This window comes from Ovis aries, chromosome 2 (genome assembly GCF_016772045.2).
Source record: "Ovis aries strain OAR_USU_Benz2616 breed Rambouillet chromosome 2, ARS-UI_Ramb_v3.0, whole genome shotgun sequence".
In the NCBI taxonomy this organism is placed as follows: domain Eukaryota; kingdom Metazoa; phylum Chordata; class Mammalia; order Artiodactyla; family Bovidae; genus Ovis; species Ovis aries.
The window spans coordinates 172,004,977-172,149,155 of NC_056055.1; the positions used below are offsets into that span (position 1 = coordinate 172,004,977).

The 144,179-nt window shown below is 38.5% G+C and overlaps 1 protein-coding gene across 21 annotated transcripts; it reads right to left on the reverse strand.

The window, feature by feature from the left end:
- Positions 1–22,755: 22,755 nt before the first annotated feature.
- SPOPL (speckle type BTB/POZ protein like) lies at positions 22,756–78,962 on the reverse strand. 21 transcript variants are annotated; one of them, XM_060411154.1, is made up of 14 exons: positions 74,462–74,724; positions 73,904–74,082; positions 73,233–73,296; positions 46,604–46,763; positions 44,040–44,176; positions 43,737–43,858; positions 43,311–43,462; positions 41,349–41,476; positions 35,184–35,361; positions 35,048–35,103; positions 33,947–34,069; positions 30,543–30,685; positions 30,400–30,453; positions 22,756–27,042 (listed from the first exon to the last, which is right to left on the reverse strand). In XM_060411154.1, exons 4-14 carry the CDS (start codon positions 46,605–46,607, stop codon positions 26,898–26,900), a joined length of 1,242 nt encoding a protein of 413 aa, XP_060267137.1. In that variant the 5' UTR covers positions 46,608–46,763; positions 73,233–73,296; positions 73,904–74,082; positions 74,462–74,724; the 3' UTR covers positions 22,756–26,897. The 21 variants fall into 21 exon arrangements, with proteins under 21 accessions (XP_060267137.1, XP_060267136.1, XP_042099860.1 ...); XM_060411153.1 differs by lacking the exons at positions 73,233–73,296; positions 73,904–74,082; positions 74,462–74,724 and adding exons at positions 51,420–51,492; positions 78,586–78,698; XM_042243926.2 differs by lacking the exons at positions 73,233–73,296; positions 73,904–74,082 and adding an exon at positions 51,420–51,492.
- Positions 78,963–144,179: the final 65,217 nt, after the last annotated feature.

The window sequence follows — 144,179 nt, forward strand, 5'->3', positions numbered from 1 at the left end:
TGGGTTGCAAAGAGTCAAACACAAGTGAGCACACATACACATAGTGTGCATGTGATTTTGGCTGTGCTGGGTCTTTGTTGCTGCTTACAGGCTTTCTCTAATTGCAGCAAGCTGGGGCTACTTTCTAGTTGTGGTGCTCAGTCTTTAGTAATCACGGCATGTGGGTTCAGTTGCCCCTCGGCATGCACAGTCTTCCCAGAATAGGGATCAAACTAGTGCCCCCTATAGTAGCAGGCAGAATCTTCACCGCTGGACCACCAGTTAAGGCCCACATAATCTCTTGCTGAAATCCATCTTAGACTCTCTGTAACTATTAGTGTTAGAATTGTAAAATCTCCCCTATATTTACTAAGGCTTACAAAGAAAAAGAAAAAAAATGATGTCATTCTCCAGTTTGGTGATCAGTCCTGATAATGTGTCCAGTAAGCTCTTGACAAATCCAAGTTACAAAGACAACAGCTTTATAGCCATTTCTTTTCATCTTGTTCGTAATATTGCCCATTAAATAGAAGATGTCCTCTGCCAGGTCTTGTTCATTTCAAAGCAAATTATAAGAGGTGACTCAACTGTGCACTGGGAGAAAAAATCCAATGTTTGACCAGTGGGCCACAAAGACATCTGCTTTCTGACAAGGTGACAGATCAAAGAATTGAACCTTGGTGAATCTTAATGCCATCTGTCATCTTCCACAGTGTTCTTCATTTATTTCTTTGTGAAAGAATGACTAATGATAATTCCAACTAGAGGGCCATTTGCATATTCAAGCTCAAGTGTTACATAGTGTAGAAGAGATGTCAATTCATTGAGAGGACAAACTCCTTCCCTCCAGACTACGATGCTTCTTTTCTACCCACTGTTAATATTAGGCTCCCTATTGAAACTCAGGGAGACAAAATAATCATTCAAGAGCTGAGCCCAAATCTATTTTCTCATTTCCAAGAACAAGAAAAAACAGTATCTTTTTCTCCTATTTTAGACTAGATTTTTTTTTTTCCCCTAAATGTGCTCTGTAGCTGCCATTGTTCATAGGGAAAAATGATCTGGATAAAATTGGCCTAATCAGCTCTTAATCTGTGTGTCTAAGTGACTGATTACACCTCATGTTACCCACAGAAGCAGCTGCTGACACCTGGGTCCTTTTGAAAGTGCTGCTTCTGACATCAGTGCCAGGTACATGGCCCTGGAGACTCCAGCCTCCGGAGCATAGCGAAGCCGAGCCATTGCATCTGGTGGAACCAATCATAGCGCCAAAAGCCTGTTCTGTTCTCCAGATGAATGAGCATCAAGATAGCCATCCTTCCTAGATTGTGAGCAGCTGCTGGCCAACATTGCCACCTTCCAAAAGGAGAGATTTGGAAGGAATGAACCCAGGCTATGCCAGTCTGATTTGTTAGACAGTTTGATCCCGGGAACAGATTGGGAGGACTTGCTGCTGCTGGGAGACTGCACAGGGCTCTTCCTAATTACGAGGGAAACAACGAGCTGATTGGAGGTTGGAAGAAGCAGTATCACTCTCTAGCTGGCCACATGCTATCTTCAGCTCACCCTCTGCCAGCCTGAAGCCAATATTCCTCTAGGCTGCCAACAAAGTCCACTTGGAAGAGGTTAGTGGGGTGTGAAGGATGAATTGGAAGTGTCCAAGCAGGTAGAGAGGAGAGTGTGTTTTTGGTAGAAAAAAATCTCTTAAGTCAGGCCCATGGGCTTGAAACACCATGATGCTTGGGTAAGTTTCTGAGGGCAGCAGTAACAAAGTACCACAAGCTGGGTAGACAATAGATCTGTTGTCTTGCATTTTTGGAGGCTAGAAACCTGAAATCAAGGTGTACTCAGGGCCACAATCCCCATGAAGTTTGTAGGCAAGAATCGTTCATTGCCTCTTCCAGCTCCTGGTGGTTCCTGGTATTCCCTGGCTTCTGACCGAATCATTCCAACCTCCGCCTCCATCACCACTTGGCCTTTCTCACTCTGTCACTCATGGCCTTCTCACAAGGACAGCAGTCATCACATTAGGGTCCACCCTCATCCCGTAGACCTCACGGTCCCTTGAAATATTCACAATGACTTTATTTCCAAGTAAGGTCATGTTCACCCATGTCAAACTTCGACTTTTTTTTGGAAGACAAAATTCAACCACAACATTGGTACCTGAAGAATGAATAGGAAGCATCTAAGTGAACAAGGAGGAGAAGATTTTCTGGTAGAAAGACTATCATAAGTCAGGCCCAGAGGGACTTGTAACACCATGATGCTTATGCAGAAAATAAGCATTACTCAGCCATGAAAAGAAACAAAATTGGGGCATTTGTAGAGATGTGGGTGGGTCTAAAGAGTGAGGGTCATACACAGTGATGTCAAAAAGAAAAACAAATATTGGATATTAACACATATATGTGGAATCTAGAAAAATGGTATTGATGATCTTATCTGCAAAGCAGAAATAGAGACACAGACGTAGAGAACAAACATATGAACCCCAAAAGGAAAAGGGAGGAGGTGAGGTGAATTGGGAGACTGAGATTGACATATATATACTAGTGATACTATGTACTTATACTATGTATAAATAGTATAAATAGATAACTAATGAGAACATACTGTATAGCACAGGAAATTCTACTCAATGCTCTGTGGTGATATAAGTGGGAAGGAAATCTAAAAAAGAGGGGATCTATATATATACATATAGCTGATTCACTTTGCTGTACAGTAGAAAGCAACACAATATTGTAAAGCCACTGTATTTCAATAAAAATTTTTTGAAAAAGAAGAAAAGCAATGCAATAGTCTGGGTTTCCCTCCCTCATTCTTCAGTCTCATCAACTCCTTTCTTCCCCTGTGCTGAGACTTACAATACTCGTGATTATTTGTCCAGTGTGTACAAAGGGGTCACTAGTATAATCACAATTCACCAGCCCACCCTTAATATTTTACTGGCCTCAGGATAAGATGCCAAATAGATACCCACATATCATGTGTCTAATTATTTAAAGTTATATTTTAAACTACAAGTTTCAAATATTCATAAGTTATATCCTCCTATTTTGACAAATATTCCTTCATTACTACAAGCTTTAAAAATAAATTGGAAAGCTATGGTTTTGATTTAATTGAAAATTGGCAAAAGATCGAAGATGATCTGCCTGCATGTTCTATGGAAGGGTTGGTGATGTTAGATGAGCCATAAAATAAAACATTCATAATTCATAAATTATCATATATTTATTCCACAGAATTTCTTTTTCTTGCTTTAATTTCAGAAAATATACTAATCATTGTTGCTGTTATCAAGCTTTTCACATAACTTGTGTTTTATTGACAGTATTGCCAAATTAGACCAATTCCTTGGGTGATTACTGTTCTTAGGTAGTTTAATATTAATCTTAAGAAACTTCACTGAGGTATGAGCAACTGGAATTTTCAACAAAATGCTTAAACAAATGCCTATATTCAGTGATGAAACATTTTCTATGTGGCAGGAACACTAGAGATTTACCTTCTTGGCAAATTTCAAGTGTTTAAGACAGTACTACTAACTATGATCAACATTTTACACGTTAGGCTCCAGAACTTATTCATTATTTTAGTTAAAACTTTGTACACTTTAACCAACATCTCTCAATTCTTCTGACCCAGAAGCCCTGAAAACCACCATTCTATTCTCTGCTTGCGTGAGTTTGACTTTTTTAGACTCTCAAGGATGTGGAAAAGAGGTAACCCTTGTTACTGTTGGTAGGAACATAAACAGGTGCCGTCACTAAGGGAAGCAGTATGGAGGTTCCTCAAAACATAAAATATAGAAATAACAGGACTTCCCTGGTGGTACAGTGGATACGAATCCGCCTGCCAATGCAAGGAACATGCGTTTGACCCCTGGTCTGGGAGGATCCCACATGCCGTGGAGAAGCTATGCCTGTGTGCCACAACTACTGAGCCTACTCACTGCAACTAGTGAAGCCCGTGTGCCTAGACCCTGTGCTGCGCAACAAGAGAAGCCATTCCAACAAGCAGCCCACGCACTGTAACTGGAGGGTAGCCACTGCTCCGTGCAACTGGAGAAAGCCCATGTGCAACAGTGAAGACCCAGTGCAGTCAAAAATAAAAGAAATAAAGAAGTTAACTAATTGAAAAAAGGATTTTTCATAGAAATGTCATGTGGTACAGCAATCCCACTTTGGGGTATTTACCCAAAGGAGATGGAATCAGTTCATTGCAGCATTATTCACAAAAATATGGAAACAACCTGTGTCTTCAGTGGGTAAGTGCATAAAGAAAACTGATATATGTATGTGCACAATGGGATATTATTTGCCCATCAAAAAGAAGGAAATTCTGCCATTTGTGACAACGTGGATAAAACTGGAGGACATAATGCTAAGTGAAATAAGCCAGACACAGACAGATACTGCATGATCTCAGCTGTCTGTGTATTTTTAAATCTTCAAGCTACTTTCATATATCTCATTTCCTCTATGAAGTCATAGAATTTTAAACATCAAAATAATCTTATAAAGTTTTATTGGATTTGGCTGTGTATGTAGCTAGAGCGTCCTCTTGACTGAACTATAACCTCAGGAGCAGGGATGTTAAGAATTTTACTCATCATGGTCTAGGTAAAATAAAACAGAATAGGTAAAATAGGTGCAAATAGTTTCTCTGTGCAACTGGAGAAAGCCCGTGTTCAACTGGAGGAAGCCCGTGTGCAACAATGAAGACCCAGTGCAGTCAAAAATAAAAGAAATAAAGAAGTTAATTAATTGAAAAAAGGATTTTTCATAGAAATGTCATGTGGCACAGCAATCCACAGCAAATAGGTAAAATAGGTAAAATAAAACAGCCAAATTCAAGTTTCCTTTGGTAGACTAGGAATTCTGGAGACTAGAAGTCCTTCAGCAAAAAATACTGGCTAAAATAAAGTACCAATAATACCTCTTAATCCAGAAATTCCACTTCCCATTTTCTACACAGAAATATACATGAGGAGGCAATATACACATGATATCCATACTTTATAACATGGAAAAATCCAAGAAATCAAACGTATATTTTACCCTTCCTTTACTGAGAAGCTGAGGTAAAGCTATATTACAGAATTCATCAAGGCAATTTTAAAAGGATGAAATAGGCATATGAATATTCATAATGCAAGATTTTCAATACATACCTTACATAAAATAAAAGGCAAATTGAAATAAAATTGATTTTTACTTCAAAGTTAATGCTTGGGTTATATTACAATTACATCTTTTGTTTAGGATATCGGGCTATACTTCCTGTTCCTCTACATCTTTCTGAACAGTTCAGTTCTGAAGTTGCTACGTGGGACAGAACAAGGCAGGCAGACACACCAGAGGAAAGAGCAACTGTAGTGGCCCAGAGTGGAATGTTAGGGTCTGAACGGGCAAGGAAGATGCCCATGTGAACTTGAGGGGGTCACAGAGATAGGACATAGAGTACACTCTAGAAAATTGATCTGGGGCTCTCTGCTGGTTCAGTGGTTAAGAATCTGCCTTGTGGTGCAGAGGACATGGGTTTGATGCCTGGTTGGAGAATGGGTGCTACTACTACTGAGCCTATGTACTGCAGCTAAGACCTCATTCAGTCAGATAAATAAAAATAAATATTAAAAAAAGGAGAGTGATCAAATAAGTATATTAAAGATAGTGGGAGATAGGTTTATACTAGCAAAAAGATGGTCTGTAACTATGAAAGGGAGAATACTAAAATGAATCCTATGGTTTAGTATTGGATTTGGAGGTATCAATGTGAACTTGTAGTGTTCAAAATACACAGACAAACACAGAATAAATGCTGAAAAAATATGTAAATATATACGTACATATGTACATGAATATTGATTTTGATTTCAAAGTTAATGTTTGGGTTATGTTACAATTACATTTTTGTCTAGGATATCAGGCTATTCTTCCTGTTCCTCTACATCTTTCTGAACAGTTCAGTTCTGAAATCGCTAAGTGGGACAGAACAAGGTAGGCAGCCACACCAGAGGAAAGATCAACTATAGTGGCTATAGTACACAATAAATGTACATATGTTCATATATATATATATATATATATATATATATATATATTCCCTCACTCTAATCCTTAAAAGCATCTGAGCCTTTCCAGTAGTAATAAGCATGCCAAGTACTCAGATCCTGTCTTCTACATACTATTTTCCATTAAAAGGACCTGGGATTCCTTGAAAAAATGCTTGATTCTAGGGCTGAAGCAGGAAGAAAAAATCAGAAACATCTCCCTATCAGGAAGCAAGGAAATGCTTAAAGAATGCTGAGACATGAAAAAGAACACAGAGGTCAGCTTGGTGAAGGAAGCCCTCACTGGGCAAAATCAGGGACACTTTGACCATCAAAAGAATATAACCCATTGCATACAATAGAAAATCATGTTCATATAAATAAATACATAACCAACCAAAAAAGTCTTATGAAGCATGGGATACTTACATGGTTTCAAAGTAACTGCTCGCAAAACGTTTAGTTTTAAAAAGATTAAAAAGCTGCCTTTCAGTGGAAAAGCCCTGCTAACAGCACATTATTAAATAATCAAGGTGAACATTCTGGGATAATTGGGAATCATGTGTCACCAAATATACAATGAGAAGAACCCAGATTTACTTCTGTGATATTCCTGCCAGTGTATTCCTGCATATAACTTCAATTTAATCATGAGAAGAAGAAAAATTCTAAACCAACTTAAAAACTCAAATGGAAAGACATTCTACAAAATAATTGGCCATGAATCTTCAAAACTGTAAAGGTCATGAAACTCAAGGAAAGACTGAAGGAGACACAAGACACATTATTACAATCAAATGCGACATGCAAAGCTGAAGGGCAAACTTTCAAACTTTTGTCATAAAGAACATGATTGTGACACTTGGCAAAATGAGAATGGGGTATCAGTTTAGATGGATTTAACGTACTGATGTTGATTACCTGATTTCGATGGTGCTATTGGCTAGCATCCCTGATGTAGGAAATTCACATAAAAGTATTCAGAGTTATGGATTATCAGGTCAGTAACTTCCTCAGAACAATGCAGGAGAGTAAATTCTTTGTTCTGTACTTAGAACTTCTAGTTTGCAATTGTTTCAAAAATATTTTCTTAAAGATGATTATAAAAAAATAGTACATAAAGTCTATTCCAAATATAAAAATAGAAAAACAAAACTATGTATAACTTTACATATAGACTTATAGAAATATGTAGAAAGAGCTTTAGATGAACAGTGGTTATTATACATTTGGGAAAAATAGTTGGTGGGGGAAGTTAGGAAGGATTCTTGTTTGTGATTCAAAATATTTCTGTATTGTTTAAATTTTTATTCAATGATAATATATTGCCTGTGTAAATGAGAAGGAGGAGATAAAACTATCGCTATTTGCAGATGATATGATTATTTACTTAGAAAGCTAAATTAACTTGAAAACTTCCTCATGCATGCAGTAAGAAAATTCAATAAGGTAGCAGAGTAGAAAATTAATATACACAAATCAATGGATTTCATATATACCAGAAACAAGTTACAAAATGTAGTAGAAGAAAAAAATCCCATTTCTAATTCAGTCAAAGAAGGATATAATTTATAGGGGGAAAAAATAACAAAATGTCAGTACTCCCTAAATTGATTTAGAAATGTAATATAATCGCAAAAATGCCAACAAGATACTTTTTAAAAAACTTCAACAAGTGATGCGAAAGTTTACATGGAAAAATAAATGAGAAAAACAGCATGGAAAGTTCTGAAAAAGAGAAGCATTGAAAAGGGTCTAGAACTATAAGATGCTAAAACAGATAATAAATTCTTCATAATGAAATAAAGACAAGAGACACTGCCCTGGTTGTCCAGTGGTTAAGATTCTGTGCTTCCTCTGCAAAGGTGGAGGGGTAGAGGGGGTGGGGATGGGGGGTGGGGTAGGGGTTGGTTTGATCCCTGGTCCAGGAAGATCCTGTTTAGGGCACAGTGCAGTCCAGCCAAGAAAGCAAAGAAAAGGAAAAAAAAAAAAAAAAAAGACAAAGGAACAAAATAAAAAATAGAACAAAATAAATATTCAGAAATAGATCTATATAAAGGTGGCACCTGTAATGAGAGGCAACAAAATAGGCTTTCCAGTAGGTGATGTTGGAACAGCTAAAAAAAATTCTGTGAATCAAATAATTCAATGTTAAAAAATATATAAAGTTACTAGAGGAGAATATCAGGAAAGTCATTTGCAAACTTGCAGTAAGTTCTTTCTACCTGAATCAAAATCTAGACACTATTAAAGAAAAGATGGGTACATTCATCTCCATAAAAATAAAAACTTCTACTCAGTAAAAAAAAAAAAAAAATACAAGCAAAGGCAAAGTATAAGTGATTAAAGTATTTATTGTCAATTTACATTAGTGCTAATTCTTCTAATACATAAAGAGCTTTTACACAAATGATGAGATTACGGTCTACACAATCTACAACATTAAGTGAAAGAGGAGAGTGAAAAAGTTGGCTTTAAAGCTCAACATTCAGAAAACGAAGACCATGGCATCCGGTCCCATCACTTCATGGGAAATAGATGGGAAAACAGTGGAAACAGTGTCAGATTTTATTTTGGGGGGGCTCCAAAATCACTGCAGATGGTGATTGCAGCCATGAAATTAAAAGACACTTACTCCTTGGAAGAAAAGTTATGACCAACATAGATAGCATATTCAAAAGCAGAGACATTACTTTGTCGACTAAGGTCTGTCTAATCAAGGCTATGGTTTTTCCAGTGGTCATGTATGGATGTGAGAGTTGGACTGTGAAGAAGGCTGAGCACCGAAGAATTGATGCTTTTGAACTGTGGTGTTGGAGAAGACTCTTGAGAGTCCCTTGGACTGCAAGGAGATCCAACCAGTCCATTCTGAAGGAGATCAACCCTGGGATTTCTTTGGAAGGAATGATGCTAAAGCTGAAACTCCAGTACTTTGGCCACCTCATGCGAAGAGTTGACTCATTGGAAAAGACTTTGATGCTGGGAGGGGTTGGGGGCAGGAGGAGAAGGGGATGACAGAGGATGAGATGGCTGGATGGCATCACGGACTCGATGGACGCAAGTCTGAGTGAACTCCGGGAGCTGGTGATGGACAGGGAGGCCTGGCGTGCTGCGATTCATGGGGTGGCAAAGAGTTGGACACGACTGAGTGACTGACCTGAACTGAACTGAACTGAAAGGGGAAAAAGAGATATATATGCTTTTTATGGGAAAAAAATGTTCCTTAAATGAAAAAAAAAAAAAAAAGGAAGCTTTATTCATATACATATCTTCCCTGGTGGCTCAGCAGTAAAAAATCCGCCTACCAATGCAGTAGACCCAAATTTGATCCCTGGGTCAGGAATATTCCCCGGAGTAGGAAATGGCAACCCACTCCAGTATTCTTGCCTGGAAAATTCCAGGGACAGAGGAGCCTGGCAGGCTCCATGGGGTTGTGAAAGAGGTGGACAAGACTCAGTGACTAAGCAACAATAGAAATATAAATTAAAACTGTACTAAAATAAGACTTTAAGCATATTATGTTGGGAAAATTCCAGCTATTTAACAATGTATCATGTTGGTGAAGCTGTAGGGAAACAGCACTTTGATTCATTGGCAGGAGCACGAATTGCTCCTGTGGAGGTAACCTGGCAATTAACTATCAAACATGCTGCTGCTGCTAAGTCACTTCAGTCGTGTCTGACTCTGCGACCCCATAGATGGCAGCCCACCAGGCTCCCCCATCCCTGGGATTCTCCAGGCAAGAACACTGGAGTGGGTTGCCATTTCCTTCTACAACGCATGAAAGTGAAAGTGAAGTCGCTCAGTCGTGTCCAACTCTTAGCGACCCCATGGACAGCAGCCTACCAGGCTCCTCCGCCCATGGGATTTTCCAGGCAAGAGCACTTGAGTGGGGTGCCATTGCCTCCTCCATCAAACATGCAGATGTATTTTACCTTGACTCAGCAACTTCATTTCTGTGTACAAACTGTGGATTAAACATAAATAACAATGTAGGTTGGACCTCAGGTTCAGGCGACTGGAGAGGTATATGATCTAATCCACAGTTTTTCAATTTTCTGTACCATGAGTATTTTCCTAAAATGACATCTTATGCAGGATGAGGGTGCTAGCTCTCCCAGAAGCAAAGAGATAAACTCTATTTCACAGTTCTGAGAAAATTTCCCTTTCCAAGCTGACCATCATTCACTGTGTATTGCTCTGATTTCAACATTGGTTACAATTCAGTATAAGATCCAGTGGTCTCTAAGCAGAAGCTGTTTTCTGTCTGATGTCACCTGTAGTCATCTTGTCCAGAGGGACTGAGTCCCCTGCAGGTCCCAGCAGAGAGGATGAGAGCCATGAGTAATTTCTCTTTCTTTCAGCCTTCCCTGAATGACAATGAAATCAAGGGGAACTGATCAGGGAGAAGAAAGGATAGAGGACTAGAGAGAAAAGGAGTAAGAGAAGATCAGCTAAAAAATACAGGCCTAAAGACTCCTAGACAGAAGGCCACTTAACCTGAGGCAATTTGAAGAAGAAATTCTCAGCCTCCTTCTCACAGAACAAACTCAAAGCCTGAAGAGGTACAAACATTGACCAAGAAGCTAGGAAATCACTAAACTTGAATGTAGACAAGAATCAGAGATACATTTTACTATACCAAGAGCTGCAAAGGAATAAATATAGCCATCACATAAAGATCTTCCTGCAAATCTGAAAATCAACAAACATTTTGGAGAGGAAGGGAAGGGATAAAACGCCGCCTCGATGGAAAACACAAACAAGCAGATGTCTGATCCAGGAGGAAGGAACACGGACCATGTGAGGAATGCTGACTTTACAGGTTAACAAAACACTCAGCTTCATCTGTTTGCTCTGTGGGCCTTTCATTTCCATGGCTTCTAGTTCAGGAAGTTGGTTCAACATTTTTTTTAAGACTCAAGGAAACAAAGCATGGGTCTTCTTATTTTAAAAATCTAGTGTTTCAGAACTTATGGTTGCCACAGGGAAGGGATAGTTAGGGAATTTGGGATGAACATGTACATACTGCTATGTTTAAAATGGATAACCAGCAAGGACCTGGGCTTCCCTGGTGGCTCAATGGTAAAGAATCCACCTACAATGTGGGAGATCTAGATTCAGTCCCTGAGTTAGGAAGTTCCCTTGGAGGAGGGCACAGTAACCCACTCCACTACTCTTGCCTGGAGAATCCTCATGGACAGAGGAGCCTGGCGGGCTGCAGTCCACGGAGTCACAAAGAGTTGGACACTACTGAGTGACTAAACACACAGCACAAGCACCACAGCACATGGAACTCTGTTCAATGTTATGTGGCAGCCTGGATGGTAGGGGAGTTTGGGGAAGAATGGATGCATGTATATGCATGGCTGAGTCCTTTCGCTGTTTATCATAACTATCACAACATTGTTATATAGCAATGCTGCTGCTAAGTCGCTTCAGTCGTGTCCAACTCTGTGCGACCCCATAGACGGCAGCCCATCAGGCTCCCCCATCCCTGGGATTCTCCAGGCGAAAACACTGGAGCGGGTTGCCATTTCCTTCTCCAGTGCATGAAAGTGAAAAGTGAAAGTGAAGTTGCTCAGTCATGTCCGACTCTTCGTGATCCCATGGACTGCAGCCTACCAGGCTCCTCTATCCATGGGATTTTCCAGGCAAGAGTACTGGAGTCGGGTGCCATTGCCTTCTCCACAATACAAAATTAAAAGTAAAAAAAAAAGAAAAAAGAAAAAAAATCCATTGGTTCAGCCTCAATAAAGATGAAAGTCAAATTGATAATAAGTAGCTCTTCCTTAAATTGATCTGACCTGGTCCATCTCCTTTACTATGCTACGGTGTTGGAAGTCATCCTTTCTCCTAGGGAAGCACCAAGGTCTTTGCTCCTAGGACATGAGAGGTTATAATTGCAAAACTCTGAATAAAGGAGATCATAGCAAACTACACAAGGTAAGATGACAACTATCCCTTAAGTGAGAACTGATCCTACTGTAAATTGGTCTATCAGACTGGCTTGCTGAGGAAAAAAAAAAACAAAAACAAATAGTAGAAACAGTTTGCTTCTTAACTTTCACTTTTCAATGTGTACTTAATGACAAGGTCTATAGAAGTTTACAGAGACTTTTGAAGGTTAGTAATGCAGAATGAGTTATACAAATCCTTAAAAGCAGTTTGCATTTAAATTACAATATGAATATCCACAATATCAATATTTCATTTGTAATCACTGCAATAAAGAGCACCTGGTTTTATCTCAGAAACAATTCTAGCCCAATTTTGGATTTGCAAGACATAAAGAGGGTTTCCCTCCACTGGAATAAAGAAAAGGAAGAGAGAAACTAGGATGCACTCTTTACCTATCGCACTAACAAAGAAAATGTCACAACTTTTCTTTTGGCATCTCAAGGTCCTATGTCCTGGCTGCCCCATTTTGCTGGGAGGAAACAAGAAGACTTGAGAGATCTCTTGCTAATTTCAAAGAGAAAGTCGTTAAGCACAAAGGTACCCAACAGTTTTGGCCAACATCTGCTCTAGGAGGCAGCTGATCCATTATGGAGAATTAAGAGTCTGTAGCTAAGGAACTAACAGAAAAGTCAGTTTTTGAGAGTAGTCCCATCTGTGGAACCATTCGTTTCATGATTAACTGGAAATTCTTAGTGGTGCCAGCAGTGAGCTAACATCCCATTCTAGAAAAACTGTCCTATCCTGTACTATCTAACTTGTCTGGGAGTGGTGTCAGGTTTGAGAGTTTTTAAGTTTATACCACTTTGGCAGGGGCCAGTGGGGGAGTCTTTGGGCAAAAAAAAAAAACCTAAATTACCACTGCAAAATTTTCTAGAAAAGTGAATTTTTATTTTGAATGAGAAATCACACTAAATTACAAACTTTTAAAAGGTGATAAATACAGACATCACAAAATCAATACAAACACAATGCTTTTTATTAATTAATGGTCTGACATATTATAGTTTTCTTCTTCCCTACAGTTTGCATAATCTTTGAATACTTCATATTGATAATTCTGTAATATATTATCTCAAAAGAAGTAACAGAAACATAATTAAGCCTGAAAAATTGCTGATGAAACCTCTGTTATAATACTGATAGCTTTTTCAAAAAAGTTCAGCCTCACAACTTGTTAGTAATGAGATGTTGTTTGGATGCATAAAACATGACTTAACATGGTTTTACTGCATCTGTAGTACTGCTACTGGTTTTGTGCCCCACACACCATAGAAATTTTTATCAGTTTTATACAAATCCATTAAGAAAGAAAAAAATGACTGTTTATTGATAATTACATATGGGGCATTCATTATAAGATACTATGTTCTCCTGGAATACAACTTCCATGATTCCTAGGTGATAACAAGAACCAAATTCACCTCTCGAAAATTTATGCATCTGAGGGTTGGGAGACTTTCCCACAGGTCATGTGACTCTATACACATCACATATTATTTCTCCTTTATGACCTATATATGGGTTTCCCTGGTAGCTCAGCTGGTAAAGAATCCGGCTGCAAGGCAGGAGACCCCAGTTGGATTCCTGGGTCTGGAATATCCCCTGGAGAAGGGATAGGCTACTCACTCCAGTATTCTTGCCTGGAGAATCCTCATGGGCAGAGGAGCCTGGTGGGATAGAGTCCATGGGGTTGCAAAGAGTCATAGATGACTGAGCGTGTCAGATGCTAAGCACAGCACAGCACATTACCCATCTATTTCAATGCCAGGTGCAGTAGGGCATGTTTATATCAGGATACATTTAACCCTACACCTTTTTACACTGTTTCTGGGAAGTTGGCATGGTGGGCCATAGGATTATTCCTGGAAGTCATTCCTACACCAGAACCAGCTAGCAATGATTAACTGTACATGGATGTTTGTCACCCTCCTCCATAGATCCCACAAAACCCAAACTAAATGTGTTCCTAACTCAATTTTTCCCTGGTTTGGAGGCTCAAAATGCCTAGGGCCACTCCAATACAATATCACCCCACCCAATACAAGGGGAAGAGTGTTAGAAAGTTGAGGTGAAAAGAAACAACAGTCTTAACCAATTGCAGTCCGAACATCTTATTTTGGAAATTTTATGAAAACACATGAAGATGCAATCATATTACACTCTATCCCAGCATGTTGGAAGGCGCTCATGCGTACAAGGGAGGGGCTTTGAAGCAGAAGATTTATTAGTTTCATGGGAAACTCACATTCACACACTGGCCGTATTAGCACAGTTTGGAAATACTGAGTCTACCACTATGTCCATTCTCACGGCCATCAGACCCAGTTAGGAGCTCAGCATCTTCGTTCTGCAAATGTTCTCAAACTGTTCTCTCCCTTTTCTTAGCTTTCCACATGAGCCTCATCTTTCTCCATTTTGTTTTTCTACTTCCCATGTCAGGATCTTAAACTAATGGCCAACTGTCTCATTGAAAGGTGAAAACTCTTCATTCTCCAAAAGTAAATTTCTAAGAGTTGGTGTTCAGTTTAGCTCATGATGGATCCTGTGGCGGTGATGAGAGCTACTTTCTCCTATAGCCCAGTATGTGCCTGTAGGTAAGTCAGTGCAAGAGTTGCATTCTCATCCACTCTGTCATTTAATCCTTAGAACATTCTTATAAGGTAGTAAAGTTATTAACATTTTTAAAAATGGGTCATTAAACTCAGAGTTTAAGTAATTTGCCCAAGAACACACAGTTGGTAAGCAGTGGAGGATCCCATTTGACTCTCAGTTGCTTAATTAAATGTGTGTGTGCTTAGGAAACTAAAGCTGTTTGGCGGACCCAAGTTCTAATCATATGGCCTAGAATGAGTACCTCTCCAATGTCTATGCAGCTCTCTTCAGTCACTGTTATCAAGTTTACTAAATCCTTCCTCTAGGTCCAAAGTGTGTCTATCTGGCTCCTAAAGGCAGAAAGTTACACATAGGAGACTTTGTGCTATACACCCATTCAATTTCTAGCTTCCTTCCCATCTTGACAATACACTTTCCAAAGCACAGGAGTTAGGGAGTTACAGGGAGGATATGGACATTTAAGATTTTTCTTCAGATGCTAACAGCCCTCTGATATTTATAAATAAAGCACATTTTGAATATTCAGAGAGAAGGAAAAGAACATGTCTTCAAAATACTACAAATATCTTTCCAAGGGAATAAACCTGAGACCAAGCAGATGAAAAATTATGAAAGGAAATACAAATAAAGTAAACTGAGAAGTAAAGTGTCAGGCTATAAGAATGAACATGATGACAAAAAATATTAATGGAATTTTTACAATTTTTATTTAATTTTTTGACCTCATTGCATGGCATCTGACATCTTAGTTCCTCAACCAAGGATCAAATCCGTGCCCCCTGCACTGGACAGGGGAGTTGTAACCACTGGACTGCCAGGGAAGCTTCAATGGAAATTTTTAAAATGATTAACAAAATCCCCTTGTCTTCATCCCTGCTAGGCCTCAGGGAAAAGCTGTTGGCACTTGCATTTTATTCTCCTGCTAACTTTTTATAGCAAATCGAACCAGGATGCCCTTGTTTCCTACCACCAAATGTGTAAACTTAACCATCATCTGCTCCAATTCCATTTCCTTCCCTCTTGTTAAACAGACCAGAACAAGTGTCTTTTTTTTTTTTTCTATTTAAGGTCAATTTTATGTTATTGAAAATCATCCCAATGTGTATAGTCAGAAATCTTACCTAGTCCATTAACTTGATTCTTATATATTCATGTTTTCCCACTCACTGCAATATTCCCATTAGCTTAACAATTGTTTTGTTATCAGAGTAGTACATGCACATTATTCAAAAAAGGCAAACAGTAAAACTAAACCTGTTGTGAGAACGAGCAGCTCCTACTTAACTGCCACTCCTGCTTCCCAGAGGCAAACTCAGCCAGCTCTCAACTCCTCCTTCTTTCCAACTCCAAACTTGCTATTGCAGCTACTTATTCTTTCTTTTTTTTGGCTGCATCTTGGCATGTGAGATCTTAGTTCCCCAATCAGGGATTGAACCCGTGCTCCCTGCAGTGGAATGACAGAGTCCAAACCACTGGATTGCCAAGGAATTCCCCTATCATTTCTTTTACTTTTTAGTTTCAGACATTATCTATCAATTTCTCACTAAGAAAGATTAAGAACATCACAGTTTGTAGCTATGGCAATATTCAATGTTTATATATCATGGTACTTCCCAGTTAAACTACATAGTATGATTTGACTACATTTCTTCCCTGTAGGATTATTTCTGTTCCCTAGAGTTAACAAACGTTTTTGTATATTTGCTTAGTTTTCTAGTTATCAAACATTAACTTACTAACTCTGCACAGAATTCTCTAAATAAGTGCAAAAACAATAGAAGAAAATTCAGATCTAGGGGAATAGGTAAAGAGAACTGAAATTGTAAATATGCAGTTAAATGGAAAATATTTTATTTTCCTTCTTTTAATTTCTTTAAAAGATATTGGCTATTTAGAACAATAACAATAACATGATAATTTTGGGGCTTATAAGGTATATACCCTTGGAGGAGGAAATGGCAACCCACTGTAGTATTCTTGCCTAGGGAATTCCATGGACAGAAGAGCCTGGGGAGCTACAGTCTATTGGGGTCACAGAGAGCCAGAAATAATTGAGCAAATACAAAACCACCATAACATATATAGAAATAAAGCACATGACAAGGGTGGTACAAGAGATGGAGGAGGCAATAAATGAAATTAAATAGCTGTACTTTTTTTATAACTTACATGAAATGATGCAACATTAATTATAAGCAGACTGTGATAAGTTAAGGATATAAATTTTAAATCTAAAACAACTACTAAAAATGCAAAACAATAAAGCCTAAATAGTTAATAGAGGAAATGAAATAGAATATTAAAACCATTTTTTAAAAAGGGTGAGGAAATTTAACTTATAGCAACTACAAAGAAGGAAATAAAGTAGGAAATCAATAAAATAGAAAAAACAAAAAAGAATATTTAAAAGATTATTAAAAAAATTTGATCTTCAAAAAGATTAATTAAAGCTGATAAACTCCTCCCAAGATAGTCAAGACACTAAAGGAAAGTAAATACCAATATTAAGAATGAAAAACGGGTATCACTACAGATTCTATAAACATTAAAAGGATACAAAAAGGAAACATGATGGGAAAAAATATGAGAAACAATTCATGCCAATTAAGTTTGACAACATACATAAAACTGTCATAAGTAAAAAAACACAACTTACCAAAATGTTTATGAAAAGAAGTAAAAATCTGAATTGCTTTATATTATTAAATAAATTGCATAAAAATAAAATTTCTAGAGAGAAAATTTCTGGTCTAGATAACTTCACTGGTGAATTCTTTTGAACATTTAAGAAGGCAATACTGCCGTGTTACACAGCCTCTTTCAAAAAACAGAGGACAAAGGAACATCACCTAACCCATTTTAGAATAATTTACCTAGAATAATTGTAATACCAAAACCTAATACAACTACTACAAGATAAAATGAAACAAAACACACATACACATACCAAAATCTCTCATAAACACAAAATTCCTTAAACACATACTGGCAAATTTAACCAGTAAAATATAAAGAGTATCTTATAGCCAATTTGGGTTTATTCCAGAAATTCAAGATTGGTTTAAACAATTTGGATTTTTCAATGTAATTCACCACATTAAAAGAATAAAAGAGAAAAATATGTAATCATCTCAACAGATAAAAAAATAATATTTGCCTAAATTCAACACCTGTTCATGAGAAAACCTGCAAACCTGGAATGGAAGGAAGCTTGTATTTGTTAAAAGCATCTATGATAAGTTGCAGATAACACCATACCTAATGGAAAAATAGTAAACTTTTCCTCTTTAATTCAGCAAGCTGGGAACGATGCTTACTCTTTTCACAACTATTCAACATTGCACTGGGGGTTGTAGATAATAAAATAAGCCCCCTCCTCAAAACAAAACAAAAAATATAAAGAATAGAAAGGAAGAAGAAAAACTATTTTGTTCTAAAAGATAAAAATTTATGTTGAAAATCATAAGGAATATACAAAAAAACAAAAACAAGTGATTCCTTCAACAGAAATCAGCAATGGAGGAAGAAACAAGTGGATGAGATAAATATCAAGATGGGAGAATTAAACCCAAACACATCAACAATCACATTAATTGGAAATAGAATAAACACTCCAAGTAAATTGCAGAGGTTTTCACACTAAAAAACCAAGATCCAACTATGTCCTCTTTATAAGAAATATGCTTAAACATAAAGACAGGCAGTCTGAAAGTACGAAAAATGGAAAAAGACATACCTTGAAAACAGTGTAAGAAAGCTGATGGGATGATGTTAACCATTAAATCTATCTCAAAAGGAAGAGTGTCACTGTAGGTAAAGATCTTTTATGAAGATAAAGGATCAACCTAGCAAGAATATGGGCTTCCCTGGTGGCTCAGCAGTCAAGAACCCACCTGCCAATGCAGGAGACATGGGCCTAATCCCCTGCAGAAGAAAATGGCAACACATTTCAGTATTCTTGCCTGGGAAATCCCATGAACAGAGGAGCCTGGCGGGATACAGTCCATGGGGTCACAAAAGTTGGATGTGACTTAATGATTGAACGACGACAATTGGGATCTTATTTCTCATAAATGATTCCTGCCACGACTTATTATATTGCAGATTGTCTCCAGATTTTCTTAGCTATTTTACTAAACTAGCATTAAATTTTAAATTGAATTTGGGTCTTTTAGGAAAACAATTACATGTACCTTTCAAATATAGGTTTCCTTTCCCATACTTAATATTTCTTCATAGCTATTTCATTGCTTAAACTTTCTAAAATAATTAAAAACAAAAACATATTGTCAAACTACTTGTATTTTGGCCCTGATTCTGGGGAACTGCCCTAAATGTGTTGTCATTGTGATGTTTTTGGCTAATGGTGTGAGGGTGAGGTCTCAATGGTTTTGAAAAATCTCTCATACTAGGTTTCTGAGAATATCTTGTGCAGAATTCAATCAGAGCATTATATCATAATACTGAACCATCCTCAGTTTTAGGTTAACCTTAGGTGACTTGGTTTTTCATTACTGCTTTCTAGCTCTTAGGGTTTTATTTAGGATTTTCTTATGTTTATAATAGAGATGGGTGTGTAAGCCTCACTTTTGGGTTTTCTCTTAGTAAAAGGGGGAAAGACACTAGAAACTAGCATTTACTAGGCTACTGACTGCTACCACTAGGATAATGCATTAGTATCTTACATATACTCATTTTTTTTTTTGCAGTTTTGTAAGGATTTCTGGTTTCATATTACACTAGTTTGATTAATAAAAGTATTGCTGAATTTATCTTTCAGTATTTACTTCAATGCACGTATCATGGGAATTATCATGAACTTCCTAGAAAGTTCAAAGAATTTCCATATAAAGTCAATCTATTAATAGTTCCAAGACTTTTGTGGAGGTAATTATAATTGTTTCGTTTTTTCCCCTTGATTGTCAATTTGGCCAGTAAGAGCTTAAAAGGCCTTTGCTGACTGCAGTCCTATGTACTCATTCAGAATTCTCACTTGTATTCATTCTTACTCCCTTCAAAAACAGACCTGCACACAGAGGCACAACACATAAACAGAAAGCACTGCTTTTCAACTCTACTGAATTTCAGTAAAATCACCATCTCCTCTCACCCCTGAGCCTCCATACTTACTCCCTTATAAAAACACTCTCCTCTCTGCCTGGCTAGCATAACTATTGTTGAGATGTACTGCACGATACCCACTGCTCTCCTATTCACAGGCTCATATTTTATCATTGATTTTATTTAACTCCATAGGAACAGGGATGTCTATTACACACCATAAATGAGATAATCACTGAATAGGTTTTTCTGATAGTAGATACATTTTGTCATACTACTTCTGCTAGATCTTTGTGATGTTCTTTGCTTTCTTCCTTTTTCATTTCCTACTTGGTTCTTTCCCCTGACTTTGCCACACACACAGTATTTTGTGCTTTTGAGAATACATATTAAATGCTACCAGGGGATAGCTTAACTCTTTTTAAAAAGTGCTTGAATGTTTATAACTCAAAGTTTAAAAATGAGTGAGAAAACATTTTAAGTTCTCTATAGAAGAATTTTGCACTTTTATTTCCCAATTCCAGCCCCTTGTTCCTCTCATCTAGTTTCCTATTTACAATAAGTGATCACCATCATGTTTTACATTTTATATTTGTGAACCAGCCAGGGTTCATCAGTGAGGGAAGGGAAGGAGGACCTTCTGTAGGGTTGTGGGTCAACTTTAATGTTTATATTTGTAAGTTCAGTTCAGCTCAGCTCAGCTCAGCTGCACAGGCTCAGTCTACCCCATGGACTGCAGTATGGTATTTGTAAACAATGTTACAATTGCTGACTTCCTCCTAACAGTTTAATACTCATGGCCAATCCTTTCAAGCCTCAACTTCCTACACTTGAAATACTTTTGATCACTTTTCAGCATTTCCTGTGCTTGGGTACTATGTTAATACACTGCCCCTGTATAATTTGTGTTAACTTTAGAAGTGAATTACTAAACAGCTAAGAAGTCTTGTTCAAAATTTTTTTCACTTAAAAAGTATTGCCTAAGAAACACATTTTAAATTTTATTTAAATTTATTGCTTTGCTTACTCACATTACTTTTGTTAGAAACATTAATCACTCCTTCTATTCCAATTATTTTTGAATCAATTATGCAAACTCCTTCCCTGTAAAGTCATGGCTGCTCTAATTTCAAGGGGGCCATCAGGGTTTTCCTTCACATTTGCTATTCCAGAACTCCTCTGCTCTTCTCAAATTTCTAAAATCAGCAAACTATAGCACAGAAGTCAAATCCAGCCCCCTGCCAGCTTTTGTATAGTTCTAATGGAAGTCACCTTGGGTTTACATCTATGGGTGCTTTCGCATTGCAGTGGCATGGCCAGTGAGTAAAATATTACTACCTAGTCCTTTAGAAAGTCAGTTGTGTGCATGCTCAGTCATGTCTGACTCTTTGCGACCCCATGGACTGGAAACCACCAGGCTCCTCTGTCCGTGAAATTCTCCAGGCAAGAATAATGGAGCTGGTAGCCATTTCCTAAACCAGGGGATCTTCCCAACCCAAGGATGGAACCCACATCTCCCGCATTGGCAGGCAGATTCACCACTGAGCCACCTGGGAAACCTAGGCTCCTAGGCTTTTTCAATTGCATGCCTCTTTCAAGTTTTCTTATGCTTGCAAAATTTTCAAATGACCCCCACATACTTCGGGCATTTATAAAGCACACATTCTAAAAACCTGCTGTTGGCAATATCAGTCTTCATGACAGTGGTTGCTTTTGTGCGTGTGTACATGCTGCAGTTGCTACCCTAAATCCTGCAATGTTTTTCTTTGCACCTACCCATTAAAGCCAGGTCTGAATTTGGACAAGAGATTAGATACCAGAGGAATCGTTTGGCTCTGATGTTACAGACTGGACAGAACTATACCCGGCTCCTTTAAAAATGGGAATTAAGGGGAGAGAGCAAGAGATGGAGGGAGAAGGGGAAATGAAGTACTCGTAACAGGGATGACAAGCTCCTTTGCCACTATCCACTGCAGATGCATGCAAACCTCAGCACAGAATTAAGAAGGTAGCAATAATGTAAATGCCTCTATTAATGTCTTCTATCTAAAAACAGTGATCAAAGCAAATACCAGTCTTCTCTTAGAAAAGAATGAGGTGATAGAATGAGGAAAACACAACATTCAAGTGTTCTAAAGTAAAGCAAGAAGGGGGCCAATTGCTGCAGAATAAGGGAGGTCATATGACCACTTGTCCTATCTTACTGTAGCTGTATAGGTAATATTTAAGTGTTTCAACCCTAGTATTATTTTAAGGATAATTCAGTGTGCGTGTATGTGTGTGTTGAGTATACAGACTTTTCACTGTACATTTCTGTCACTTTGGCCATATATGTGTATATGTTTGTATGTAAATTTTTGGCCACATTTTGTGGTATATGGGATCCTAGTTTCCTCACCGGGGAGAGAAGCCACGCCCCTTATATTGGAAGGCAGAGTCTTAACCACTGGATAGCTAAGGAAGGTCTTGGCCATAATTTTTAAGCACTAATTATGTTGCTGTTACCAAGCTGGTCCAGTAATACGCTGTCCCAAAGTTGCTCTTTTTGACAGCAGCAAATAATTAGCTGAAATTAAAAAGGGATAGGAGGTTCAGGGAAAGGAAATATTTAAGTGCTACATTAAATTACATAATAAATGAGCATTAAGTCACTCAAGAAAGGTGGTGAAAAATGAAAGTTGCTCAGTCATGTCTTGACTCTTTGTGACCCCATGGACTGTAGCCAACCAGGCTCTTCTGTCCATGGAATTCTTCAGGCAAGAATACTGGAGTGGGTTGCCATTCCCTTCTTCAGGGGATCCTCCCTGCCCAGGGACTGAATCTTGTCTCTTGCATCAAAGATTCTTTACCATCTGAGCCACTAGGGAAGCAAGCACATATATATGCAACATCCCCAGATCAAGGAACAGGTCTTTAGAGGTTCCAAAAAAACACTAGCCTCCCTATGTAGAAAAGACAATTACTATGCATAATTCTAAAGGTTACCACATCAAACACATAGCTCTTCTTGTAAAGCATCACAGTAATCTGAAAAAAGAATCATTCATACTTTTCAAATAAACACAAAATAAACCACATAATTCTGAATAAGTAGTAACAACTTTATTTTAACTCAACGTGCTGAAATGCAAAAAATATTTTCAGCAACAAGATACAAAATGTATCTCATCATTGACATCAGCTGATTAAAAATGAGGCTGAAAAGTTCAATGTGTCTTTATACATTTGAATCTTGAAAATCAATTCCCCCCAGAACTAATTTTTAAATAATTTCAGCAGACTTTTATTTTCAAAAATGGGACTCAATTTATATTTTCATTCTAAAAAACTGAAGGCAAAAATTAACTGGGTTACAGTATACAATGATAAACTCTAACAACAGAAAAAGATTTAAATATAAGAATTCTTTTTCAAACGTAAAGTCCACATACTGCAAACAGAAGACACGGTGTGGTGATTTCATTCTTAGTGAAGAGGAAATCTCGCATGGTAGGCACTCAATATTTGTTCAACTGGACCTAAAATTTACATCATTCCATTTTAACACTTAAACAAAGTAGAGCTCATAATCTGTATAAAAGAGGTTTGCAAAATACTCTTATGTGTGCTGAAAGTGCTGTCTTTATAATCTGAAAACACTAAAACCCACCCACCCACCTTGTTTTGCAAGAATACACTGAATATTTTCATTTTACCCATCAAAGAGCATGAATATCCAACTCAGAATAATTCACCTCTTCAAGCAGACTTGGCTTTGAGAAAAGCTTGCTGAGTTGGACTTACACAAAACAACTTACTGAAGTCCCTAGTGTTCTATTTTAGTTAACACTAGGAAGCATACAAAGATTCTGCTTAGATTTTGAATTTATGCACAAAACTTAAATGGGTAAATAAATTAGTTAATTACATGTCTGGCAATTTAAGCTCTAACTTAAATTTAGTTTAAAATAAAACAATAATGTTCATGACAAATTTTTAAGAGATCTTCATTAATATTTTTAAACTCAATTTCAAAACTGATGTCCTAAAAAGGCACTGTTTTCACATTTCATCATGCAGTAAATTGGTCACATTTTTGAGAATTATAATTTCCTCAACTGTCCCCCCAAATAAAGCACATTTAAATGGAATACATTTCAACTAACCTAAACTTTCAACATTTAACTGAGTCCTATTTTCAGAAATTCACTTTTGAACATACCACACACAAATCCAAGCAAATATACATATACACACATACACACGCACACACACATGCCTAATGACCACATAATACATGCAAGGATCTCCAATTACTATTTCAAGACAATGACACATGAGTATTCAAGGAGGTAACAATGGCAGGCCATATGTGATGGCACCTTCATATTTGTGCTCCAAGTATCGATACACACTAAAATTAAAAAATGAAAAAGGCACAAATATAGTGTTTCTGTATCTCAATCTAAAGAACAGTTCTCCAATGGTTACTTTTATAATATGTAATGTTTAAGACCAGTAACTACTTTTCTAAGAAAGAGCTGTTTAGGTGACAAAAGGGAAACAGGAGCAGGCTTTAGTTCAAAAGGCAACAACACTGCTTTGAACAAAATCTGTGTCTACTGAAAACCATGTGTGTAGTTAAAAAAAAAAAAGGCTATTAGAACACTCATTTCAGAATACATGAACAGTTTTACATTGCCTTAAGAACCCACAATACCAAAAATATACAAATAAATAAAAAAAAATAAATCAACTACCATGTGATTCTGTTAATATAATTGGTAGGCATTATATTATCTGAAAAGTGGACATTTCTACAAACGTGGATATCCTTACAGCACAGTGTTTGACATTTTTGGTACAAAATGTGTTACCAAACCAAAAAAAAAAAAATCTTTATAATAAAACCCTTCAGATTTGCAATAAACACAAAAGTAAGGGTAAGCTGAAATGTACATTATAGATGTTACCACTGAAGTCACTATGGTTAGAAATGTAGATTCAAGCAGTGAATTAATTCACAATGCGTCTGTGTGCATTTGATATAAATGGATACACCAGTATTTATTTATTTTTTTAATATGTGACAACAAAATTCTAGGGCCTGAGAGAATTTTTTTCTTCTAAGACCCTGGCAAAATCTCAAATCCTTAAAGTGTATATGTATGTGTGTGTGTTTTTTAAGCTGCACACTGTAAATTTAAAAGGCTCAATATTATGGTTTAGTTAAGAAGTGAATTTCTGCTCCTTATAATACTCTTACGTAGTTTTCTACTCTCTATAATACTCTTACATAGGACAGAGTCCACTCATATGTAAGAATCCTTCTTCTATCCCAAGGTAGTCTTTCAATATTAAATTTAACTTAATACAACAAAGACTCAAACTACAAAAGAAGAAATGAAGATATCTGAAAACACCATCTTTTCAAACTTCAGTTTGATGTGGATAAAAATGATTATTTGACAGCGTTTGTTCAATGTAAATATGAATCATTCTTGGCATATTGGGATTCAGTAAATACCTAATAGATAACAAAAATAATATCTATTTTAAAACTTTAGCTTCATTTTTTTTCTTTTTGCCCTAACTTCAAAAACTAAATAAACAAATTATACAAATTTTAATCTGGAGAATAGTTACATAGGTAAATATATAGATATATGCATTCTTTTTTCCAGTGACACACTTTTTCCCCTTGTGGTCAAACACAACTCTTGCCTAAGAAGCATACTACCACTGTTAGAGGAAATCTGATGCAGCGCTTGACACTGATCACTCCTGCTTCGCCATGACAATGCACTAGAACAGACCTCTGCTGTGACCAAACTGAAGATATGTATGTGTTTAAAGCTAAAATTCATTTATGATAAAGAACTGGCCTGTGAAAAGCAGTTTATAAACAGTTTATCCTGTTCACATTATGCATTATTTCAATTATCATCCACAATGTTGGTACAGTTACTGAGACAGACAGGAGAAACCTAGGGAGGAAAAAAGGTTTCAGAGTGTAGCCTGACATATTTCTAAGGGTCCTCTCCTTTGGTCTTCAAATAATAACAGTTCATTGTTTTTAGAAGGAGAGTAGACTGTCTAGGATTCATTTCCTGTTCAGGTGCCTTCTCCGAAGTGTGATAAAACAGTAGTAAATTCAATAATGAATATCTGAAAGTCAAACCAATGTAACTATAATTGGGAATATCTTTCTTATCTATTACCACAAACATCCCAGTTGCCTACATCTTTCTTAAAAAATTCCTTCAAAAGTTAAGACAATTATACCACATCAATTCCCTCAAAAGAAAGAAAGAAAGAAAAAAAAAAGAGTACCATTTAGCATATAAAAGTTACACATTAAAAGTGCATATATATCTTCTTAATTGGCCCAGTCATTAAATTTATATTTGGTCATCCTTACTTTTAACATATAGAATTCTTCATGTAAATGTAGGTCACTATAAATTAAAAAAAATTAATTCAGCACTAAACATGCTTTCTTCTTATTGAAATCTTAACCTCAATCAGTTCTCAATCATTGTAAACTTGGATAAACTCACAAGGAAACACAAGTAAAGGTTTGTTATGCCTCTCTTAGTTTGCTGGACAATTAACATACAAACATCACAAATTTCACTAAAAATTTGGGCCAACTCATTGCATATTTGCCCCCTGAAATGAAAAATAAATTAGAACTGAAGCAGTGTATTGCCATAACTTACCTTGAAGGTAAGCAGTTTCTCCTGTATTTATAGAACTTAGACTAGAAACATTACCAGTCATCTCCAACACAAGTGCTTTTTTAAAAGAAAACCTAGTTTTAAACTTTTAGTACAGGACAAACGCTACAAAATTCATCTGCCTTTCTCAAACTAATGGAAGATCCTTTTGAAACTTACTATCTTCAGTTATCAATATTACTGCATTATGGAGCTAGTGCAATCCTGCATAGCCTTGGTCACAATGACAAGGCACAATAAAAAAATTAAAGTATTATATGAACAAGAGAAGTCACTGAAGATAATTTAAGGCCTTGAAGTGAATTAGAGTATAATCAGTCTAATTTAAAGCTGAAGAATAAACCATAAATTATCCACCTGAAATGCAAGCAATATGCTTTTTCAGCTTCTGTTCTGTGGACAAGACAACAGAAACAACTCTTGCTTATGGTTTGTGTATTAGAATCCTTCTGGACCTGGAGGAGTAAAAGTCAATTCCATTTTTCTACAGTTCATGGAGGGTTTCAAGACTGTTTTAGCCGCTTTCGTGGAATACCAAACTGTGGACACTGTGCAGATGCTAATGCTCGGAAGGCTTCTGCTACCAAATGTGGGTGAGAATGAATCATGGACTTCCACCCGGATGTTTCCATTATGTCCGCTGCTTGGCTGAAAAATAAAAGTAAGAGATGTTTACTAAGGAGTACTTTGCAAAATGCATTGTTGCACTGTCATTTTTTTTTTTTTTAATTTACAGATTTCAAAATTCTGTCTCCTATGTATTCACACCACTTGAACTCACTAACATATCATCTTCACCGTACTGGTGTTTTCTGTTGTGACTGGAGCTTTCAATTTATCTGCAAGTTCGGCGCTCCTGGAGTGTATGACTCTGGTCTGCAGAGCTCGACTCCCACTGTCCCCATCTCTACACTCACTCTTCCAAGAGCTCCTTCCTCTAGCTCTTACATACAGGCTTCCTCTGGAGTTCCAAGTTCTGCCCTCTACTCTTCTTTAGTGTGCACTGTCCATCTTATCTCAGCCACTTTCACAGTTCTAACTATCATACTCAACAATGATAAACAGTGATTTGCTAAGTCCTAGGCCTCCCACAAGGTCTGTCCCCAACCACCTGTTTTCTTCACTTGAACGTGCCTTGAATGCCGTAAATTTCAGAATGAGGATAAGAACTCAACATGTCTAATACCCAAATTCTTCCTCTCTCATTTCCAATAGGCTAATGCTTCCACTATCAGCCAGTGATTCAAGTCGGAAACCTGGGAGTCACCCTAGATGCCATCCTTTCTAACCAATCATTAAAGCCCTATTTGAATTCCCAAAGGTATCCTGAATCAAGTAAGGCCCACAACATCTCATGCTTGAATTATTGTAAGAGTCTCCTAATTTGTCTTCTACTCTCCTATCATGCTCTTCTCAAACCATATGCTACCTCAGTAATAAACACCTTAAAAAGATCTTCTTCTGTTCTTCTCCAATGCTAGTACACAGGTTCTTTAGAAAGAGAAATGAGAAACAACGTTTCCCAGTTCTTCCCCCTAGCTTTCTACCTCCCATTCATGCTTTGGCACTGTGTATAATATTAATAATAACAGTAACAACAATACTGAACTGTTTATTGTTAAAGGATGTACAACACGCTCTGAGTTAACACAATTACTCAAGCAACAAATCTAGTTATCCTTGCTTGTCTCCTGTCTTCTCTCCTTTGTACCTACCTACCATCCAAATAATACACAAATATTACAGACTGTCCATTCAAAATATTATATGCTTCTATTTCCTTCTAGCCCCACTATCACTAATCAAGTCAAATTTTTACCTTCATCTCTTGCCTGAACTACCTTCAATAACTTTCCAACTGGCCTACCTATAACCATTCTCCTTAATTACCACCACCACCACAACCTCCCCATGCTCAAGCATGTGGAGAGGCTGCTAAAACAAACACCTGATCACATCCTCCTCTAGGTTAAACTCTTTTACTGTATGACCATCCTCTTTGAATAATGTCTAAAAGCAGTAATGTTATTTAGATGGCCTTCCATGATCTGATTTTTGCCTTTTCTCTCCAGCTTCTCATACTCCTCGTCCCCATACTGTTCTTTCTTATCTTTAAGCCGTTGCACACCTGTATCTTTTTTTTTTTCTGCGACATACCTTTCCACCTCTTCCCTCTTCTTCACCGAGGTAAGTCCTACTAATACTTCAGGTCTTCATACAACAATTCTTCAAAAGGACTTTCTCTGACACTTAGGTCAGGTCCTTTTGCTATATACTCAGATGGGTATGCTCTGCCTTACCTATTATTACACTTTAGTTCAACTGCTTTGTTTAGTTCCTATATATCTCCTGCTAAACCACAAACTCCACGAAGGCATGAAAAACATATCTGTCAAATGAATGATCTACTATTGCTTCATGCATCTATACCTGGTTTCAAGCGATGCTTTCTGTCTGCAATGCCTTTTATTTCCTCCTCAGTTCTGCTTATTTCTATTCAGATTTTAAGACAAAGCTCAGTCATCTTTACATCTAAACCTCCACCCTTAGTTGTGTCCTGCACATACCCTTCTTTATGACATTACTTACCATATTATAATGAAATATGCATGGATGTGTTTCTGTCATTAGATAAATTTCTTAAGAACAAGGATTTTTCCTCATACTTGTTTCTGTATGCAGCACCTTAGCATAGTGCTTGACACAAAACTGACGCTAGGCATTCAGTTTAGTTTGCTGAACTAAACATTAGCTGATAACAATTAAAAAATTTGCCTGACATCAAATTACCAGTGTACTTTCACGTTTATAATTTCAACTCGCTGTTTAGAATCATAGAGATTGTTAATATACCTGATATTTTCATTGATTTAATTCAGCAAGTATATATTGACAGTCTCTATGTACACCATAGTTTCTACATGGGATACAGAATAAGCTTATATTTTTTGACACTGTAAAATATTTTTACAAACTAAAATTAGAGCTTGCATGTGGCAAAGTACGAAGCATCACAAAATTATCATTCCATTTTTCTAGGAACACATACCATAATACATTATCACACGCTGACCAATATATAGACTAGCTAGTATTTTAAAAGTATTCACTCATTTTTACCTTCAGAAAACAGAATTCACGAACTATTAAGAATTCAGTTAACCAACTTCAAATCTATCAAAACAGATGAAAGCAAGGGAATCATAAGTCAAACATTCATTTTCTTGTCTTTGACACAATCTTTTTCTAATTTCTTACATCAATTTTTGATAATTTCCAAGAACAGAGTTTAACGGTATATAGGCAAAAACTAATCAAAAGCAGATGCAAATTCTTCAACCTACTGACTCTCGTTTTGATTCTGAGTAACTGCAAAGAGTAAAAAAGTCACTCTAAATATGAGTGAAGAAGGGGGAAAAAAAGGGAATAATAAATTCTCATGTTTATGTCATTCTGAAGATTCAGGCTTAGAAAGATGTCATGACTACACTGCTCCTTAGGGTTTTACCAAGGGAAAGATCAAATTGCTACCATTTCTGGAAGGCTAGGTAATTGACCTAATGCAGATGTGATGCAAGGTACCTGGCTGCCCTAAGAAGCAGTGGCATTCAAATATTAAGACTTCCCAGGTAAATCTGGAGGGTACATTTCCTCATAGGATAAAATTAGTATTTCCCACATTTTTAGAAATGCTTTCTGAAGGGGCAGGCACAGGGTCTCTAGTAGTCACTGAAATACCTGGACTGAGCTACATGCTAATGTGAACATATATGCTTAAGAAAAGACAGTGTCCATCCCAGTTCACATTACAAGCTGATCTACAAGGGAGCATAGCCTCAAGAATCCACTACATGGTTAAATTATTTTTTTTTTTAAACTTGCAGTTTGCTTCATGTCATTAATATCTGGATTCATACTTATTGTAGATGAACAAAAGGCTATGCAACAAACACTTAATTTCATGTATGCAGATCAACTTTAAGTCAGAAACTGATGTCATCTTACTTGCTGTTCCAGTTTTTCCCATCTTTACACCCAAGCTGTCGAAGTACACTGCACCTGCATTGAAGATTTAAACACACTTAAGAAAAAGTCAGGTGAAAAACTGTTGAAGGTGTCATGTCCACTGAAATACAAGCACAGCTTACCTATTAATAAAGTCTATGGCTTGTGCTTTCAATTGCTCTGCACTGTGCAAATCTGCAAGGACAAGGGTATCAGCAACATTTTCTACTGAGAGGTTACTACACAAAGCTTCTTCACACATGACCTTCAGCCGTTCCAGTGCATACTATCCAGAAAGGAAAACACAACATTAAACATTTATTTAAACTACCAAGTTCTAAATACATGATATATATAACTTAGAAAATGAAGTTAAAGCACAATACACATCAAACTGAGGGTACTTTAAAAGTCTTTATTTTAAATATAAAGAAAGTATGAGTTCCTGCATTCAGGATAAAGACTAATTTTTCTTAAGAAATTTCTGAGTTCAAGATAGAGGATGAAACGTCAACCCACTCCAATATTCTTGACTGGAGAATCCCATGGACAGAGCAGCCTGGAGGGCTGAAGTCCAAAGGGATACGACTGAGCACACATGCAAGGTATAGTATATTTTTAAAACAGAGGCTTCTTTAAAAACCTCTTAGGTACTCAAAAAACAAACAAAAATACCTTTATTACTTAATACTCTTAATGAGTATATTTCTCTTTTCTAATATTTTGAACACCAGTCAGGACACAGCATATTGTCACTACTTAATCCTGAAGAAAAATGATAAAGCTTAATACTCATAACCATAACTTGTATTTGACATACATGTGAAGAGAACATACTTGGCAGCTTTACTGAGGTATAACTGACATACAATAAAATGCACATATTTGAAGTTTATACAGCCACATAACCATCATCAAATCAAGAGTGAACACAGTCATTATCCCCCAAATTTCCTTCTACCTCTTTGTAATCCTCCTTTCTTACCCCACCTCAGGCAAGACCTCTGATATGTTTTCTACTGCTAGAATTCACATTTCTGAAGTCTTCTATAAAAGAAATCATAGAATTTGCACTTGTTTTTATCTGGCTTCCAGTCATTATAATTATTTTAAGATTCATGCATGCTGTTGTCTGTGTATCAATAGTTCTATGCTTTTTACTGCTCAGTGGTATCCCATTGATCTGTTGATGAACATTTGGGTGTTTCCAGTTTCTAGCCGTTACAAACAAAGCTGCTACAAACATTCATATAAGTCATTAAACGGTCATATGCTGTCTTTTCCCTTGAGTATAAACCTATAAATAAATGCACTGGATAATATGGTTAAGTGTAAAACTTAAAAAAAAAAAAAAATTGCCAAACAGTCTTTCAAAGTGGTTGTATCATTTTACACTCTCATAAAGCAGTATATAAGAGTCCATATCCTTGACCATACTTGGTATGGTTTTAATCATTTTAGCTGTTATAACAGTCATAGACATATCTCATGGTGGTTTTAACTTACGCTACCCTAACGAGGTTGAGCATTTTTTGATATACTGAATGGACTATTGAATGGACATTATTTTAAGAAGTGTCTATTCAAATATTTTTATTTTTAGAAATAACGTTGTTTACCTATAATTGTTTTGAGAGTTCTTTATATAGTCTGAATATGAAAGACCTTTATCATATATATTCTGGATAAAAGTTGTTCATCAGTTATGCTTTGCAAATATGTTCTTCTAGTGTCTTCTGAAGAAGTTTTAAATTTCATTGAGGCCCAATTTATCATTTTTCCTTTTATGTGTATTTGGAGTCACAGCCAAGAAGTCTTTGCCTAGTGTAAGACTATGAAGACGTTCTCCTATATTTTCTTTTAGAAGTTTAAGATTTTTTTTTGGTTTATAATCTATTCTGTGTTACTTTTTGTATACGATGTGAAGTACACACACAGAATTCGGTCTTTTCAAGAGTTCAACCACAGTTCATCTTTTTGGGTACAGACTACCAATTCCTACAGCACCATGTACTGAAAAGACTATCGTTTCTCCAATCAACTATCCTTGCACTTTCATCAAAAATTATATAGTCATACATGTGACAGTCTATTTCTGTACTGTCTATTCTGTTTCAATGAGTTGTCTATCTTGTCACCAATACAACAGTGTCTTAAATACTAAAGCTTTATGAGTTCTCCATTTTATTAATAATCTTTTTCAAAGTTATCTGATTATTCTAGGTCCCTGCTCTTGCATATAAATTTTTAAAACAGCTTGTCAATTTGTACCCCTCATCCCTGCAAAGGCAGGTTAGGATTTTGATACCGACATGCTGGTTCTCCTAATCAAAAGAGAAGTGAAATTTAACAATGTTAAAATTTCCAGTCCATTAATAAGACTTTCTCTCCATTTACTGAAGTGTACCTGAATTTCTATTATCAGTATGTTATAATATTCAGCATACAGGTCTTGAACATCTTTTGTCAGACTCATTTCTACGTGTTTTGTATTTTTCATTCCATTATAATGGCATTTCTACATTTAAATTCTGAGACAGTTACAGATTTGAATAAGCTGTAAGAAATAAGATTTCATATACACTTGTCCCAGTTTCTCCCTTTGGTAACATTTTTTAAAATAAGTATAATTATCACTATAAACACATATTCATAAATACACATACAGACATATAAATGGACAGAAGTAGCATGGATATTAGTACTTTTGGAGAAAGCTCCCAATGGGCTTTAGCATTTTCAGGATTGAGAACTACTGACTTTGAAATTTCTTGCCACTTTTACACTGTTTCCCTATCTTCAAGAATTTAGCACTGTAAAAGAACATTATAAAATAAGATTTTTTTTCTCTACATCCTGTATTAAAAAATAAATCTATGAATACAGGGTTAAGTTAGAAAAAATACACAATATTTTCTTCCTTTTTTATAGATGAACGTCATGTACTGTATCTTAAGACTATCTCAAAACTGCAATAAATTATACGCACTACTGTGTGTTCTCATAAAACAGAGTAAAGATACACTCAAAACTGTGTATAACGGACTTCTGGACTCAGAGGGAGAGGGTGGGATGATTTGGGAGAATGGCATTCTAACATGTATACTATCATGTAAGAATCGAATCGCCAGTCTATGTCTGACGCAGGATGCAGCATGCTTGGGGCTGGTGCATGGGGATGACCCAGAGAGATGTTATGGGGAGGGAGGTGGGAGGGGGGGTTCATGTTTGGCAACGCATGTAAGAATTAAAGATTTTAAAATTTAAAAAAAAAACAAAAACAAAAAACAAAACTGAGTCTGAAGTTAACATTCCATTTGTTCCATATATTCTAAATCAGCTCAAGATACTTTTATGTCTTCTTGATTTAAAATTTTTTCATTTCCATATTATCCCACTGTGTTATTTCATAATACTCAAGAGGCATCCACAATTAGTATAAATTAATTCAATACTTCAAGTTATTGAGGGTTCTCATTTGATGATAGCTTTCTAGATATGGCAAGCTTGAGGACATTTTTCAGCTCTTTAAGACCTAATTACTTACTTTGTCTGCAGCTGCCAACAAGTTGTCAGCCATTTTGTCAAGGTTTGGTGCTTTCCCTGTGTAAATGAATCTCATCATTTCTTTAAAAACCTCAGGGTCTACATCATTTATTTCCACTCGATTCTGGTATTGAAAACACAGAAAATGTTATATTTCAAAAAAAAGCACATAGACAATGGACCAGAGCAAAACTAACAATAGTTTAAAAGCCCCGAATCAGCACTTAAGCAATGTACAACTCAAATATTCATTAAAGTGTATTTTCAAAGTTAAGCAGGCAGGTCTAAGAAGAAGCATAACAAGTCAAGCACTACCATGTAGAAATACAAACCCCAGTTTCTCAGTTAAAAAGTCAAATACAAATTAAAAAAAAAACAACACCAAATCTGTAAGGCCAAACTAAATCTTTATTCAGTTTCTGACCTCTACCTTAGAGGAAGATGGCTATTAACTTTTTTGGTTTCTCTAGTTCTGCAAAGATGAGAAAGCTGAGCCACGTAAATAAACTTAGGAAGGAGCTGCCCAGTTGGAGCAATAAGGCTCACATGTAATACCACCAGCAAAAATCTATCTCTGGTCTTTAGTCTGACTACATTTCAAAATGGCAGATAAAAGAGAAATATCTGGGAAAACCAAATGGGTAGTATTACAGTTCAAGTAGACTAATAATAACATAATTTATGTCCTTTATTAAATATAATACTCTTATTATAGTGGTAAAAAGAATATAGGAATTGTTTCTGTTCTAGAAAAAAAATTCCAAAATCAACTCAAGTCTAGAAAGAAGGAATATACACCTTAACTGGAGAACTCTCAAATAGGTATGCATCACAACAGTCCTTTCAGATAGTCATCCTTTTTTAGTAACAACTATCCACTTATTTTGCTATTATGACATGCCACAATAGCAATAGCTGTTATTTGGAATGTTAGCCCACATTAAGCTACATCTATTTTTCTACTATAGAACCCATTTCACCCCATCCTCTTATTTCTTTCTAAAATCCTAACAATAAGAACATGCACTGTTACTTTTAAAATATACATTCCAATATTCTACATGTATATAAATTAGATGTGAGCCCTTTAAACAAGGTTTACCTTTTTGCTTTCTTCCATTTCATGTTCAAACATGGCATTAAAAACTGGGGATCGAGCTGTAACAAGATTAAGCATCATTATTTAAAGCAAAAATTTATGAAAAAAATGTAATGTATTACTCAAAAGTAGAAAGTACCTGCAAGAACAGATTTATGAGCTTTAAATTCTTGTCCTCTCACAAAAAAACTGCAATCTGTAAATCTTGTGTTTTCCCAGAGATTACCTAAATCTTCTGCTAGTCGGCATTCAGGCACCTTTAACATATTTGTATTAGTATGTCCTGATATATTTACTGAATCTTGGACCACACTCACCTAATAAAAAAAGGGACAGCAAGAAAAAATACTTTCATAAATTAATATCAGTAGTTAGCTACTAAGTTTCAACCTAAACTTATCATTAAAATCATATAGAAAATTCAGTGTACTCCTTATCAAAAATGCTAACATTTGGGAACTGAATTTAAAGCGACAAATTAAAGGAGAGAAATAACACAGAAAAAAAAATTGAAACAAATTAGACAATTTTAAGTGACATTTTACATAAATAAATGGCTTACTGATTCCTGAGAATGCTCAGTTATTAAACTAATCACAAAACTATTTCTCAACAACAAAAAAAAGCCATAATATGATTCCAAATTCAAATAGGAGAAAATACTTTTGTGAGGAGAAAGAAATTTAATTTTCTCTTTTATTTCCTCACATTACAAAACTATCAACATTTAAAGTTTATTAAACACATAATAAACACAGCATAACACTTATGACATTTTAGAATATTTTAAAATGTTGTTTAAAACTACAGACTATAATATGCAATTTGGGCGGCATTTTAAGTGTTGTCCCTACATGTTTCAATGCTAATAACACTGACTTAAATATCCAGTAATAGTGATTTAAATTTTAAAGTATAAGAATTCTCACAAAACAATGTTAATTATTAATGTTTATGGAAATCTTTCATTTAAAAAAACAGTAAGAACAATATAACCTAGTTTGATTCGAAGACCTTTAATTTACCTATGAAATAATCAATAAATAAAAGTTGGTATGATTAAAACCAACAGTGGAAACAGTGTCAGACTTTATTTTGGGGGGCTCCAAAATCACTGCAGATGGTGACTGCAGCTGTGAAATTAAAAGATGCTTACTCCTTGAAAGGAAAGTTATGACCAACCTAGATAGCATATTCAAAAGCAGAGACATTATTTTGCCAACAAAGGTCCATCTAGTCAAGACTACGGTTTTTCTGGTGGTCATGTATGGATGTGAGAGTTGGACTGTGAAGAAAGCTGAGTGCCGAAGAATTGATGCTTTTGAACTGTGGTGTTGGAGAAGACTCTTGAGAGTCCCTTGGACTGCAAGGAGATCCAACCAGTCCATTCTGAAGGAGATCAGCCCTGGGATTTCTTTGGAAGGAATGATGCTAAAGCTGAAACTCCAGTACTTTGGCCACCTCATGCGAAGAGTTGACTCAATGGAAAAGACCCTGATGCTGGGAGGGGCAGGAGGAAAAGGGGACGGCAGAGGATGAGATGGCTGGATGGCATCACCGACTCGATGGACATGAGTTTGAGTGAACTCCGGGAGTTGGTGATGGACAGGGAGGCCTGGCGTGCTGTGATTCACGGGGTTGCAAAGAGTCGGATACGACTGAGCGACTGAACTGAACTGATGATTAAAACACTGCTTTTACATGGAGCCCAACATAATATGGATTAAATTATTTCTCATTGAACTGAACTGAAAGATGACTATATTTTGAATGAAATCTTAAAACAGCACTAAGTTTGGCACAAACTTTAAGAACAGGAATACACTATTAATATTACTAGAAATTTTATATTATATTTAATAAGCGGAAGAAAATACTACTTCAACTAGGAAAGCAAATGTTTCAGAGTACATGAACCATCTTTCACAAAAAATGCTGTTTTGGTTATATGTTTTAAACTGCTAAGTTTTGTGGTTGTTTGTTATACAGCAATAGATGACTATTAATTTAAAGCCGTATTTCATAAGGTTTTCTTTAATTAACAGTAGATATGTATATGGACAAATAAACTATGTAGAAATTGTACAATAGAAATGGATAAAATGGACCAAATTACTAATATGCTAAGAAAGTATAATAGTCTAACATAAAATGCTTGAGAATATTAAGGCTCATTAGTCCCTACTCACCTAGATGTAATAACATCTATTTCATATGAATGAACAGACACTTCTAAAAAAAGCTTTATTTTCTGAGGATATTCTCATTAGCCATTTTGTTTTTCTGATTTTATTAATCTTTTTGAAATCACATGCCATAAAAATCATCTAATCCAATCACCTTATTTTGTTAAAAAATTTGAAAAAGTGAGATCCAGAGAAGATAACTGAAGTGTCCTAAATCCACTGCTAGTCAGTATCAGAGGAAGACTAGACCTACATTCCCAGGTTCCCTTTTTAAGCATTCTTTGTACTATACAGTAGGAGAAGGCAACGGCAACCCACTCCAGTACTCCTGCCTGGAAAATCCCATGGAAAGAGGAGCCTGGTAGACTGCAGTCCATGGGGTCGCTAAGAGCTGGACAAAACTGAGTGACTTCACTTTCACGTTTCACTTTCATGCATTGGAGAAGGAAATGGCAACCCACTCCAGTGATCTTGCCTGGAGAATCCCAGGGACGGGGGAGCCTGGTGGGCTGCCGTCTATGGGGTCGCAGAGTCGGACACGACTGAAACAATTTAGCAGCGGCAGCAGCAGTATTAATACTCTAATGCAGTTATGGTTCTAAAGGGATTTATTGCAACAATCTTGTAAGAAGTTTTTTCAAATACAGGAGCTAAGACATTATGCATACAAATAAGTCCTCCAATAAAAATTCTTCTATTAACTTTTAATTATTCAAATTGTTTCTAAAATTTTACAAATTACAAAACAGGGGAAAAATCTTCACTAATTCTTACCTGACTGCTGTTATATCATACATTATAACTTAATGATACTTAAATAAAAAATACTGGTATCACTATTCAGGGTTTAGTCAAGGGTCACAAAGACACTATTTACTTGTTCATATCAGCACTGCTCTTGTAACTTCCAGTGAGCAAAAGCTGGAGCGAATTGAACAGTTCAATTACTTGCATAAAGTATGTAGCATGTAGTGAAGTCATAAGAATATGATCATATTTAAACTTAGGAAAGGATTTCTTAAGTTCTATTTATTGTTTAATTATCCTAACTCAAAACAATATATTTAATGTGAAAGTTCCACAAAAATCAGGTGATAGAAGGAAAAGATTTAAAAAAAGAAATTTTGTAGACATTGATGTTATATTTGACTATATAATCATAATTCAGAAGAAATTATATTATTGGCATACACATCTACATATAATTATCACAGCAGCCACAAATTTTAAGACAGAATATTTCATACACTCTGAAGAGTATTCAAGGGACTATAGAGCAGAAATTAATGATCTAATTTAAACTGTTATGCAATGAGTTGTGATGATTATTTTTTCTAATACCTATAATCACAAAATTGGTAAAATTTTAGCTTTTTCTAATACATATTCAAATATAGGTAATGAACATTCTTATGACTGGAACTTAAGAGTAAAAAAAAATTCAGAAGAAAGGCTGAGATTCTTTTCTGAAGTGGTTGTTATTTTAAAAATAAAATGACAAATGTACAACACTCAAAACTGACAAATGCTGCAAAGTAATACCTCAAACCCGTTTGACAGCTCTTTTCAAATTTGCTTTTGGCTCAACTCTGAGGATATAATTCAGACTAAAGATGAACATGTGCAGGCTCTAATCAGCTATGACTGTCCTAGAAATCTGGGTCTCCTCTAGTGTGGAATTAAGGTGACTACTGGTTCCTATTTTTAAAACTTTCTCGATTCTCTAAACTCGATTCTCTAAACAAATTGTAAAGACTAGCTAGGAATTTACAAAGGTGCATAGTACTACAAATTTGATGCTCTAATCAACTATTGAACCATCCCTCACACTGGCTCCAAAATGAGAAACTTCTAAGTAGTCCAATTTCATATCATTTTCCTGAATAGTGGGTCTTAGACTTTCTGGCTTTCAAATATAGGTATCCTTTTTTAGAAACTGGATGATAGAAATATGGTTGTCAATTTTCCATTTTGTTATTTTTAGAGGATAAAACACAACTTCCATCCATTACCAAAAGTATATTTAAACAGAAAGGGTAACTTCGTGACAGAAAAATAAGACAAAAAAAAGTTCTAAATGAATTAATTTTATGAAAAATTCATTACCTATATTATCTGTCTGTATATAGTCTTCTGTATACCACAGGCTAGCATGGGTCTATAGATTGAGACTAAAATCTGTTGGACTGCAAAAGATAAATTTAGCTAACCAATTTTTTATTTTTCCTACTTATTCTTCAATTCCTGTTTTCTGCATCACTTTGGAAAAGAAGAGGCAGAAAGAATTGTTTACACTGACAGAAATTTCTAGCTCTGGCTACTTGATTCATAGGACTTGCAAGATTACTTATGTCTTGCACAAAAGGGTAGCACCAAACTGCCTTACCTGTCTACAGCACCACTTGCAGGGGAGGGGGAGGAGGCAGTTCTTTAGGTAGGGCAGTGCAATGCTTCCTCCTCTTCTGCAAGCAGTGCTGGAGATGCTGTAGAAGGAAGGGCATCAATGAGAGGTATGGAAGAAACGGTGGAGGGCGTGAGGAAAGTTTGTTCAAAGCCCACCTATGTTAAAAACAGTGCCCAAGGTATGAATGTCTGTATCAGTAAAGGTATCTATTATAGTATCTAATACTAAATGTGATCAACTTAAAATGTATGTCACTGGTGGGTTCTATTTTTAGGAGGTGACTAGCATCTAAAATTTAGCATGTGGATAAAAAATACACTTCAAAAACATGTATCAAAATAAATCTTAGTTTCAGCCTTCATTCTGAATTTTTTAGTTGTCTAGGTTCCAATAAAATATACTTAGGGAAGCATACTTTAGTAAACAATATTTCAATTCTAAAAACAGAAACATTTTCTTAAAATTCACAAAGAAGCTGCAGTAGGTACATTTTTTTTTTCCTTAACTGGATTACATAGCCTTTAATGTCCTTTAAATTCTATGATTATGTGATTAAAATAAATTAATATGTTGAAATTTAGGATAACTACTAAAATTCTGAAAAAAGAATGCTTAAATAACACACCCTATAATTATTCAGAATACTACTTAGAATATTTCTCTATTGGCAACAAATGCTTTAGTCTATATTTTTATCAAATTATTTAATGATAAGCTCTGCTCAAGACACTTGTGCTATGTGCATTATCAACCAAATAATAGTATTCATAACAAATTCATCTTATAGTTCATTTAACTTGTCTAAGTGGAAATAAGATGAATTTTATTTGCACTATGTGATCTCAGGGGCCATATTTCAATTATTCTTCTGACACAGCATAATGACATATAATTAGTTTGTAATCCTGCCAAGAAATTTTACACATTTTCTATAAGAAGCGTCAAGCTAATTCAGTAGCAGTTAAGTAAGTTATTGTGCTTTTAAGACACTCATCTGTCTACAATAATCTACTGAAATATATTTAATGTTGAGGTTACCCTATCATTTCAACAATTCATATAGATAAAGCTATGTAATAACAATTACAGAAGCTAGTTCAAGCCTCAAATTAAGACAAATCATAAGTGTAAATTATTGGAAGGGGCCAATGCTAGCAACTTTCAAAAGACGGCATTTCATGCATATCATTATATCATACATTTGTCAACAAAGGTATAGCTTAAAAATTTTGAGATGCCATTATTTATAATGCTAACATCTGTTTGAATAAACGAACAAAAAGCTTCCCAATCTTTTCTCAGGCACTTTCACTACCATGCAAGTATGGATTCAAACTGACAAGCCACTATATTTAATATCATCAATCTGAATATAACAAAAAATGCTGACCATTTAGAATTATTCAGAATGAAGAAGATATTTAAAAATTTTCATATAAAGTCATATACATCGAGTCTTTGTATGAGGAAAGTATGTGATAGTATAATTGTATAAACAATTTATAGCTAACGATAGGACTTTTTTCAGGCTGGCTACTATACTGATTTCTAAGACCTTGTCAGCTTTTACTTTTAGAATATTTATATAAAACCTTACCAATTATACCAGTTAGTTGATTTAAAAAGTGCAATCAATATTGTTCTAGTGCATATTTTTGCTTTACTACTAAATATAATCAAACACTGAGTTCCTTGAATAAAAAAATGTACCCACCTCACAAAATAATGTAAGCTTGTCATCTGGTAAAAGACCATTAGCTTCATCAAGCAAAAAATCTCTTCGAATGAATTTTTTAAAACCCCAGTCCTTTCCTTGTACAAATCGATATGCTCTTTGGCTTTCTGGTGGAAAACACAATATAAGTTTAAATAAAACAAGTATTCAAGAAACATTCTGCTAATAATAACAATTAAGTGAATGTGCAAAAATAGGACTTGACAAATACATCTATCATAAAAATTACAGATATGTGTTTTCATAAGTAAAATGGTAAGAGTTACACTAGCTAGAACCAGATCATTTCACAGTACTACCACAAATTCTGGTTAATTATCAACGAGCTCACTTCCAGATTCCTAGATATCTAAGTAGAAGAAAAGCCAGATCAAATCTCAAGAAGTAAGAGATCTTTCAAACAATCTAAGCCCTTTAATAATAAAGTAGGATCAAAACACATTAGAAATATTAATTTCTTGCTTCTTCCTTTAAAAAAGGATGGGCTTTCCTGGGATAACCATCCCACTGATATAAGTTTTATGGAACTAGAGAAAAATCCATTAACTGGAGAAAAAAGCCAAAAAAAAAGTCCCTAGATCATTTCTTAGGTCTTTAAACATAATCCCATTACCTCTAAAAACAATTTTCATCAAGGTCCACAAGATGGTTTTAGTGTGATCGGTAAAATATTTAATAAATGTCTAAAGTAAATGTTTCTTATGCCTTATATATACTGGTAAATAACTATATATTATGAAATAAACAAGGTCCTTTATAGAAAGTATTCACTATTACTACACAAATTGAAGGTAGAAAACCAGTGATATATATCTAATTGAGATACTCCATTTTATGGACTAAATGTATACCATTAAAAGTTTTATGTTGAAACCCTACCCATAGTGTGATGGTATTACGAGGCCAATGACTGGGATTAGATGAGATTGTGAGGGTAGAGACCCTCATGAATGGGACTCATGAATTGAGACCCCACATGCTCCGAAGTCCTTTCCACCACGTGAAGACACAATGCAAGGTTGGCAGGTCTGTAAGTAGAGTCTTCACTAGAATCTGACCATGCTAGAATGCTGACCTTAGATTCTTGGCCTCTAGATTTGTAAGAAATAAATGTCTGTTGCTTACAGGCCACCCAGTCTTATGCTTCTTTCTTACAGCAGCCTGAACTAAGACATTATTTTATCTTACATGTCAGAATTATAAAAATACATGTGAAACTATGTATTACTTCAGCAAGGAGATATATTATTTAAAATGTGTTTTGGAGAGTTTTTTTGTAATGATGTTACTTGATTTTGTTAATCCCTTCTAGAAATCACTTAATATTTAATGTACAATATATTTTCCTACTATATACACTGTACATTTTCTACAATGATCTTTTACTATGAAGTGCCAGGCTACAGTTTCAGCTGGCTATAATTCAGAGGCTTGAACTGAATTTAACAGGTTCTAAGACTAAGAAAAACCATTTCCTTTCAGTCACTGTTTAGTCCACTGCTCAAAAAAATTACAGTGACAAAATATCAGGGCATTGAAATATCTTTCACATTGTTCTTTAGATTTTTATTATCTGGCAAAAATGGCAAGGAAGAAAAAGAAATGCTTTCTGAACACCTATTATATATGCCAGGCACTGAACCAGGTACCTTGTCCTAATAGCAGCTTTTCTTACAAGAGAAAAATGAATGTCATTTTAGGACATGAAAAATTTAAATTTTAATATGATTTAAAACTAATTTTACATGTCTTATGAAGACTTAGTAAAACAACTGTAACTTTACCCTGGCATTTAAGATTACCAGCCAAAATGAAACATTTTTGATTAAGCAGATTTTAGGGGAAAAAAATCCTTAATTTTTCTAGGTAAAAGTGCAAAAGTCACAGTACATCTACACAGTTACATAAAGATGCCTTTCAGTCAGTTTGGAAATCACTTACCCATTGCTTTTGTTTCTTCCCTTTTAGCATTCAGAAGGGAAAATTTGAATTTTGCTCGAACTTCACTTTTTGGACAGCTGACTAAAAGCAAATATAAGGACAAGTAGTCTTTACTTTCATCGTCTAATCCCTTTGGATTTACTCTCAGGCACCTAAAATAAAACAACAGGCTCACATAGAGGAAGATAATAGTTTAAACATTCAAGAGAGACGCAATACTGAAATCATCTGTTAAATAATCTACATAATACAACAGATCTCCTGTCAATATTCTCACAGTTCTTTATAATTCTCTATACTACTAGGAACTTATTATAAATCAAATGCAAAATCTGACAAATATCCATTTAGAAACTGTAACGATGAAACTATAAAGTGCTATTGATTACATCAAAAACAAATATCCAAAAAAAACAAAAATCTTACCATTTCATTTTGTCACTGGGGCTAGATGAGAATGTTGAACTTTTTAACACTTCACCCATTTCTTCTCGACAAAAACTGAAGTTATTAATGGTCCACATGTAGGAAAATTTTACTACTTTAACCTGGAACATTCAGAAAAGGACTTTTATGATGATGACCTTTACATTCTTGACTTGTCACATGTTGAACATCCTATGACTCATCTCCTAACACTTCTAATAACAATGCTGAAGTGCTTCATAATATTCTCAAAATAGTATACAATATCTAGCATAAAGTAAGTCATTTTTTAATAACATGTACCTGTGTATAACACCAGCTTTCTGCTATAGGACCGATAGACATATCTCCAGAGAGAGGTGGGGTGGGTTCCCGTGACATTGCCACTTTATTGCAGTCTTCTAAGATGTATGCAATATCCCACACAGGTGAGTACTTTACTACAAAGAAAAGAAGTTTCATTTAATAATCACTAAGTTTAACTAAATCAAGAGGGAAGAAGCATTTAAACAGTCATAAAACAATTACTTTCTCAAATTACATTATGAGGAAATGTGATTTCATTTAAATTAATGAAAAATAATTTTTAAGAAACAAATCATAAGCCTTTATGCCATGTAATATTTGAATCTAAATGAAATAAATACTTATAGAAGCTATTTTACAAAGGCATACTTAAAATTATCACAAATCAAAAATAAAATACTGTAACAGCAAGATCATAAACATAAAAATCACATGGAAACTTACTGACAGCACTGAATATTTGATTCACTTTCCTTCACCTTTCTATTGACATATATGTGAAAATCAAAAGGGTTAGCAAGTTAGAACAGCCCTGGAAACTACAAATATCAGTTACTCATCTGTCAGAGCCCAAAGCTTTGATCAACTATAAACAAAGAATGTGACCTAACCAGGCAATGCTGAAGAATTATATTTCACAGAACTCTACCTCTATCTCAGACACACAGGTTCTCTGATAAGACTGTCTACATCAGTGTTTCCTACCAGATAACATCTACTGTATCATAAAATTTCTTCCCAATTAGCTGCTCTTGAACTATATCTGTTTGGACACACAATTAATCATCATAACCTGGCCAGGACATTAGTAACTAGATGATGCTTTTGGAGGGGGGGTCATGTTTGGGAACGCATGTAAGAATTAAAGATTTTAAAATTAAAAAGAAAAAAAAAAAGAAAGAAGCAAAATCCAAAAGATATACATAATTATTGTACCTTCAGGGGTATGGATGGTTTCAAGATTACATTCTAGTACAAAGATTCAAATCTGGAGAACTCTTTTTCATTTAAGAATAATTATGCGCAAAGAAAACCATATGAGTCCTATAAGAAGAAACTACTGAAGGGAAAAAGGGAAGGATTTCACTCAAAATGCAGAATATTTGCTCTGAGTATCGTGTTCCATTAAAGGAACAAGAATCAAGATGCCCCCATTCTTCTTATCATTGTTGAATACATATAGAAAAGAGGATTAACTATTACAGAGTTCTAAGGAGAAAGGGGCTGTAGCAAAAAGATTCTACACTATGTCAGGTTTTTATTCCTTTATGATTAAATTATTTCCCCTTTCAATAATAGCATCTATACTAAATACTGACCCAAATGTTATTTATATAGGTTCCTCACATACGGAAGAATTCCTATCGTTCACATACTTGCAGCACAACGCAATAAACTAGGGAACCAGCAAAGTAGCCAGACAAGTCAGGATGATAACACTGGGAATGTTCTATGAGGAGCACTTGTAAGTCACGACGACCATTAAAGGAGAGGTGAAGAAGAGTGAAGGTGAAGATGCTCCTTAATGAAGCAAGAAGAGAGAAGATAAATGGTTGGAGGTAGTCAAGAGTGCCTCAAAGAAAAGTGAATACATAATTTAAGAGTATTGTACACTGTCACTTTAACAATTATTCACTTCTACATAAAAATTAGGTACTTCTCTTAATGAAGTACCTCCAGTTGTTGTCTTCAATTACTTTTATAAACTACAATTGGTTATTTACGTTTGAAAACAGAACAGCAGACTGACAGTCACAACAGGGAGCTGAGATCACTAATAAGAGTAGTTGTTTTAAAGATGTTGGTTCCTCTTCCACATTTAAACAGTTTTATTGTGGTATAATTTACATATCACAAAATTCACTTATTTTAAACATATCAATGATTTTTAGTGAGTTTAGTTATATAGCTGTGCATTCATATAGTTTTAGAGTACTTCCAGTATCCCCAAAAGTCCTTCCCACTCCCAAATTTAGGGAGCCACTAATGTGTTCCCCATAGTTATATGTTATCTAGAAATTCAACTGCACAACATGTAGCTTTATGTCTGGCTTCTGCTTTTTTCCCTGAATATGTATCATGGTTTCCAGTTCCTCTGCACATCTCATAATACCTAGCTGAAAGCTGGACTGCAGCAACTCTGCATTATGATTTATTTTGCTATGCCTGGCTGTTTTCTTCTTAGTAACTTGCTAGGACTTCACTGCAGTATCTATCTCTATCATATTGTGTAGTTGTTGCTGATACCTGTTTGGCTTTTCATTCTTTTTTTTTTTTTTTGGCCTGGTTTGCAAAGCTGCAGGCTGTCCCCTTTCTTTCAAACCAAGTTTGCTACTTTTAGTTGACAAAGGCATAGTCTTCCCACCCTCTCCTGGCCCCAGATCAAGTCCACCTCATCCGGCAGCAAAGCTCTGACTTTCCTGGCTAGCCCCATTCTAGTAAAACTACCACTGTCGTCTACTGGGCTAAAGGCAGAAACAGGAGCAGAAATATGAGCTGGATATTCCTAAGAAAATTCACAGTTAATAAATGTACCAAAAGGGCAATGATTATTGACTTACCCATGTGAAAAGAGCCCGATCCTAGTCAATACTTTTGCCAGTGATTCTGAAGCAAGCTAATAAGCCACCATGACCAATCTTGAAATCAACAAACCAACAAAAGTATTTGCAATGCATAGAGCACAAAAAGGGGATAATTTCCCTAATATTTAATGATTTCCTAAAAATTAGAAAGAAAAAAGTAAAGAATACAAATTAATTCACAGAAAAAGAACTTCATTCATAATTATAGTAGTATAAATTAAAACTAAATTAAGAAGCCATGTTTTAACCTAGCATTATCATAATAATCCAGAAAAAAAAAAAGGTAAGAGTTTAAAGATAGGCACTCTCATACATTTCTTGTGGGAATACACTTAACATTTTAATAACTTCCCTTCTCATTTTTTTATGGTAAAATTTCTGGCAAAAAGGAAAGGAAATGATGCTAATCATAAACTTCTAATTTTAAAAGTATAAAAATGCCTATGTGTTATTTGATGTCCATGATAACCAATTAGATGGTTGTCAACTAAGAATTATTTCAAAAAAATTCAGGAAAAGATGAAGAAGCAATTTGCAGGAGAACAGCTAAAAGCAGAGTGTGGGGGGAGGGAGAGTTGAATTTATAATTTGTAATTCATTTGTAATCAGTAGAGTATTAAAAAAAAAACCCATACCATTTTTCACTACAGAATAGTCCAAGATTCTTTTAAACTATCAATTCGGACAGCCAGGAAAACTACAGGGAAGCATATAAACATTACTGGCAAGTCTTTTCTAGGACAATTTTATAGCTAGTATCAAGGGGAAATTTTTTTTGGTCAGATTCATCCTAGAAATTTATCTTGGGACAAATATTAACAACTATGGGAAAAGATAAGAATATGCCTTAAAGGACCTCACTTTAACTAGCATACATAGGCATACTTCAAGATATTAAGGATTCAGTTCCACACCACCACAATAAAGCACTTATCACAAAGCAAGTCTCATGAAATTAGTCTCTTCTATAACTATGGAGACTAAACTAGACACTATTAGAGAATAAAGTACTTTAGTTTATTTAGATTATTTTTAAAAACTCTCAAGAGAGTCATTTGCAACAACTGTAGTATTCCTAACTGTGTTAGCTATCAAGCTTCCAGACTAATGGAATTAGTTGTTGAACTTGGAAGTACTACAAAGATGAATAACATGTAGTCCTTGTTTTGGAGAAGACTATAATACAGTAGGAAAGACAGGTACATGTGTGATTACTTTCAATATGGTAATATGATAGAGGAAGGTACAGAGTTAATAATGGAGCACCTTCAGGACAGGAGGATGTGGTCCCTGAGCTGGGTTCTAAAGGAAGCAAACAAATTATAGAAGACCACAACTATAGCAGAGATTTTAACAGCAAGAGTTCTATGAATCACTGCTTTGTCATGAATTCTGTAATCTTACAGATACTGGTTCTTTCTTTTACCTATTAAAAGATTATAGTACCTCATTTCCCAATGGTTGGTGAGTGGATAACATGACAGTTTATATATACATATATAAATATATAAAGTACTTACACTTAGCATAACGTGATTACTACAACAGACACATAGCAAGGAAAACTTCACAGGTGACAGCTGAAGATAATTTAGACAGTGGTGGTTAAGACTAGTAATAACCAAGATAATCCATGCATACAGAAAGTACTTAGAGGCTATCACGGGGTCTTCTACTTCTGGGTATAATGAAATAGCTGGCAAGAGAACTAAGTTATGCTATGTAGCAGAAAAACCTGGATAAAAATAAAGTAACTACCTATTCAGAGGCATTTAAGAGCTACTCAAGCAATCAATACAGAGGGTCCCAAGATTCCAGAGAAGAGGGAATAATCTGAAGCCAAGCTGACAAGATACAGATACTTTTTTCCCAAGAATACTTGCTGAGTCTAGCCACAATGTATAGTAAGAATCCAGGCTTTGCCTCAGATTCAGAACCATAGATATGGAGGAACTACATATGGAGGGCTGAGTATAAAGTTACATGAGAATTTTCAATTGCTTAGGAGGTTGGTGTCCCTAATCTCCATTTTGTTCAGGAGTCAACTGTATTTGCTGTTTGGAGAAGACTTCAATATAGGCATCCCTCATACATATTGAGGGTTCTAGACCACTGCAATAAAGTGAATAACACAAGTGAGTGACAGGAACTTTTTTCTTTCCCAGTGCATCTAAGTTATGTTTATACTATACTGTAGCTTATTAAGTGTGCAGTAGTATTCTGTTAAAAAAAATGTCCATACATTAATTAAAAATATTTTCTTGCTAGAAATGCTGTCGTTTGTCAAAACCAGGTTGCCATGAACCTTCAATTTGTAAAAACAAAAACAAAAAATGTCACATTATCTGTGAAACACAATAAAGCAAAATGCAATAAGAGTTGTGCATGTATAAGTGTATAAAAAGATCTAGGTTAAAAAGACAGACAAAATATATAACTTACATCAGGTACAGCTATACTAGGATCGGATAAAAGAGATTTTAAAGCAAGAGCATTAGGAGACATAAAGAGGGAAATAGAATGTGAAAAAAGGTCAATCATAAAACCTGTATGCAGTATGATTGATTCAAAAATAATCACAGTGGGAGACTTTAATTTGCTTCTGAAAGAACAATCTTAATGACATATATACATATGCAAACATACATATATGTATTCAGGTACTTAGGGGCTACTTTGGAAAACTGCAATATCTATTAAAGCTAAATAACTAAATACCTTGAAACCCATCAATTCCACTCCTAGGTACAACGCCAAAAGCATACACTCACATGTTCTTCAAAATATGTGTACAAGACAGTTTATAGATTGGCCCTAGATATAAACACAGACAAAGCAATAATCCACATGTGACTGCCAAAAGCCGAAAACTACCCAAATGTTCATAGGTAACAGAATGGATAAACTGTGGTACATTCATATAGTGAAATATACAGCAATGAGAATGATCTATTACAACATGCAGCCTGAATGAATCTCATGAATCTCCTAAAGTTAAGCTAAAAAGGTCAAACATGCTGTATAAAATCATTTTAAGCTTTCAACAGGCAAAACTAACTTTAAGATTTAAGAAGTCAGAAGAGTAGAGGTATAAATGATAAGGATTTGAGGAATTATGGATGATATCAAGGTTTGTAGTTTAGAAAACAGGTAAATCAATGATAAAGGGGATCATTTAAGTCACAATAAGAAGCTGGGTTTTGGGACAAGGGTTTGGGAGTGGGGAGGGAAGTGGAATTATGAACATAGTCAAGAAGACCAGAAGAATATACATTTTTATTATACCTTTACAGAAGTAAACACACAGAAAAATGAATTAGTTGAGTGTTTAATTATTAGCTCCCAGAAAGTGAAGAGGAACTAAAAAGGCTCTTGATCAAAGTGAAAGAGGAAAGTGAAAAAGTTGGCTTAAAGCTCAACATTGAAAAAACAAAGATCATGGCATCTGGTCCCATCACTTCATGGGAAATAGATGGGGAAACAGCGGAAACAGTGTCAGACTTTATTTTTCTGGGCTCCAAAATCACCGCAGATGGTGACTGCAGCCATGAAATTAAAAGACGCTTACTCCTTGGAAGAAAAGTTATGACCAACCTAGATAGTATATTCAAAAGCAGAGACATTACTTTGCTGACTAAGGTCCATCTAGTCAAGGCTATGGTTTTTTCTGTGGTCATGCATGGATGTGAGTTGGACTGTGAAGAAGGCTGAGCGCTGAAGAATTGATGCTTTTGAACTGTGGTGTTGGAGAAGACTCTTGAGAGTCCCTTGGACTGCAAGAAGATCCAACCAGTCCATTCTGAAGATCAGCCCTGGGATTTCTTTGGAAGGAATGATGCTAAAGCTGAAAGTCCAGTACTTTGGCCACCTCATGCGAAGAGTTGACTCACTGGAAAAGACTCTGATGCTGGGAGGGACTAGGGGCAGGAGGAGAAGGGGACGACAGAGGATGAGATGACTGGATGGCATCACTGACTCGATGGACGTGAATCTGAGTGAACTCCGGGAGTTGGTGATAGACAGGGAGGCCTGGCGTGCTGCGATTTACAAGGTTGCCAAGAGTCGGGACACGACTGAGCGACTGAACTGAACTGAACTGATGAGCCTAATCATGTAAAGATCCTACTATTATTCCAGTAGGTGCTTACTAAGAGGGAATAGCTCATGGATCAGAGGAAGTTTTATATGCAAATCCATTTTCAGTATTACACAGAGAAATCATTGGGAAAATTTATTTCGTAATAATCCACTTCATAGCCAACTTTGTAGAAAGGGCTATCTAAAATGTGTAACTTTTTCCTGAATAGAAGCAATCTAATAATATCAAGAATAAATATTTTGTAAAGGCTTTCTCTTGATATATGCCAGGCTTAAGTATTTGTCCAATTTGACTCCCAAAATAACTCTATGAAGAGGGTAATCACTGCTTCTGCCAATGTTACAGGTGAGTAAAATAGAGTACAGAGAAGTTTACGTAATTTGCCCAGGATTATAATGCTAAAATTTGGCAATGCTTGCCTGGCTGCCTGGATTCAGGCCTAAGCTTATATTAAATTCTTAAAGACAATCTTTCCAGCATGTTACTAACAGAAAACACACACACACACACACACACACACACAACCAAAGAAATGAAAAGACAAAGCAAAGGTGATTCATACTTTCCGCCAAACTCATGTGATAGATAAATGGCTTTCTTATCATCTTTCTAATTTCTAGACATCTGGATCACATACTATAGCCAAAATGGAACCCTGAAAACAGTTCAAGGCAGTGAAGTGAGCACACTTACCTGTCTCTTTTATTTCCCAATATTCCAATGAGATGAAAACACATTTTTACAAAACAATGAAGTCATGACAGGACTGGAAAATAAGGATGATATTGGTATATCAGAAATTTTGAGAAGTTCAAGGTAGATAAACAGGGATAAATTAGCAGAAAAATCAATTAGATAGGAAACAATTAGCAGGGAAACTAAAAGAGAAAAATCACAACAGACATTTGGGAAACAGTCCAAAACTGTAAAACAAAATAACCATGGTGGAAATGGAGACAATTTAGGAGACAGAATGGTACACTTAAATAAAACAAGAATAAGTCTTTGAAAAAATGGTCATAAAACAATAATTCTTGTTAATTAAAAATGTAAATGATAAAATAAATTCAACGGGCAAGATAAACAATAAAATGTTACAGTTGACGGAAACTACTCTTGAACAGACAAACTAAAAACGCAAAGAATATAGGAAATAAGAGAAGTTAGGAAGCTGGAGATCAGATAGAAGAGATCCAATATTCCAACAGGAGACCCAACAGGTGCTCCTCAAGGGGATAAAAACAGAAACAGGGCTTCCCTGGTGGTCCAGTGGTTAAGAATCCATCTGTCAAAGCAAGGGAATTAGGTTTGATCCCTGGTCTGAGAGGATTCCACATGATTCATGGCAAAGCCTGTGTGCCATAACTACTAAGCCTATGCTCTAGGACCTGCAAACTACAACTACTGAGCACATGTGCCTAGAGCCTGTGCTCTGGGACAAGAGAAGCCACTGCAATGAAGTGTAGCCCTCACTTGCAAGCTGAATAAAGCACATTTTCAGACAGCAAATACTTCAAGTTTGCCATTCTATTTTGAAAATTACTCAATGAACTCCAAACATTTTTGTATGACATGACTTGATGAGTAAAAAAAAACCATATGCTCTCAGCACACACGTCTATTTATAAGTTAACATATTATTACACTAACATTTAAGTACAAAGCAAATAGAATTAAAAATAATCAGATAAAATAAAATAATTTAATTATTAATATACTCTGACACCCCCTAAAATGATCTTGTGAAATCCCTTTATGTGGATACTTCTTTTGAAGACCACAGTGCTAACCAAACGAAAAAAGAATCTAAAGGAAAAAATCACGGGACTGAAAAGACAATAGAATTGAATAGGTCTTGGAAGAGAAAGAAACTGAAAAAAACAAAAACAAAACTAGGAGAATCCACTAGAATTTGATATTTAGAAAATTTTCCATTGTACACAGGATTTCATTTCATTCTGTGAGGCCATTCAACTTTGTTCTATAGTAAATATTTATATTATCACATTATAAATATCTGGGTTTAAAAGTTTTAGAACTGGCCTATAAATAAAGTAAAAGAAATTACAATTATAGAAAAAATGCAACCACCTTGATGATGTAAAATTAACAATGAATAATAATTGAGAGACTGAAGAGACGGAGGTAGGCAACACTGCCTAGACTAAAAACAGGTACAATTACAGTGGGAAGTGGAACTGGGAGTGGGAAGGTAGCTTCCTATTCTTTTTACTCTTAATGTAAAATGAACCTCAATATAATCATGACATTTACTTTTAAGAAGTATTATAAGCGGGGGGCGGGGGGGCATTTAACATGATATGCCCTTTTAGAAAACTGAAATTGGCTTGCCATAGTCAGTTCAGTTCAGTTACTCAGTCGTGTACTACTCTTTGCGACCCCATGGACTGCAGCACGCCAGGCCTCCCTGTCCATCACCAACTCCTGGAGTTTACTCAAACTCATGTCCATTTAGTAGGTGATGCCATCCAACCATCTCATTCTCTGTCATTCCCTTCTCCTCCTGCCTTCAATCTTTACCAGCATCAGGGTCTTTACAAATGAGTCAGCTCTTCACATCAGGTGGCCAAAGTATTGGAGTTTCAGTTTCAACATCAGTCCTTCAAATGAATATTCAGGACTGATTTCCTTTAGGATAGACTGGCTGGATCCAAGGGACTCTCAAGAGTCTTCTCCAACACCACAGTTCAAAAGCATCAATTCTTAAGCGCTCAGCTTTCTTTATGGTTCAACTCTCAAACCCATACATGACTACTGGAAAAACACAGCGTTGACTAGACGGAACTTTGTTGACAAAGTAACGTCTCTGCTTTTTAATATGCTGTCTAGGTTGGTCATAACCTTTCTTCCAAGGAGTAAGTGTCATTTAATTTCATGGATGCAGTCACCATCTGTAGTGATTCTGGCGCCCCCAAAATTAAGTCTGCCACTGTTTCCCTATCTATTTGGCATGAAGTGATAGGACTGGATGCCTTGATCTTAGTTTTTTGAATGTTGAGCTTTAAGCCAACTTTTTCACTCTCCTCTTTTCACTTTCATCAAGAGGCTCTTTGGCTCTTTACTTTCTACCATAACAGTGGTGTCACCTGCATATCTGAAGTTATTGATATTTCTCCTGGCAATCTTCATTCCAGCTTGTGCTTCTTCCAGCCTGGCATTTCACATGATGTACTCTGCATAGAAGTTAAATAAGCAGGGTGACAATATACAGCCTTGACGTATTCCTTTCCCTATTTGGAACCAGTCTGTTGTTCCATGTCCAGTTCTAACTGTTGCTTCCTGACCTGCATTCAGATTTCTCAGGAGGCAGGTCAGGTGGTCTGGTATTCCCATCTCTTTCAAAATTTTCACAGTTTATTGTGATCCACACAGTCAAAGGCTTTGGCATAGTTATAAAGCAGAAATACATGTTTTTCTTGAACTCTCTTGCTTTTTCCATGACCCAGCAGATGTTGGCAATTTGATCTCTGGTTCCTCTGCCTTTTATAAAACCATCTTGAACATCTGGAAGTTCATGGTTCACATACTGCTGAAGCCTGGCTTGGAGAATTTTGAGCATTACTTTATTAGCGTGTGAGATGAGTGCAATTGTGCAGTAGTTTGAGCATTCTTTGGCATTGCCTTTCTTTGGAATTGGAATGAAAACTGACCTTTTCCAGTCCTGTGGCCACTGCTGAGTTTTCCAAATTTGCTGGCATATTGAATATAGCACTTCCACAGCACCATCTTTCAGGATTTGAAATAGCTCAGCTGGAATTCCATCACCTCCACTAGCTTTGTTCATAGTGATGCTTCCTAAGGCCCACTTGACCTCACATTTCAGGATGTCTGGTTCTAGGTGAGAGATCACACCATCGTGATTATCTGGGTCGTGAAGATCTTTTTTGTACAGGTCTTCTGTGTGTTCCTGCCACTTCTTCATAACATCTTCTGCCTCTGTTAGGTCCATACCATTTCTGTCCTTTTTTGAGCCCATCTTTGCATGAAATGTTCCCTTGGTATCTCTAATTTTCTTGAAGAGATCTATAGTCTTTCCCATTCTGTTGTTTTCCTCTATTTCTTTGCACTGATCTCTGAGGAAGGCTTTCTTATCTCTCCTTGCTATTCTTTGGAACTTTGCATTCAAATGGGTGTATCTTTCCTTTTCTTCTTTGCTTCTGGCTTTTCTTCTTTTCACAGCAATTTGTAAGGCCTCCTCAGACAGCCATTTTGCTTTTTTGCATTTCTTTTTCTTAGTGGACGGCCTTGATCACCGTCTCCTGTAGAGTGTCATGAATCTCCATCCATAGTTCATCAGGCACTCTATCAGATCTAGCCCCTTAAATCTATTTCTCACTTCCACTGTATAATTGTAAGGGATTTGATTCAGGTCATACCTGAATGGCCTAGTGGTTTTCCCTACTTTCTTCAATTTAAGTCTGAATTTGGCAATAAGGAGTTCATGATCTGAGCCACAGTCAGCTCCCAGTCTTGTCTTTGCTGACTATACAGAGCTTCTCCATCTTTGACTGCAAAGAATATAATCCATCTGATTTCGGTGTTGAACATTTGGTGATATACATGTGTAGAGTCTTATCTTGTGTTGTTGGAAGAGGGTGTTTGCTATGGCCAGCCAGTGTGTTCTCTTGGCAAAACTCTATTAGCCTTTGCCCTGCTTCATTCCGTATTCCAAGGCCAAATTTACCTGTTACTCCAGATGTTCCTTGACTTCCTACTTTTGCATTCCAGTCCCCTATAATAAAAAGGACGTATTTTTTGGGTGTTAGTTCTAAAAGGTCTTGTAGGTCTTCATAAACCCATTCAACTTCAGCTTCTTCAGCGTTACTGGTTGGGGCATACATAGACTTGGATTACCATGATACGGAATGTTTTGCCTTTGAAATGAACAGAGATCATTCTGTCGTTTTGAGACTGCATCCAAGTACTGCATTTCAGGCCCTTTTGTTGACCATGATGGCTACTCCATTTCTTCTAAGGGATTCCTGCCCACAGTAGTAGATATAATGGTCATCTGAGTTAAATTCACCCATTCCAGTCCATTTTAGTTTGCTTTTATTCCTAGAATGTCAACATTGACTCTTGCTATTTCCTGTTTGACCACTTCCAATTTGCCTTGATTCATGGACCAGACATTCCAGGTTCCTGTGCAATACTGCTCTTTACAGCATCAGACCTTGCTTCCATTACTAGTCACATCCGAAACTGGGTGTTGTTTTTGCTTTGGCTCCATCTCTTCATTCTTTCTGGAGTTATTTCTCCACTGATTTCCAGTAGCATATTGGGCATTAGTGACCTGGGAGTTCATCTTTCAGTGTCCTATCTTTTGCCTTTTCATACTGTTCATGGTGTTTTCAAGGGAAGAATACTGAAGTGGTTTGCCATTCCCTTCTCTATTGGACCACATTTTGTCATAGTCAGCTCACATTAAATATAATTACCAAAAAAAAAAAAAAATTAACACCTCCATCACACACACCCCTTCATTTACTGTCTTTTATGACTGAGATTTATATGGACAGTTTTGTTTTTACCTAAACTATGATCTCCATGAAGGTTTTTCTCTTCATTTCTGTAGCACAAGGCCTAGAGTCTATTTTTTAAAAAGAAGGAAGGGACTAATCAAATGGTCTGAGGAATTAATGGAATAGCTAATTCAAACCTAGATGCAAAAAGAGAATAGCCATCTTGTAGCTCTAATTCACTTAAACCAGTTTATTTCAAGTTTACTAAAGTTCAGTAAAGTGTATATAACACAGAGAGAAAGGCTTTTCTTTGAAACAGAAACAGCTGTGACTTTCAGGAGAGTGATTAGACTCAGTGACATTACACCTAGACAGAGGTACTGTTAAGTCTTTGGGGAACAGGAATAGGGGGTGATAAAGGATACAGCAATGGAAATATTCTGAAACCTCGAGAGAAAAAATAAATGCTGGCCAAAGGTGGAAAGACCATTCTTTCCTCCTGATTATATATACTCCTATGTAAGAGGAAAGAGCTGGGGAGAGCTGGAGGAGGGTTTTGGCATCCAGGAGTTGTAGCTAATGATGATGAAATTACACAGGGCCTTAGTCTCCGCCTTTCCCCACCACAGGGGTTGAGCAAATACTTCCTTTTACTTTATAGTCTACTTTGTTGTTGTTGTGTTAGTTGCTCAGTCATGTCTGATTCTTTGTGACCCCATGGACTGCGGCCTGCCAGGCTCTGTCTATGGAGTTTTCCAGGCAAGAACACTGGAGTGGGCAGCCATTTCCTTCTCCAGGGGATCTTCTGGACCCAAGGATCAAAGCCCAGGTCTCCTGCACTGCAGGCAGATTCTTTACCATCTGAACTACCAGGAAAGCCCCACAGTCTACTTTACCTGGGCCTTTAACTTTTTCCTGTTTTGGCTATTAACAGAGGCCTAAGTGAATTAACTGTTTACAGTCTGAACTCTCTGTCCAAAATAAAACGTGACTTTTCTTTAGAATTTGGTAATTCGAAGTTTCTGTAAATCAAAAGCAGACTATCTGTAACTTGATATGGTCCAAATAAGTAGTTCCAGCCTCTTACATAATTACAAATGGTAGACTCACAGCTTTGTATTTCTCTAGGGCAGTGATTCTCAAATTTAACTGTGCATGAGAATCACCTGGAAGGCTTGTTAAAGCAGAATATTGAGCCCCAATCCCAGGGTTAATGATTTAGTGGGTCTGGGTCAGGCCCCAGAATTCACATTTCTAACAAGTCTCAGGTGGTGCTGATGGTGCTGATCTAGGAATTTCACACTGAGGACCACATTTCTAGCATGAGGATTAGACCAGAAAGCTATTAATACCAATAATACATTCATCTCATCATCACTGCTGCAGCTATCCATTTGTCCTCCACTTATGACTCAAGTCTTCACAGACTTCAGTCTACAGGCAGACTCAATATTCTACCTAGGTATTATCCTGAGAGACTAGGCTAGTTTTCAACTTCTTTGTCCCAGGGTTTTATTCCAGTGTTATGGCACCTCTTTTGAAATCTATAACATCCTCTAACACCAATTGTAAGGAAGAAATTTTAATTATACATATATGGAAACTTAATTAGAACAGAGAAAATAGACTTTTTAAGACCAACTCTTTCTCTATTTGATAAATCCTAAAAGTCATTAATACTTGCTGGGGAAGGTTTGTACACAAGCAGTAATTTAAAACCTCTGCTTACTGTTGCCTTATCATTCAACACCAAGGTTCTCCTAAAAAAAAAAAAAAAAAAAACCCACACAGAGAAGAACCCCTGTGTGCACACACTGTAATCCCACAAAAACCACATTTCTGTTGATTTAACATATTTTTTTAAAAAAAGAATTAAAAGTAAAAATCATTTAACATTCCTCAACATAGACATACTATAGCTTATCTTAATGAAGGCAAAAATGGAAAAAAGCCCTGGAGTCTGTGTTGAGTTGAGAGATCTGGATTCTGCCCCTAGTCCCTTTTGGCTTCAGATCACACATGCTCTTGCATAGCACTGAGCTTTGGGCTAAACAAAGCATTCAGGGCAAGAATCACTAAATCTGATCCAGTTTTATCATAAGCTTATACAGGAACCACTCATACACTGTAAGACTAAGAGGTCTTGGTATCACTACATGATCTCCTCACAAGGCAATCAATGACCTTCTTGGGGAAAAAAACAGACTACCAATCACGTCAAAACCTGACTGCTTTTCCTGTAGCATTACATATTAAGGACACTCTGGATCTTTGGCAATCATTTAAAAAAAATCATCATTTAAAAACTAGATATGTATGTTATGCTAGTTGCTACAAGCTCATTTGTTTTCTTATTACTTATGTAAATAACTTAGATACAAGGCACAATAAGAAAATTAGAAGGCTAGATAGATCTGTATTAATGGCCATATTCCCTTAAAAATATATGAAGCACCTAATTTTACTTTTTAAAAGGAGGCTATTTCCAGAAATCTTATAAAGACAGTACTGGGATTTTAAAAAATCAGCCTTATTTAAATGCTTAGCATGGCACTTTATAACTATGTTCACTGAACTTCATGAAGTAAGACTTTAAATTATAGTGATATATAAACTGTGGTGAACCAGAAAAGGGCAAAACTAGCAGTCAGGAGACGACTCAGTATGGCAAGCTGCAAGACCATCACCCTCTTAGTTTTTGTTTTTACTCCTTCATTTGTTCCTTTATAGTCTATTTCTCTCAGCCCCTCCCCAATCACTGACTTGTGCTCTACACTGAGCTAAGGTCTGTGGGAACAAGGAAGGAAGACATAATATGAACTAGATCTCCCAAGTCCCTTCAGGTAAAACCTTTATCAGGGCTCTAATTTATAAATTATAACAACACTTTTTTCTCAAACTTGAGAGAAGCTATCTCAACGAACGAACAATAGGTAAGTTAACGATCTCTCTTCTTTAAGCACTAAGTGTTTTAATCTGTCCACCTTAATTGGCACTTCTGTAAAACATTTACTAACCAAACACTTAAGTTTACTCCCATACCATTTTCTTCAGCAAAATGAATAATTTCTTAGCTACTACCCAAGAACTTTCATAACCAATGCCTCGCATACAGAATTAATCAAATATAGTTCTTAGTATAGTAATCCATAAGATTTTACTTCATAGTTTAGAATTTTACTCTTACATATATATTATCTCATTTGATCCTTTAAACAACTAAATGAAGTAGCTACTTCTATTCTACAGAGAAACTGAAAAATAGAAGTAATATGATCTAAGGTCACAGAGTTTAAAAAAAAAAAGACAACAACAAACAAAACCCAAAAAAGTAACTCAGAAATTAAATGAAGGATTCTTAATTGGAAATACTATGGTTTTTCAATTCATCAAATAGGGAGAACTCCTTGAGATGATTCTATTTTCAACTTTACATAACTACTGCCTATTGTATAAGATGGCATATACTAAGCAAAGACATACTGACTAGATTTGAAGTCAACTGCTGCAAAAGTATTACATATTTACTAGACAGCACATAATTGTTGCCTCCTAAAAATCAAAGTACCAGGCAGCATTTAGTATTATAGAATGATCCACAGAACACCATAAGGGTTAAGAATTTGGTTTCTGATTTTAGACTTGGGTAAAAATCCTGCAGCTGTATAAGTTCTCTGGGCCTCAATTTTCTTGTTTGTAAATTGGGAATAATAAATAGTAATATCTCAAATGACTGCTATATTGAATGAGACTGTATAGACAATACCTAATATAGTGCCTGGTACACAGAAAGCACTAAATAAATAGGTTCAATGTGTATGAGTACTAATGTAAAATTCAAAAACAGAACTAGTTTACAAAGCAGTAATAATCTCATGAACTATGAAGAACAGTTAAATTTGCCTGAGGTTTCTGATGTTTCTGAGGTTCTGTTTTTGCTTTTTTAACCTTTATCATTTGGCTCTTCATCAGCTATTACTGAGCTGTGAATGCTGCTGCTCTCACAGTGCTTATCTCTAACAGCTTCCACCTCCCTTTTAATGCAAGTAACGTGGAGGCGTAGCTGTACAAAGATAAACTGATGCCCGAAGTGTCTCTTAAAAATTGCATAATCTTCAAGAGAACTTTCTGGAGTAATGGAAATGATCCTGTATCTTGACTGGGCTGTTGTTACATAGGTGAATATACCTGTCAAAACTCATCAAAATGGACACACAGGAAAAGATCTGTACCTGACATAATGCAAATTAAAAAAAAAAACTTTTTTAGTTTTATAACTCTTGAACAAGTTACTTTCTCATTCTGGTCCTTACCTTTCTCATCCTCAGAAAGGGAATAATTTCTCACTCAGAAAGAATATAATGAGTGTTAAGAGATAAGGTCCATTAAATCCTTACAGTAGTCTCTGCACAGTTAGTTGCCAATTCTGGATCCACTTACATTAACCCTAAGCATTGTTCAGATTTATCTGAGTCCTAAAACATTCATCCATAATAAAAGCTATACTTCCTCCCTCCCCTCTCCCTTTTCCTACTCTTCCCCTCATCTCTTTTATTTTAGGGAAATATGAATAAACATTTGATTAAAGCTTTAACCTCCACAAGGTATTATTTTTTAAAAATCATAAGTCATTTTTCTTAAAGTTCTCCTTCTTCTCATTTAATTACAGTAAAAAACATGGCAATTGCCTGGTGAACCAGTGCTTAAGACTCGTGCTTTCACTGCTGATGGCCAGGGTTCAATTCCTAGTGGGAGAGCTAAAATTCTGTAAACCAAGGGCATGGCCAAAAACAAAACAGAGTAGTTTACTTTTATTAGTTTTCAAGTCACTTTTTAAAAAGTGTCCAAGGAGATCAGTCCTGGGTGTTCTTTGGAAGAAATGATGCTAAAGCTGAAACTCCAGTACTTTGGCCACCTCATGCAAAGAGCTGACTCATCGGAAAAGACTTGATGCTGGGAGGGATGGGGGCAGGAGGAGAAGGGGACGCCAGAGGATGAGATGGCTGGATGGCATCACTGACTCGATGGACGTTGAGTTTGAATGAACTCTGGGAGTTGGTGATGGACAGGGAGGCCTGGTGTGCTGCGATTCATGGGGTCGCAAAGAGTTGGACACGGCTGAGCAACTGAACTGAACTGAACTGAAGCAATGTTTTTTGTTCTAGAATTTCAGGACACTGGAACAATTTCACATTCATCTAGCATTTACTGAGCAAACATTCATTAAGAATCTAAATCAGCCAGGCACTGAAGAAACACAGATAAGGTCAGAAAGCCAAATACCTAGCTAAAGCAGATCAAGCAGAACCGCTAATAAAAAAGTCTTACCAAATAACAAAATATTTAAACTAGAAATTCAGCTCCTCAGTTGTACTAGACTCATTTCAGTGCTCAGTAGATGCAAGTGACCAAAGCTACCAATAATGGAATGCGGAGATCATAGACCCTTCCACCATCACACAAAGCTCTACTGAAAAATGCTGCTTACCCATTCTATTCCAGGACCGCTCAATCACAATTTTAGCTTATATAACCTACAATTTTCCACTGATACCACTTGCTGCCATCATTCTAATTTCATGAATCTTGCAAGCTGCATGAACATGGAACAACAGGCTGGTGCCCAAAGAGATGAAGGCAGAGGCATCACATCTCTTACCATCACCTGAGACCAAGAGGAGTTAATTGCTCCTTATCATTAATGTCCCAGCCCACTTTCAATCATGGAGAGCCCCATCCTGATACTGTCACTGATTATAATGTATCTAAGATGGGTTCGGGAAAGAAGTACTTAAAATTTTACCACCTGTTAAGACAGACCTCACTATTATACATGTCTCTTACCTATCAGTAGACCACACCATGGCAGCAGCTAAAAATAAAAATTCTACTGAACTACTAAGGCTTATTTTAAAGCAGTTGTTAACAACAATATTTCATTAAAAATTAGACATTACAAATGTTAAGTCAGACAAGATACTGGGACAGAAGACATAAACTAGTACTAACCTAGACAAAATTAGGAAAAACCATTATCCTTGAGAAAGATATGAGGAACTACAACTTTTGGGAACTCTTAAATTATAAAACCTAAGGGAAAGAAATTGTCTATATCTTTATACTCTGCATGTCTATAATCATTAAAATGGCTTAATCCTCTTTAAAGGAAAACATTTCGTATAGCTATTTAGTTTACAAAGGGAAAAAAAAGATTAAAAAAAAAAAGGTGGCGGGTGGGGGGTGGGCAGACAAAGAGAAAGAAGTTGAAAGAGAAAGAAATGAAGCTGATCCATGAAGAACAATGTGTTAGGAGACCCTGGGTTTTAATTCAGTGTTTCTGAAATGAGGTAACACATGGTCAACCTAGACTATATAAAAAGAGGCTATTGCCATCTACCTATCAGCCCTGACCTCTCAAGGAAAAGCTTTGCAAAATAGATGTCCTTATACCTCAAGAGAACACTTTAACTACATGAATGCCAGCTCAGCTCTTATGATAAGCTAATAATTTCAAGATTCTTATGACTAGCACATGAGTAGCTACTCAAGAATATGTATAACACCAGTATCAGTCAAAGAGCTGCACTACCCAGGAACAGTACTTTGCAGCAGTTAAGAAATAAGATCAGATATTAAAATACTAGCTCTACAAACGCATAAAACAATGTTAAAAAGGGAAAACTATGAGTTCATCTGCAGTTATGAATCTCTATGAGTGTTTTACCAGAAAAAATCAACAACTAATTATGGTTTCCAAAAGATACAGGAATGGTGCTTCCCTACATATGATTCTAACATGATTTATATTCACTGGGGAATGAGAGGAGACTTACCACACCCTAAGCCTTGAAAAGATACACAGGTAAAACATTTGTCACATCCTTGGTATTTGCTATACAATCTGATAATTAAAAAAAAAATACTAGTAGCAATACTGTCTTCTGTGACACAAGAAAAATTTCACATATAACAGAAAATTAAGTCTAAAACAACATAGCAAACTGTGAGCATTCGTAAAATTTGCTCAACTTTCAAGTTCTGAAAATTGAGTAAGCGTGGCTGTGTAGACAGCACTTCCTTTATTTAAGGGGCAGCAGAACCTCACAAAACGAATGAACACAACCTACAATCTGGGTAGACAGTCAAGAGCAAGTGCATTTCAGCATTGCATAATTAGAGCTTTGGGGCAATCCTACAGACTAACTCAATAAAAGGCCCTACAGAACTTTTTGCCAGCTTGCAAAATCTTAAAACCTTTCCCATGTTTAGCAACAGCGAGGCAGAAATACACCATTTATCAGAAAGTCAGTAGACTATACAGTGAAGCTGCAATTTTCATGATAGCATTATTTTCCTTAAACCATACTTAAAATTGTTTTACATTCTGCATCTTACCAACTGACAAGGCAACCAGAATCATTTGATGAGTTTTATGAAAATATACAAGTCTCTATTTTTCCTTCGGTGTGCACATGGGAGGGGTATGTGAGTATGCCTGAAGAAAGGAATCATGTATATTTTGAAAAACTAGCCATACCACTTTATACCCACCGGAACAGCTAAATAAATCAAACAATATTAAGCAAATGTTGCAGAGTATGTGGGACAAATAAACCCTCATTCACTATTGAAAAGACACTTTGGAAACACTGGATAACATAAACTGAAACGGAACAAAAGTACATATGATCCAAAAATTCTACTACAGCAATTATGTGTACATGTGCAGCAAAAGATATGTACAAGAATACTCTATAGGGGCATTAGGCATTGTGATTCAAAACTGGAAACCACCGAGGTGTTCATCAACAGTAGAAAGGATAAATTACAGTATTTATATATACACAGTCATACAACGGGATGGAATACAATAGAATGAAGAAGCTACCACACTATACACTATACCAACGGATCACATAAAAATTGATTTAAGAAGCCATACACAAGGGTGTTGTCGCTGTACAATGTTACATGCATGTCCATGAGCCTATGTTACATTCCAATAAAAGTCTACCTAAAATTGGAAAAGCAAATCAATATATAATAAGCAACTTTGATGCCTAAACATTTATTACACAATCTGATCCCCAGTGCCACGTCTCCTCCATGCCAAAACTGGGATAGAACACTTAAAAAAAAAAATCCTCCCTCATGCTAATCTAAACCATTTTTACATTAAAACAAAGAAGGCTATATTAGGGTAACAGAATGCAACCGTCAAATCCTTTTCAGGAGAAGACACTAATCTGAAAAGAATTTTAACACCAAAGTTCTCCTTTCTCCACATTACCTTGACCATGCTCAGATCTTCACCACCTAAAAGGGCACTCTTCTCTGCCATTTATTTGATGGAAACATTTGAAAAGTAATGACCTATCCTAGCAGGGTAGTTATGAGGATTGAAACAAAAAGAGCAGATATATCAAGTCTTCAGTACTGTGCCTATGCACTCAATGACTGCTGCTGCTAAATCACTTCAGTCGTGCCCGACTCTGTGCGACCCCATAGACGGCAGCCCACCAGGCTCCCCCGTCCCCGGGATTCTCCAGGCAAGAACACTGGAGTGGGTTGCCATTTCCTTCTGCAATGCATGAAAGTGAAAAGTGAAAGTGAAGTCGCTCGGTCGTGTCTGACTCTTCGCGACCCCATGGACTGTAGCCCACCAGGCTCCTCTGTCCATGGGACTTTCCAGGCAAGAGTACTGGAGTGGGTTTCCATTGCCTTCTCCAATAAACGCCAAATAGTGAGTCTTCCAGGTCAAGGGCTATTTCCAATTTATTACTGAAATACAGAACCCAGCATTTAACAGTTGGTCAATTTATGGAATAAATGAATGTTGTGAGTGTAGAACAAAAAGAAATGAAAACAAGGCAAAAGTGGGAAAGGGGGAAATACCAAGAAGCTCAAAGGAAGGGCTTATTTTTATATCAGGGTAAATGACAAGATTTTAAATCTCAAATGAAGCAACAAGGAACTTCCCTGGTGGTCCAGTGTCTGACAGCCCACCTGCCAATGCACAGGACACGAATTCCATCCCTAGTCCAGGAAGATCCCATATGCCACAGAGCAACTAAGCCCATGTGCTGTCCATGTGCGCCTAGAGCCTGTGCTCCCCAACAAGAAAAGCCACTGCAGTGAGAAGCCCATACACTGCAAACAGAGTGTAGCCCCTCAACTAGAGAGAGCCTAGGCTCCAGAAGGAAGAGCCAGTGCAGCCAGAAAGAAAGAAAGAAACCTAAAAAAAAATGAAGCAACAGGAACTTCTCTGGCAGTGCAGAGGTTAAGCCTGTGCTTCCAATGCTGAGGGGGCGGGGGCATGGGTTTGACCCCTGGTTGGGAATAGGATCCCACATGCTACCTGGTATGGCCAAAAACAAAAAAAGTGAAGCAACAAAATCACGTACATATTAAAACTTTTCAAATAAAAACTGCCTCATATATAAAAACTTTTCCTCCATATGTTTCACAGTGCAGAAGCCAGATGTCTTAAATACAGTTCTTTAATACTGAAATTCTTAAAAACATTTCCAAATGAATTCCTTATGAGGTTGACAGGAATCACAAGTATATAACAGGTTATATTTAAGACATCTGTCACAGCACATCAATATTCTGATTAAATATGTCATAATAGAAAGGAAAGCGGATTTCACTGAACCCTTATACAGTGGTATCATTTTTATGAATTTAAGTATCAAAATCGTCAAGACTGCAATCTTATGAATACATTAGACTTTCAAAGACAAATTAGTAAAACACTTTTAATCTCTATTGTGTGCAAAAATAACAATGAACTATTACATCCTTTTCCCCTTTTAAAGCATCTCCTTATTCTTAGATTAAGAATAAGAATCTTAATATTTAATTAACTGTTTTTAATTGACCAACATTTACACAAAGCATTATGTGGAAAGAATTACTCTAAATGTAAATAAAACTCATTTGGTTCTTATAACAACTCTTACAAGGTAGGTACGGTTATCCTTTCCATTTTACAGATAAGAACACTGAGGCAGAGACGTTCAGTAACCTACCTAAAGTCAGAAAGCTATTAAAAAGCAGACCGGATGCACTCTTAACTTCTATGCTATACTGCCTAGAGATCTCTGAGGTCAAGTAAAACTAAATTTATCCTGACTTCACTTGATGTTGGGAGGTTAGTTATGTTGATGATCTTGGGTGATAACCATAAAGTGAAACAGCACTAATGGCACATTTCATAAATTCTAAGATACCCATTTGTTTTAATGTGAACATTTTAGCATGTCTGAAACTGATGGCATTTTACAACTGCAAGTGACGGTGCTCTCTCTCTCTGGCATACGTAAAATAACAGTGCATCTGGTAACTGCTGGCCAAGTGTGCTTCAAAAACCTACGGTATGGCCCTCATGGCTTAGTGCTACGTAAGAAAGATAAACATCTGAATTACTTCACAGGTCTGGTACAAGGGCTTTCAAAAGGGTATTTCTTCCCCAAAATGATCTATGACGAAACTCCAGGTAAACATAAGGTAAATCCCATTGCAGTAAGTTGTTACTTTCTCAGGCCCATGTTGAACTAAACCTGGTTACATACTGCCAGGGAAAAATAACTAGTTTCATTATACAATCTGATGAAGAAATAAAGAATCTGGGGTGGGAAAAAGGCTGGCAGACAAAATAACAGCCAAAATGAGACACCTGAGAAAATAAAATCAACAGGAAAGCATCAATCAAGATACCTCGCCAGTACCACTTGATTCAAGCCAGTTCTCAAACACCACTGATAAAAATGCGCACTTAAGTATCTTCAGTTTTTTTAAAAATATATGTTGAATGCAACCAGAATTTACCAAATATGCTTAGTGTATGCCCATGCCCTACTTGAACTACTCTAACAAAACTGGACATGTTAAACGTAATGGCCATATTGGATAGCTAACTGGTTAACAAAGGTTTAAACTGATCCTAAGAGTGGCCACCAAAAAAATTTAAATAAAGTTCAATTCATTCAGGACTTCCCTGGTGGTATAGTGCATAGGAATCTGCCTGCCAACGCAAGGGACATGGGTTTGATCCCTTATCTGGGAGGATTCCACAAGCTGTGGAGCAACTAAGCCCCTTCACCATAACTCCTGAGCCCCCAGTCTCAAGCCCGAAAGCTGAAACTATTGAGCCCATGTGCTGCAACTAGTGAAGCCCGTGTGCCTAAGGCCTGTGCTCCACAAGAAGAAAAGCCACTACAATGAGAAGCCCACACACTGCAACCAAGAGTAGCTCCACTTGCTTTAACTAGAGAAAGCCCACACAAGCAAAAAAGAACTAGTGCAGTCAACAAATAAATGTTTTTTAAAAATTCAATTTATTTAAATATTCCTGTGTCAATATTTGCCTTGGTAATTTCAGGATGAATAATGTTCAATTTTTTCTTTGTCTGCTTTTGTCTTAGTAGTTAAAGCTACCTTTCAGGGTAATTTCCCACTAAAACACCAAAACTGCATCCAGATTAAAACTAAAAAATTAAAAAAAACAAAAAACAAAACAAACCAACCACTTTAAAAATCACTTAATTTTGATGGGGCAGGAGGGAGGAGACTAAAATGCACTTTCACAAAACTGAAAATTTGTTCTGTAAATATACCCAGACAGGAAACAATGGTATCTTCTTTAATGGTGTATTAAATCTCAAATAATATTTTAAAAGCCTCATACTACTTTTCAGTTACACTACAACCTTTGAGATACTGCATCACCTAATAGCAGAGTGAAACCTCTCTTATTTTGTATCCGTTATTCTTAATTATTTTTATTCCTATATTACTCATACTTTAAGTGTATAAACAACCTATCCCAGCCATAGTTTGAGGCAATGTTATTTTATATCTGTAGATCAAAATTTTTAAAAACTATTCTTTATGTATATAAAGCTCTATTTCACATAGTTTTATAATTCAGAATTTAATGCTAATAATTATCCTGTCCTCCTTTAGAACATGTAGGTAAGTCTGAAGAATATCTGAAGAGTTCTACATACGTATATATAAATAAAAGGCCTGGGAAAGTGTACCTGTAAGAACCATAATATACAAAAAATATATAGTTGTCGTACAAGAATTTATTAAGATTTAAAAAACTAAGAGCCAGGGAGAAGACGAGCAAAAGACAGGAGGAACTAATAAAAGGACTTTTTTTTAAGTTATAATTTTCTTAATATAAAATGGAAGGAAGACTGCCTTAGCAGATCAGAATAACCTAATGATGTTTATACAAAAACTTACGTAAGGTTATCAGAAGCAAAAATTTTGATAGAGTCTATCCTGTTTTTTTAAAACAGATGTCTTTTAGAACCTTTATTTACTGTGTTGGTAAATCATAAAGAAGGCTAAGTGTCGAAGACCTGATACTTTCAAACTGTGTTGCTGGAGAAGACTCTTGTGAGTCCCTTGGACTGCAAGGAGACCAAACCAGTCAATCCTAAAGGAAACCAATCCTGAATATTCACTGGAAAAGAACTCCCTGATGCAGGCAAAAGGAGAAGAGGACAGCAGAGGACAAGATGGTTGATTTAACAGGTATGAATTTGAGCAAACTCTGGGAGATAGTGGAGGACAGAGGAGCCTTGTGTGCTGCAGTTTATGAGGTTGCAAAGATTCAGAACTCCAATACTCTGGCCACCTGATGTGAAGAACTGACAGATCTGAAAAGACCCTGATGCTGGGAAAGATTGAAGGCAGGAGGAGAAGGGGATGACAGAGGATGAGATGGGTGGATGGCATCACCGACTCAATGGACATGAGTTTGAGTAAACTCTGGGAGTTGGTGAGAGACAGGGAGGCCTGGTGTGCTGCAGTCCATGGGGTCGCAAAGAGTAGGACACGACTGAGTGACTGAACTGAAATCAAAGATTCGGACTCAACTTAGTGACTGAACAACAACAAAGCCCATTTTAACATAATTTCTCTTTCTAATACACTTTTTTTCTTGTCAACTAAGGTTTTGCCAATTACAACATTCTTCATGAAGGAATCCCTGAAAATAAGCTGTGTTCTACTATGATGTAAGACTTTAAGTCTCAGACCATTTAGACTATCTAAAATAGCATTTACGATATCAGGGGATTGCTATTATTGCACTGAGACCCAAAGTATGATCACTGACCATATATTTGATGATAGGAGTAAACTCCTAGCAAACCTTACCAAGGCCTTAATTTTAATTCTCTAAATCTGAGAAAAAGTTGTATGTATAAAATTTCTCCCATCCAATAAAAAAATCATTAAAATATAACTAAAATATTCAAGTTATACTATCAGTTACTTATTGATTCTATAAATATAGGTTATAAAATATAAAGCTAACCAGCAAAAACAAAACACCACCTAGGACAATAACAAAGAAAATCCTTATATTTTGAAGGTATTCAGAAGCTATCTGTGTTTGGTGGCTAAATAGGTAGTGATGATATTAATCAAACAGCAAACAGAAAGATGTACAAATTCAAGAGACAAACTTCTGGATGGTATGGCCAAACTCTCTCATCTACCACCCATACGTGACAGCCGCAATCCCTCCCCTTTGCAAGCTTTCAAAATAAACTCCTCTACCCCTGCATTACCCTTTCCATCCCTCCATTTGTCCTTCTGAAATGCTCTGCCCAATGGTCTACTTTCTTTTGAAAGCTTTCCCTAAGGCACCTTCTCTCTGCTTACAAGGCAACCTGAATAAACTGCTATGATAGCACTAATCACACTACACAACATTTAACTGTCCACTGCCCCTAGACTCTGAGGTCTAAGTGAATTTTGAAAAGTCTGATAATAGTTAACACTTGATAAATAGTACTTAAAAAATATATTCTATTTGAATATATTCTAAATGAATGAATGAATGAATCTGAGATGCTTATAGAACACCCAGATAGTGATAACCAGAAACATGGCTCTGAGCTCAGGAAGGAAGACATGGTTCATGTTATAGATAACATTTTACCCTAAGTCTGTAATTGTTGCTTTGGCAGATTAAAACAAAATTCATAATCAAATAGTTTATGGATGGACAGACAACTGAGACATCAAATGTTTTGCCCATAAAATGCAATGTGTACTCTTTGTTGTTAAGTCGTTAGGCCATGTCTCACTCTTTTGTGACCCCATGAACTGCAGCCCGCCAGGCTTCTGTGTCCATAGGATTTCCCAGGTAAGCATACTGAAGTGGGTTACCATTTCCTTCTCCAGGGGATCTTCCTGACCCATGGATCAAACTTGCATCTCCCATATTGGTAGGTGGATTCTCTACCACTGAGCCACCAGGGAAGCCCTGTGTTCTAATTTCCAACTTAATTCATTTCTCAGCTTCAATCAACCTAGATTAGCCACACCCTCCTTTTCTGGTCTATTGCCTTGGCTTCAGTGATGCTAAGGAAAATCTCCTTCAACCTCTGGCTATATCTTCTCTGCCCCCTTTGCTCCATTTCTTTTTCTCAATGTTAAATACTGAAGAGTCGTAGGGGACCACATCCCTTTATCCTCTCTATGTACTTTCTGCTTAGGCAATCTCATCCCCCACCTTCCAAATTAAGACATCCATTAACAGCTATATATTGATTATTCCCCACTGAATTACGATCAATATGTCCCCTGTTACCAGAAATGAACACAAAACTGCTCTCCCCTCCCCCAGTATTCCCCTATATTAGGCACAGGAACCACCAACCCTGGAAATCAGCCTTCTCCTCTCCCTAGACCTCCAAATCGAATCCACCATCTAATCCCATTTACTTCTCAAATATTTGTTAAATTCAGCTACTTTATCACTGCCAAGTCTGGACCAAGATTTCATTATCTCTTGCCTAAATTACAAAAATAGCTGAATTCAGTTCTGCTCAGTGTCATCTGTGGACCCATACTGATGCACAAACTCTTTGTTATTGGTATGAGACAAGGTAAATATAGCAACAGAGGGCACTCAGAAATTTTTAGAGCCATTTGATAGACACCGCCACAATATTTATTTTATTGTACATTATCAAAGTACAAGGTCCTTCACCACAGATAAGTTTCAGAAGCACTGGCCTAACTGGTCTCCTTGCTTTTTCTCTTGCTTATCTCCAGTATGTCCTCAACAGAGCGGCCAAGTGATGGTTTTGTCAGCTGTTTGACATTCTCCAATGGCTTCCCACTACCCCCGGATTAATTATAAAAGACAGGTAAATCCCACTGAGATTTTTAAAAAAAAATTTTTTCCCCAGAAAGGTGAAGAATCTTGTTTAAAGTAACCAACAAAGAATTGGAAGATTGGAAGGTCTGAGAGGCAACAAAGGATAATAGATTCTACAACCATATGACCTGGCTCCACTGCTTACTTAGCTGTGTGATTTTGTGGAAGTAATCTGATTCTCAGGTTCCTTATTTGTGAAATGGAAATATAATTAAGGCTCTTCAAAGGGGGATTGTTGAGAGGTTTAAACAAGTTAATATATATAAATCATTTGAAAGAATGGCTGGCCCAGTGCTTTAGAAGTATTAGTGATTATCATTATCTGTAACATTTTACCAGTGCTCTTAGATAATTTTATCTTCTTACTTGCTTATTGTCTGTCAGTGCCACATTAAGATATAAATTACAAAAAAAGTGCCCATATTATTATTCTCTAATAGAACTTTTTTCAGAGGACTTAAACCCTACAGAAACTGAGTTAAGTGACTATTTCCTCAGTTCTCTCTTTCTCAAGCATAGGGCAGAGCTAGCACCAATCTAGGTGCATAGAAGAGTAGTTAATTCATTACATACTTTGGATGCTTTAGAGCAATAGGGCCTGATATTTACTGGAACCCCTGATGAAAAGGGCTGCTCTTGTGTATTCCCCAAAGCCTGGCATGATGTAGGTGCTCATTAAATATTTTTGGAAAGAATGGTTCTTTTCAAAACCAAAGGAATAGTGCTTAGCACAAAGTAGCTACTAATTGTTAATTTCATTCCACCCCCTTCAAAGTTTCTATGAACTTTGAAAGTAATGATTCTACCCGATTCATTTTTCTTGAACTGGGGGAGTCTGTATTATTTAAAGCCAAAAATGCAGAATACAGACAGTAGGAAAACCAAGAAATAGAAACCAATGTTGGCAGGAACTATGTGGAAACAGTAAGAGGTGGAAGATAGGTAGAATTTGGATATGCAGGGGAAAGAGCAAAGGTTATTCTAGGCCAGGGAATAGCATAAGCAGCAGAGGCAGTGTCACCCAAAGTTTAAAGAACATTCCATTGGTGATACAAAAAAAAAAAAAAAGTTAAGCTATACACAGGCAACATATTTGAAAGTTCCATATGCATGTTTTTATTGTAATTAGGACAACAAATTATGATTCCAAACTTTTACTACTTATAACAACATTAAATTAACAGAACTTATTTGGACTTTTTTAAAAAGTGAGTTGTTTAAAAAAAGTATTAAAACAATGCACAGGAAGCAAGCAAATATGACAAAATTAGTCAAGATTTTAAAGAGTAAAACTTGGGGAACATTAAGACACAGTCATGTGAATAAAAACGGGTCAATAAGAGAAAAGCAATGTCTTCTGAATGAAGCCAAAGCCCTATCCTTAGTAGCAATTCAAGGTAAAGGACAAGCAGGTATGAAGTATCTTAACAGTTTTGAGTATTTACTTGTAGTACTACAATTTTCCTCAGTAAAACCCTCATTTTTCCCTATGATAAATATGCTACACAATTCAATTTCAGTTACTCCCCAAAGATGATTTTAAATTTCCAAATAAATACTTGAAAATGATACAACATATAGCCTGGTAACTTACCTGAAAATAAGGAGCTAAAACTATACTTTTCACACCAGAAGGAACTACTTTATACAGTAACAAAATATGAATCATAGCTACATCAAAAAAGCTGTTAAAATAAAAAAAGCAAAAGACAGCTTTCCTTCCCTCCACTTCCTCTCTCCAAAGTAACCTACCAATAGCCAAATCAAGCTAAGAGATGATGATAAAGAACACTTATTGAACTTTTATCAGGCACTGTTGTATCTTACCTGAATTAAGTTATGCAATTATCACCACCATTTTCTGAAGTACCCTCCTATCCACATTCTACAGCTGTAAGAATATGAGGCACAGAGAGATTAAAAAACTTGCTCAAGGCCAGACATGGTAGATGGAAAGGCAGTTCAGTTAAGAGTCTGAGCTCTTAACCACTGGGCACCATTTATCTCAAGAATAGTAGGATGATAATTTGAAATATTCCACCTTCCCCATTATGACAGGAGAGATGTAATGTTTCAAAGTATGAACTTTTTAATTAAATTTCCAGCCTAAGAAACAGGAGGTTCATCAGTTTTATGGAAAAGCTAGGAAGATGAGTATTATAATGAAATAATATAGGCCCAGGAGTCTTTCAAATACAGACAAAGCACCAGAAGCTTCAGAAGTCTGGCTGTGAATGACACTATTCACGGAGAAAGATGCCAAAAGTTGGGATAAGCAGGTGAATCCTATTTCTACTCGATCTACTGCTTTGAAGGAGAAAATCCTGCCCATCCCCTTGCCTTTCTGTAATTCAGTTACACAAATGCATAGATTCAAGAGGAGGGGAAAGGATGGCAGAGGGAGCAGAAAGATGGTAAGTCAGGACGTCGTGGACCCTGACCCCCAGAGTCCGCCTGATGTCCCTGGTGAGGGAGAATTCTGAGAGGGCAATGCCTACCTGGGGATAGGGAGGTTGAGGGCAGGGCCACCAGGGTGGAGGCACCGAGGGGTCCGGGTGGAGAGCTGAGAATTCATCGTGAAACGGGTAACGGAGATACTTCCGAGCGTATACTTTTGGGAGGAGGAGGTATGGACGTGAACGCGGGGGTGGGGGGCAATTTCTCGCTCTAGGCAGGACTCAGGGTAGGAAAACAGACAAGGTATTAAAGTGCGGGCGCGGAGGTCTACAGTTTATAAAGGGGGGAGACTGGGCAAGGCAAAGGGGGCAAGGCAAAGGGGGCAAGGCTTGCGGAGGAAGGTCGGGGGGATCCTGGTAGAAGGAAGCAGGGAGTCAATGGGGGAGGGGTGGTTCCCAGGGGCAGTAGACACTCGAGGGGTTAGGGAGATCCGGGGGGCGGGAGGCACACCTCGGGAGCGCGGGTCCTGGGCCAAGGAGGAGGAGGGTGCCGAGATGCGGGAGGAGGCCGCTGGGTTCTAGTGCAGGTGAGTCCCAGGGAAGAGGGGGAGCAGGCGACCACGGTTGCGGCCGGGACCGCGGCGGGGGAGGGGCACCTACCGGGACGTGAGGGGTAGCGGCGGGCAGTCCCAGCGGCGGCTCCTCTCCGGCTGAGGTGATGGCGGCGAGTCCCTGTGGCGACCGCCTCCGCCGAGCCGCATCCCTCCTCCGCAGTCCGCCCTTGTCCCCTGCCTCCCGCTCCTAAACTTCTTCCCCGGGATAAACAAACCCGCCGCCAGGGGCGGCCGCCTCCGCCGCTCCCGCCCCCACGCAGCCCCCCCGCTCCGGGCCCGTCTGGGCCCCGGCTTCCGAGTTGCGACTCCAGCCCCAGCCCCAGCCCGCGAGAGCGCGTGCGCGCGGCGGCGGCGGCGGCTCGCGAGGCCGCCACTCCCTCCCTCCCTCCTGCGCCGAGCACTTCCGGCCCAGGCCGGATCCGCCGCCGTGGTTTGAAAGTAGCCGGCGCCGTTTGCGCCAGGCACTGGCCCCCAGCCTGCCGCGCTCCACATCCCCGGCCGAACCTCGCCTAGTAGGGACTCCCCCGCTTCAGTGCAGCATAAAACTTTCCTAAAACAGTCACTGATCCCCCTAACAGCTTATCTAATTGACCTAGGGTCAGTGTGACAGGCGGCTGCTGTTTTCTGCGCACGGTTTTCTTAGGGCTGTACCAGGCTGGAAAGCCAAGATACAATTTGTACCGATCTCTTCCTGTGAGCTCAGAACTGTATGACTTCCTAAAACAAAAACAGCAGTATAGAGACTTCCCTGGCGGTAGTTAAGACTCTGCGCTTCCACTGCAGGGGGCGCGGGTTCCATCCCTGGTGGAGAACTAAGTTCCCGCAAGCCACTCAGCGCGGCCAAAAGGGAAAAACAGCAACAACAAAACAGGAGTATACAGTCTCTTAATAGGGATAAAGACAACAGTCTGGTAGGCAAATGAAGTGCCACGGTGGAAGCGTTTTCCATAGGAGGAGATGAGCTTATCAGGCTTAGGAAGGGAGGGGGTCCGCCCAGGGAAGGCTCAAGGATGCTTGAGAAGCATAGCAGAGCAGGAGGCATCCAGAGACTGGACGTTGTTAAACAGAGCTATAGCTAAGCATATGTCTTAAAAGATGAGGTGACTGCCTCATGGACTTCAGAGAATGTAATCTTATTTATGTATTTAAAACAGAAAACGTGCGTGGAATACGAACAACTCCAGCCGGATTTTCAGAAAGGAGATAAGATAGCATAATCAGGTCTCAAAGTTGCCTTGCTGCTGCTGCTGCTAAGTCGCTTCAGTCGTGTCCTACTCTGTGCGACGCCATAGACGGCAGCCCACCAGGCTCCCCCGTCCCTGGGATTCTCCAGGCAAGAATACCAGAGTGGGTTGCCATTTCCTTCTCCAATGCATGAAAGTGAAAAGTGAAAGTGAAGTCGCTCAATCGTGTCCGACTTTTAGCGACCCCATGGGCTGCACCCCACCAGGCTCCTCCATCCATGGGATTTTCCAGGCAAGAGTGGCTTAGGCAAAGAGTTAAAAAACAGAAGTGAAAATTTCTGAAGTGAAATTTTCACGGCTGCAATCACTTCATGGCAAATAGATGGGGAAACAATGGCTGACTTTATTTTTGGGGGGCTCCAAAACCACTGCAGATGGTGACTGCATCCATGAAATTAAAAGACACTTACTCCTTGGAAGAAAAGTTATGACCAACCTAGACAGCATATTAAAAAGCAGAGACATTACTTTGCCAACAAAGGTCCATCTAGTCAAGGCTATGGTTTTTCCAATAGTCATGTATGGATGTAAGAGTTGGACCATAAAGAAAGCTGAGTGCTGAAGAATTGATGCTTTTGAACTAGGGTGTTGGAGAAGACTCTTGAGAGTCCCTTGGACTGCAAGGAGATCCAACCAGTCCATTCTGAAGGAGATCAGTCCTGGGTGTTCATTGGAAGGACTGATGTTGAAGCTGAAACTTCAATACTTTGGCCACCTGATGTGAAGAACTGACTCATTTGAAAAGATCCTGATGTTGGGAAAGATTGAAGGCAGGAGGAGAAGGGGATGACCGAGGATGAGATGGTTGGATGGCGTCACTGACTCAGTGGACATGAGTTTAAGTGTAAACTCCGGGAGTTGATGATGGACAAGGAGGCCTGGCGTGCTGCAGTCCATGGGGTCATAAAGAGTTGGACATGAGTGAGTGACTGAACTGAACTGAACTGAATATGGCTTGTAAATAATGCTAATAAAACTGTGATTGGGAATTCCCTGATAATCCAGGGGTTAGGACATCTTGCTCTCACTGTGGAGGGCCCAGGTTCCATCCTTGAGGGAGGGAACTATGATCCCACACGTCTCGGGGCATGCCCACCCCACAAAAAAAGAAAAGCTTGGCAGAGTAAAAGATGACTCTATGATCATCATAGATTAAAGATTTATTACCAATCCCCTAAAGAACTTCCTTTCTTGATTTCCTACCTGTTGGATACCTATTGGAAAACTAGATTATTAAAAGAGGTTTTAGTTTAGTACTGCCATAAGTGACTTTTAAAAATAGAGAAATAACAGCTTTATCACTGGTGTAGAGCATAGTGAGCTTCCAGTCATGTATCAAGTTTGCATTGCTTAAGGCGTTAGCGGTCCTGACCATCCAACTCCTTAGATGCCAAGAAACTTTATTATAACTGATTTTGCTGCTCCCTGCCAGTTTTCTATAGGAAACCAGTCAGATTCTCAGTGGATGTGGCTGATTTGGAAACTCTTATTGCAGATAATAGGTTGGCAGTTAGCACAGATGAGAAGAGCCATTCATTCTCTGAGCTTAATGTACACAGGGAACGACCAGATTTTGAATCTTCTTGACTCTGCCCTATGAGACTGTCTGAAAAGCTATCCATGCACTCCACTTTGATGTTTTTGCGGCTGCGGCATCCTATACCTCTTTTCTAAGTTAAACATCACAGTTCTTTCCATTTCATGGCATAACCGACTTACCAGTGTCTTCCATACTAGCACCCTGTTTTGTACTATTCTTTCCAATTCTAACTGTCAAAACCTATAGCATTCATAAATCCAATACTATGTTCTGTTTAGTGATAAAACAGAAGCAACATGTGCTTATTAGCAAACAGTATCCTCCATGAATCCTAAGTGACATGCTCTCTGAGCTCCCCTGGACATTTTGCCTTGTACCCTTACCCTACTAATGTGGTTCACCAAATGCTTCTCTTAGTGAGCTGGCTTCTGCTAACCATATTCCCTCCTATCTTAAATTTTTTTCAAGGGAACCACTCTGGTCTTACTTTTCACAAGCTAACACTTGTGATCAGACGCTTAACCTTTAGTTTTTGGAATTTAGGTGGAAAGAAAAGAAAAACTCTTTTGGTAATTATCTTTCACTGTTGTTGATATTAGGCCTTTTATCTGGAGGAAAACACTAAAACCTTTGTTGAATAGTCTGTCAATTACATGTAATCTCATTTTTTTCCCCTTTGTCTCCATTTCTTTCTTATCTCTGGCTTTTCATCTTGCATATAAATTCCTAGTTTTGTAGTACTTTTGCATTATATAATATTCACTTTTTAAGGACCTAAAAACCTAAGAACTCTAACATTATACTTAGAACTCTTGTGTAGTGACTCCCCCTAAAAAAGGGCAACTTTGATGCACTTATCACTTAAAAATCACTCCAAGAAAACTGAGAATAGGCCCCAGAACTCTGAGAACAGGTTCTTTTATGTCTTTTAAGTCCTTCCTTGACATTTTCTATTTTCATGTCCTCAGCTATGATATGTCAAATATTTAATGCTTTGGTTCTTTGCATACTCTGTCTGCTATAGGAGAAAGGATTTTTGTTGTTTTATCACCGTGTGGAGAGTAAGAGTTGAGTTGCAGCAGTTTACTAGTTGGCATACTGTTACATTTTCTAGAAATTTAACTGAATATTAAATTTAACCAAGTTTGAAACATTTTGAGGCTCTTAAACCACCAATAATCCGTAGATTCTGGATCCATAATGCTCAATGAGTGAGACACAATACCTCTACCCACACAATACATTGTCTTGAGAAAATCTTGGTTACCCTACTTGGAAGTCCTCTATTCACAATGTAATGTGAGAAAACAACAAAAATGGTCTCTTCTACAGGATTGTCCAAGGCCCCTAGGCGCACCCTGAGAACTCTGACCCAAGGTCACTTACGGTTGCTGGAAATATTTTTACTGTGCCAGGATCCAGGCGGGCGCTGCTGCCATGATCTAGTAGTCCCTGATGATCTCTCCCTTCTTCAGCGTGGCCAGCCAAACTCTCTCTCCTCTGCTGGTGCCCCGACCTTGCCCCTTCTCAGCTTCCCAGGTAACCTGAGAGGTTGCGGTTGATTCTGCGGTTGATTTTCTTGGAGATAGTCCCAGGGGAAGCCTGGAATGCTCCACTGTGCTCTCCAGCCAGGGTCACCAGCCTCTGCAGCAGCCCCCAGTGGCTCTAGAGGTGCAGCTGCTGTTTCCTCCTCTTATCTCTGCTCAGTCATCACAATGTCTCCAGGTCAGGGTCTTTGGTCCCCTCCCAGAGAGACACACCCTAATGCCTATCAGGGCAATTGCTGCTTAGAGGAGTTTATTTAAACATCTGCCTCTGGCACGCCTACTGGGTGGGTCTCAGCCTCTAACCTTCTTCAAAATTGGGGCGTATCACTCCACTTTCTTCTGACCCTAACTCAAGAAATGGCAGCCCCATGGCTGTTTTTTCTGGACATATTAAGGGGCCCTGCCTCCAGCGGGATCTCAGATGGGCTTCAGTTTCACTCAGACTAAGCACTCCTTCTACATAGGGGATGCATGTAGAACTGGGCCCTGCTCCCAGACCAGCAATCTAGAAGTCCCACAGGGCCCATTGGGCGAGCTGCAGCGGTGTTCCTGGGGCTGCCCAGCGGCCAATCAGATGCTAGTGAACCCAGGAACCTTGGAATCTCTGGGCCTCAGTGTTCCTTCCTTGCTTCCTCCTGCCCTACAGCTTCAGATGAATTGAGTTCTGTCTTACTTTCTGCTGCCTCCCTGCTTTAGAAACTACGCCCTGCTGTCTAGCTGTTGCCAAATCTGCATTCATACCCCTACACCACACTGAGTGACCGCCTGCCTCCAGATGGTTTTCTCTGCTATTCAGAGCCCTTTGCCGCCAGCGTGCTTGCCAGATTGGAATCCTGGTATGGCCATTTCCAAAATTAGAAACCAGACAGTGCCATCCGTATCTGGGGACACTGTGCCTGCACATCCCAGCACCCAGTCAAGCCCAGCCTTTGTGAAGGTACCTGCCAGACACCCGCCCTGCAAGCCTCCCTCCCGTTCCCTGCATTTCTAGCCTAGGTGATTTGGTTTTTTTGCCTTCCCCTCCCTGCCTGTCCATCCCTGCTGAAGTTTTAGCACCCTTGACCTTCTCTGAACTATGCCAGGCTGGAGAAGGGCCAACTTTAGGGCTATGTAAATCCTAGATATAGAGGCCTCTTCCCAAACGTGAAAAGATGTAGCCACATCTTACATGAGAAATACAATGTTTTGTTATGCAAAATGAGATTCATCTAATTTTCCTTTCAAAATATTTAATAATTTCATTTTGCAATTCTCTATGTATTTTAGAGCCAAGACATTTTCTTTTCCAGCTCTCAAAACAGTTTGATAAAACCTGGAAAAACTTACGGGTCCTGGGCACTGTGCCTATAGTGAGAACCTGAACCCTTAAAAGGATTAAAAAATGGCACTGGGAGGGGGGAGGCAAGCTCTTCCACGCTTGACTCTATCTCAGGGCTTTTCCCCCCAATCTCAACATCACTGAAATCTTTCTCTTCCCCAGTTTTTATTAACTGGTTTTCTCTGTTTGATCCCTGCCTTGGTCACTCATTTTTTACCCATGCTGCTCACATGCGTTGTTGCTGTTTAGCCATGTCTGACTCTTTGCAACCCTGTGGACTCTAGCTCACCGGGCTCCTCTGTCCATGGGATTTCCCAGGAAGAATACTGGAGTGAGTTGCCGTTTCCTTCTCCAGGGGATGTTCCTGACCCAGGGACTAAGCCTGCCTCTCCTGCATTGGCAGGCGGATTCTTTACTGCTGAGCCACCAGGGAAGCCCTGTTCCCAATGTTAGCTGGCTGGTCTGGATTGCACAGCATCACCATCCTGTAGATTCCCTTTCACAGCACTCCTTCCACCACTGAGGGCCATGGGGTATTGTCTTGAAGCCCCCTCACCCCCTGAGACTGCAGCTTTCAATTATGGCATATGTTTGCTTGACCCTGTAGGTATGACAGTGATGATGTTTTTGGATTGGACTTTTGTAAGTGTGCAGCTCCATCCATCTCTCTGCCTCCTCCCCCAACCCCCGCCACCCCCCCTGCTGTGTGAGACAGTTCTCCTACTACAGTTTGGATGTACAGTCTTACCCTGTCTGCAAGGACTGACCAGCAAAGCCCACTTGTGTCCAAAGCAGAATAACTACCAGAAATCACACTTTGCATTTTTCTACTTAAGTACCTGGTTACATCTCTGTGTTGTGTTTTGAGTGTCTGCTTCCCTGAAGGAGGCGCTATTAATGCCTCTGTGACACATGGCCTTACTGCTACACTTCTCTGCAGGTTTTCCTGATTATTCATTATTGCAGATTGAATTTATATACAAGAAACCAAAATGTCCCCAGCAATTACCCCAGATTATATCTCTTCTAAGTACTAACTGTTACTTAGCTGAAATAGCCATTAGAAGTTTGGCTTTTACTTTCCAGGATTCCTGGATTCTAGTGACTGTCTTTTCAATATATTTATTAAAATTGAATTATGAATATTCAGTGCATAGAGTGAACCACTATTGCTTCTTCAGTCTCCGTTTCTTAGTATTTTTTTCCCCAGAAAGAAAATTAGGCTAGCCTTTTAAAAATTGTGTTCTGCTACAGTCTACAATTTTGAGAGGAGAGGTGATGCATGTTTTTATTTTCATGTTGTCAAGAGCTCAGCAAGAATTTGCTTCTATTTCGAATGTGGAGCCTACTGTGTGCAAAACAGGTGTGAAAAAGCCCAGCTTCCTTTCTGAACAGCTATTAAAGCTGTTTTCTTTTTCTTTTTTATTTTTCTCAGTTGTAATCACTTAACCATAAAACGTCTGGATATTTTTACAAAATGTTATTGTGCTTCATTTGTCAAGTTGACTTTCTGAGTTTGATTTTTATTTTAGTGATTTATTTGTTTGAGCCAGGATAGGCTTAAGATATATTTTCCTTTACTTGAAGGAAAATATGATTTAGGTCCTGGAATATTGACTTAATGCCGTGCGCTAATTTGTGGTGTCCCTCTTTTGGCATATGCTATGATTCTGAACTTGTTTGCCTTCCCATCCACCCAGTACCCTTTCCCTTCTCTGCTCCACATCTTAAACAGCTCTTGCAGACTATTTCCCAGGCTCCTGTGTCAGCTGGCTTCCTGCTAGATATTCAACAGGAGACATTGTCAGGATCCTCGAAGGAAGGAGGAGTAGAGAAGCTGGTGTATTATTCCCCTCTTTTTCTGCCTTAGGCACCCTCCCTTGCAGCAACTGTGATATCTCCCAGGCTCCAACTCTGCTGGACAAGCCTACCACCGAATCAGCCCTGGCAATACTGTCTCCTCCCTCTGGTGTGTTTAAAAGCGTAATGGCTTCTTGTGGTTGCTAATCCCTGAATTCTCAGTTTTTCCATCATTTGTGCAATGGATATACCAAATCTTCTCTGTTGAAAGTAATGAGTGTGGTTTATATTTTTCTGGTTAGACTCAGCACATTTGTCCATTTAATGTTTTTGTAACGGTCTTTTCTTGTTTATAGGGGAAGGAATGATGTTCACAGAGAAATAATCATTTTATTTTACCTTATTTTTTGCTGTACCATGCGCCTTTCAGGATTTTTGTTCTCCAACCAGAGATTGAACCTGTGCCCCCTGCAGTGGAAGTGTGCAGTCTTAACCATTAGACCGCCAGGGAAGACTTGAGAGGTTGTTAAGTGGTCAAGTCATGTCTGACTCTTTGCAGCTCCATGATCTGCAGCACACCAGGCTTCTCTGTTCCTCACCCTCTCTTGGAGTTGGCCCAAGTTCATGTCCATTGAATCAGTGATGCCATCCAACCATCTCATCCTCTGTCACCTCTTCTCCTTCCGCCTTCACTCTTTCCCAGTATCAGGGTCTAACTTAAGGATCTGTTTGTGTTCCTCCACTTGGCTTGGTTAATGTCATTGTTCTTTTAGCTCCTTACCTCCCATACTTGCTTTCCAGTATGTATGGTACTGAACTGGTAATACCCAGCCCAAGCCCAGTCCTTCTCCCATTCTCTATCCTTAAAGCACATGACATCTGTCTTCTGGAGTCATATCCATATAGATGCACAACAGCCTGCTTTAAAATATTTTAAATCCCCTTTTATATAGTGTTCTGAACAAGAGTGTGACAGCTGTAGGATAGCAGAAAGGGCACTAGATTATCCAACCAGAAGCTGAACTTGTGTGACCTCACTCCAGTACCTTAAGCCTCTTTCGCACAACAGCATTCTGGGTAGTAAAACAGGGAAAAAAGATGACTTCATCAGAGCTGTGAAGAGCAAATGAGATTAATGAAAGGATTTTATGAATGATAAAATGTAAGAAGTTACTTAAAAGTTGTGAATAAGACTTTTTCCCCTCAAAACAAATGTAATTTTGAAAGTTAGCTCAAAGGTATTTCTCAGTTGGAATTTGTACTGAAGTTTAATAGCATCACACGGCCTTCTTGTAACACTGGATTTCTCAATCTTGGTTCTATTGATGTTTGGGACTGGATAATTCTTGTTGTAGGAGGCTGCTCTGTACATTGTAAAAGCGTTTGGTGGAATTCCTGCCTCTAGCTATTAGATGCCAGTAACACCTTCCTCCTCAGTTTTGCCAACCATAACATTTCTAAACATTGCCAAACTGCACTGAGAGAAAAGGTGGGGCAAAAAGCATAAAACCTTAGGTTGAGAACCACTGATCTAACCCAGTCTACTTGGAAAAATAGGTTTTTCTACTCTTTTAAATTTTTATTTTAGGAAAATTTTAATTTTGCTATTCTTTTTATAAAGTCACCTCTTAATTTAGGCTGTTAAAATTTTTTTTTGACTTTCAAAGAGATTTTGGAAAAGGACTTTAAAAATGCAGTTCAGTCATGGAACGTACCCTCTCTAACATTTTAGAGATCCATAAACCCTGTCACTGATCACTGTCATAGCAGTCATGTGTCTTTTACTAAGTATTTATGTTGGAGACACTCATCTTCCTGCTGAATACTGTGGTTGGACTGCCTAACTGAGTGGACTTACTTCATACAATTAATACTTTTTGTTATTTTTATTAGATATTAAAAAACCACACTAATACTTTATTGACTATCATATGCTGATATCTTTTGATGTCTTTTAAGGCAAGGGACCTCTAATATTAGTAGGAACCTATATTTCTGTCATAACTCAGATATTCTGGGACTATACTTATATAGACTACCTTGAGTAGTAGCAAAGTTAGAAATTTACGAGCATGACTACTAGGTCATAATCAATAGAATTTTTCATATTATTGGTTCCTAATATGATATTCTTCTTCACCATTGGATTTCTAGGACACTGGAAACAAACTGTAGCTGTTTAAGATCCAGAAATTATTGGGAGTTCCCTGATAGTCCAGTTGTTAGGACTTGGTATTGTCACAGCCATGGCCCAGGGTTCAATTCCTGGTTGGGGAACTAAGATTCTATAAGCTTCCCAAGCTATGAGGAACAGCCAAAAAAAGAAATATCCAGAAATTATTATTTTAAAAATATTGATGCCAGATGTCTGAAACTCTCTCTCCTAGCTTATGTTGTCAGCAAGTTCCTAAAGCCAGTTTCCTGTCTTAACTCTGTCTTAAGCTTTCTTACTAGCTTAAGAAAATGTTGATCGAAGCAGGTTGTAAAACAGGAGAAACAAGTTGTAGCAATAGGGCTATTTTTGCTGGGAAGATAGAAGAGGTGTATGATCCTTAACATGAATATATTGCTAAGCTTTATGTTTCCAAGATTGGTAAAAAGGTTGCTGCATCAGGAGAATTAAGTTCATTTCCTCATCTATGTTTGTTCCCACCCCCTACCCCTGCATTCTGGTTAATCTTCTTTGGGAACCTATGGAGCCTCTTCAAAAGACTTATCAACATGAATAATAATATCACTATAATTAATATTGTAATGGGGTGGAGTGGGGGCACACAGCTGTTAGTGCCTGTTATTGCGAGACCCTTCGTGGGAGGTTAGAGGTCCTACTCTGCCAATAGTCAGCCTCCCCAGTGCTGCTCCCAGCATACATTGCAGTGAAAGGACCTTCTCGCTAGGGTCCTCTGGGTCCTCTAGGCCCTAAGGCCTGGGCCTGGCAGGTGAGCTAAGGGCCCAGGGTCAGGCTGAGGGCTATGTCCCACAGAACTCCAGATGCCTCCCCATGGCCTCCCACTGGCCCGGCCCAGGCCTCAAGGTAACAGCGAGTCTCTCCTTCATCCTCACCTCTGCAGCCTAATGATGGCAACAGTCTCCATGGGTCCCAGTCTACAGAGGCCTCAGCAACTGGAATATATGGACAGTGCTATTAAGGTGGCGCTACTGACAAAGCACCTGCCAATGCAGGAGATATGAAGAGACACTGGTTCGATCCCTGAGATGGGAAGATCCCCTGGAGGAGGGCATGGCAACCCACTCCAATATTCTTGCCTGGAGAGCCCCATGGACAGAGAAGCCTGGCAGGCTACAGTCCATAGGGTCGTACAGAGTCAAATATGGCTGAAGTGACTTTGCATACACACACTCCATTAAGGTAACAGCTTCAGGTGGCTTCAACCTCTCTGTTCAAGTTTCAAAAATTGGTACAATGTAGATCTATTGTCTCCCCTGGGAGGTGGCCAGAGGTCAGGGTTAAGCTGCAAGGAAGCTGCACATCATTACTTCAGGTCCTCCTCTGTGGTTGGGGCTTTTCTCAAACAAGGACAGTTGTGAGCTGGAAATTAACATGGATGGCATTTGCTGCAACATGCATCCCTATTGATCCTGTACACATAGTCCTCTCCAGTTTAAATGAAAAACCTGCGTCCTGGATGCCTGGTTTGCTCAGTGATAACACCTGAGCAGGGTCTGGTACTGAAAGTGCCTCCAGCTGAGATCTGCCTCCTTGTAGCCAGGATTTGGACCTCAAAGGGTGAAGTTGAGCCTTGGGACCTTGTACTGTCTTGTCAGACCAGGTAATAATATTTTGTTTGGTGGAGGTTTATAGGAACATCGTTCATTACCTAGCCATGACCTGACCTCAAGGGCAAAGGGTCTGACACCAAGAAGTGTGCAACAACTAAACCACACCCCTCCCTCACCTTTCCTATAAAAAGGGCTTTGCTAAGTGCTTTCGGGGAGTTTGGGGGTTTTAAGGCATGAGCTTTCCAGCTGGCTTCCCAGGTGGCATAGTGGTAAAGAATCCACCTGCTAATGCAGGAGGCACAAGGGATCCCTGGGTCTGGAAGATTCCTCGGAGAAAGAAATGGCAACCCACTCCACTATTCTTGCCTGGTAAATCCCATGGACAGAGGAACCTGGTGGGTTATAGTCAATGGGGTCGCAGAGAGTCGGCTAAGCAACAGCAAGGCATGATCCACCAGTCTCTTTGCTATGGCCCTGCAATAAACCTTTCTCTGATCCAAAGTCAGACATTTTGGTATTGTTTGGCCTCACTGTACATCAGACACACAGACCTGCATTGGCTAAAAATATTATATATTGCTCTTATAGATTTTTTTCATAAAGTATTTTAGTAAGAACTGTCTTATAATTGAAGTAGGTAGTAGGAGTTTATGATCTAGAAAGTGCCATTAAGCTGAGCCAGAAAGTTTGGGTCCTCTTATTTGCTATCATACTATTGAATTTGAATGACTTTGGACCAGGCCTACCTCTACATTCACTGTCATTGCCCCAGTTTATCACATATTACTTCTGGCTTACAGCTTCACATATTCTATCTACCCTGTGTACACATTTGGATCTGCAGACTCTGCCAGAACAAAACTTTGGCTAGCATTCCATACTACAAATCTAATTTCCCAGTGGAAGTCTCTTCTTTCTGGAGAAGGAATCATTTGAAGTATCAGTGTTTGCCTCATCCATTTTTTGAGATCTGAGAAGCAAAAACTATAAATATATATAGAAATGGCCTAGCCAGATTACCCAGTCTCATCATAAATATTGGAGGAAAAATGTTGATGATGGATTATTTCAGATTCTTCCTTGCTACCTCTGCCTAAGAAAAGCTGTATGGCCAAGATGGAATTATAGGGACTAGATTTACCCTCCCACCTGTAACAACCAAAACAAAACACACAAAAAAATGAAAGCAGATGAAATATATGAAACAGTGGTTTTCAAGACACTGGCTATCAGGCAATGAATGACAGTGATTCTTGAAAGAAAGAAACAAGAGATGAGACCAACTGTCGCCCCAGTGTATTCACTTGAGAAAGTTTTCAGGCCATGGAATATGGAAGAAGAACTGAGGTAAAGCCCAATTAGGACCCTGCATTGAAGAGATGGAGGTTGGAGTCTAGAGAGATCAAGACAGAGTTGAGATGAGTGACAAAGAGGACAGAGCTACCAGGAGAACACTGGCAGTCTGCAGAGGGACCCTTATCAAATATTCGGCAGAGTCCTGATCAGCATATGCCAATGAGGGAACTATATGAGGCCCAGGAAAGAATCATCTGGAAGCAGGAGAGTCTATGCCATTGTCAGTTCTTAGGAGCCGTATGGAAAAACTCATAATTCATAAGGCGCTGGGTAGATTATTTAAGAAGGTCCTGCCTCATTAGTGGGAAATAATTAGCCTTATACAGAGAACTGTTCCCAGTCTGTCAAGCTGTAAAAGCAAAACATGCAGGGATCAAATTGTTTCCAAATAACTTATCATCATTCCCGAGCAAAGCTCAAGAAAATCTATGAGAATTCAAAACCATCCAGTACCCAACAAAATAAAGTCCAGAAAGTATGTGCATGTGTGCTAAGTTGCTTCAGTTGTGTCCGACTCTTTGTGACCCAACGGACCATACCCTGCCAGGCTGCTCTGTCTGTGAAATTCTCCAGGCAAGAACACTGGAGTAGGTTTCCATGCCCTCCTCCAGGGAATCTTCCTGACCCAGGGATTGAACCCGTGTCTCTTACATCTCCTGCGTTGACAGGTGGGTTCTTTACACTAGTGCCACCTGGGAAGCCCCTGCAAAGTTTGCATGCAGCCAAAGACTACCAGGCGTGCAGAGAGACAGGAAAATACAACCGCAATGAGGAGAATGATCGGTAAGTCAAAAGTGGCACAGATTGATGCAAATGATAGTATTAGCAGAGCACAGTGATTCAGTTAATGTAACCATGCTACTAAGTCGCTTCAGTCATGTCCACTCTGTGCGATGCCATAGACAGCAGCCCACCAGGTTCCCCCGTCCCTGGGATTCTCCAGGCAAGAACACTGGAGTGGGTTGCATGAAAGTGAAAAGTAACAAGTGAAAGTGAAGTCACTCAGTCGTGTCTGACTCTTCGTGACCCCATGGACTGCAGCCTACCAGACTCCTCCGTCCATGGGATTTTCCAGGCAAAAGTACTGGAGTGGGGTGCCATTGCCTTCCATATTCAAAAAGTTATGCAGAGATTTAAAAAAAGATCTCAATCGTATTTCTAGAAATGAAAAGTACAGTATCCAAGATGAAAAATACACTAGATGGGATTAACGGCAAATTATATATATCAGGAGATAAGATTAGTGACCCTTTAATGGATCACAGCCTTGTCATGGCAAAGGGGCTTGCATAACTCAATGAAGCTATGAGCTGTACCATGCAGGGTAACCCAAGATGGACAGGTCATAGTGAAGAGTTCTGACACAACTTGGTCTACTGGAGGAGGGAATGGCAATCCACTCCAGTATTCTAGCCATGAGAACTTCATTTTCCCAGTAGTCATGTATGGATGTAAGAGTTGAACCATAAAGAAGGCCGAGCACCAAGGAATTAATGCTTTTGAATTGTGCTGGAGAAGACTCTTGAGAGTCCCTTGGACAGCAAGAAGATCAAACCATCAGTCAATCCTAAAGGAAATCAACTCTGAATATTCATTGGAAGGACTGATACTGAAGCTGAAGCTCTAATACTTTGGCCACGTGATGAGAAGAGCTGACTCATTGGAAAAGACCCTGATGCTGGGAAAGATTGAAGGCAAAAGGAGAAAGGAGTGGCAGAGGATGAGAAGGTTAGATAGCATCACCTACTCAATGGACATGAATCTGAGCAAACTCCAGGAGATAGTGAAGCACAGGGAAACCTCGTATGCTGCAGTCCATGGGGTTGCAGAGTCAGATGTGACTGAGTGACTGAATAACAACAAGATTAATGAGTTTGATGGCATAGCAATGGAAACAATCCAAAACAAACAAACAAACAAACCCCACACAAAAAGAATCCAGAATAATTAAAGAGCGTCAGTGAGTTGTGGAGCAATTTCAAGCAGGCTAATAAATGAGTAGTTAGAGTCCCCATAGGAGAAAAGAAGGTAGGGACAAAAAAATATTTGGGAAAATATGTCCCCAAACTTTCCAAACAGTAAAACCTGTAATCCCACAAATTCAAGAGCGTTAATGAAACTCCATCACAAGAAACATGAAGTAAATAAATTACACGTAGGTCTATCATCACAAAATTGTCCAAAAAAATAGTGATAAAGAGGAAGAACCTCACTCTCCAGAGATAGAAGATATGTACAGAGTAATAAAGGTGAGAGTGACATGAGTTTGCTTTTTTTTAATTCAGTTCAGCTCAGTCACTCAGTCGTGTCCTACAACTGAAAACACGGTGGAGGAACATCTTTAAAGTAATGAAAGGAAAAGCTTGTCAGTTTGGACTTATATGTCCTGCTAAAATGTCTTTCAACAAAAGTGGTGAAGTAAAGATATCTTCAGACATACAAAAGCTGAAAGAATTCATTGGAAAAGTTACAAGCCATTCTTCAGGCAGAAAGAAATTAAGAATGAAATTAAGAAAAAATTGTATGCACAACAGTATAAAATTGATAGTCATGTAACATATACAAAAATTAACTCAAAATAGATCAAAAACAAAAAGGTAAGAGCTATAATTATAAAATTGTTGAAAGAAAACATGATTATGAATCTTAATGACCTAATTAATTAATGCTTAAGTAGGCAGCAATTCTTAGATGTGATGACACAAAACAACCAAAGAAAATCTAAATACATTTGACTTCATTAAAATTAAAAACTCATTTATTAGAGGACACTATCAAGAAAGTGAAAAGACAACCAAAATAAAGGCAGAAAATATTTTCAAATTATATATCTGGTAAGGGACTTGAATACAGATTATATAAAAAAGTTTTACAACTCAAAAATAAGAGGAATAGGGACTTCCCTGGTGGTCCAGTGATTAAGAACCAACTTCCAATGTAGGGGACTTGGATTTGATCCCTGGTCGGGGAACTGAGATCTCACATGCCACAGAGCGACTAAGCCTGTGAGCCACAACTAATGAAGCCTGCTCACCTCAACGAAGACCCAGCACAGCCAAGAATATATAAATAAAATCACTGATTTATTTTTTTAAATAATATGAATAATTCAATTTAGGGAATTCCCTGGCGGTCTAGTAGTTAGGACTTGGTGCTTTCACTGCTGAAGATCCAGGTTTACTCCCTGGTTGGGCAACTAAGATCCCACAAGTGGCATGGCCAAGAGAGAAAATTATGGTTAATTATATGCTGATGACTCAGACTGTAAAGAGTCTGCCTGCAGTGTGGGAGACCTGGGTTCGATCTCTGGCTTGGGAAGATCCCCTGGAGGAGGGCATGCAACCCACTCCAGTATTCTTGCCTGGAGAATCCCCATGGACAGAGGAGCCTGGTGGGCAACAGTCTGTGGGGTCACAAAGAGTTGGACACTCCTGAGCGACTAAGCACAGCACATATCATAATAAGGATGTTTCAAGAATGATTGTAATCAGAAGGTAACCAACTTATCTTCCCACTCTCAAATCAGTTGCATAAACTGTCCTCCATTTAACTTCTCTCCTCTCTCCTTCATTCATCCCACAGCTCCACTGACACAGTCTTTCAAGGGACCTGAGTGTCTAACTCATTGTCAACCTTTGTCCCAGTTTTATTCACTCTTAGCAATATCAAAAATAGTTTACCACTGCATCTTTTTCATCAGAGCACTTTGTTTTCACTTGTTCCCTGAAACCAAACCTAGTTTTCTTTTAGCAAATTTGTATAACCAGCTGCATATGCATAATTTCCATTCTGATGTCTAATAAGTCCCTAAAACCTAACACGTACATGACAAAATTCTTATCTATTCATTGTAACCCCATCCCCTAAACACATATCAGACCCATTCTACTCTTCCTATATCTTTCTTATGAAAGTTGGTAACACAATTATTTGTTCAGATGTTCAGGCCAAAAACTAAAGATTCATTTACCATTTTTGATTATTCTCTTTCCATAATCTTACCACATCCAACCCACTAGCAAGTCTTAATATTCCAACCCCCAAATGTATCTGCATTTGCCCCACTCTCCAGTTTTTTATTCAAGTTAATCAAAGAGGGAACGTGGAGTAATGATGGGGATTAGATTCTATGTGGTCTTATGGGCCTTTGTATGGACTTTTGCCTTTACTCCAGTGAGTTGCAGAATTTTGATTGAAGTACTAACATGATCTAACTTAAGTCTTTAAAGATTGCTCTGATTTCTTTGTTGAAATTAGACTGGGGAAGGGGGCAGAAATAAACAGGAAACTCACAAGGCTATTGCAGTTTTTAAAAATTGATAGTTTGTTGGACTATCAGTGGTACACTGTTAAGCTGGTACCTCAGTGGGTGACTGGAGCGTAACCTCCTCAGTTAAAAATGGGGCAATCTGAGAAAGGAGAAAAATACACCCCTTCCAATTAGTCCCTCTCCAGGGAAAGAGAGAGAAAGTAAATACACACCAACATTTGGGAAGCATTGACTGAGTCCTGCAGATCTGAGGAATGGGGCAAAACGCTGACAACATCTGATAGCAGGATATAAAATAAAGGTTTATCTGTAGGATAAATTACAATCAGAATTGTTGGGTCAAAGGACAAGTATGTTTATAATTTTGATAGACATCTTCACTGGTAATGGAGGAGTAAGTGGTAGTTGAATTCTATTCTAATAAAGTAGATGTAACTCGAGAGAAAAATAAAAATCAAATAATGATACCGGGAGTATGGTCTGAACAACTGGAAGGATGGGTATGCTGTTTCCCAAGTGGGTGAAGACCACTGAAGGAGCATGTTTCATTAAGAAGAGACAGGAAGTTTGACTTGAGCATTTCCATTTAAAACCATTTATCCAGGTATCCAGATAGAGATCAAGTAGAATTTTGGATATGTGAGTCTGGAATTCAGAGGAGAGGGCTGGAGAAATAAACTCTGGAGTTGTTCATGTGTATGTGGTATTAGAAGCCATGAAGCTGGATGAAATCACTAATAGAGGCAGCACAGAGAAAAAACCATAAACTGAACCCTGGGGCCCTCTGTTGGTTAGAAATCAGGAGGATAAGGCAGAGCCCACAGGGAAAGCTATCACACAGCATCCAGGAAAGTAGGACAAAAACCAGGTGAGTGTGTCAACAGTTTCTGATGGGCAGAAATGCAGTGGAAGTGAATGCCGAAAGTGGTAACACAGTGCAAAGGGAGCAATTGGTGATGCAGGCAGGGAGATGAGATTTCCTGGAGTGATGTCCTTGAGTAGGCAAAAAAGTATGGGGTTAGGATACTAGAGAATATGTTGGTCTAGATAGGGGCAGGGGCAGTTCATTTGTAGTAACAGGAAGGAAGACTGTATGGGGCACAGATACAAAGAGGTAGATAGATACTGTAGTGAGAAGTTCTCTTTTGAAAAAGATAAGGACGCTGGAAAAAGAGAAGAGAGAAGGTCAGGGAACTGAGAGGCCATGGTAAATATTGTGGTCACCAACAATCATTGTAGGAGTAGTGTTGGATAGAATGACAATGAATCAGGATAAAATCTTCAAGGAGTGAGAAGAAATCTTCAGTGGGTACCCTTCTGATAAGGGATACATGTTATGGTAGGAAGAAAGGAGATTCAAAGCTGGAGTTTGGGGGAAGAGTAAGATAAATGATCTAGAAGCAGTAAATAAAACAGTAAGGAGCATGCCTAGCCCACCACTAGGTCCAATGGTGAGCGGCACATGAGAGAGGATGTTGGTACTGCTTGTGAGGGCTCCCGGAAAGCTTTGTTCCCAGGAAGAGACAGAGACATGTGGAAATGTAAAAATTCATGGATTAAGTTTTTGATTAAGTAACTAGAGCATTATTGACGTTTAGTTTCTAGGGAAGAGGGATAATAAAAGTCCCCAAATGTAGGGGTTGGCCTATATAGCATAGACTTACCCTGCCCAAATGCTAGGAACACCTGCATTAGGAATCTAACAAGAGAAGAGGTTGAGGATACTCTTAGTTGGGTTCCTCCAGAAAGCAACATTGATTTCAAGTTGTTTATTTAGAGGTGCTAGTAAGACCAGTAAAGGAAGAGGAAAGTGATGCAGTGAATATAAGGCAACCAGTGGTATACTGTTAAGCTGGTACCTCAGCAGGTAAGTGGAGATTAACCTAATAGGAAGTTAAAGATAGGGAAATCTGAGAAAGGAGCAAAACATATCCCTTCCAATTAACTCCATCCTGAACTGGGGAGAGAAAGGTAAACACACCAACATCTAAGAGGCATTAACTAAGGGCTGCAGCTCTGAGAAATATGGACAAAACATGGACCACATCTGTTACCAGGGTGTAGAGTAGAGGTTTATCTGTAGGATAAATTACAATAAGCAGAATTGTTGGGCACTACAAACAAGATCCTTTGTAATTTTGATAGACAGCTCCAAATTGTCCATTACACAAAGTATACTAACTTACATTTATACCAGAAATGTATGTGTCTATTTCTTCATATTTTCCCCAAATTTATGTTCTGTTAAACTGCTTTTTGCCAATCTTCTAGTTAAACAAGTGTTTCAGTGTAATTTTAATTTTCATTTATCTTATTAGGAGTGAGGTTGAGCAACTTAACATATATTTAGAATTCCTTTTTATTTCTTTTTTAACATGCAAACTACATGTTAGTATTCTTTGTTCATTTTTCATGTTATTAGTCTTCTTACTGATCTGTAGAAAAACAACCCTTTTTGATATGAGTACAAATATTTCTCCAATTCATTGTGTGTCTTGGAAATTTCCTTATGGAATTCTGTCTGTGCTTCTCCTTCTCCATTGCTGGTCCAAGCCTCCATCAGCTCCCACCTGGATTGGAGACCTAAGCTCCTACCAAGTCTCTGCTTCCACTGCTCTCTCCTGGACCCTAGTCTCTGTACAAGACAGAGTGGGCTTTGTCAGATAGGAATGAGATCATACTCACCCCTAAGAACACCCCCCAGGCTATTTGCTACTTTTCAGCACTTTTAAATGTAAGCTCCGCTCCATGGCCAGTATGACTGCATGAGTCACATCTTACCTGCTCCTCTCAACTAGTCTTCTACAGCTCTCCATCCAGAGAATGACCTTCTTTCAGACTTTAAAACAAACTGAACTTGTTCACACCTTATGGCTTTTGTGCTTTGTGCTTAATACTCCTTCTGGCAGGAATGTCCTTCCCTTAAGCCTCTCATGGTTCACTCTCTACCTCACTTGGTCTTCAGCAAGTGTATCACCTCTGTGAGTATCCTACCCTTCCTACCAGAGTCAAAATGGCACACGCACGCATATCCACACGCCTAGTTCTCAGGTCTGTCACTGCCTCTGTGCATTATCTTTGTTTTAGGATTTAGCATAATGCCTATAATTTAATAAACTCAATATTTTATGCAAAAGTATGCCTCAGAACAAAAGGATACCGTCTTACATTCAGATTCTTTTAAGTCTTTCACATTTTAGGGCATTTTTGAAATAATTTAAAACAAATAGTATTGTTTGGGGAAAACAAACTGAGATGGCCAAAATCAATGCTAATTTAAAATGCTTATATAAGTCACTTGAATGAATTGTTCCAAAGGGATAGAGAAAAAAGGAGGCACAATAATGTAAACAGCTTTAGTTTTTTGGCAGAGGTGGTGAGTGATGAGGGTATGTATGCCTTTACAAAGATAATCATGTAAGCATGCTTTTAAGTATCACTTAAAAAGCAATGTAGCAAGTGTAAGTATTGTGAAGATAGATGAAAAAAAACAAAAAACAAAAACCCCTATCCTAACAAAGAATTTATAGATAGATACAGCTTAGAATAAAAGTTACAGTTGATAGCATCATATTATACTTAAAGAATTCCCTCACTCAAATAATTTTGATGAAAGTAAAAACGATACTACTATAAGAAGATGGTGAAGCAGCCTCAATCTCTTGAGTCTCCTTGTGAAGGATATTTGCTTGAAGAGCTACGCTGACTCAAAACAGACTTATAGTAAAAAAGAAAACAAATTTTTGATTTTATTAAGCTGCTGGGACGTGGGGTTGTGTGTGTGTGTCTGTTTTTTTTTTTTTTTTTTACCAAAGCACAATCCTAGCCTACGCTGACAAATACAGCTATTTACTCTGCAATATTAATTAATCTAATTAATCTAATCATCTAGGAGTGAGTGAAGTTGGTCAGTTGTGTCAGACTCTTTGCAAGCCCATGAACTGTAGCCCACCAGGTTCCTCCATCCATGGAATTTTCTAGGCAAGAGTAGTGGAGTGAGTTGCCATTTTCTTCTCCAGGGGATCTTCCCAACCCAGAGATCAAAGCTGGGTCTCCCGCATTGCGGGCAGATGCTTTACCGTCTGAGCCACCAGGGAATCTCTCTACAATATAATCCTGAATTAATCTAATCATCTAAAGGTAGATTCAAATAGTTGATATGTCTTTAGTCTCCCTTGTATTCTTTTAGGAACAGAGCAATGTATAAAATGGTACTTATATAAACAAGTAAATCTGGACATCTTGTCTATAAATACTCACCTATAAGTATGAAATTTTAAAAATACTACTTTTTTAAAATAAAAAAGTTCCATCAATCATATAGAATTTATACCAGTTTAGCCTAACTTTTAAAAAAGTATCATAACCACAGTGTTTGAAAAATAAATTTGTGAGTCTTCTCATAATATTTATAAGAAACATCAATACCAAAAGATTTTATTCTAAAACAAGAAAAGAATATACATGGCCACATGCACTGGAGTTAAGAGTGTTAATTTACCAGATAGAAGTCTTAGTTCACACTGTTAATGTCAAGAATCAAATCTTCAGTTTTATAAAACATGTTAAAACTATCATAGAAATACCTGTTTAATAACATTTTAAAACATGCATTTTAAACAGTAAACTGTATTTTCTATATCTGCGTTTTCCACTGGACATGAGAATATCCCAAAGACTGGCTTGAGACACCACACAAGCTTCTTGAAAGTGAAAGTGTTAGTCACTCAGTCATGTCTGACTCCTTATGACCCCATGGACTGAAGCCTGTCAGGCTCCTCTGTTCCTGGAATTCTCCAGGCAAAAGTCCTGGAGTGGTTAGCCATCACCAGGAGATCTTCCCAACCCAGGGATAGAACCTGGGTCTCCTGCTTTGGCAGGAGGTGCCCAAGCGTGAGACTATCTGGAAACTCCCCTTTCCTTGTTTTGGTGTCTGTGGTGTGGTACTCTTCTTCCTCGGAAAACGAGGATTTTGAGCGAGCTATGCTTGGTGGTGTGTGATGGCATTCTTTGGAGTAAGGGTAGAAGAGTGTAAACTCATCATTCCCATTTGGAAATGTTTAATCCTAGGTTTCCCATACTCTTTTTTAAAATATTAATTTATTTGTTGTAATTGGAGGCTAATTACTTTACAATACTGTGGTGGGTTTTGCCATACGTTGACATGAGTCAGCCATGGGTGTACATGTGTCCCCCGTCCTGAACCCCCCTCCCACCTCCCTGCCCACTCCATTGCTCTGGGTTGTCCCTGTGCACTGGCTTTGAGAGCCCTGTTTCATGCATTGAACTTGGACTGGTCATCTGTTTCACAGATGATACACATATGTCAATGCTATTCTCTCAGATCATCCCCTTCTAGGGCCATCTACCAAAGGGCACATGGGATCACAGCAAATTTCTTACCATTTGTGCCAGCATGTTCTACCACATCTTTCTGTATAGGAGTCTTTTTGTTTGTTTCGCTGGTTACAATTCTTGACTTTAGAATCTTATTCCAGACCAGAATATATTCTCTATGATATGTAAAAATTCTATAATTATATGTGTTCATATGAGGATCCGAATAATTACCAATAATGCCTCCTATTATTATTTACCACTGTATTAAAAAGAAAAAAATGTATTTTATTGCCTACAGTATTCTACAATACCTTCTTTTAATTATGATGTTGTTATTGTGAAGATACTCTTGAATCATCGTCATCTAGCTTGGAAATTCCACAGAACTCAATTACTAAGTTAGTGTCTATGGCCTGGTTTATAATAATATAATTTAAATCAGCCGTTGTTCCAGGAGAGAAACAGCATGGGGTAGTGGTAGATCAAGGCCCTCCACAAGAGGCAGTTGTCCTGGATTCTTGTGCTTTCTGAGTTGCAGAGAAATTCTAGCATGATATTGAACTTTACTCCATAAAATGAAGACAGAGACATAATTATATGTTGATGATTAGAACACAGGGGATAAGGCAAGATGATCTTTTCAGGCCTCTTCTGATCCTAAAATCACTGACTTAGAATTAATGCCATATTAAGGATTACTTCCAACAAAGGTCCGTCTAGTCAAGGCTATGGTTTTTCCAGTAGTCATGTATGGATGTGAGAGTTGGACTGTGAAGAAAGCTGAGTGCCAAAGAATTGATGGTTTTGAACTGTGGTGTTGGAGAAGACTCTTGAGAGTCCCTTGGACTGCAAGGAGATCCAACCAGTCCATTCTAAAGGAGATAAGTCCTGGGATTTCTTTGGAAGGAATGATGCTAAAGCTGAAACTCCAGTACTTTGGCCACCTGCTGCGAAGAGGTAACTCATTGGAAAAGACTCTGATGCTGGGAGGGATTGAGGGTAGGAGGCAAAGGGGACGGCAGAGGATGAGATGGCTGGATGGCATCACCAACTCGATGGATGTGAGTTTGGGTGAACTCCTGGGAGTTAGTGATGGACAGGGAGACCTGGCGTGCTGCGATTCATGGGGTCACAAAGAGTCGGATACGACTGAGCAACTGAACTGAACTAAACTGAAGGATCAAAAGTTGTAGAAATTACCTCTTTTGGGTGGAGTTCTATTTATCCAGAAATAATGTCTATCTATCCAAAACCTCTAGTTATGTACAAAACAATTATCTGTGCTTTTAAACAGAAAACATAAAAAAGTACCCAAACTACCAAAAGATCTTTTTAATTTTGTTGTTAAATAGTATGACTCTGGGAAAGAAGAAAAAAGAAAAAAAGCCAATGAATGAATGAACGTACCATAAATCAAGACAGCTCTCATAAGAAATGATATCTTACTTTTCCCTTGGAAGTATAACAGAAAGACAGACAAGGAATTATTCCAAGTTTCGCAGGTCCAGGTGGGTTTACCTGTGGACTAAAGAGTTGGATTACAGAAGAAAGCTCTTTTGAGTTTCTTAAGTCATACTTTCATCCACTTTCTTAAGTCTTTTCTTACCAAAGAGAAGTAAAACGACAGAATATTTAGGTTTGGAAAAGTGCTAATTGCTAGAACACTCAGCCACCAACACTCTGGGTTCAGCTGGAATGGAATGGACAAAAAAACCCCCAAACTTCAGCGAGTTCATTTAAAACATACCTGCTTGAAATCTCTTTGATTTGTGGCTTTTTCTTGATGACTTCTCCAGACATCTGCTTTTATTTCCCTACAAGTTGTTTCAAAAGATAATGAAAGGTGGTTAAAAAAGATTTTTCAGGCTCTATGGGAAAAAGAAAGTATAGATTATTTTTGTCCTTGCTTTGATCATTCTTTCCATGACTCTCCAGTCGGCTTCATAAACTATTACTGAGATCAAAACAACAATTCCTGTTATCACTCTGAACAGATATCTGTCTGAGTAAATGTGCAGAAGTTTCTTTTCATTGGCCTTCTCAGAGCAGAATTCTTAGAAATATACAACATAGAAGTCCTATAGCCCTATTCATTAAAAACTCTGATTTGTTACTGACAAGGGTTCCTTGGACTCTCAGCAGAGATAACAGCTTTGAAATGAGACTCAAGTGTCATTTCATTTTATGTAGCTACAGATATGTTCCTGTTATCCTTAATGATCTCATTTTTTCTACTTTTATTGTCTCCAGTTCTTCCCAGCTGGAGACAATAATGTCCTTCACTTGCTGGACTAGTCTGACCCCAGTTTCCTAGAAGGTCCTAACCTAGTCAGGAGGTTAAAGCAGTTTTGTTAGCACCACCTGTAGATAGAATGTAGAATTACTCTTGCTAGTTTGTGACTGGCATGGCTGTAGGAAGCTCTTGCGGAGAAGGCGATGGCACCCCACTCCAGTACTCTTGCCTGGAAAATCCCATGGACGGAGGAGCCTTGTAGGCTGCAGTCGATGGGGTCACTAAGAGTTGGACATGACTGAGCAACTTCACTTTCACTTTTTACTTTCACTCATTGGAGAAAGAAATGGCAACCCACTCCAGTGTTCTTGCCTGGAGAATCCCAGGGATGGGGGAGCCTGGTGGACGGCCATCTATGGGGTCGCACAGAATCGGACACGACTCAAGCAACTTAGCAGCAGCAGCAGCAGCAGAAAGCTCTTGAATTGGAGTACATTTTGTTGCAGATTTTTTTTTTTTTTGCCACCGTTACCCCCTTATATTAATTCAGATCATGAATATGCTCTGCTTTCCTTGCTGGACAGGATATACTCCCTGAGCTGGAGCTCAGTTGGCTATAACTTCAACTGCCTATTTGGCTTGTACCAAGTCTCTTTCCTGTGGACTCTGGTTCCTGGCAAGAGCCTTGCTGTGAAGAGAGTTATAATCAACATCAGATGGAATCCGGATGCTATTCTTTGCCTGACTGATGGGGACCCTTAATTATCAGCTTTGAGGCTGCTGTGTCCTTTGGCGTTTGACTTCCTGGCTATTCTAGAAGCTAGCTACTCAAGACTGGTTGGTATCCTTATGCCCTGTTTTTCAGTCTCAGCTTTCCCGCCTTTCCTGGTTATATATGTTGCTAAGGTACCAACATACCTTAAGTCTCAGTCTGCCTCTTTTTTTTTTTAATTGAATTATAGTTGATTTACAATATTGTGTCTCTGGTGTACAGCAAAACGATTCAGTTATATATATGCTTACCTGGTGGTTCAGTGGCAAAGAATCCACCTGCAACGTAGGAGATGCAGGAAACTTGGATTTGATCCCTGGGTCAGGAAGATTGCCTGGAGGAGGGCATGGCAATTCATTCCAGTATTCCTGCCTGGAGAATCCCATGGACAGAGGAGCCTGGTGGACTACAGTCTGTAGGGTCACAAAGAGTTAGACACAACTGAAATGACTGAGCATATGTGTGTGTGTGTGTATCAGTTCAGTCAGTCAGTTTAATCACTCAGTCGTGTCCGACTCTTTGTGACCCCATGAATCGCAGAACGCCAGGCCTCCCTGTCCATCACCAACTCCCAGAATTCACCCAATCTCATGTCCATCTAGTCGGTGATGCCATCTAGCCATCTCATCCTCTGTCATCCCCTTCTCCTCCTGCCCCCAATCCCTCCCAGCATCAGGGTCTTTTCCAATGAGTCAACTCTTCGCATGTGGTGGCCAGAATATTAGAGTTTCAGCTTTAGCATCAGTCCTTCCAGTGAACACCCAGGACTGATCCCCTTTAGGATGGTTTATTACAGGATATTGAATATAGTTCCCTGTGCTATACGATAGGACCTTATTTATCCACTCTATATATAAAGTATGCATCTGCTTATCCCAAACTCGCAATCCAACTCTCCCCTACCCTCTGAACCCTTGACAACCACAAGTCTGTTCTCTATGTCTGTGAGTCTGTTTCTGTTTCACAGAGAAGTTCATTCTTGTCATATTTTAGATTCCACATGTAAGTGATATCATGCCACATTTGTCTTTCTCTTCTAAGTTACTTTACTTAGTATGATAATCTCTTAATTGCATCCATGTTGCTGCAGATGGCATTATTTCATTCTTTTTTATGGCTGAGTAATATTCCATTGTGTATATTTGCCACACATGATTTTACCCATTCATTAATATTGCTTCTATATCTTGGCTATTGTAAACAGTGCTGCTGTGAACACAGGGGTGCATGTATCTTTTCACATTATAGTTTTGTCTGGATATATGCCCAGGAAAATAGATGGGGAAACGGTGAGAGACTTTATATATTGGGGTTCCAAAATCACTGCAGATGGTGACTGCAGCCATGAAATTAAAAAATGCTTGCTCCTTGGAAGAAAAGCTATGACCAACCTAGACAGCTTATTAAAAAGCAGAGACATTACCTTGCCAACAAAGGTCCATCTACTCAAAGCTATGGTTTTTCCAGTAGTCGTGTATGGATGTGAAAGTTGGACTATAAAAAAAAAAAACACTAAGTACTGAAGAGTTGTTGCTTTTGAACTATGGTGTTGGAGAAGACTCTTGAGGGTCCCTTGGACTGCAGGGAGATGAAACTAGTCCATCCTAAAGGAAATCAGTCCTGAATATTCTTTGGAAGGACTGATACTAAAGCTGAAGCTCCAATGCTTTGGCCACCTGATGTGAAGAACTGACTCATTTGAAAAGACCCTGATGCTGGAAAAGATTGAAGGCAAAAGGAGAAGGGGGTAGCAGAGGATGAGATGGTTGGATGGCATCACCGACTTGATGGACGTGAGTTTGAATAAGCTCCGGGAGTTGGTGATGGACAGGGAAGCCTGGCGTGCTACAGTCCATGGGGTCACAAAGAGTCGGACATGACTGAGTGACTGAACTGAACTGATGCACATGTGTGGGATGGCTGAGTCATATGGCAACTCTGTTTTAGTTTTTTGAGGAACCTCCATATTGTTTGCCATAGTGGCTGTACCAGTCCACATTCCCACCAACAGTATAGCAGGGTTCCTTTTTTCAACACCCTTTCCAGCATTTGTAGAATTTTTAATGATGGACATTGACCAGTGTGAGGTAGTACTCATTATAGTTTAAATTTGCATTTCTCTAATAATTAGTGATGTTGAGCATCTTTTCATGTGCCTATTGACCATCTGTATGTCTGATTTGAAGAAATATCTATTTAGGTCTTCTGCTCATTTTTTGATTTTTTCTTTTTGTTGTTGTTGTTATTGACCTGTATTAGCTACTTAATCAGAGAAGGCAATGGCATCCCACTCTAGTACTCTTGCCTGGAGAATCCCAGGGGAGCCTGGTGGGCTGCCATCTATGGGGTCGCACAGAGTTGGCACGACTGAAACGATTTAGCAGCAACTACTTAATATTTTGGAAATTAACAAACATCATCAAATATCATCAAAATTAATGATGTTGGTAACACCATTTGCAAATACTCTCTCCCAGTCTGTATGTTGTTGTTTCATTTTGTTTATGGCTTCCTTTGCTGTGCAAAAACTTGTAAGTTTGATTAGACCCCATTTGTTTATTTTTGCTTTTGTTTCTATTTCCTAGGTAGACTGACCTAAGCAACCATTGGTATAATTTATGTCTGAGAACATTTTGCCTATGTTCTCTTTAGGATTTTTATAGTGTCATGTCTTATGTTCAAGTCTTTAAGCCATTTTGAGTTTTTTTTTTTGTATGGTTGTAAGGGTAGGATCTGACTTCACCGATTTACATGTAGCTGTCCAGCTTTCACGACCTGACTTGCTGAAGAATCAGTCTGCCTAATTTATGACACTGTGGCGTTTATCCCTATATGCACATGTGAGTGCATATATTTTCATTATTTTAAGATAAACACTCTGAAGATTACGGCATTATATCTCCAACTTTCTCTAGACTCCTCGGATCCTGATATGGAAGAAAGAACTCTTAAAGCTCTTTGCAGCCCTTGAAACCACTACTTAATTGACCCAGATCATTGTACTTACTATAACCTGTCCATCCACATTTGGATCTTACGACATGAATGACACTTCATGTTTCTACCTGAGCCTAATAGAAATCACTGCTTATAATTCCATTACTTAAGATTACTGAACTCCCCTGAACTTCAGAAGGCATTCCTTCTCCTAACAACCCAGTTTATACCTAAAGTTGCTTTAAATTGGGCTTTTGACCCCATTTAGCAGAAAACATGACGCTGATATCTAAATAATGTGATTTTATTTGATAGTCTGTGACAGCTGAATGATATCATAGTTGTGACTCTGGCACTGGAGTTTTATTTCCCACAGTACAACTTTAGCAGTACTTAGTTTCTTCCCATCTGCTAAAAGCTTTTTTTTTAAATCAACACAACTTTTAGTTCTCCTTTTCCTCCTAGAAATTCTTCCCTTCCTGACATCTTTCCCAGATCATTTCTTCAATCCTGCTCAGAAACCTTCATTTTAAGCATTCATTGCTCAGACCTTTTTTCCCCCCTAACCTTGTCCTTTGTAATGTAGATTAGATTTTTCTTCAGAACACCAAATTGATAATAATTTCAGCCAAAAGCACAATTAAGGCTCATCTAGGTCACTGGAAGAGTTTCGTGATGTCCCTGTGTCGTATGCTCACAGTGAGCAGCAGACTTCTGTGGTTCCACCGATAAATGGCCAGACAAGGCAATGTGTACATTTTCATCTTGGTCACTCAGAACTCCTGTGGGTATTGTTTTAAAATAGGTCGGCTTTTGCCCTCCCCTCAGGTACTAATCTGTTAATCTGATATGTATTAGTGATTTTCACCTTATGCGTATAGCAAGTAGTCCCCTTTTATCTGAGGGGGTACATTCCAAGACCCTCACTGGGTGCCTGAAACTTTGGATAGTATTGAATCCTGTTTCCAGTTGACTCTTGAACCACAGGGGTTAGAGCTGCTGTAAATAATTTGAGTATTGTACTCTGCCCTTCATATTCACTGGTGCCTCTGTATCTGAAGTTTTCCGGTATCTCTGGTACTTCTGTATCAGAGGTTCTGAACCTATAGATTGAATCAACCTCAGATTGTATAGTTCTGCATGATTTACTACTGAAAAATGAATTCATGTGTAAATGGACCATGCAGTTCAAATCTGTGTTGTGAAGGAGTGAACTATACTCTATGTTTTTTCCTATACTTATGTACCTATGATAAAGTTTACTTTATAAATTAGGCACAATGAGATTGACAACAATAATAATGAAATAAAACAATTGTTACATTATATAGTAATAAAAAGTTCGTGAATGTAGCCTCTCTCTCAGCGCATATCACACATTGGCTATTGCTTTGGGGTTTGCAAAACTAACTCAAATTTCTTTTTCCCTCTTCGCAATTTCATGGATAAAAGATTCATTCTTACCATAAATCTTAGTACCCTCAGCATACATTTTTCTTTTCCTTTCTTCAATGAGAACTTCTACCTTTTCTCTTAAAGGAAGCACTCGAATGGTAGATCTGGATCACGACTCTTGGGCTTTGGGGCCTTCATTATGTAAAATAAGGGTGACTTGAACACAAGCACTGTGATGTCATGACAGTCATTCTGAAAACTGAGAGGGCTGCTAAGTGATTTAATGGGCAGGATGCATTGGACATTGGGATGATTTGAGTCCTGGAAGGGATGGCTGGGATTTCATTACACTACTCAGAAAGATGCTCGATTAAAACTTTGTTTACTTCTGAAATCTTTCACTTAATATTTTCAATTGATCCTGAGTACTGAAACCAGGGAAAGTGAAACTGTGGATAAGGGGCAACTACTGTATCCTTTTCTGCTTTTCTGAGGGATGTTAGACATCCTATCCAACCTGGTCCACAGCTGTTATCCTGGAAATGTTCAGTCACCATCATTCTGGGATTCCCTTTATCTCTGTTTTAAATTGAATTCTCTGTTTGCTTAATCCTTGTCTTCCTCCTTCTTATTGAGTCTTTCTTTTCGACAACGTATGTTCTCTGTTAGTTGCCTGAGAAAGGGTGTGTGAGAGGATGTCAGTCAGGGTCCAACCAGGAAAGACAGAACCAATAGGAAAGATACACTAAGGGATTTATTTCGAGAAACTAGCTTAAGTGACTGTGGAAGCTGGTTAGACAAGTCCAGAATCCATAGGGCAGGCTGTCAGGAAAGGCAGGGCAGGCTGTCAGGAAAGGCAGGCCTGACTCAGACACAGGCTGGAGCTGCAGTCTGCAGGAAGAATTTTTTTCTCCTTCTAGAAGACCTCAGATTTGCTCTTAAAGCCCTTGAATAGACTGAATTGGGCCCACTGAGTATATCGAGAATAATCTCTCTTACTTAAAGTCAACTGATTATATATGTGTATTTTCCCTATTCTTTTTTGAAATCCTAAAAATTGCTTAAAGGCTATAAGAGAAACTTGCTGAACCATCCTCATTCAATGAGAGTTTACCCCAGGAGACTTAGATATAGTACCTCTGCTTAGAGAGTCTTATGAATCTTTATTTTTGGTTCCTCTCTTCCCAGCCCCAGTTTAAAAATACTGTGCTCCCATAAACATGTCCCACCCTTTCTAGAGATGGTAAATGGATACAATTAATTGTTACTGCTTTTCTTATTTACATTTTATTTCTTGCCTGGATTTGAATTTCCTCTGGAAAAAGAAAAGATGTCTTAAATAAGTTACTTCTCCAGATTACTCCCTTCATCTACTGTGTTTTAATTCTCATTATTTTCAGTCTCATATTTTGGGCTTTTTCTGATCTTGCCTAAGCTTCTAAGGGTTTCTGATTGTAGCCATCCATATATTATAAACTATATATAAATTTGAACTTCTAGTATGAAAATTCTAAGAATATGGACATTCTCTTCTTTAGAAAGCAAATTATAAAGTTTAGCATCCAAATTCCTGCTACTGTGACAAATTCCGCCCTGAATAACATTCCAGCTTCATTTACATTAGCAGTATATTTCAATTCATAACCAGTTGGCTTTAGAAGTACTACCATTCCCTTTCCACATCCTTATCTATAGCTTCAGCCTACAACCAAGTCCCTGAGACATATGGTTTTGTGTTTCTTGGAAGGTTTGCAGCAATTCATTACTACATTCAAAATTCCTTGAGTCCAGCTGCAATGTGTAATTACTCCAATGCAAAGAGTCAAACTACATGAGAATGTACTCTGCAATAATTTCTAATTCATATATTCAAAGCAACAAACTCATGTTTATTTAGATTTTAGAACGGTAAGGTAGAGGCTCAACTGAGTGTTGGGCATAATGATACTTTGGACAGTAAGTATGGGGAGTACATGAGTTTTATTCAGCAGTGAACATTTGTTGTTGTTCAGTGGTGTCTGACTCTTTGTTACCCCATGGACTGCAGCACACCAGACTTCTCTGTCCTTCACCGTCTCCTCGAGTTTGCTCAAACTCATGTCCATTGTGTTGATCATGCCATTCACCATCTTGTCCTTTGTTGCCCCCTTCTGCTATCCTCAATATTTCCCAGCATCAGGGTCTTTTCCAGTGAGTCAGCTCTTAGCATCAGGTGGTTAAAGTATTGGAGCTTCAACTACAGCATCAGTCCTTCCAAATGAATATTCAGGACTGATTTCCTATGGGATTGACTGGTTTGATTTCCTTGCAGTCCAAGAGATTCTCAAGAGTCTTCTCCAGCACCGCAATTCAAAAGCATCAATTCTTTGGTGCTCAGCCTTCCTTATGGTCTGAATCTCACATCTGTACATGACTACCGAAAAAGCCTTAGCTTTGACTTTATGGAACTTTTTCAGCAAAGTGATGTCTCTGATTTTTAATATGCTTCTTAGGTGTAGGAGAAAAGGCAAGCTATACCCATTTGAATTCAGAGTTCCAAAGAAGAGCAAGGAGAGATAAGAAAGCCTTGTCCAGTGATCAGTGCAAAGGAAGAGAGGAAAACAACAGAATGGGAAAGACTAGAGATCTCTTCAAGAAAATTAGAGATACCAAGGGAACACTTCATGCAAAGATGGGCCCAATAAGGGACAGAAACGGTATGGATCTAACAGAAGCAGAAGATATTAAGAAGAGGGGGCAAGAATACACAGAAAAACTATACAAAAGAGATCTTCATGACCTAAATAACCTATGATAGGTGTGATCACTCACCTAGAGCCAGACATCCTGGAATGTCAAGTCAAGTGGGACTTTAGGAAGCATCACTACAAACAAAGCTAGAGGAGGTGATGGAATTCCAGCTGAGCTAGTTCAAATCCTAAAAGATGATGGTGTGAAAGTGCTGCAATCAATATGCCAGCAAATCTGGAAAACGCAGCAGTGGCCATAGGACTGGAAAAGTTCAGTTTTCATTCCAATCCCAAAGAAAGACAATGCCAAAGAATGTTCAAACTACTACACAATGGCACTCATCTCACACGCTAGCAAAGTAATGCTCAAAATTCTCCAAGCCAGGCTTCAACAGTATGTGAAGCGTGAACTTCCAGATGTTCAAGCTGGATTTAGAAAAGGCAGAGGAACCAGAGATCAAATTGCCAAAATCCACTGGATCATCCACTGAAAAAGCAATAGAGTTCCAGAAAAATATCTACTTTTGCTTTATTGACTACGCTAAATAAAGGCCATGTGGATCACAACAAATGGTGGAAAATTCTGAAAGAGATGGGAATATCAGACCACTTTACCTGCCTCCTGAGAAATCTATATGCAGGTCAAGAAGCAAGAGTTAGAACTGGACATGGAACAACAGACTGGTTGCAAATCGAGAAAGGAGTACATCAAGGCAATATTTTGTCACTCTGCTTATTCAACTTATATGCAGAGTACATCATGTGATGCCAGGCTCGATGAAGCACAAGCTGGAATCAAGATCGCTGGGAGAAATATCAATAACCTCAGATATGCAGTTGACACCTCTCTTATGACAGAAAGCGAAGAAGAACGAAAGCGCCTCTTGATGAAAGTGAAAGAGGAGAGTGAAAAAGTTGGCTTAAAACACTACATTCAAAAAACTAAGATCATGGCATCAGGTCCCATCACTTCATGGTAAATAGATGAGGAAACAATGGAAACAGTGCCAGACTTTATTTTTGGGGGCTCCAAAATCACTGCAGATGATGACTGCAGCCATGAAATTAGAAGACCCTTGCTCCTTGGAAGAAAAGCTATGACCAACCTAGACAGCATATTAAAAAGCAGAGACATTACTTTACCAATGTGGATGTGAGAGTTGGACTATAAAAAGGCTGAGCACCGAAGAATTGATGCTTTTGAACTGTGGTGTTGGAGAGGATTCTTCACAGTCTCTTGAACTACGAGGAAATCAAACCAGTTCATCCTAAAGGAAATCAGTCCTGAATATTCTTTGGAAGGACTGATGCTGAAGCTGAAACTCCAATACTTTGGCCACCTGATGGGAAGAACCGACTCGTTTGAAAAGACCCTGATGCTGGGAAAGATTGAAGGCAGGAGGAGAAGGGAATGACAGAGGATGAGATGATTGGATGGCATCACCAACTCAATGGACCTGAGTTTGAGTAGGCTCTGGGAGATGGTGATGGACAGGGAGGCCTGGCATGCTGCAGTCCATGGGGTCACAAAGAATTGGACATGACTGAATGACTGAGCTGAACTGAACTGAGGTTTGTCATGGCTTTCCTTCCAAGAAGCATGTGTCTTTTAATTTCATGGCTACAGTCACCGTCCGCAGTGACAGTGGGCTTGGGGCTCCAAGAAAATAAAACCTGTCACTGGTTCTACTTTTCCTGCTTCTCTTTGCCATGAAGTGATGGGACTAGATTCCATAATCTTACGTTTTTCAATGTTGAGTTTAAAGCCAATTTTTTCACTTTCCTTTTTCACCTTCATCAAGAGGCTCTTCAGTTCCTCCTCACTTTCTGCCATTAGAGTAATATCATCTGCATTTCTAAGGTTGTTGATATTTTTCCTGGCAGCCTTAACTCCAGCTTATGCTTCATCCAGCCTGGCATTTCACATGATGTACTCTGCATATAAGTTAAATAAGCAGAGTGACAATATGCAGCCTTGTCCTAGTGAACCTTTGATAAGGATTTAAAAATATTTCTACACCAAAAGGACTTCTCAGCATCACTGCTACTTTCCAATAGTAGCTTTGTCAACAAGCAACTAGATCAACGAAAATGAAATATTCACAGTCAATCAGTAGTTGGGGAAATAGTGCTTACTGTCAAACTATTTTTATGATATAAAACTCATTTTACAAACAACCTTATGTGGAATTCCAATATATAAAACAGATAAAGAAAGAATAACTCAGGTTGATGAGTATGAGATACACACAGAGAAGTGAGTTTAGCTTTCTCTTCATAGCATAATGGCCAGGAAGGCACATCTGTAGGAGTCCAGCTCTGCAGATCATGGTAGGAAGACCTTAAATCTGTATTATTTCCCAGAATATTTAGGTTATTGGCTGAATAATCCTATTGCTTATTTTTTCTATATAAGATGTAGCCAGTAAGCACCAGTCAGTGAGCCAACTTTTTGAAGGATTCGTTGTACATAGTCTTAAAACAAACATCCAGGGGAAGAAATTGCCATGGAAAATAAAATATTTGAGTTTGGAGAGAATCTGAGAGAAAAAAAAAAAGCAGAAGGAAAAGCACTTGGAGCACAAATTAATATAATCGTAAGCAAGTATTTTAGAACATGTTAAATTGAGTACATCTTATCTTATTTGATCCAGGAAACTAAGTAAAACTAATCTTGGTAAGTATTATATACTTGACATTTGCTAAAAGAATATACCTTATATGTTATCACCATATACACACACAAAATGGTAACTACGTGATGTGAAGGATGTGTCTAACTTATTGTGGTAATCTTTTCAAATTTACCAGTCGTTCAGTTCAGTCGCTTAGTCGTGTCCAACTCTTTGCAATCCCATGGACTGCAGCACACCAGGCCTCCTTGTCCATCATCAACTCTAGGAACATGCTCAGTCTCATGTCTATCGAGTTGGTGATGCCATCCAACCATCTCATCCTTTGTTGTCACCTTCTCCTCCTGCCTTCACTCTTTCCCAGCATCAGTGTCTTTTCCAGTGAGTTAGTTCTTCGCATCAGGTGGCCAGAGTATCAGAGCTTCAGCTTCAGCATCAGTCCTTCCAAGGAATATTCAGGACTGATTTCCTTTAGGATGGACTGGTTGGATCTCCTTGCAGTCCAAGGGACTCTCAAGTGTCTTCTCTAACACCACAGTTCAAAAGCATCAACTCTTTGGTGCTCAGCTTTCTTTATGGTCCAACTCTCACATCCATACATGACTATTGGAAAACCATAGCTTTAACTAGGTGACCTTTGTTGGCAAAGTAATGTCTCTGTTTTTTAATACGCTGTCTAGGTTGGACATAGCTTTTCTTCCAAGGAGCAAGGATCTTTTAATTTCATGGCTGCAGTTACCATCTGCAGTGATTTTGAAGCCCAGGAAAAAAAAAAAACCTGTCACTGTTTCCATTGTGTTCCCAGATATATCTGTAAATCAAATCACCGCATTGCACACCTTGAATTTACACCAAGTTATTTGTCAATTGTATCTCAATAAATCTTGGAAAAAGCAAAAATTAAATAAAAAAAGAAGAATCTTCTCTTGCTTATATAGGCTTAAATTCACTTTGTTTTTAATTGTTGTGTATATAAGGCATTTGTCTCCTAAAAGTAGATTTGTGTTTCAGTCACAATGGCAATAATACTTCCTTTGTAGAACCTATCTGTGTGGCCTTGGCCAAATCTGACTGGGCAGAGCACAGAGCACCCATTTGCTGCTTCTTCTGACTGGTGCCTCAATTTAGTGGCTGTGCCACATGGATGGCATTCAGAAATAACAGTTGTATATCTGTAGAGTAATGAGCCAGTTCTGGTGATTTTAAAGTCTGAATGTTTTTTGATTCTGCAACCAAATGAATGCAATCATGCATACTTAGCCTGTCCTGACTAGGCTTTCATCTTCTCATTAATTAACATATGGAGTTATATTTTTATAGGCACTTACTTGGGCAACTATATAGCTGTTTTAGGGCCTATAAAGTGAAAGTGAAGTCACTCAGTTGTGTCGACTCTTTGCTTCCCTATGGACTGTAGCGTACACCAGGATTCTCAGTCCATGGGATTTTCCAGGCAAAAGTATTAGAGTGGGCTGCCATTTCCTTCTCCAAGGGCATATAAAGTTTAACCCAATATGGCTCTCTCTCTAAGGATCTTGTTATGGTTAATTCTTATATCTTCCCTTCTGCCCATCTCTAGAAATTTCACTTTTCTTCTTGGAACATTGTACTAGGATTAGATTTGCTTCCAGGGACTCTCCATGGCTTAGAAAAATGAATCTTTTGCTTGCCAGCATCTCCACACAAACTCTACTGAGTCATATTCAGTGCCGGGGGATGTGTACTCTGTTTGATCGGCACTGATTTCTGAGCTGGGCTCTGGAAGAAGAAAACATAGATTTTGTCAGTCTCTATGGAGCCCAAGAAAAGGGTCCTGATTGCATTCTGTCCTGATTACAGCTGTGCTGTTACTGAGTGTGGCATTCAGAATATGTACTGTGGTCACATGGCAACTGAACTCAGTTTCTGCATGCAGCAAATGGGAAGGCCTCTTAAATAGATGAGTTGTACAATCTGTAAAGTATCCAGTTCTTGACTTGGAAGTGACTTTGATAACTTCTCCTTCCTCAAGAACATTGTTTCCTACTATGCACCCAGAATGTGAGGTCTACTGATCCCCATGATGATCCTTCAATATCTACCCTGAACTCATGATGATGATTGGATTCAGCATTGTAATTGCATATGCCAGACTTTTCCACTTTGTCAACAGCCTCCTCCCTGGAGTATCCCCCAGTGTGCATGTCATATCCTGTTAGGTAGATTTTATCCTGTAGGACTCCTTCTCATAGTTTTATGAGCAAAGGTTTCATTTAATTCTCCATCATTTTTAGCACTTAACACACTGTTAGTGGTTTAAGAGGATGACACAATGCCTTGACTAAGTAGGTATAGAGTATTTATAAACTTAAAAGTACTTCTACATTGATTATCTTCTGCAATTTCCACAACTACCCTGTGAGGAATGGCAAATCCTTCTTTGACAAATGAGGAAACTGAGGCATAAAAAGCTGAAGTCACAGTGATGGTGACGGTACTAGATTTAAGATTAAGTTCTCTTGACTTCTAGTCTCAGACATTTTTGGTTAAATGTTGTCTCATCACATCATCATTCTCTGAAAACTATTCCCACCAGAAATCTCATTTTAATTAGATATTTTGTCTCTTGAAACTCTATAGAGTGTCTAGTGTTTACAAAACCATGCTGGTCGGAGGCCGGGTTGCCAAAAGTAACTAAAAGATATAAAGATAAAGATATAAAGAGATAAAGATATAAAAAGATATAAAGACAAAGCCAATAGGAACATTTTTTTTGAAGACTCTTTGAGACAGGATGGTGCATTGTCAGATCCACCTTGGCACTAAGTTGTTGAAAACTGTGTCTATCATGGGGACCACTGGGTGCCTTTCTCACAGCCTCTCCAGCTTGGTTTTACAACAGTGTTCAAATAGTGAGACCCTGTCCCAGAGCATCACTGGGCTTCCTGCCATATCTATGGATCTATGATCATGGTGTTAATTTTAGAACATGGAAGAAATATTAATGAGCATGAGTCACTCTTTACAAATAAGGATAGAGGATGTGAACTTAAGTGACCTGTTCTATCAGGGCAGTGGAACCGGGCAGGCTTCTTTATTCATTAACTGATTCACTTAGAAAACATTTATTTGAAACCCTATTTTGTTCCAGGAATTATTCTAGGTACTGGAAATACAGCTGTGGGGGGAGGGGAAAAAAGTCCAAAATCACTGAATAAAGTTTATATCCTAGTGGAGGAAGGAAAATAATAAAAAATTAAATTATAGAGTATATTAAATATGGCAACACATAAAAAAAATAAGCAGGTGTTTTTGTTTGGGTTGCTACAACAAAATACCACAGACTGGGTAGCTTAAAAATAACAGATATTTATTTTTTATAGTTTTAGAGGCTGGAAGTCTAGGTTCAAAGCTACAGCATAGTTACATTCTGGTGAAGTCCCTCTTGGGCTTCCCAGGTGGCCTAGTGGTACAGAATCTGCCTGCCAGTGGAGAAGTTGCAAGAGAGGAGGGTTCTATTCCTGGGTTGGGAAGATCCCCTGGAGAAGGAAATGGCAACCCTCTCCAGTATTCTTTCCAGGGAAACTCCATGGACAGGAGCCTGGTGGGCTATAGTCCACGGGGTCGCAAACCGTCAGCATGACTGAGCATGCATGCAGTGAAGGCCCTCTTTCTGGTTCATAGTCAACAGTCAACATGTTCTCATTGTGTCCTCATATGTTAGAAGGAGTTAGGAGAACTCTGTGGGTTTTTTAAAATTAACAGCACCAGTCCCATTCGGACTTCCCTGGTGGCTCAGATGGTAAAGAATCCGCTTGCAACGCAGGAGACCTGGGTTCGATCCCTTGGTTGGGAAGATCCCCTGGAGAAGGGAAAGGCTACCCACTCCAGTATTCTGGCCTAGAGAATTCCATGGACTATATAGTCTCAAGGATCCAAATTTATTACAAAACAAGCTTGCCTTATTAAACTTAAGATATACGGGGTCGTTTTCCTATTCGCAGGAGATGAGGGCAACGTTTTACAGAGCTGCCCCCAACCCTGACTTCTGGGATTTGATGCTAGCTGCCCCTCGTTATTTCAGTGCGTTCTCCATACAGGCAATGATCCTTTGGAGGATTAACCGCCATCAAACTGGGTAAGTACTAAGTATTGGATTCCTACACCTGTGTAAATCGAGTGCTCTGTGGGGCTGAAGAGCTTTCAGGTAACTATTTATTTTTCTTGTGGAATGAAAAGATTTTCTGAGAGTAAGTTTAAAGGTAGTTGAATACACATCAGCACTTGATCCCTATCCTTTAGGCATTGGATCTCAGATTTAAAGAGTATTTAAGAATCAGAATAACATGTATTTAAGCAAACTCTTCTCACTTTTCACTTTCACGCATTGGAGAAGGAAATGGCAACCCACTCCAGTGTTCTTACCTGGAGAATCCCAGGGACAGGGGAGCCTGGTGGGCTGCTGTCTATGGGGTCGCACAGAGTCGGACACGACTGAAGCGACTTAGCAGCAGCAGCAGCAGCAAGCAAATTCTAGGGGAGTGAAGGACAGGGAAGCCTGGTGTGCTACAGTCCATGGGGTTGCAAAGAGTCAGCCACGACTTAGGGACTCAACAACAGCAAGAATCAGTAGGAGTTATTTTAAAAATGTAGATTCTCTGGTCTTCAGAGATTTAGATTCATTCACTTTGGAATGGAGCCTATGAATTTGCACAGCAGGTGATTCTGACGCTGCTTCAGGATGAGGAGAGACACTTACTTTTGACATGGATGAATGTGTCTGTTACACAGTGTCTTTGATTCAGGAAGAAAAATTAGTAGTGTTTGTGGGAAGTTTATGGGCCGATTATGATCTTGAAAGAAATCCTCAAAGTGCATTTTGTTAAGCCAAACAAACTGTATGTTATAGAAAAGAGAAAGTGAATACATACAAGGGAGGTTTTTCTAATAAACTAGCTTTATTAAGTCATAGGAAAGCAGCATGTGGATAAATGTGGGACTTGTCATTGAAATAAAAAAGAAAGCATCAGTTTGAGATGATACAGACTTTTTCTGTGCGAAATAAGATTCTGCTAGTTGCTGTCTAAAGCCATCATACGTAATTATTATTATTTAGGCCCTGTGGCTTGTGGGATCCTAGTTTCCTGACCAGGGATCAAACCTGGGCCCCCTGCAGTGGAAGCATGGAGTCCTAACCACTGGTCATACATTTATTTAAAAAAAAAAAAAAAAGCAGAAAATATATACAGAGGTAACTTCTTAGGTCTCTAACAATTCGTAGATTCTTTGAATGTTTTCATTCAAATGTTGAAAGACAGAGGACCCGCCCACATTTTCATCATGATTTTCCCTTACTTTCTTCACCCCAGGGACTTCCTGGTGGCACAAAGCAATTTGAAACCCTTTCCAGATGTTCTGGTGAAAGTTTCCTTCTTACCATGGTAATACAAGAGTGAATCAGAGTTGAAATGACAGGGATTGTTACTAACTTTGAACAAGACATATAAACCACATGAATGACAGGAGAACCTATTACAAGAAGGATCTGTATTGGATAATTTCTGAACTCTATCTCTGAGTTCTAAAACCCCGAGTTCACATATAATCATATCTACCCTTTTGTAAAACTGTGTCCTGTTCTGGGAGAACTCACAGAATCCCATCTTTATACCTCATTCCCTGAGTAAACTCAGAGGCAACATGTCACACAGCAAGAACCCTCTCTTTTTTCCATCTTTTAAATGATTTATAGATAGCAAATACTTAATTCTACCAAATGCCTCATTACAATCAAGGAAAACAGTTACGGCAGTTTTCAAAAAAGAAGGTTTTAATTTGCATGTAATATGTCTTTCAAAATTCATTTCAAAATGCACTCACTGTCTTGTTTTGAATTCTTAGTGTCATTTTTCCCCCTCTGGCTCTTCTGTATGTAATGATTTGTCAGTCAATGGCATTCCTATAGGTACATCTCTGTCAGAATTCCAAAAGCACATTAGCAGTGGTAAAACAAAGCCCTCAGAGGTAGGCATATTTTACTGTAAGATAACATTCCCCTTTTAGGCATTGTTTGCCATGTGTCTTTGAACACCTAGGGATTGTATTATCTCATTGTAGCAGAAGGCTCAGTGTTTTCTAATGTAATTATGTGATGAGAGAATGTGGACTTGAGAGTGAACTATATTGGGCTGCTTATGTTTTTAAATGACAGTATAGTAACAATACAGTAAAATAGGTAACTGTAAATAACATACTAAGAGAGTGATATACAACTACATCTAACTGGAGGTACTGAGGACTTCCAGAATCAGTCTCTGTAATGATTAAATAGGATAATCTTAAATCAGCTTAATTTATTGTCTTTTGTTGTTTTGTTTAGTGGCTAAGTCGTGTCCGACTCTTTGCGACCCCATGGACTGTAGCCTGCCAGGCCCCTCTGTCCATAGGATTTCTCAGGCAAGAATACTGGATTGAGTTGCCTTTCCGTCTCCAGGGGATCTTCCTGACCCAGGCCACTGAGCCACCTGGGAAGCCCTAATTTATCATCTTTTCCTGAGGCAAATTTTTCCCCTATAGAAAGCTGCTGCTGCTGCTGCTGCTGCTGCTGCTAAGTCTCTTCAGTCGTGTCTGACTCTGTGCAACCCCATAGACGGCAGCCCACCAGGCTCCCCCATCCCTGGGATTCTTCTCCAGGCAAGAATAGTGGAGTGGGTTGCCATTTCCTTCTCCAGTGCATGAAAGTGAAAAGTGAAAGTGAAGTCGCTCAGTCGTGTCCAACTCTTAGCGACCTCATGGACTGCAACCTACCAGGCTCCTCCGTCCATGGGATTTTCCAGGCAAGAGTACTGGAGTGGGGTGCCATTGCCTTCTCCACCTATAGAAAGCAGTAAATCTAAATGAGACATTGGATATTTTATTTAATTTTATTATATTTTTTGCAGTCTAGTATTATTTTCTTTCTTTTGATTAAGCACCATTGTTTTCTTTTGGGAATTACTTCTTACTGTTTGCAGTCTTGTTAACTGACAACTCTGCCCTCAGCTGGTTAAGGTACAGGTCGTCCATAGTTGCTGTGTAACACAGGGAGCTCAGCCTGTTGCTCTGTGACAGCCTAGAGGGGTGAAACAGATGAGGGGTGGGTGTGCTGGGAGGGAGGCTCAAGAGGGAGGGGATATATGTATACTTATAACTGATTCTCATTGTTATACAGCAAAAACAAACACAACACTGTAAAAAAATTATCCTCCAATTAAAAATATTTTTTTTAAGTTTGAATCCATGAACCAATCATATATGTTCCTTCTCAAGATTTGACTCTTTTAAAATATATGTTAGTTGCTTCAGTCATGTCCGACTCTTTGCGACCCCGTAGACTATAGCCTGCCAGTCTCCTCTGTCCATGGAATTTTCTAGGCAAGAATACGGGAGTAGGTAGCCATACCCTTCCTCAGGGGATCTTCCTGACCCAGGGATTGAACCTGGGCCTCCTTCATTTCAGGCAGATTCTTTATTGCCTGAGCCACCAGGGAAGCCATATATATATATATATATATATATATATATATATATATATATATATAATTTAAAAAAATATTTGTTTTTTTGGCTGTGCTGGGTCTTTGTTGCCGCATGTAGAATTTTCTGGTTTCGGGACATGGGGGCTACTCTAGTTGCGGTGCGTGGGATTCTCATTGTTGTGGAGCATGGGCACTAGGGCATACGGGTTTCAGTAGCTGTGGCACATGGGCTTATTTACCCCCTGGCTTGTGGGATCTTCTTGGATCAGGGATCATGTCTGTGGTGCCTGCATTGGTAGGTGGACTCCCAACCACTGGACCACTAGGGAAGTCCCCAAGATTTGACTCTTGAAAGGAGTGATAGAAAGAGAAAAAATAGAACCCATTCATCCTCTGAGGGACCCTGATAAAACCCTAGACTGGTTCTTACTGCTTGCATCCCTGGAATTCTTTCCTGAGCACCATTCTGCACTTACTCCTTTGGTCTGTGAGTCACTCCATAGCCTTCTAATAAGTCCTTTTTGTTATTCAGGTCTTCCAAAACTTCCTCATTTGATGGACAAGAACTTGCACTCCTCCTCAATCTGTGTTATCTTTCTAAAGGATTCTATATATGGAATATTTACTTCTTTCTATGGATTGTATGTTTGTGTGCATGCTTGTGTGAATGCATGTTGGTATGTGAGACACATGTGCAGAGACCAAGATTTCATCAACATTTTTATGAGAACTTGGTCTTTTCTAATTAAGGGCAGTTGCTGGACTCAAAGCAGAACATAGACATATTCTAAGGAGTCTCCTTTAAGCACTCTCTCCATTCATTAGTGAATTTGTAAGCCCTATTTTAGTCAAATGAAAAGAGAAACATTCTTTTTAAAGTTGGTACACAATGCCATACACATACTAATCTCATAACAGGTTTGTGCTTAATATCCAGAGAAAGAGCTTAACTAATTAAATTCTATTAACTACTGTGAATTGAATATGAAAAAAATTGTATAAGCTTAGCAATAACAACAGTCCTGCAGTGTCAACACAAATTCCTTAAAGGGCTCGAAAGAATCTAGAAAAAGATGTTAGTCTAAAGATCTGAGGCCTGGAAGGTCTGAGATTTTGGACTTAGTCTTGAGTCTTTTATTGGATGACCTTTGATATTTATTTTTTATTTGACCTTTCGTGGTTGTAATTTTCCCAACAGTGGAGGGAAGATAACAGTTTGTTTCTTGTGTTTTTTGGCCATGCCATGTGGTATGGGGGATCTTAGTTCCCGACCAGGGATCGAACCCATGCTCACTTCAGTGGAAGCACAGAGTCTTAACCACTGGGCCATCAGGGAAGTCCCAAAGATGACAATTTATTTATCTACCTCACAAGATTGTATGAAGATCAACTAAGAAACCCTCCCATTATGCTAAGTGGAATAAGTCAGACAGAGAAAGACAAATACCATATGACCTACTTATATGTGGAATCTAAAAACACTGAACTCACAAAAACAGGGCTTCCCTGGTGGCTCAAATGGTAAAGAATCCACCTGCAATGCAGGAGACTTAGGTTCAATCCTTGGGCCAGGAAGATCCCCTGGAGGAGGGCATAGCAACCCACTCCAGTATTCTTGCCTGGACAACCCCATGGACAGAACAGCCTGGCAGACTACAGTCCATGGGGTTGCACAGAGTCGGACACGACTGAAGCAACTAAGCAACAGCAGCAGCAGCATAAAGACAGGGAGTAAATTGATAGTTGCCAGAGGTTGAGGGGTCGGGGGGATTGGAAATGTTGATCAAAGGCTTCAAACTTTCACTTATAAGATGAATAAAATGATCAATGCTGTATTACATAGTTGAAAGTTGCACTAAGATCAGAGCTTTAATGTTCTCGCCAACAAGATGGCAATTATGTGGAGTGAAGCACGTGTTAACACTGTAGTAATCATTTTGTAGTATATACATGTATCAGATGATCACATCATACTCCTTATAAGTACACCATGTTATACAGGCACATCTTAGAAGAAATATTGTGGGTTTGATTACAATAAAGTGAATATTGCAATAAAATGATTCACACCAATTTTTTGGTTCCTCACTGCATATAAAAGTTGAGTTTCCACCATATTGTATTTTATTAAGTATGGTATAGCTTGTCTAAAAAAGCAATGTGCATAATTTAATTAAAAATCCTATGTTGCTAAAAAGTGCTAACCATCATCTGAGCCTTCAGCATTTCTGTACTCTTTCGCTGACTGAGGGTCTTGCCTTGATGTTGATGGCTGCTGACTGGTCAGAATACTGATTACTAAAAGTTGAGGTGGCTGGGGCAGTTTATTAAAGTAAGACAGAAATGAAGTTTGCTGCTGCTTTTTCTTTACAGTTTCTCTGTAATCAGAGAAATGTTTGATAGCATTTTACCCAGAGTAGATATTCTTTCAAATTGGAGACAACTGAATTTACATAATATTCTAAATCCTTTGTTGTCATTTCAACAATCTTCACAGCAGCTTCACCAGGAATAGTTTCCATCTCAAGAAACTATTTTCTTCACTCATCCATAAGAAGCAACTCCCTGCCTGCTGAAGTATTCTTGTGAGATTGAAGCAATTCAGCTACATCTTCAGGTTCCACTTCCACTTTTAGTTCTCTTGCTGTTTCCGCCACATGTGCAGTGACTTCCTCCACTGAAATCTTGAACCCTTTACAGTCACCCATGACAGTTGGAATCAGCTTCTTCCAAACTCCTATTAATGTTCATATTTTGATATCTTCCCATGAACCATGAATTTTCTTCATGGCAACTAGAACGGTGAGCCCTTTCCAGAAGGTTTTCAGTTTACTTTGCCCAGATCCATCAGAGGAATCACTGTCTGTGGCAGCGATAGCCTTACAACATGTGTATTGTAGGTAATAAACTTGAAAGTTGAAATTAGTCCTTGATCCACGGGCTGCAGAATGGATGTTAATGTTAGCAGGTATGAAAACAACATGAATCTCATATATCTCCATCAGAGCTCTTGGGTGACCAGGTGCATTGTCAGTAGGCAGTAACATTTTTAAAGGATTTTTTTTTTTTTTTCTGGGCAGTAGTTCTCAACAATGGGATTAAAGTGTTCAGTAAACCATGTTATAAACAGATGTGCTGTCATCCGAGCTTTGTTGTTCCATTTATAGAGCAGAGGCAGAGTAGCGTTAGCATAATTCTTAAGGGCCCTAGGATTTTAAGAATGGTTAAATGTGTAGTGGCTTCCCAGGTGGCAGTAGTGTAAAGAATCTGCCTGCCAATGCAGGAGATGAAGGAGACGGGTTCAACCCCTGGGTTGGGAAGATCCCCTGGAGGAGGAAATGGCACCCTACTCCAGTAATCTTGCCTGGAAAATTCCATGGGCAGAGGAGCCTAGTGAGCTACAGTACAGGGGGTCACAAAGAATAGGACTCAACTTAGTGACTAAGTACGGACTCACGCAAGTGAGCATTAGTCCCTAACAAGAGAGTCAGCCTGTCCTTGGAAGTTTTGAAGCTAGGCACTGACTTCTCTCTAGCTGTGGAAATCCTAGATGGCATATTCTTCCAATAGAAGGCCGTTTCACCTACGTTGAAAATCTGTTGTTTGTTTAGTGTAGTCGCCTTTGTGAATTTTCTTAGCTAGACCCTCGGATAACTTGCTTTTTCACCTTGGGCTTTCATGTTATGGAGATAGCTTCTTTAAACTTCAGGGACCAACTTCTGCTGACTTCAGATGTTTTCTGTGTGGTCTTCTTACCTCTCTCAGCCTTCATAGGACTGGAGAGAGTTGGGGCTTTGCTCTGAATTAGGCTTTGGCTCAAGGGAATGTTGTGGCAAGAATTACCAGAGTGTGACACAGAGACAGAATATGAGCAAATGCTGTCGGGATTATTATGCCAATAGACTTGCTCAACGTAGGGTTCTCACAAACCTTCAGTTTCTAAAAAAAAAAACCAACTCAATATCTGTGAATCAAAACAAAGTGAGGCACAATAAAATGAGGTATGTCTGTATATCAGTTGTATCTCAATAAAGCTGGAAAAAACTGAGGTGAACTTCAAGTAGTTCAAGGGAAGTATTCTTTAAATTAGAAGCCCATAAAAGTAAAAGACAAGATGGCAAATAAAAGAAGTAGAAAATAATTAATTCACTGTATGCAAGGGATTACATGATTTGCACAGAGGACCCAAAATAAATGAAACCATTGAAAAGCAGATTTAAAACAATGCTAATCACAACTGTACAAAAATGTGAGGCTTTAACAAAAATGGACTTCCCTGGCAGTCCAGTGGTTAAGATTCCATGCTACCAATGCAAGGACAGGTTTGATCCCTGGTTCAGGAACTAGAATCCCGCATGCCACAGATCAGTTCGGTTCAATTGCTCAGTTGTGTCCAACTCTGGGACACAACCCCACGGACTGCAGCATGCCAGGCCTTCCTGTCCATCACCAACTCCCAGAGTTTACCCAAACTCATGTCCATTGAGTTGGTGATGCCATCCAACCATCTCATCAAGATTGAAAAAAAAGAGGGGGGACTTACTTGAAAGCCAGTTTTACGAGGGGAGCTCCCAGTTTTCTTTTAATATATTATTTCTTTTACAGAGGAGGTCATAGGAACCCACTCCAACATTCTTACCTGGAGAATCTTATGGACAAAGGCGCCCCATGGGCTACAGTCCATGGGATCACAAAGAACTGGACATGACTAAAGTGACTGAGCACACGTGCACGCACCCCCCTTTTGCAAGCGTATAACATGGGAATTATTATCTACCAGTCAGTTACTATTTCTTAAGTTCTCTGCTAGCTACATTTTTATTGTCTCAGCCCCCCAAATAAAGTGAACTGAGCAGTCTTTATTTTACAGAAGAGGAAACTGATGCAGAGAAATTAAATTACTTGCCCAAAATGGTAACTGAGATTCAAATTCCCTGAACATACACTTCCACCCAGAGACTGGCTTGACCACGTGACTTGCTTTGGCCAGTGAGATATTAGCAAGCATGATGTAAGCAGAAGCTCAATAAGGGCTTTTTCTTTGAGGGCTTGTCTTCTCTGCAGTTCTTCCTATTGGAACTATGAGACTACCCAAACCAGCTATGTGAAGGAGAAGGGAAGTGCCCAGAGGAGGGTCACAACCAAGACCCCAAACACATGGCCTCAGTTGATCACTGATCACCATAACAAATATGATAGAGTGATTCCCTGCTATGTGTGATGAGGACATTAGCATGTACAAGATTTCCTCTCATCTCACTCTATCCATCATCCAGGTATTAAGAGTTCTTTTTTAACTTACAGAAATATATAAAGTACTATAACAATGATTCTTTTTCCCTGAGAACTTTGTAGAACTGTGCTCTGTTGTAAAGGGATCTGAGGGCAGCATGGTTTCTTTCCCTGTGACACTGATTGGCTTTTTTTTGGTATTTTGCTTGATTTGTTTTTATCTTTGATAATGGCCTAGCTAGCACATAAAGGATAGCATACCTAGAATGTAAGCTGGTGTGGACTGCTAGACATCAAGTTTACTTCAAACATAGCATATTCCTTTAGTCTGTAGCATTTATTTTCTTCATTTCAGGAAACTTTTCTTGTTCTATATTTTCTTTTTTTTTTTTTCCTGCTTTATTTGTTTGTTTCCTTATATCCCAATATCTTTATGTTAGATCCTCTTTAACTTTCTTTCTTAACTCTTAGCTTCTCTCTAATCTCTTAGATCTTTCTTCCTCCTCTTCTTTCTCCTTCACCTTCTTTTTGCATTTATTATTTCTAGCCTTTTCTTTGTGAGAGCAGTTCCATAGTCAGCAGAGCCTTTTTTCTTCCCTTTGCTCTATCTAATTTATCTTTTCTTAATTTGGGCAAATTCAGTTTCAGTTTTTACAACTCAGAATCATGGCAAGAAACACAATTGACCTACCATGCTTAAGATTTAGAGATACTATGAAAAGGATTACTGTTGGGATGGGGATGATGTTAAGAGAAAAAAACCCCAAGAGATAGATCCCAGACACTACAACTGCTTGAAGATGCTACCATCCCTAGGACTATAGCACAAGGGGAGGAAAGGGTGTTCCTGGAGTCCATTGACAGTGAACACATGGAAGAGGGGATCCTTCCCATGTAAGCTGGAGTTGTGGAAATGGCAACCCACTCCATTAATCTTGGAGGGAAAATCCCATGGAGAGAGGAGTCTGGTGGGCTACAGTTCATGGGATCACTAAGAGTCAGGCATGATTGAGCATGCGCATATGCATGGGTGCAGGGAGAGAGAGGGAAGAAATACCTAAGATTTTCCCTCCTCCCACCCTCTAATTTCCAACCCTCTTGGAAGCCTGAGGACATGGGAACAAAGGTGGTGAGTCTCAGGGGTCTGCTTCGCCTGGACCAGAGCAAGGCAGAAGGGTGGGGAATGGTGGTGACAGTGGTGGGTGGAGGTTGGCCAATGAGAGTAACCAGCACAGTCTTGTCAACTCATGTTACTGTCTTAGAAGATTTTTACTCTTCAACAGGTCTCAAATATTTACTCTGTTCACTGGACAGTGTGTGTCTGCATATGCACAAACACATACACACGTGTATGTGTGCGTAAGTACATGTATGTGTTTGCCGAGTATCCACCAGTATCTTCATGAAGCCTGATCTTAACAAATTTGAGGGACGGTATAATCTTTAAAGCAGGAAACAGATGGTATCTTAGAGAATCTCTGCAAATAATGAGTCCACTTCGTTTTCTGTGTTCATCAGCTCTATTTTGTTTAAAGAAAGAGAGAAGAGCCACAAAAGTTTATAGCCAGAGAACAATATTACCCATCCTCAATTGTTTTTCTCAGACTAGCAAATTTCTTTTTATTTCATACTTTTGCTTTATTGATTTGTTTTTGAGCCATAAAAAGTTGAATTTTTATTCTTACCACTATAATTTGGTTATGTTTTATTCCCTGTTAGTAAAATGGCGTGCTGAAGTCCATGGGGCAAAGAGTCAGACACAACTTATCGTCTGAACAATGACAAGTAAAACGATTTTTAGAAAATATTAAAAGAGTTCTGTGTAAAGTGAATATGCATTTGTGTCTTCATAGCACCTCTCTGGTGAACAGTCCGTGAAGTTTTGCTGTAGTTTAAAGGAATGGGGAGAAGCAGGGAGTGGAAGAAGGGGGTGGAATTATTAGCTATAAAGATGATGCAATGCTAGAGCTCCTGCGGGCCCTCTTTGCCACTTTGAGGGGGAGAATCAGTCCAGAGCAAAACAGAGACAGAGGGAAAAAGTCAAACCCTCGAAGACATCATTGAAGCACCATGATCTAGCCGTACGTCAGGTTTATTGTTTGGACTTCCTCATTAGTTAGAAAGCTAGACAAGTCTTTGTTTCAACTACATTTGGGTAAGATTTCTGTTACTGAAGTACAAGTACAAGTGAAAGTCACTCAGTTGTGTCCGACTCTTTGTGACCCCATGGACTGTCCAGTCCATGGAATTCTCTAGGCCAGAATACTGGAGTGGGTACCCTTTCCCTTCTCCAGGGGATCTTCCCAACCCAGGGATCAAATTCAGGTCTCCCGCATTGCAAGTGGATTCCTTACCAGCTGAGCCACAAGGTAAGTCCCTTATTAATATATTATATTTCCCAGGGATCAGCAGGGAGAAGAGTGATTAAACTTCAGAAATAGATAGGCCTGCACTTTGGAAAAGAGGACCCTTTTGAAGGGGATGAATGTAGTCAATGAAGAAAGAGAACACTTAGCAACTGTGTGGAAAACAAACAAACAAACAAACAAAAGATAACAGAACAAGCAATAATAACAAAATAGGGGAAGAACTTAAATCCCCAAGACCCCACTTGAAGGTAGGGCAGCCTGTTTTTCATGCCAGTTGATACGTCTGATTTGCTTGGCTGCTTCTAAGTCGCTTCAGTCGTGTCCAACTCTGTGCGACCCCAGAGACGGCAGCCCACCAGGCTCCCCTGTTCCTGGGATTCTCCAGGCAAGAACACTGGAGTGGGTTGCCATTTCCTTCTCCAATGCATGGAAGTAAAAAGCGAAAGTGAAGTCGCTCAGTTGTGTCCGACTCTTAGCGACCCCATGGACTGCAGCCCACCAGGCTCCTCCATCTATGGGATTTTCCAGGCAAGAGTACTGGAGTGGGTTGCCATTGCCTTCTCCGAGATTTGCTTGACTAGGTGAATATTCTTTCTTGTTTTTCCAAAAAAGTTTGTTCCTTACAATGTATTGGATAATTTCCTTATGGAGGAAGGAAACATTAGGAAGTGAGCATGGGGGTGTTATTACTGTATGTTTTTGTAATTTCTTATGAAAATTTGTAATTATTTACAAATTTTGCTGTTTTATAATTTTGTATCACTGCTGTTTTTTTTTTTTTTTTTCCCTGAGACTGCAAGTTCTTTGGAAACAAGGATTATATCATATCTTGTTATGCCAAGATACCTAGTGTTTGGTACATTGTTGAACAACACCAATCATGGAGCATAGAACATGTTTGTGGCAGAAACTAGAAACTTTAACTGGGAATCAAAAACAGTTGCCTTGGGTCTGATGGAGGTATCTTGCTCCAAGGAATGGCACAAAAATAGAAACCTCAGAAAGGTAAGGGACCAAGGACCAGCTTATGGCTTAAAAGTATCATTAAGCATCTGATCTACTTTGACATTGTTAAAAAATTATTTTCAAAGCTGCAGCAAGTAGTATACATCTGTTTTGTATCAAAATTTAATATTGTGCTGATTTTGTGAATGACAAAATGGTCTATTTTACAGCCACAGAATTTCAAGCCATCACTTTGTGACTAGGAATATTTTGCCTTTTAAAATTCTAAAAACTTATCATGGATACTTTAGGAAACTAAACTTTGGAGGTCATAATAGAGCAACATTACTTCATTCTTTTTCTTAAATGAAAAGTTGTAAAGCATATTTCGAAACATTGTGATAAAGATTCTAAGTGTAGTTATAGTTTTAATTATCTGATTGTTTGGCTTAATGCCATCTTACTGAGCCAGCAGACCAGCTATTCAGAATTAGGTAACAGGTTGGCAAAACATGACATCATCATTTGTGACAGTCAGACAGTTATAAAACAGGTGAATTTAGCCTTTAGAAAATGCTACCTTCTCCTTCTAACCTGATCCCCCTTTTCAGTGCTCTCTTTCTTTCATTCCACACTATCTAAGAAAATAATCAAAATACCAATCTGGTCATGTCATCTTTGATTGAAAGTGGCCCAATGGCCTTTGCCTCCTGGTAGAATAAAATCCAACTTCCTCTGCAGGATACATAAATTTTGGTTTTGTGATATGGACCTTTCTTATCTTAGGAATCTGCCAGTGAATTTGATCCCTTTCTGAGTTCACTGTTATCCCACATTATTGGAGATCAAGGTCTTCTAAATAGCACACTTCTTCCTCATTTGATGTTTCGAAACTAATTGAGAGATCAGACAAAAGTATAAAGGTATATGGGAACCAAAATATGACCTCTGTTACCAATAGAATATTAGAGAAATTCCCATTGGTGGACAAGTGGGCTTCCTAATACCAATTCTCAGAGCTACCATCCCAGTAGATGGTCATACTAACCAAGGCATAGGCAGTGCAGGATGAGGGCAAGCTCCCCAACTTGGTCCCTGTGTGCCCCACAAGGTACTTCCCTGCAGGCAACCTAGGTCCCAAGCAGAAGGGGTGATGGGGCTGGCCTTCTTACACCCAGTCTCTCTCTTCAAATTTTCCAATCTTGTTAACTCATTCTTCCTCGGAGGAGGAATGAGTGAGGTCAAGGTGAGGTGGGATGAGGAAGGCCAGATTTATGATACACATGAAGGACCCTCCAGGGAACGTGAAGCATAATAAGTGGAGAAGCATCATTCCAGTTAGACAGACTGCCTTTCCAGCTTCACTTTTCTTATTGCCAAAGCACAGAGGTTTTTTTTTTTTTTTTGGTATGTATGTCTAGTTTTTTTTGCTTGTATGTCTGAAAACATCTTTATTTTTTCTCTTGCTTTTGAATGATTATCTAGCTTGATGGCTTTTTCAGAAACTTCACAAACCACCTTCAGTGGATACGTGATGTAGGCAAGGAAAAGTGCTAAGTTCGGGTGGTGGCAGAGCGGTTCTACCTTCTAGCCACAGGTATCGGTCTATATTTTCTTTATGTATGTGGGTTTTTGCATAATGCTATTTTTGAAAAAGACCCTGTCAACAGACGGATCTTGGGAAATGTTATTGTAGACTAATCCTTCTTATAAAAATAGTGAGAACAAATACTTAACTAGCACTTTATATGTCAGGTACACTAAGTAATGTGTGTGTACAAACATTGGTGAGGTGAAGTGAAGTGAAAGTCACTCAGTTGTATCCAACTCTTTGCGACCCCATGGGCTATACAGTCCATGGAATTCTCCAGGCAGGAATACTGGAGCCTTTCCCCTCTCCAGGGGATCTTCCCAACCTAGGGATCAAACCGAATTGCAGACAAATTCTTTACAGCTGAGCCACAAGGGAAAACATATTACTTTATTTTTCAAAACAAACCGGTGAAATCATTATGATATCCCTCTTTTATAGACGAGGAGATTGAGGCCTTAACAAATACCTTTTCTGAAGTTACATAGCTAGTAAGAGGTACAGCTGGAATTTGACCCCAGTATTCTCAATTCAGAGTATATATTATAAATGAATGTGAAATGTTTGTACGTCACTGTGAAACGTAGAAAGTTGGAATGAATCCCACATCTGAATGCTGGAAGGGGAGGATGAGAGCCTTGACTTCCTTGCTTTACTGCTAGACTTTCGCTATGCCACCACACCACTTTCAGGGTGTCAGCTTACTCTGTGCAGATGTGATGCTGACTCTGGTCAGCGCCACGATTACTGCTGCTGATTTAGTGGAGATGATTCCAAACTTGGATATTCTACATCCCACTTGACTTTACCAGTTAGACGACTCAACAAGCTTCTCAAACTTAGGCAGTCCCCAAAAGACCTTGTGGTTCCACACCCCACACACCTTTTTGCCCTACCTGCTTCTGTTTTCAGTAAATGGCATCATCTTTTGTCAGTTGCTCAAGTCAGAAACTTGTTTGTCATCTTTAATTCCTCTCTCTCCTCACCTCCCACATCCAACCCACAAACAAGTGTTTTTGATACCAACCCCAGATACAGCTGGAATCTGTATAATTCCCTCAACACCATCGCACAGCCCTCTTAAGGAAAACAACCCAGTAGCTATTACTCCCTCTTATCTTTTCCTATATCTCTGCAGAATGAGCGCCCTCTATATACCATCTGTTTCTTCAGAAGTTTACACCTCAATACACTCAATAGCAACACTACCCAATCCTTTTTCTTGTTCTGGAAGCTTATTTTGTGGGAAATAAATTGTCACAAACATCTCAGAATTTACCATGAAAAATTTCTTTCAAAAAGCATAAGAAATGATAAAATACACATCCTACAGTTGTCTTATCCCCAGTTTCTGTATGCTTGATCTAATGTCTAATTCATATGGTTACATAATGAATTTGGGCATATTTTATGGAAATTTGCCACACAAAAAAAAAAAACAACTTTTGCTATCTGCTTCAGTATTTAACTTTTCAAGATGTGATATCAAAATATATACTTGGGAAAATTTAATTTCAAGTAAAGTACTTAAACTATTGAACTTGTTTAGTTTGGACATATTTTAATCTTCTTGTTGTTATACTGGCATGTTATAATTAATGGCCTATTTGAAATTCCATTAAATCTTTTATTATCAGAGGTTCATAACTGCAGCATAAAATTTCTTCTCCGTACTGAAACTTGTTATACAAGGTTTCAGCCTAGAACCAATTAAAAAAATTAGTCATTAAATAGTTCGTCTTTGAATGCAGACTTGTCATTTTCATTAATTTTTTGACTAAGCTGTTTAGCCAGGTCTATACTGCTCCATGCTAATACTCTAAAAACTGTTTTTGAAATGTTCGTAGGAATGGTGATGAGACCCATAGGAAGAATATGTCTAATTTTAGACCGGGAATGGTGTGCCTCCCCACTCCCTCTCTAGTGTCCAGTGTCCTTCAGTCCAGTATCTTTCTGGCTCATGATTGCTATCAGGTAAACCTTTGTTCCTGCTCCAAGGTTGCCTGTCCTTCAGTCCAGTATCTTTCTGGCTCATGATTGCCATCAGGTAAATCTTTATTCCTGCTCCAGGGTTGCCTATCTGTGCAGGATGGTGTGTGGAATCTTATTCAGACATTCAATGAATTCTCCTGTTTTCAGCCCACATTCATCTCCCATGTTGAGGAGTACACAGTACCACAGGTGTCTGAGGCTCCTCAGGATTCTTCAGTGAAAGTCAAGTTGCTTCCTGGTTAGAGACATGGAATAATGCTGAAGAGTAGTCACTTGAGTTCCCGTCTTGTATACCATATGCTGGCCTTTTAATCTTAGGTCAATCATTCAACTTTGAGTCTCAGTCTCATCTATAAAAAGGGGATGGCAAGCTATCACAGTTTTTGTGGGATCAAGTGAATTGATTAGGATGAGGTTAAAAAGGCAACAGAGGGCTGGATTAGGCAGGACACAATAGATCACTGTAATGACCTGGTTTTTACTCTGAGTGATAAGGAGAGCCATTGAAAGTGGAGGAGTAAAATGATCAGATTTATATTTTTTAAAAATAGAAGTTTTACCATTATAATTTTCTGGAAGGTTAAATGTCTGACAGATTGTAAGGGAAGAGTTAATGTTGATTGGAGGGATTTTGGCTTTAGCAGTAATGGAGTTTCCATCAGGTGGGATTTGGTTTGGTGTAAAGGGAGCTGCAAGAGAAGGCGATGGCACCCCACTCCAGTACTCGTGCCTGGAAAATCCCATGGACAGAGGAGCCTGGTGGGCCGCAGACCATGGGGTTGCTAAGAGTCGGACACGACTGAGCGACTTCACTTTCATTTTCACTTTCATGCATTGGAGAAGGAAATGGCAACCCACTCCAGTGTTCTTGCCTGGAGAATCCCAGGGATGGCGGAGCCTGGTGGGCTGCCGTCTCTGGGGTCGCACAGAGTCGGACACGACTGAAGCGACTTAGCAGCAAAGGGAGCCGCATTTTGATTTTCTGTTGGACGTCCAGATAAAGTGCTGGGGAGAGAGTTGTGGACATGAATTGTAAATGAGAGAGTTTTTGTATAGAGACTATGTTTAATGCCATGAGAAGGGATTAGGTGGACAATGTGGTGAGTGTAAACAGAATACCAGGGACGGAGCCTTGGGGCACTCTACCAAGAGCTCAAGGTGAGGAAGAGAACTGGAGATGAAAAGGGTTGCTCAGTGAAGTGTGAGGAGTCTAAAGGAGTGGGTGTCCTAGAAAGCAAATGAAGACAGTGGTTAGAGAAGTGAGGATTAATGTTCAATGTGGCTGATAAGTAAGATTAGAACTATGAATTGATTATTGGATTCAAACAGTGAAAGTCATGGATGATGACAAGAGTAATTCTCATGGGGATTTGGTCAAAAGTAAATGAAGTGGTTTTAAATAACAACAGAAGGAAAGGAATTGGAGGTAGCAAGGTGGATAAGTCTAAGTGAATTTTTCTGAAAATTGAATAAAAGAAATGGGGTGGTAGTTTGCAGATGTTGGAGACAAGAGCTGATTATTATTATTTTTTTTAGAAGAGAGAAACAATGGCTTATCTCTATGTGATGGGAATCAATCTTGGTGGCCAGAACTCTAAAATGTTATAGTCTAGTTTTGATGTAGAATCTTTACATATAGTAGCTAATTAATGAAATCTATGGTCACAGCTGTGTTACTGTGTTTATAAGAGAAAAACATTTGTAAGCATAAAGCACAATGATTAAGTGCATATGTGAAGTTTTGTCTAGCTTCAGAATTCCAATATATGTACTCGGTTGCTTCAGTCGTGTCCGACCCTTTGTGACCCCATGGACTGTGGCCCGCCAGGCTCCTTTGTCCTTGGGATTTTCCCGGCAAGAATGCTGGAGTGGGTTGCCACACCCTCCTTCCGAGGATCTTTCTGACTCAGAAATCGAGTCCATGTCACCTGCATCCCCTGCATTGCAGGCAATTTTTTACTGCTGAGGCACAGGGGAAACCCTCCAACCCTCAACTTCAAAGAGTTTTGATGAGGATGCCTTCAGTCTACTGGTATTTATTGAATGTCTGATACATCCCAGGCATTCTTCTAGGTGCTGTGTATATTAGCACTGAACAAAACAGATAATCAATGCTCGTGCTTTTTCACAATGACTGGCATATAAAAAGCATTCAGTAAACACAGGTTATTCTCATTGTTATTTTCATTGTTATCATCATCATCATTCTCATCAACATCAGTATGGGCCAAGTAATGTCTGGAAATACTCAGAAATATGGAATATAATAAATGTTTGAGAGAACAGTGAAAATATAAAGAGAAAAGGGCACAGAATAAATCTATTTTTTGAAGATGAAAACTCAAAATAGAAGGTAGAAGAAGAGATACTATGGCTTGATATAAAAGTGAACACTCATAAATTAAATTGAATGGCTGTGAGGGAATGAACTCTCACAGGTGCTATTCAGGCAGCAACATAAGGAATGTTGTATTAGGTGTTTTGACTTGGCAGTGATATGATAGTCTTGGGAGTTTCTAAGATCTCTTATGGGGCTTCCCTGATGGCTCAGCGGTAAAGAATCCCTCTGCCAATGCAGGAGACTTGGGTAGGATCCCTAGGTCAGGAAGGAGATGACAACCCACTCTAGAGGGGAGCAGGAAATGGCAACCCACTCCAGTATTCTTGCCTGAAAAATCCTGCGGACGGAAGGCTACAGTACAAAAGGCCACAAAGAGTTGGACACCACTGAGCTACTGAGCACACAGGCACAGCACACAGGATCACTTACGGATCTAAAATGTAAGAATTCTATAAAATTTCTATAAATATAAATAATTGATCCTGCTTGGAGTTTTGGCTCATGTGTTCTTAGGTGAGCCACTTAACCTCTTTGGGTGTTAGTTTTGGATCTCATCTGTAAAAAGATGAGTCCACTGACAATTACCTCTAATAAATCTTTAGCTCTAAAAACACTAGTGAATGAAAACCACCTGAGAAATTCTCCCCACTTGCTTTCAGTGTTTGTTTTTCTTGGAGCTAGGAATGTGGAGAATTCTGGTATTTGCATAATATATAATTCTATGATTCTTACTTTTCTTTTCCATTACATGAATTACATTTGAAAGAAACTTTGTTTCGCAAGCAAGCAGAGATGGCTCAGTAAATAAAAACTGTATTTCAGAGGGAATAACATGCAGTATAGGCAAGATCACTTATTCTTTGTACTGAAACCTAAGTTATTAGAAGTGAACAAAATTGCAAACAATTATTGTGAGAAAGAGATCCTGCTTGTTGATCTTAGGATGTTGACTCTGAGAGCTGGTTCTGTGGTGCCTGGGAGTATTGAGAATAAGATAACCCTTCCTAAAAAACCCTTTTTTAAATGTATCTTTTTTTCCCCTTTGGTGCTCCATCCTCCTTCCTCTGCTTCTTCTCTTTGCCCTTCCTTTTTGCTCTTTCTAAATAAGTAGTTATTTGAGTATCTATTATATGCTCACGTAAGTGATGAAGGATCGGGGCAAGGGAATAAGACTCGGTCCCTCATTTTGAGGTATTTGTAGAGTATATCAGGAAAGAAGGAAAAAAGAAAATACAATAAACGTAGGTCTTACAGTGACCTCGCATTGTATTAAGTGCCAAGAAGACAAAGATTCATGCCTTCACGTGGTGTATAGTCTGGTATTTGGCAGCCATCACTCATTTACTCCCCTCAACACCCTGTGAGATACTTAGCATATCCTCATTTTACAGATCAGAAGAAATTGGTCTATGTGTGTTTGAATCTAAAGCCTATTTCTCTTCACTACATTGTGCTCCCTTACAGGAACAATAGAATGTAATTGGATCTAGTGCACTGTGGGATGGAGTTGACTGTATTTATAAGATATGAGAAAAGGAGAAGATATTACAGATTGTTGGAAAGATGGGTGAGGACTTTATGGAGAAGTGGAGTCTTGAGTCATTTTCTCCATTCATTCCTCAATGAAATATTTATTAGGGACTTTATGCCAAGCGTAGTGCTATATCTGGCTTAGTTATTTGTGACAGACAAATTTTAAAAAAGATTGATGCTTACAGATAAAATTATAACCAAAATTCGTAAAATATGTTATATAGGGCACAAAAGTCATCTTTCATATTTTTTACCTTCCCAAGTTCAATTGACATAAACTAATTTCAGTTTCTTGAATTAAGAGAATCTCTAAGATCTTATAAAAAGTCAACCAAGATTCTTACTTTATATTAGGTTTTCATTTAAAACAAACATTTAGCACCATGTTTCCCAAATGCAGTTGAAAAAAGTAATCACTTGGGGTACTTCTTAGAGATTCCCCCCAAATCTGAAAAGCTATATTTTTAACAATGGCCCCAGTTTGTTTTTTATCATCAGCAAATTTGGAAATCACTAATTTAGCCCAAAGCCACTGAAATTTAGCCTTTGATTTCATGATAATCAGCTCAGACTTACACCGTCCAAGTTGGTTTGGCACACAGCTGCAAATGTCAGTCCGATCATCGGGCCCAAAGTACTTGAAATTGGCCTTAAGTTTTGATGAGAGAAAAGCATTCCAAACCAGAGTTAGGTGAACAAAATTTGAGGTTATTAAATTTTAACCTATTAATAAAGGGAAGAAAAACCATATCAGTGTCATCTAAAAATTCTAACATTAAATTTTTGAGGGAAGAGAATCATATGGTGTAGGTAAAAAGATGGTGTCAGTATCATTCATTTTAGGTTTATACATGAATATTTAAAGCAAATCAAATATGATAGGAAAGATGGAATTCTGTTTTTGTTGTTGTTATTGTTGTTGTTTAGTTGCTCTGTTGTGTCTGACTCTTTTGTGACTCCATGAACTGTAGTCTGCCAGGCTTCTCTGTCCATGGGATTCCCAGACAAGAATACTGAAGTGGGTTGCCATCTCCTTCTCTAGGGGATCTTTCTGACCCAAGGATCAAACCTGCTTCTACTTTGGCACGCAGATTCTTTACCACTGAGGCACCAGGGAAGCCCAGTCTAGTTTTTAGGAAAAGATTATTGTTTTCTTTTCAGTTTTAATAGAATTCAAGGCTGAACAACAAGGGGTGACCAAGAATTTTAGTGACAAAGTTTTTGAATCCTAGAGGAGGATTAGTAAAGAAAAAAAAAATCTGTTTATATATAAAATGCCTAGCAAATATTTCTTAATGGTTATTATGATAAGCTTTCTCAAACCCTGAGCTTTTCTTTTTTGTTTCTTTTTCTTTTTTGATTAGGCAGCTCAGGGCTGCCTTGTGGTACAGGGAAGAAAAGGTATTTTAGCATTTCAGTCCTTAGTGGTAAAGACTAAGGTGATCTGTTCTGGATATTAATCTATATGCTTAGGTTTCTGTTGGTCCTGGACTTAACTTACTGAGTGGTTTTGTGAAAGTAACTTAACTGCTCTGCTTTTCGTTTAATCTCTGTCAAAGAAAGGTAACAACACATATTCTATAAATCTTGTTCGATTGTTCTGAATGTTAAATGAGATAATGGGTGGTGTTAATACAGAGAGTTACTAAACTCCACTGATAATCATAAAACCTATGAACTTTGTCTCAAATGGCCTGAAAAAGCATTACTCTGTACTGTTTAAAAGGACTATTTGGTCAGGAAACCTAAGTCAGCCAAAGGAAAGGCCCTGATAAATTTTCGAGATCCTTCTAATGCCCACATTCTCTCAGGTGATACAGTTATAAGTTCACATCATCACCAGAAATCATTTCAGCATCAGAGAATGCAAGAACAGTGGTGTGGGAGCTGCTTGTAAAGCTCCTCGTTTCCTGCTGTGCTTGTTGAGCAGCTCAGTAGAGGCTGTCATGATCTCCCACTGGCCGCTTCTCACTGGGCCTGTAACTTAGCAGCTTGTGTTCCTTCCTAATTTACATGCTGTGACTCACTTAGAATGCCAAGTGGGAAAATGCTGGCAATGCAAAGGTTAATAGAAGCGCTGACACAACCCTAATTGCAGCACCACAAACGTTATCTCCATAATTGTAGCTAGCACTTATCTCAGTTTCTCATACTCGTCAGTCCATTGAGATCTGTCTCAAGCTGAGGGTGGAAAGGGGGGGGTCTCTGGAGTCCTTTGAATGAGTAGGGTCTGATAGAGTTATCAGGCCTGTGCAGCTAGGATGCCTGCCGCTGTTGGATGTGTTGTCATAATCAGTGTTTAGGCAAAACACCTGGACTTCTGCAAGGACCACCACTCCCCTCCCCACCTCAGCTCTGTACTGGTGCCCTGACTGGGAGGGACAGATGAAACCAAAAGGGATAAAGGTGCCAGTCTGAACTGGTCCTTAGACGCTTGACTGAATGTTTCCCATTAGGTCATTGTGTACCCTCATTTGAATATATGTTTGTTTTCATACTTAGGGTGGCTTGGAAACGTGCTCAACTCATCTGTAATAACTGACTGTAGTGTTTAAAAGCCCAGGCATGCTGATGCTTGTTAAGTGTAATTGGCCATGCTACATAGTAGTGGCTTTGGGAGGGTGGAGATGCTAGTATTACAAATTTTGGATATCAAGTTAGCTAATTTAATGAGGATCCAGACTTCTTAATATCAAGATGATATTGACCATCACCATTGTTTATATCATTGTTAGCACTGAACTTTTGTCTAAATTGTATACCTTTATGGTGCTAATTAGATCAAAGTTTTTTCCAGTAGTCATGTATCCATGTGAGAGTTGGACCATAAAGAAAGCTGCTGCTGCTGCTGCTAAGTCACTTCAGTCGTGTCCGACTCTGTGTGACCCCATAGACAGCAGCCCACCAGGCTCCCCTGTCCCTGGGATTCTCCAGGCTGAGCACTGAAGAATTGATGTTTTTGAACTGTGGTGTTGGAGAAGACTCTTGAGAGTCCCTTGGACTGCAAGGAGATCCAACCAGTCCATCCTGCTTCTGCTGCTGCTGCTGCTAAGTTGCTTCAGTTGTGTCTGACTCTGTGCAACCCCATAGACTGCAGCCCAACAGGCTCCCCCATCCCTGAGATTCTCCAGGCAAGAACACTGGAGTGGGTTGCCATTTCCTTCTCCAATGCATGAAAGTGAAAAGTGAAAGGGAAGTCGCTTAGTCGTGTCTGACTCTTAGCGACCCCATGGACTGCAGCCTACCAGGCTGCTCCATCCATGAGATTTTCCAGGCAAGAGTACTGGAGTGGGGTGCCATTGCCTTCTCTGCCAGTCCATCCTAAAGGAAATCAATCCTGAATATTCGCTGAAAGGACTGATACTGAAACTCTAATACTTTGACCACCTAATTTGAAGAGACAACTCATTGGAAATAAGAACCTGATGCTGGGAAAGATTGATGGCAGGAGGAGAAGGGGACAAGAGAGGATAAGGTGGTTGGATGGCATCACCGACTCCATGGACGTGAGTTTGAGCAAGCTCCAGGAGATGGTGAAGGAGTGCTGCAGTCCATGGAGTCGCAAAGAGTTGGACACGACTGAGTGACTGAACAACAGATCAAAGTTGTTAGGTTAATGTGTGTAGATAGAAAGATTGACGTTGGGTTTTTTTCATTTTAATCTTCATGCTCTGTGTGTTTGGTGCTGGTTAAAGATTTCATGGAGTAGCATGTATGAGAAATTATGGACTTCCTTCCCTCCACTGCCCCCCCCCCCAACCCCTGTCACACACATTTCTTCCTTCTTTCCTTTCTTTTTGCCAGACGGCACTGCTATGCATATGCTTGCTGATATTCATGCTCAGTATTCTTATCCTGACTTTGGGTAGTTCATGGAGCTAACATTTTCCAACTGAAACTATATTTATGGAAAGACACTTCTAAACCTTTGTGTTTATTTCCAAGGCAAACACCTTTACCACCTTTTACAAAGGAATGTCTAAGGCACAGAACAGCATTGCCTTTGGCTCCTAGAGTCAACTATTGGGGAACGTTCAATCCTTTCACCTGTTTCCCAGCAGAATCCAATACACTCAAGATCCACATATCTCTCATTCAGTCTGATTATTAATACTGTTGGTTGAGTAGGTTACACATTTTCAGTAGCATTTTGTTTGAAAGACGGAGTATGGAGAGGGAAGAGCTGATGATGACACAACAGAATGAGTCACTAAGCATGACAGACTTCAGTGACTGGTGGCAAGGATACTTTCAGAGAAAGGACCCTTCATAATAAGCATCACTCCTCTAGTTCGCTTTGGGACAGGGGCCCCTACTCTGGACCATGATTATAACAGTCTGAGTCATGAAAATGAGTGGGTGTATGAGTGTATATTGTTTGTATACTAGGGGAAACAAAACACATGCAGAAGAAATAGCTACTGAAAATTAAAACAGCTCTATAAACATTGTGAGGGATCGCATAAAGGAAGCAGCACTGAATAGGTGAATGTGCCAGTGGCAGACCTGGAGCTCAGCAGTAGTATTCTCACATGGCTAATCATAGCAATAATAAAAATGAGGGTAAGCATCTACTAAGCTTTCATTAAGTGCAGGAGCTGTCTTAAGGGCTTCACTGAGTTATTTACAGAGGTCCTTGAAGCCACTCAATGAAATAGTTACAGTTCTTATTTACATTTAGATGGTGAACCCACAAGAATTGTTTCACTACTAAGTTTTTCAAGTTGTGTCTAATCCAGCTGATTTTGATACCAAGGCCTGAGTGATATTATGCTGCTTCCAACAAGACCAGTTCAGAGTGTTCTTTAGTTTTTGTTCTCTTCTCAGAAAGTTTTATAGGTCTTTTTAAGTCAAGGAAGGAAAAATGGCTAATTAGGACACAAATTACATGTACTTAAATTATGAACTCTGTGAACTACTATACCTCTAAAGCACCGTTTCATAGTCAGTACCAGGTGATACAAAGAGGAAAAGGTTGTTTTCAATACCATAAAAAAGAAGTTTAAAAAAAAGCACTGAACAAAATGAGTATAACATTCTACTTTAAAGTCCTTGCTGATTTCTTCATTTTCAGAGAAAAAATCATTACATGTATTTAACTTTAGTCAGGAAAATTATATATTTACTTCTTTGAACTTTGTATGTGAGTTTATTCTTAGGGATCTTTAAAACTCTGAGATTATGAGGCTCTTCTGGGAACTGGATTATTTTCCCTTATTGAATTGCAGTCTTGCACATGCCTGGCCTTTTGAGGGAGTGGGAGAGTGATTTTTTTAGGAATTAGTGAGCTAAAATGGAATGGGTCAGTTTAATTCAGATGACAATTATATCTACTACTGTGGGCAAAAATCCCTTAGAAGAAATAGAGTAGCCATCATAGTCAACAAAAGAGTCTGAAATGCAGTGCTTGGGTACAATCTCAAAAACGACAGAATGATCTCTGTTCATTTCCAAGGCAAACCATTCAGTTTCCAAGTCTATGCCCCAACCAGTAATGCTGAAGAAGCTGAAGTTGAATGGTTCTATGAAGACCTGCAAGACGTTCTAGAACTAACACCCCAAAAAGGTGTTCTTTTCATCATAGGGGACTGGAATGCAAAAGTAGGAAGTCAAGAGATACCTGGAGTAACAGGCAAATTTGGCCTTGGAGTTCAAAATGAAGCAGAGCAAAGGCTAACAGAGTTTTGCCAAGAGAGCACACTGGTCATAGCAAACACTCTCTTCCAACAACAAAAGAGAAAACTCTACATGTGGATATCACCAGATGGTCAATACCAAAACCAGATTGATTATATTCTTTGCAGCCAAAGATGGAAAAGCTCTATAGTCAGCAAAAAGAAGACCGGGAGCTGATTGTGACTCAGATCATGAACTCCTTATTGCCAGATTCAGACTTAAGTTGAAGAAAGTAGGGGAAACCTCTAGACCATTCAGGTATGACCTAAATCAAATCCCTTATGATTATACAGTCAAAGTGACAAACAGATTCAAGGGATTAGATCTGATAGACAAAGTGCCTGAAGAACTATGGATGGAGATTCCTGACATGGTACAAGAGGCAGTGATCAAGACCATCCCCAAGAAAAAGAAATGCAAAAATGCAAAATGGTTGTCTGAAGAGGTCTTCCAAATAGCTGTGAAAAGAAAAGAAGTGAAAAGCAAAGGAGAAAAGGAAAGATATAAGCATCTGAATGCAGAGTTCCAAAGAATAGCAAAGAGAGATAAGAAAGCCTTCCTCAATGATCAATGCAAAGAAATGGAGGAAAACAATAGAATGGGAAAGACTAGAGATCTCTTCAAGAAAATCAAAGATACTAAGGGAACATTTATTGCAAAGATGAGCACAATAAAGGACAGAAACAGTATGGACCTAACAGAAGTAGAAGATGTTAAGAAGAGGTGGCAAGAATACACAGAAGAACTATACAAAAAAGATCTTCATGACCCAGATAACCATGATGGTGTGATCTCTCACCTAGAGCCAGACATCCTGGAATGTGAAGTCAAGTGGGCCTTAGGAAGTATCACTATGAACAAAGTTAGTGGAGGTAATAGAATTCCAGTTGAGTTATTTCAAATCCTAAAAGATGATGGCATGAAAGTGCTGTACTCAGTATGCCAGCAAATCTGGAAAACACAGCAGTGGCCACAGGACTAGAAAAGGTCAGTTTTCAATCCAATTCCAAAGAAAGGCAATGCAAAAGAATGCTCAAACTACTGCACAATTGCACTCATCTCACATGCTAGCAAAGTAATGCTCAAAATTCTTCAACAGTACATAAACCATGAACTTCCAGATGTTCAAGCTGGATTTAGAAAAGGCAGAGGAACCAGAGATCAAATTGCCAACATATGTTGGATCATTGAAAAACAAGAGAGTTCCAGAAGGACATAAACTTTTGCTTTATTGACTATGCCAAAGCCTTTGACTGTGTGGATCACAATAAACTGTGGAAAATTCTTAAAGAGATGGGACTACCAGACCACCTTACCTGCCTCCTGAGAAATCTGTATGCAGGTCAAGAAGCAAGAGTTAGAACCGGACATTGAACAACAGACTGGTTCCAAATAGGAAAAGGAGTATGCCAAGGCTGTATATTGTCACCTTGCCTACTTAACTTATATGTAGAGGATATCATGCAAAATGCCGGGCTGGATGAAGCACAAGCTGGAATCAAGATTTCCAGGAGAAATATCAACAACCTCAGATATGCAGATGACACCACCCTTATGGCAGAATCCGAGAAGTACTAAAGAGCCTCTTGATGAAAGTGAAAGAGGAAAGTGAAAAAGTTGGCTTAAAACTCAAGAAACTAAAATCTTGGCATCTGGTCCATTCACTTCATGGCGAATAGATGGGGAAACAGTGGAAACAGTGACAGACTTTATTTTCTTGGGCTCCAAAATTACTGCAGGCAGTGACTGAAGCCATGAAATTAAAAGACGCTTGCTCTTTGGAAGAAAAGCTATGACCAACCCAGACAGCATATTAAAAAGTAGAGACATTACTTTGACAACCAAGGTCTGTCTAGTCAAAATTGTGGTTTTTTCCAGTGGTCATGTATTGATGTGAGAGTTGGACCATAAAGAAAGCTGAGCACAAAAAAATTAATGCTTTTGAGCTGTCGTGTGGGAGAAGACTCTTGAGAGTCTCTTGAACTGCCGGGAGATCCAACCAATCAATCCTAAAGGAAATCAGTCCTGAATATTCATTGGAAGGACTTATGCTGAAACTCCAATACTTTGGCCACCTGATGCGAAGAGCTGACTCATTTGAAAAGACCCTGATGCTGGGGAAGATGAAGGCAGGAGGAGAAGGGATGACAGAGGATGAGATGGTTGAATAACATCACTGCCTCGATGGACATGAGTTTGAGCAAACTCCGGGAGTTAGTGATGGATAGGGAAGCCTGGCATGCTGCAGTCCATGGAGTTGCAGAGTCGGACATGACTGAGTGATGGATCTGAACTGAACTGCAAGTGATTTGACTCCCCAGCATGAGGAAGTGGGCTGCAGTGGGCAGACTGGCATTGGATGCCAATGCCAATCAGTTCCCAGCTCTGCCTTTCCAATCTGTGTGTGACCTGTGTAAATCAAGTCGTTTATATTCTCTGACACAGTGATTCTCAAACTTTAGCACATTTGTTAAAACTCAAGTGTGCTGGACCCCTCACCAGAGTCTCAGATTTGATATGTCCAGAGGGTGGCCACAAATCGGCCCACGTGATACGAACACAGTCCAGGAGCATATTTTGAAAAATGCCACAGCAATTGTCAGTTCTCTAATCTTTTTAAAAATATAGTAATAATTATTGTTAATTGCTTTCTGGCTGTGCTATGTGGCATGCGGATCTTAGTTCCCTGACCAGGGATCGAACCCATGCCCCCTGCAGTGGAAGGGCAGGGTCTTAACTACTGGAATGCCAGGGAAATCCTTCAAATGTTCTCATCTTTAAGGTGAGGTGAGGTGAGGTGAAGTTGCTCAGTCTTGTCCAACTCTTTGCCACCCCGTGGACTGTAACCTACTAGGCTTCTCTGTCCATGGGATTCTCCAGGCAAGAATACTGGAGTGGATTGCCATTTCCTTCTCCAGGGGATCTTCCCGACCCAAGGATCGAACCCAGGTCTCCCGCATTGGAGGCAGACGCTTTAACCTCTGAGCCACCAGGGAAGCCCTAAAAGTGGGACAATAGTGCCTCCCTCACTAGACTGTTGTAGGGTTTGGAGACAGAACCTTAAGTTGACTTTCTTACCTGTGTGTGTACACTCGACACTATGACCACCAGTTTGTTTTTTTTTTTAGTGCAATTTGTTAAATCCACCACTTAATTCTATTTGGATTGTTAAGAGGACACTGATAATTTAAGGTCTCTGGATGCGATCACTTCGTAAAATGTTTCAGGTAACAGATTTGTGGAGTTCACTTGCAAAAATTAGAAGCATCTGAGGAGGAGAACAGAACCAGCGATGTGTGCTTATTCTGGGTAGGGCAAAAGCTCTGAAACAAGCCTGCCTCCCCTTTGTGTACCATTGGGGAAGGTCTCTCTTGATGTTCAGTTTGGTCTAATGACTTACTAATTACTCAGTGCTCATTGACTGTGCATTTCTTTGTTGCTGTGCTGGATTCCTAAAATAAAAAGAGGAAGAAAGATAGTATTCCAGGCCTCAAGAAACTTTAAAAGCCTTTGAAGCTTTGGTTCCAGGCTGACTCCTTGGGTCATCAGCCATAATTTTAGTGTATTTATTATTTTACAAATATCACTAAATCAATCAGCTGTACACATATATTGAACAGCGCTTTGTTGTCTGTCCTTCATTAGGTTTTGTGGATGGTGTGAAGAAAGTACATTAAGGATCTCTGAGCTCAAAGAACTGAGAGCTTATTAACCAATGTATATTTAAATATTACACACTGCCAGCACTAAACTGAATATATTAATTAGAAATTAATGAATGGTCAAAGAGGGAAGCCTAAGAAAGATTACCTTGTGACTAAAAGTGCTTCCAACATGTGATGGGCCCCCTCCCCACTACAATTCAGAGATTTAAGATGGAGTCATTACAACTATGATTTTTAACCTCAGTCTAAACTTGGAGTCTAACTGAAATCTAAAAATTACCAAGTATATGGTAAAGAGAAATCTGTTTTTTTTTTTTTCCCTATGAGTATTATTTTGCATTTCTGCTCTTTTGGGGATTCTGGAAATTCCAATTCATCAAGACATTTACTGACCATACACCTGAGACTCTAAGTTTGTTTCTTGGCTCTGAATTTTGGAAGTAACTCTACTGAAAGTTGGAGGAAAAAAATTTTTTTTGGCCACTCCATTTGGCATGTGGGGTCTTGGTTCCCAGACCAGGGATTAAACCTGTTTCCACTGCATTGGAAGCATGGAATCTTAACCACTGAACTCCAAGGAAATTCCAAGAAAGTCTTTACTTGTAACTAGCTTTGCACATGAGAAAGAATGTGCAAAGCTTTTTGTGGAGTTTAAGTTTGGTCATAAAATCCTCTCAGTACATCTCTGGCTGTTTAATAAAATGTAGCATCCTTCATCGGAGAAGGCAATGGCACCTCACTCCAGTACTCTTGCCTGGAAAATCCATGGACAGAGGAGCCTGGTAGGCTGCAGTCCATGGGGTCGCTAAGAGTCGGACACAACTGAGCGACTTCACTTTCACTTTTTACTTTCACGCATTGGAGAAGGAAATGGCAACCCACTCCAGTGTTCTTGCCTGGAGAATCCCACGGATGGGGGAGCCTGGTGGGCTGCCGTCTGTGGGGTTGCACAGAGTCGGACATGACTGAAGCTACTTAGCAGCAGCAGCAGCAGCATCATCCTTCATAGGTAATTGTACTGTTACTGACATAAATGTATCATTAATGTATTCGTTCAATAGATGGGTACTTAACATCCGTTATGTTTCAACAGTCATAGAAATGGTTTTGTACTGATTTTTGCACATATTCTATTTTAATCCCACTAGAATTGAAAGGCTCACATTTTTAAATTTTTAATTTAAAAGACAAGCAAAAGACACAAAACAGATCTATCATAAATAAAACTGAATATTATATAATAAATTAAATATAAATTATAGTAAATTATGGAAATATATAATGTATGAATTATATTTATGTAAATATTATATATAATTTTAATATATTTTAGATTTTAAGATTAAGAATCACTAACTTTATATAATTTAATATAGTATATATCTATGATGGGCTTCCCAGGTGTCTCAGTGGTAAAGAATTTGCCTGCCAAGCAGGAGACTCAGGTTCAAACCCTGGCTGGATAAGATTCCCCTGGAGAAGGAAATGGCAACCCACTCCAGTATTCTTGCCTGGGAAATCTCATGGATAGAGGAAACTGGCAGACAACAGTCCACAGGGTTACAAAAAGAGTTGGACACAACTTGTTATCTAAACAATAATTTATATAATATGTGATTATGATTTATATATTATTTATATATGATATATAATTTTAATTTTATGAAATTAATGTATCATTATTTATATTAAATAACATATTATATATTATTTATATTATATAATGCATATACTACATAAATATAATTTTTAATAGAAGATAATATTATATAATTACAATATAAATTATAATTATATTGTAACTATATTTATTATATAACTATAATAAGGAATTGAGCCTTATCTTGCTAGCATGTGAAATGAGCACAACTGTATGGTAATTTGAACATTCTTTGGCATTGCCTTTCTGTAGGAATGGAATGAAAACAGACCTTTTCCAGTCCTGTGGTCACTGCTGAGTTTTAAAAATTTGCTGACATATTGAGTGCAGTACTTTAACAGCATCATCTTTTAGGATTTGAAATATAACTATATTTATTATATAACTATGTTTGTTATATAAGTTATTA

What these genes read in the sequence shown, in the direction of transcription:
- SPOPL (XM_060411155.1), bottom strand. An exon ending in GGAAGAAACAAAAGCAATGG is followed by an intron (nt 41,477 to 43,310) that starts GTAAGTGATTTC and finishes GTTTTCCACCAG; the next exon opens with AAAGCCAAAGAGCATATCGA. An exon ending in GGGAAAAACTGGAACAGCAA is followed by an intron (nt 27,043 to 30,399) that starts GTAAGATGACAT and finishes TTTATTTTTCAG; the next exon opens with CCAAGCAGCGGACATAATGG.